Below are 144,179 nucleotides of genomic sequence, written 5' to 3'. Positions count from 1 at the left end.
CAGAGAGACAGTACCGGTATGTACGTATATGTGGCCCTCTGGAGTGAGTGTGGAAATATAGTGAAACTCTCCATCATCAAAGTTGCATCACCCCTGCTGTAGTATGACCAAGTAGGGTGTTAATTTACAACAAAAACAACACACAAAAAGTTAGAATATGGAGATAGGAGGTTTCTGTGTGTACAGAGACAGACTGGGAGGAACTATGTCTGGCCACAACATACACTGTACATTCCTGAGTGTTGCACAGCCTGGTCAAGAACATACATGCTGTGGCATCTAGCATTCTAGATCTGTCTGTCTGTCTGTCTGTCTGTCTGTCTCTCACACGCACGCACGCACGCACGCACGCACGCACGCACGCACGCACGCACGCACGCACGCACGCGCACACACACACACACACACACACACACACACACACACACACACACACACACACACACACACACACACACACACACACACACACACACACACACACAGACACTAATGTTATCTCGATCTTATCTCTTTACTCCTTCTCACCTTAATGTCTAATAACATGTACCCATACCTGCTGCTATGCTCATGCACCTTATGTCTAACCTCACTGTATCAGCTGGATTATACTATGTGTATACATTATGTAGATATCCTTGACATGTTTTTTCTCTACTTTTTGATTTTATTTTTCTCCTTGCTCTCCTTGCCCCCCCCCTCTTATTTTCTTTTCTTTTCTCTTTCTGAAATCAAAATATACTTAAAAGTACCAAAAGTAAAAGTACTCATCATGCCGAATATCCCATTTCACAAGTTTTCAAATGTGTAAAAATCCTTTGACAATAGCCGATCTGCAAACTCACTAGATTGGCTATTTTCAAATTGCTAAAGTATATAGGTCTGAAGTGGTTTTGTAATAATACAAATCTACAAAGTAACTAGTAACTAAAGTTTTCAAATATGAACAATGGAAATACTCCAGTAAAGTAAAAAATACCTCAACATTGTACTTAAGTGTGGTACTTGAGTAAATATAATATACTTAATTTCCACAACTGAAAGCATGTCTCCTTGGCTGGGCTCTCTGTGTCTTTCACACTGTCACCTCCTGACCTCAGTGAGACTCCTCTTCATGTAAACACTCTATATCTGTCTCTGCTTGCCTGCCTCCTATAGCTAAATGTGACATAATGTCTCACAGGATGTCCACATCAGAAGACACTGATGTCCTTCACAAATAGAAATGTTATACGTCTTATCACCGGGCCTATAAATGTACAGCATCACATGACAACTGTTGCCAGGCAAATATTATTTGACAGTTTATATAAGTGTATAAACTGATTTGTATGGCCCCCTATCTTCTTCAATTCATCAAGTATTCTCTTCATTTTGCATTCTTCAATCACCAGGAATGCAACACAAACACAAATTAAGTAATTGATAGGGGAGAAACGGTCATTTTGGGGGTTAAGTATTCCTTTAAAGTGATGAACACTAATTACAATCCTACAATATGATTCTGAAATGTGCCATTCTTCAAAATGAGCACTCTTACATTTGGTACGGCAAGTATAGGCCTATATTTTGATGCCAATGTGTTTGTACTTTTACTCAAGTTAAGTGTATTATGATAATGTTATGTTTAGGGTTAGATCACTGTCGAGTCTCTTATGTCTCTTAGATAAACAGCTCCAGCAAGTGTGACAAACGTTGGAATGTCTGCTTTACAACTTCTCTGTAAGTAACCTCCTACAGAGGTGTTTTTCTCTGCAATAGCCATTGCCAAAGTGGATCTGAAGAATGAATAAAACGGCCTGGAAAATGACATTCCTCAGCTCTGATAAGAAGGCTACTGAAAACATGAAACGTATGTAAGAGAAGTTGCATAACTTGAGCTGCATTCACAGACCACAGAGTAAAAAGAGATACTGGTCTGTGATGGGATGAGACATGGCATCACCACAGCCACTCCCACAGTGTTTCTGAAAATGAGGTTATGGGTACCCCTAGTGGTATGCAGGGGGTAGAGGTACTATGAGAAAGTAAGTAGAAACAAATAATAATAATAACAATAAAATATTGACAAACTGTGAACATGTTATTAAACCAAAACTTGACTAGCACAGCTTTTTGGCCTATTACTAGTTATTTGCCTTATGTTGTTTTATTTTTTACCTCAAAACTGGACTACTGAAATGTTATGGCACAGTTTAAATATGCACAAGATAAACTATTTACAAATCTTTCACTCCATTTCTTATTTGTAATGTTATATTCTTCAAAAGGAAGGGTTATCATTCATTCATAGCATCATAGCTATGTTTTTTTCTTGCAGTTCTCTAAGCAGAATGTTATAGGTGGGTAAAGGGGGTGAGATACTTGACTACTTAGATTCAGAAATCAGGGAAAGGGGAACTGCAACCCAAAATGCTTGAGGACCACTGGTCTAGACCACTTGTTCTCAATGTGGGGTCCGGGGACCCCCAGGGGTCCTTCAGTGGGTTCCAGGGGTCCCCAGCTAGATTGATAGTTAAGGTATACCAAATGGACCCTTACGGCTCTGTAACTCTTAGAGTGTACAAATGGAACCAAATGGAGCATTAGAGATCTGCTGTTGGAATTCCCCACTTCAGAGTGGACGCTCGGCGCTCGTAAAGACAGTGATGTCACTGAAATGCGACTACTGTGTCTGTCTGCAGTCTACCCTCTGCTGTGTTAACATTATGGGTAACCCATAAAAGTGGCAAATTAAATGTAAAACACATCAACTATTAAGACAACAAGAAGATATGTTGACAAAGACACTCCATACATTTGGAAACATATTTTTATTTACATCAATATCGTCTCCAGTTAATGTAGGATCATTTTAAAACTAGGCTAACTCTCATATCCTCTCATAGGGAACACATTGGCAGCTGCAGTACAGCGTTCTAACGGACCTCGACTGGAGGCACTATCTCAAAAGTGGGTGGGAAATTTGTAGTTCCCGTGTTGGTCTATACCGGCAGAAGTGGATGTCTCAGTGGTGCAAGAGTTGCCACAGTTTTCCCATTTGGGTGGTTGGAGAGCCTGAGAAATTAAATAGGATGTGTTAACAGCATAGCTTGTGTGTGTCTCACGCTTATTGCGTGAGTGTTGGCAATGACACACTGTCGCTCAAAACATCACGTGCAGTGAGTGCACACCCTGGACACTGTATACTATAGCCAGTCAGTGGCAAAATGCACAGCAGCCATATTGTGAAGACATTCACAGGTGTTACCAATGATACTAATGAAGGCTCTGTTCCATTCAGGTCAAACAGAGTCAGGGTGCTGATATTGTGCATGTTGGCTCACTGGAAACACTCTGCTACACCAGTGGGTCTAAGGGTCCAGGGACCCTCATGGTTCCTTAAGGGGTTTCCAAGAGTTATGGGAGAGTTATGGGGGTCGTGGAAATTGAAAAATCTGTGAACCACGGTGCTACACTAAATGGAACAGAGCCTTCATTAGTATCATTGTTGACACCTGTGAATGTCTTCACAATATGGCTGCTGTGCATAGAGCCTATTGTTGGTCGCTAGATCCACATGACCGGCCTCAGACAAACAACCCAGATGAACTCTCTGTAGGCCTACATAACATGTACATAACATACTGTACTGTATGTATTAATTGGGGGTGCTATATGGCTTAGGACCAGGTCACATGGGATATGGTTACTAAACCACAATGCGCAAAATACGCGCACGGGCGACGGCGGAGCAATGGAGAGCAATACTTGTGATTGGCGAGACACAACGTTTCATAAATGACCCTGTCAGGAGATTTCTGCAGTCTGCGCATTGATAAATGAAGGCCAAAGCTGTCTTCTTTTGATACGAAGTAGCCTGTGGCGGCTTCTTCATCTTGTGCTGCGTAGAACTTTTGTGAAATGAAGTAGGCTACGGCCCCTTACAAAATAATCATTCCTGAACATATTTATATATTCATGAAGTAATGTAAACATAACCTTTATTTCTACCCAAATAAAACCCCTCAATATGACCGCAAAACCAGTTTACACAGCTGTCTCGTCGCGTAGCAAGCGATACACTTCACACCAATTGTGTCAAATAAAATAAATAAATAATTGGCACCCGAACCTGACCCTGGTAGTAATTTCTCCTTTTCAATTAAAAGCACAAAAATAGAAATTGGAAAACAAGTCTGTATCCTTCTTTTCATTTAGCATTTGGAAACGAATATTGGGAAAACACAGCGAGTCACTTCAGGTAGACAAATAGAAAAATGATATTAATTTGATTCAGGGCAAAAAGGTTTTAGGAACAAGTATTGAAAAAAAAGTCATTTTTCCATTTTCCAGTTTGTATTTCATTTTGAAAATCAACCATAGCACACACTTAGGACAAATATAACACAAACAATAGGCTTACATTTTTTTGTGATATTTGGCACATAATGCGGTCTGGTACATATAACATATAACCCCAAACCCCACCCAGCCCACCCAAAAGCGAAAGGGCCATCATAGTCTTAAGGAAATGCCTTGCTGTTGTTGACAATGATCCTCAATTTCCTGCATGTTGTTATAGTTGTAGTGATTCGTGTCGAGCTGGGATCACACCTCAGTCTCCCACTCGGCAAACCGACGAACAGCCTACCGTGCCAATTGGCTCTATGCACAGCAGCCATATTGGGAATGAATTGGGCCCCTGTCTTACTTCCTTCACAGGTGTTACCAATAATAATTAATAATTAAGGCTCTGTTCCATTTAGTGTGGCATAGTGGTTGTCTTATTTTCAAGGACCCCCATAACTCTGAGAGTGTACAAATGGAACCAAATGGACCCTTACGGGTCCATTTGGTTCCATTTGTACACTCTCAGATTTACACACCCACCATAAGGGGCCATTTGGGAACCAAAATGGAGTGTTTCTAGTGAGCCAACATGCAGTCATGCACGATATCAGCTCCCTGACCAGAATGGAACAGAGCCTTCATTGGTATCATTGGTAACACCTGTGAAGGAAGTAAGAAGCAGAGCTGTTGTGGCTGAGTCTTGTCTGGTGCACAAATGCACAAATTGGTATTGCTAGGCACGCTTGGCAACAGTTTGTGTTGTGTGTGATGTAAGACCAGAACTTACAATATCTAAAGTGTGAAGATGTCTTTACACATCCACTTCATCACTGTAGCCGACAGCCAATGGACTATAGGAACATAGAGAAAAATGGAATATAGAGTCAAAGAGAAAGTGAGAGACAGTAATAGAGGTGTGGAGAGAGAGCCTCAGTTTTCTGAATCTCGGCTCTTTCTCCATAAACACACGAAGAGGAGCCATAATGACCGCTACTGCCAAATGCTGAGGAATGGACAAATTCCCTCAGTAGCCTGTCATGAAATACCCAGCTCTTTAACCGATCAGAAACAAGGAGACACAGATGAACCAAGATCTTTCAGTCAGCCATTTACAGCCTTCGTAACACCACCAGGAGAAGTAAATACACATCACCCGACAGAAAAGAAAAAACACATCTGTAAACAGTGTGACAAGAGTTTCAGTTGGTTACAGGAGCTGAGGAACCACCACCGTGTCCACACTGGAGAAAAACCTTTCCATTGTAAACAATGTGAAAAGAGTTTCAGTCTGTTAGGTAACCTGAAGAGACACCAGCGTGTCCACACTGGAGAAAAACCTTTCCATTGCAAATGGTGCGACAAGAGTTTCAGTGAGTTATGTAACCTGAAGAAGCACCTCCGTCTCCACACTGGAGAACAACCTTTCTGTTGTAAACAGTGTGACAAGGGTTTTGTTCAGTTAAGTGACCTGAAGGACCACCACCGTATCCACACTGGAGAAAAACTTTTCCATTGTAAACAGTGTGAAAAGAGTTTCAGTCAGTTAGGTAACCTGAAGATACATCAGCGTATCCACACTGGGGAAAGACCATTCCTCTGTAAACAGTGTGGCAAGAGTTTCAGTACGTCAAGTAACCTGACGACACATCAGCGCATCCACACTGGAGAAAAACCTTTCCACTGTAAACGGTGTTACAAGAGTTTCAGTAGGTTAGCTACCCTGAAGACACATCAGCGTATCCACACTGGAGAAAAACCTTTCCACTGTAAACAGTGTGACAAGACTTTCAGTGAGTTAGGTAACCTGAAGAAACACCACCGTATCCACACTGGCGAAAGACCTTTCCACTGTAAACAGTGTGACAAGACTTTCAGTGTGTCACGTAGTCTAAAGAAACACCAACTTATCCACAGTAGGAGAAACTCCTTTCAAATGCAAACAGTGTGACAAGAGTTTTGTTCAGTTATGTGACCTGAAGAACCACGTGTTGTGTGTGATGTAAGACCAGAACTCTGAACAGCCTATATAAAGTGTGAAGATTCCTTTTACGTGAGTACATATCGTTATATATCTTTCCTGAAACTGGCCAATTTATAGCCATATGCTACTGTATGTGACTGTGTACTGTGTATGCGCCACACGTTCCTCCCTCCCTCAGCCAGCTTCCAGCTCAGGTGTGGCTGGTCCCAATCAGCCCAGCTGCTCCACATCACCATCAACGGGAGCTTGCTGAGAGCCGACGCCCGATGCTTGAATATTAACTGCTGTGGTTAGTGTTGCCGGCTGTTAGAAATCAGTTTACTAGTGTTCTCTAAACGCTACTTTGTATGTTTGATGCTAACGTTGTTCTCTTTTTGTTCCAGGCTCCCTCCTCCTCAAACCCAGCTGTCTCCCAGCTCTATCCACGCTCCTCAGCCCTCTCCACCAGCGCTCCACTTCCTTACTCCCTTGATTCTAAAACCCTTTCACCTCCCCAGGACTTTCTCTCCCACCGTAACTTTATTATTTAATAAAATACCCTTTACCCCTATTCCTGTCTCGGTGTCTTTGCCTTTGTGGCTACGCAGCACCAGTCGAGCGTAACAGGATGTCCATGGCTGTAGGAGCGTTCTCGTTAAGCTCAAGAGACAGCACAGCAGTGCACACTATAGATGTAGGCTATACCCCAAACACGTTGACATGTCAATCTTCCTTAATAAAGCATATATTATGTAGACTAACTAGCAGCAGTAGCCTTGGTCAGGCTGTGTGTGAGCCTGTGCCTTCCGCAGTTGAGCTGCGGCGCTATAAGATGCAAAGGAGCCTAAATGAATCTATCCTACTATTCTGTTAAACATTAATTCTGTGCATTTCTCATTTCGGGTTGGGTTTGTGTACCATCATGACTGTATTTCAGCCTTAGGCTACATCGTATAAATAAATTAAGAAATTAAGAAAATAACCCGTTTTTATTTTTATTTTTGAGTGGTGCCAACCACTCCCATATCTGACTTTGTCCGTGTGTCCGTCCGTATGTATGTATGTCCAATAAACAAACATTGATGACAACATCAATACGGGGCTCATCAAAGGCACCACTCTCTTCACACAGGGTGTGATTTTAAAAGAGACTCGAGACTTGACTCGGACGCGTGGCTAAAGACTCGAGACTCGACTCGGACTCGAGCTCAGAGACTCGTGGGCATCTCTGCCATATTGCTCAGGAGACGTTTAGAAGCCCAGAGGCTATAGAGAACTTCACCTTCACCTTTTTTATTCTGTAAAAATATATACATATTATTGAACAACGTTTCAACATTAATTAGCCTGTTACGATGATTAGTAGTAAGTACCAGACACAATTCAAAAGTTGGACACATTAACGATCGGCAGCACAGTCAACACACAGGAGAGTCAAGATGACCCGTAATAGGACCCCAGATGTTCTCAAATAGTGTTGAATTACTTTATTGCTACGCAGCCTCTCAAGGTGTATCAATGATACAAAGTCTTCCACTCTGTTAGAATGATTCTCTTTCCTACAAGCATACCATACATAAGGGTCTGTTGAGTATGATCAAGTATGAGAAGCTTCGGAGAAACCAAACAAGGCAGTTAGTACATCAGGGTCAATCTGTAATCCGTATACTCGACTATACCAAGCAAAAATGCTCTGCCAAAGTTGGACCAATTTTCGGACAAAACCAGAAAGTGTGACCTAACGTGCCATTTGAGATCTATCGCAAATATCAGATACAGTAAAATATTTATTTTTCCATCTTAACTTTAGAGTAATATAATCTGTGCATAACTTAAGACTGCAGCCTGACATTGACTGAATCCAAGTGGATCCTCTTCAGAACATCACTCCACATCTCCTCCGTCAGCTCCACACCAATATCGGCGTCCCTGGTGGACTTGATGTGGGGTTGTTGACGGAGTAGATGAGTTGAGACAAAACAGTGAGACAAATATTGATATAAGGTGTTTAGAATTAGGATGTTGTTTCAATAAATTAATTCGGCTCCATTTCATGTAGGCTAATGTTAATGCTTAGCAGCTAACTGTAGGTAGCTAAACCTCTCATTTTGGAAGTAAACACCCAAGCAGTTTGTCATGACGATAATTTCACTTATCTTTGAACTGTCACAGGTGTGGCTTTAGCAGTTGCTACTCCCTGTCAACAGCCTGCTCACAGCTCTCCATTTGGGGTAACTTAATATGTATTTGTTAAGTTGTTTATTTCATTCTTCTGGTTACAAACATAACGGAACTTGAGTAAACACCTGGCAGTGTCTCACGCAGGTGGGGGAGACAATCTAGGGAGTGTCTACCAATGACCTGCATTCACGCCTAGAGTGTCTGTACATACATACAAACAAAGGAGACACGGAACAAGGAAATGACGTCACAAGCAAAAATAACTCTGGTGCACACTATGACATGGACGCAAAAACGTTGTTTATCTTGTCTACAAGTCAATGGAAAAAAAGCATTTCTTTTTTTCGTTATATCTTCGCTCAGGAAGGAGTTTTTTTTAAGCCAGTTCTTTAAGGGCCAAAAGCATGTTTGCATATGGAGTAAAGGCCCAGTTTTAAAATATCTGTGTACACCAGGTGGACAGGGCTTTAGAAATATCATATCAATATATTATCACCACTGACCTCTAAAGCTATGGTTATAATGGCAAACCAAAGACTGAAGTTATGAAATTGTATTTACATCTTGCAAGTCCAAAATAACACTTTGGAAATAATATATATATTTTTTTTTAAACTTTCATTGCATTGGCAACCATTGGTGATGGTGGTGGTGTATGTATCATCGAGCGCCACACCAGTCATTATTTGTATGTCACACAGAGGAGTCATTTCATTAGAGGAGGGAAAAAAAACACATTTCAACAACAAGGCGATTCAAAGTGCTTTACCTGACGACACACTGTACATCCCAGCTTATTGTATCAGGGGCCCCCACGAGCCACGTTGTACAACCCAACTTACTGCTGCCATGGGCTCTTGAGGGCCACACGTTGTCAAAGCACACCATCGTAATAGGCTCTATGCACAGCAGCCATATTGGGAATGAATTGCGCCCCTTCCGTACTTCCTTCACATGTGTTACCAATGATACTAATTAAGGCTTTGTTCCTAGTGTGGTTGTCTTCACTGTTTCTACAACAAGGAAGGTTCAAAACATAATCAAAGCCAAGATAACATCCTGGGACCACATCAGTGACTGACTACACACAGGAATGTAGTGCAGGTTAGTCAGTGTGACATTCAGTGAAAGGTCTGTTGTGTTTCTAGTCAGTGGCAAGTGACTAGTCACCCCTTTACCCAGGGCAAATAAAGCCTACATGGGTGTGGTCAAAAATTATCGCCACGTCGTTGTTGCCCAAGGTTTTCCAACCAAGGGCAAAGTTTGCCTAATGACTGACTGTCCGGGTGATTGCATATGAATTTCCATGGAATAACCATCAAAAGAAATGCTTGTATGTGCAGTTGTACAACAAGCATTGCAGTGGAAGGAGAAGCAGGGAAGGGAATGGTTAGAGGAGGCAAAGTGCAGAGTGCATCATTTGAAGGAGGTTCTGGGAAGACAGTGACTGTCTGAAGAAGAGACTTCACCAAGACACCCGACTCAGAGATCTGTGACACTTGGCTGGCATCTAAAACGTGAGATACTTTACCCATGTGTTCATTGTTCAGTAGAATAGTTGTTTTCAGAAGAACACTGAGAAGAGTTGTTTACAATGTTTAGTTGTGTCATTGTTATATTCAGTCAACTGCACTAAAATCCACCCATTATGTCTTGTTCTTCTGAACCGGCTGCAGGGCACACACAGAGCCTTACGATGAATGACACCCTGGAAAATGGCACCAACTCCTCCATCTCCCTCATAGGCCCATATATCTCCCGAGCACACATCCCCGATCTGGCTATCAACCTCATCCTGGTTCTCCCCAGCAACAGCTACGTTCTGTGGCTGATACTGAGTGGAGCTGGTGGGACGATAGCCTCCGAGTTCTTTTATCTCAACCTGACTGTATCTGTGATCATCTCTACCCTGGCCCCTGTCATTGCCTTTGCATGGCTCTTCACACACAACGATATTGTTTTAATCGTTGGACTCTTTACTTTTGTTTTGTTTTTCTGGTTCTCTGTTCCATCGTTCCAGTGTTGTATCTGTGTGGAGCGTTACATAGCGGTGGTTCACCCTGTGGTATTTCTCAGGTACAAAGCTCTTCGGTACAGGGTGGCCTGTAGCTGCGCTGTCTGGCTGATGGTGCTTGCATTCAGCTTGTTTTACATTTGGTCAGAGACAGTGATGTATTACATCTTTCTGAGCTTTTGCATTGTGTGCATCTCTGTGCTGTCTTTCTGCTGCCTCTCGGTCCTCAGAGCTCTGAAACAGCCTGGACCAGGAGAAGGACAGAGGGACAATGGCAAAGACATGAAGAGAAGGGCTTTTAGGATTATTCTGATCAGCTTGGTAGTAATGGTAGTGACTTTAATGAGCTATCTTCCCTATATTGTGTTTAATCTACTGGAACAGTTCAACATAGATGCAACTTTAATCACATTTATATTAGTCAGGATGTCAGGGTTTGCTCATCCTTTGCTCTTCATCCACAAAGTTGGGAAACTGCCATGCTTCAAGGGGCTCTGAAAGCAGAATAGATCTTTTTCCAGACCTGTGTCTGTGAAATCACAATTTCAAACACAATCTTCCACTGTGTCCGAGAAACATATGTAAATTATTCAGCTATTATTACTCAGAGAAAACTGTATTTATAACATTACTTTTGTTCATTATACGTGTGTGTTTGTTTTCTCAAGCTAAAGGTATGTGTGCCTATTAATTACTGTAAAAGTGTGCAAAAGCTGCTTGATGTGATACCCGATGACATTCGTAACCGAAATCAGAGGTATATTTTACACATACTTTCGATGATTGCTCGAAAAATTATAACAATTAACTCGAAGAAGCCAGATGCCAGAAGAGAGACTGAAGCAGGTGTACAGGATGGAACATTTAACTGCTCATCTGCAGTTGAAAATAGATTTTTTTTTTGTGCAGAAATGGACACTTATATTACTGGATCTTGGAATCTGATTGTGTGCCGGTTCCTTTGCTTCTTATATCAAGTCATCATTTCTTATTTCTGTATTTCAAGGTCCTTTTTTTGGGTTTGTTTTAGTTTTTGTGTGTCTTTGTTTACGATAGGAATGATTATTTGTGCTATAATGTGTGAATATTCTCTCATGGTACGATCTGTGTGAAACTGCAAAAAAGCTGAAATGATCGCTCCTCAGGTGGACTCTTACAGCAGGTGATTTGGAGGATGTGCTACATATGCAAAATGTGCGATCGCTTTAACCTTGTGTTCATTAGAATAGCTGTGATGTGTGTAGAATGTCATAGCAGGTGATACGTTACGTGAAATTTGTAGTGAATATGTCTTTTGCTCAGGAGTGTGATCAAATGGTTATAGCTTGCAGGTGGTTAAATTGATACAGTAACTTTATTTAAGAGTTAGTGTAGAGTTTGGTACAAGATCTGGGAAGAGTGTTCACCAAGCCATGCTCTGACACTAGTTCATAGTATTTCCTTTACCACGGCTGTCATCCACTCTGTCTAAATAATTTGACCTGTTCATGAACTACTTTAAATTAATTGTTTTTCATATTTCTACATATTGGTGATGAAACATTTGGAAAATAAAAATCTTTGACATTATGTTACTGTGTGTATTATCAGAAATGTACAGAGAACCAAAAATAGCACAAGATAACTAACATCACAAACTAGCTCACTAGTTAGAAATATACTGGATCAATGAATTTGGATTTTACTATTTCAGTTAGGAAAATGATCCGACTGAATCAAATCTCTCAATCTTAGCTGAGGATTTGTCTTGTCCTATTTTTTGGTTATCTGAACATAATTGACATAAAAACTTGACTTTTGATGTCAAAAATATAGTAGTCAGGTAAAGTAATACCTGAATTCACAAATCAGGGAAAGCGGGCACTGTGACTGAATCCAAAACATAATTGACAATCATGGTCTACAGTATATGTCCCCTAGCTGTATGTGTGTCTCCCCAATGTCTGTGTCTGTCTGTGGAAATCTCGCAAACCACTAAATCAATCATTGTCAAATGTCTTTTGCATGCTGCCAGCAGGCAAAATTATTCAGGGAAGTCATTCCCTGAATATTTTTTTCAAATCCGTCCACAACTTTTTTATTTAAATGTATAATGTCAGAAGATCCTGCATCCATCCAGGATATAGTCAGTCTGGAGCTGCTGTGAGAGATTCTGTGGTGATTTGACCTGAAGATTTACATTGGATCAAAATGTCTGTTTTCTTCAAATAAAGAGGTTTTTACCATGGTTTGGTGTGTGGGTTCTAGCTACCTCTTTAACGTTAGAGGTTCAGTTCGATCATATTGATGTCAGGGACACAGTTTTGCATTGAAAAGCCATGTTGGTGAATGATGGTGGTTTGTGCATCATAGAGGACCACGCCAGTCATTCATTTGAATGTCACACAGAGGCCTCATTTAACTGGAGGATGGCAGAAAAGCAAGGCGAAGCACGTTTATTTGTAAAACACATTGCAACAACAAGGCCATTCAAAGTGCTTTACATAAAACATTAAGCATTAGCAAATCAAGAGCATAATGAAAACATTATACGGATGCCGTTGTGAGCTTGTAGATCTGCTATTTTTTGGCTAAAGTTCTCCTCAGAATAGGGATGCTCGGGTTCAAGTGGTTAATGTCAAACATAAAAATCATATCACACAAAGATTTGGTGGCCCCCCTGTAGTAACTCTGAGGACCCCCTAGGGGTCACGGACCCCCTGTTGAAGACCCCTGCCCTAAAAGAACATTTGAAAACAACAACAAACACTTTCTATCTACTTTGTTTTTCTATTTAGTTATTAGTTATCTATTAGAGACATTCAATCAACGGTCTGTTGTATTGGTTGTATTTCTAATCACCGGCAAATGACTAACCAATGCAAGCTGGTTAGTCATCCTTCTCTGCCCATAACCACTTAAACCCTCTATACTATGGGTCTTCAATAGGGGGTCCATGATCCCTTGGGGTCCTCTGAGTTACTGAGGCCGGCAAATCTTTGTGTGATAATAGGAACTTGTACATTAATTGTCTGAAAATAGACAATAACATGAAACCAACATATCGTCACCTTGCTAAACTAATGGCCTAAGTCATTTTTTGAGGAAAATTATATTTTTGCCTAAGTCAGCTCCTCATGACACTGGCCACCTCTGGTAAAATTGCCCATCTCCTAATTGAAAAGGATCATGCTGTTCACTCCCCTTTTTGTGACTTAGGCCAAAAACTAGGCCTTTTTTTTGGCTTAAGTCACATGGTTTTGTGACTTAAGCCAAATTATTTACTGATTTAGGCCATTTTGTATTTTTTGTTGCTTTTTTTTTTTGGGCCTAAGTCAGATTTAATCCTATTTAAACCTATTTAAATCTTTTATGTTACATAACTGACAGACAGTGTTATTTCTATTTAAATAGTCATACTTTGTTATAAACATTTTGGGTGAAATGATTAAGAAATATCATATAGTTTTGTTTTGGATCAGTTTTTTATTTTTCCTGAAAAACGTTTAAAAAAATGACTTATGCCATTAGTTTAGCAAGGCGACGATATTGATACAAAAAGTGTAAAAAATTATTTGTAAACAAACCAAAAACATGTAATTTACACAACACTGATGATAGTGCTGTCAAACAAGTCTATGAAGCTATCTATGAAATCTGCATTTGAATCTGCAACACTATTTTATCCTACAATATGTAGTGGGGGGGTCCCTGCTTCGTCTCTCTGTCAGCAAAGGGGTCCTTGGCCTAAAAAACATCGAAGACCCCTGATACTTATTAAATCGAACCAGAGTTGCAACTGTACTTGGTACACTCTGTTTTCACTCTACAGCAAGTCTCTCTGTCAAAACCGGCCAATCGACAAGCTCACAACACGTCGCGTAGTGAGCTTGTAGATCTTCTAATTTTGGCGTTCCCCCCCAAAAATAGGGATGCTGGGGTTCAAGTGGTTAAGGCAGGGCAGATAAAGGCTACATGCCTTATCGCCACGTCGTTGTTGCCAGAGGTTATTCAAATATGGGCAAAGTTTGCATAACGACTGTCCGTGTGATTAAATATGAATTTCCATGGAACAACATTCAAAAGAAATACTTATATGTGCAGTTGTACAACAAGCATTACAGTGGAAGGAGAAGCAGGGAAGGGAATGGTTAGAGGAGGCAAAGTGGAGAGTGCATCATTTGAAGGAGGTTCTATCGGGAAGACAGTGACTGTCTGAAGAAGAGACTTCACCAAGACACCCGACTCAGAGATCTGTGACACTCGGCTGGCATCTAAAACGTGAGATATTTTACACTTGTGTTCATTGTTCAGTAGAATGGTTGTTGTTTTCAAAAGAAAATTGAGAAAAGTTGTTTAAAATGTTTAGTTGTGTCATTGTTATATTCAGTCGACTGCACTAAAATCCATCCATTATGTCTTGTTCTTCTGAACCGGCTGCAGGGCACACACAGAGCCTCACGATGAATGACACACTGGAAAATGGCACCAACTCCTCCATCTCCTTCATGTCCCCAGTACTCATCACCACTCTGGCTATCAACCTCATCCTGGTTCTCCCCAGCAACAGCTACGTTCTGTGGCTGATACTGAGTGGAGCTGGTGGGACGATAGCCTCCGAGTTCTTTTTATCTCAACCTGATTGCATCTATGATCATCTCTACCCTGGCCCCTGTCTTTGCCTTTGCATTGCTCTTCACACAGAACGTTGTTTTATTGACCGTTAGACACTTTATTTTTCTTTCGTTTTTCTGGTTCTCTGTCCCATTGTTCCAGTGTTGTATCTGTGTGGAGCGTTACATAGCGGTGGTTCACCCTGTGGTATTTCTCAGGTACAAAGCTCTTCGGTACAGGGTGGCCTGTAGCTGCGCTGTCTGGCTGATGGTGTTTGCATTCAGCTTGTTTTATATTTGGTTAGAGACAATAATGAGTTACATCTTTCTGGGTTTTTACATTGTGTGCATCTCTGTCATGTCTTTCTGCTGCCTCTCGGTCCTCAGAGCTCTGAAACAGCCTGGACCAGGAGAAGGACAGAGGGACAATGGGGAGGGAAACAACATGAAGAGAAGGGCTTTTAGGATTATTCTGATCAGCTTGATAGTAATGGTAGTGACTTTAATGAGCTATATTCTCTATTTTCTATTACAGAAATATTCCAGCTCAGTTGTTTTGTTCAACGTATACGTAATAGTCTTGATGTCAATCAAGTTGGCTCTTCCTTTGCTGTACATCCACAAAGCTGGGAAACTGCCATGCTTCAAGGGGCTCTGAAAGCAAGAAAGATCTCTTACCAGACCTGTGTGTAATTGTGGAAAAAGTAATCACTTTTCTTACTTAAAGTAAAAGCATCAATACTACAATGTAGAAATACTCTGTTACAAGTAAAAGTCTGGAATTCAAAATGTACTTGGGTAAAAGTACAAAGGTATTGGTATCAAATGTACTTAAAGTACCAAAAGTACTCATTATGCAGAAAGTCCAATTTCAAGTTTTCAAAATGTATCGATATCTTTTGAAGCCTAAGCCCAAGCCTATAAGTAAATGGTTAAACTTCCAATTGCCTCTTCCTTGTGTTCTGACCGACACTCCAGAGCGAGTACAAACTTTTATAATCACCAGCACCTGTCCCTTTCCTTCAAAAGTTTTCATGTAATTATAGTGGAGTAAAAGTACAATATTTGACTCTTAAGTTGTAGTGGAGTAGAAGTAAAAAATATTGAAAATTGTAAATACTGAAGAAAGTAAAATATAACTCAAAATTGTACTTAAGTACAGTACTTGAGTACATGTACTTAGTTACTTTGCACCACTGCTTGTGTGTAATATTACACCCATGACCAAGCTCCGCATCATGGGCTATTCTGCTCCACTGCTCCACGCCTGTGGAATGCTCTCCCCGAACATTTGAGAGCCCCACAGTCTATACCGATGCTTTAAAAAAAGGACTAAAAACATACCTTTTTAACAAAGCTGTTGCTTAGTCTTTTTTTTCCTTAGGTCTTTTACTTTATGCCTTAATTCTTTTTTAATCTACTTTTTACCCCAAAAAGGGTATTATGTTGTTGCCAATGTTTTTTTTGTCTTGCCTTTGCTAATTGTATGCCATTGTTTTTAAACCCTGTAGCACTTTGTGATTTGTAAAAAAAATAAATAATCAAGTGTGTTATGAATAAAATGTATTATTATAATTATTAGAATAATAACAATTATTATAATTATTATTAGAATTACTATTATGGTTTAAATCAAAACATCTAATCTAAATCTTACACTGTGTCAGAGAAACTTATCTAAGTTATTCAGCTATTTGTTATGTTATAATGAATTACTCATGGTAGAGGCATTAACATTATAGTTTGTTTTCATTTATGAAAAAGTGTGTTTCTCAAGTTAAATGCGTGTGTGCATATTAATTACTGTAAAAGTATGCAAACGCTGAAATGATTACTCCTCAAGCCGACTCTTATAGCAGGTGATTTGACACCACTTTATCTGAAATAATATAGGGAATATTTAACACATCATGTCTTGATGTCTTTTAATCAGGAGTGGGATCAAATAGTTTGCAGAAGGTTATGTTTAGACATGGGTTTGATGTGTGGTTTAATTCTACGTAACTGTATTTAAGCACTTAATTACCATTTCCTTTACCAATGCTGTGTGACGGATTCATATATCTATCCACTGTCAAATAATTTGACCTGTTCATGAACTACATTAATGCATAATTTGTATATGACTGATGGAACATGTAGCACCAGTGGGAAATAAAACTATAGTAAGGATATTGGTAAGGGTATTGTCTGAAACCTTCAGAGTACTAAAAGTAGGACAAGACAGTACATGTCATCAGCTGTGGTGGTCGTAGCTGAGTGGGTAGCAGAAGGTCTAAGGTTTGATTCCTGGCCCCGGCAATGGGCCGAGGTTGTTATCTCTGACACCCAAACCCTAACTACTACAAGTTAAACGCAATAAGGCACAACACCCCCACTGTATGCAAAGATGTATCGTTTAAGTTATCCCACCTTAAAGCGTGTCATCACTGGACCCTTAGTAAAATGCAAGGACCCCTAGTTAAATGTATTACCTATGTCTGCTTGAGTCAGGCCATTATGTTTGATTTATTAGAATGTATTAACCATACAATCACATATCCGAACACAAAGAAAAAAACCTTACTAAAAGTTTAAAAACTCCCTACATCAGACTGGAACCTTTTCCATCAGACCATGATTTTATTGACTGTTTAAAAGTGCTCAAGTTTTAAGTCAGTTGCAGGTTGCAGTGTCCAGTATGTTCCACTGGGTGGCACCAATGTATGTGAAAGTTCCATTACTTATCAGAGTCCTGAATTTATACAGGAGATAACCCGTACTACTATCAATGGCTCAAACATATTGGACAACGGTAATAAAAAAAAAGCATAGAAGTTATCAGACTCATCATTATTGCCCCAGATCCTGCAGTATGAATCTTAGGTCTGCCTTGAATCAAATTCAAGGTATTAATTAACGTGTACTGCTTTAATTACAGATAACAACATATCTATACATGGGCTCGGGAAGAAACAACGCCCCTTATGATCATGATTGGCTTAAAACAAAATGACACTTTGGTAGTCGTTTGTAGTTACCTTCCCAGTATGTAACTCCAAATATTGGTGAGATATCTTCAATAGCTGCTCCAGTGAGATTCAAAAGTGATCCAAATTCCTCTTTGACTTACATTCAGTGATGGAAGAAGTACTAAAATGTTTTACTTTGGTAAAAGTATCAATACCACAATGTTGAAATATTCTGTTATAAGTAAAAGTCTGGTATAAATAAATACCTTTTACTTGAGTAAAAGTACAAAAGTATTGGCATCAAAATATACTTGGAAGTACCAAAAGTAAAAGTAATCATTATGCAGAATGTCCCATTTCACAAGTTTTCAAAATGTATACAAACCTTTTGAAAATAGCAGATCTACAAGGTCACAACACGCTGCGATGTGACGCGTTGTGAGCTTGTAAATCGGAAATAGTGTTGAAATAGCTGAAGTATAGGGCTGAACTGGTATGTATGTTTTGTATAAAAAAAATTGCAAAGTAACTAAAGTTTTTAAATAATTGTAGTGGAGTAGAAGTAAAAGTAAACTTTTGTTTAAATACTCCAGTAAAGAAAACATTACTCTAAATTGTACTTAAATGTAGTACTTGAGTACATGTATTTAGTTACTTTCCACCACTTACAGTACATTGCACAGTCAGACAGGTCTCGAAGTCACTCTTTTAGCACACAAAGCTTTGTCATGTATAACATTGCATGGGTCCCTTCTCTGTGATACATAGGAAGCTACACAGTTGTTTTATATGATGTATAACATTAACTATGTGTTTTAAACAGATGTCAACTTTGTGGTGATTTTACTATGTCAGTTAGGAAGATGATCCCGACTGAATCTGCATATCTGAATCTTAGCTGAGGATATTTCTTGTCTTGTCCTATTTGTGGTTTTCTTAACGTTTCAGAAAGCAGGTAGAAAGGTTTTCTTTTGAACATAAACTCGACTTTTGATGTAAAAAATATAGTAGTTGGGTTAAGGAGTACCTGGATTCATAAATAAGGGAAAGATACAGAAGCTTAAAAAGATTGACAATCATGGTCTACAGTACATGTCCCCTAGCTGTATGTGTGTCTCCCCAATGTTTGTGTTTGTCTGTGGAAATCAAACCACTAAATCAATCATTGTCAAATGTCTTTTGCATGCTGCCTACTGGCAAATCCGTCAACAACGTTTTCTATTTGAATGTATAATGTCACAGGATCCAGTGTCCATCCAGGATATGACCAGTCTATAGCTGTTGTGAGAGATGTTGTGGTGATTTGACCTGAAGATTTACATTGGATCAAAATGTCTGTTTTCTTAAAATAAAGAGGTTTTTACCTTGTCTTGGTTTGTGGGTTCTACCTCTTTAACGTTAGAGGTTATGGTGACAACAATAACAATATGAAGTCTTGCTTCAGTGCGATCATGTTTATATCAGGGACACAGTTTTGCATTGAAAAGCCATGCTGGTGAATGATGGTGGTTTGTGCATCATCGAGCACCACGCCAGTCATTCATTTGAATGTCACACAGAGGCCTCATTTAACTGGAGGATGGCAGAAAAGCAAGGCGAGGCACGTTTATTTGTATAACACATTGCAACAACAAGGCGATTGAAAGTGCTTTACATAAAACATTAAGCATTAACACATCAAGACAATACAAAATAAAAAATATAAAACATTATAAAAGAACAAAAAACACTTTCTATCTAGTTTTTAGATAGAAAAGATGTTTTAGGCTGTGAGACATTCAATCAACGCTTTTTGTATTGGTTGTATTAGTCAGTGGCAAATGACTAACCAGTGCAAGCTGGTTAGTCTCCCTTCTCTGTTCTTTCATTCATCGGCCCATAACCACTTAAACCCTCTATGTACTGTTCCATGTGTCCGGAACCTCTAGAGCAGTCAAACTTTTTCATGCCAAGGACCCCCGCATTGATATTTATTTGGCCACAGAACCCCCATTCCAGGGACCCCCAGAAGCAGGGATGTGGGTTAAAAATGTTTGCTTAAAAATATATACACATTCAAAGATTTGCCCATATTTTCAAGATTTTTCAAAAATAGCAGATCTACAAGCTCATAGCGCAGCACTTGATGCCGCGCTATGAGCTTGTGTATCTGCTATTTTTCAATAGCCAAAGTATAACGTAATATGGATTAAGTGGTTAAAATGATTGTGACGCTATATTAACACATTTTGATGGGGACCCCCTGGTAGCCCCCACGGACCCCCAGGGTCCCCAGACCCCACTTTGAGAACCAATGCTCTAGAGCAGTGTTTTCCAACCTTTTTGGTGCCAAGACACACCTGGCATAGCCAAACGATCCCACGGCACACCTAGATATACGGTGTGTGTGTGTGTGTGTGTGTGTGTGTGTGTGTGTGTGCGTGTGTGCGTGTGTGTGCGTGTGTGTGTGTATATATAAATACACATACACACATACATTTGAGTGCTGTCACATTTATGACAGCACTCACCAAAGAACTTTAAAAAGAAACGCATTTCTCACCTTCTTTCCTCTAAACTGCGGCACTGATGGTGGTTTATTTGGTAGCATTTTGTAGTGTGTGACTGACTGGTTTTACTTGAATTAACTGTTCAACAAAAAGGGAGAGCAGAGGTGAGCTGCTAGTGTCGTCAGTTTAATAGCCGCCCCTCCCCCGTCCCCCCCACTGCAGCTCTACCTGTTCCAAGCAGCAGACAGACACACAGACAGACAGACAGACAGACAGACAGACAGACAGACAGACAGACAGACAGACAGACAGACAGACAGACAGACAGTATCACAAGGTTAATTCACTCAAGTGTCATCATTCATTTCATTTCAGATTTTTACATGGCACACCCTCTCAGGCGGCACAGCAAAGGGCCACAGAACGGCGATTGGGAAACGCTGCTCTAGAGGGTCCTCTGAGCCGCCAAATCTTTGTGTGATAGGAACTTTTGCATTAATTGTCTAAAATACACAATAACATGATAGTGCTGTCAAACACGTCTATGAAGCTGTCTATGGAATCATGTTTAATCCGCAATACAATTTTAAACAATATGTATTGGGGGTCCCTGCTTCATCTCTCTCTTAGCAAAGGGGTCCTTGGCCTGAAAAACATTGAAGACCCCTGATACTTAGTAGGCTAAATCGAACCAGAGTTGCAACTGTACTTGGTACACTCTCTTTTCACTCTCTACACTAAGTCTCTCTGTCAAAACAAGCGCACAACACGTCACGTTGTGACCTTGTAGGGCAAATAAAGGCTACATGGGTATGTCATACACAAATTATCGCCACGTTGTTGTTACCAAAGGTTGTCCAACCAAGGGCAAAGTTTGCGTAATGACTGTCCGGGTGATTAAATATGAATTTCCATGGAACAACCATCAAAGGAATACTTATACTGTATGTGCAGTTGTACAACAAGCATTACAGTGGAAGGAGAAGCAGGGAAGGGAATGGTTAGAGGAGGCAAAGTGCAGAGTGCATCATTTGAAGGAGGAGAAGATAGTGACTGTCTGAAGAAGAGACTTCACCAAAACACCCGACTCAGAGATCTGTGACACTCGGCTGGCATCCAAAACGTGAGATACTTTACACTTGTGTTCATTGTTCATTAGAATAGTTGTTGTTTTCAGAAGAACATTGAGAATTGTTGTTTAAAATGTTTAGTTGTGTCATTGTTATATTCTGTCAACTGCACTAAAATCCATCCATTATGTCTTGTTCTTCTGAACTGGCTGCAGGGCACACACAGAGCCTCACGATGAATGACACCCTGGAAAATGGCACCAACTCCTCCATCTCCTTCATTTCCTTGGTCATCGCCGATCTGGCTATCAACCTCATCCTGGTTCTCCCCAGCAACTCTACGTTCTGTGGCAGATACTGAGTGGAGCTGGTGGGACGATAGCCTCCGAGTTCTTTTATCTCAACCTGACTGTGTCTGTGATCATCTCTACCCTGGCCCCTGTCTTTAAGGTTGCATGGCTCTTCACACACAATTTTTCTTTTTTTAAGGTTGCACACTTTACTTTTCTTTAGTTTTTCTGGTTCTCTGTTCCATCGTTCCAGTGTTGTGTCTGTGTGGAGCGTTACATAGCGGTGGTTCACCCTGTGGTATTTCTCAGGTACAAAGCTCTTAGGTACAGGGTGGCCTGTAGCTGCGCTGTCTGGCTGATGGTCCTTACAGCCAACTCGTTTTACTTTTGGTCAGAGACGGTTACGTATTACATCTTTCTGGGCTTTTGCATTGTGTGCATCTCTGTGCTGTCTTTCTGCTGCCTCTCGGTCCTCAGAGCTCTGAAACAGCCTGGACCAGGAGAAGGACAGAGGGACAATGGGGAGGGAAACAACATGAAGAGAAGGGCTTTTAGGATTATTCTGATCAGCTTGATAGTAATGGTAATGACTATAATCAGCTATCTTCCCTATATTGTGTCTAAACTACTGAAACAGTCCAACTCAGATGCAACTTTAATCACATTTATATTAGTCAGGATGTCAGGGTTTGCTCATCCTTTGCTCTTCATCCACAAAGCTGGGAAACTGCCATGCTTCAAGGGGCTCTGAAAGCAGAATAGATCTTTTTACAGACCTGTGTGTAATCAAAATCTTCCACTGTGTCAGAGAAACGTTTTTGAATTATTCAGCTATTATTTAGTTATGCTGTTGTTTATTGAATTACTCATGGAAGAGAAAACTGTAATTATAACATTATTATTGTTCATCATACATAGTTTGTTTTCCATTCATGAAATGAAATGCATGTGTGCCTATTAATTACTGTAAAAGTGTACAAAAGCTGAAATGATCGCTCCTAAACTTGACTCTTACAGAGAGCAGGTGATTTGGAGGATGTTCTATCAGGAAGAAAGTGACTGGCATCCAAAATGTGAGATGGCTTTAACCTTGTGTTCATTAGAATAGATTGATGTGTGTAGGATGTTATAGCAGGTGATATGTTACCTGAAATGATTGGTAGTGAATATTTAGCCATCAGATCATCTGTGTTCTATGTATTTTGTTCAGGAGGGTGATCCAGGAGCTTGCAGGTGGTTAAGCTCTTAACTTTATTTAACAGTTAGTGTAGAGTTTGGTACAGGACCTGGGAAGAGTGTTCACCAAGCCATGCTCTGACACTATTCATAGTATTTCCTAATAATTTGACCTGTTCATGAACTACTTTAAATTCATTATGTTTTTCATATTATGATGAAAATAAAAATCTTTGAACGTTATGTTACTGTGTATTTTCTGAAATGTGCAGAGAACCAAAAATAGCACAAGATGACTAATATTCACAAACTAACTCACTACTGGAATACTGGAATTATCAACATGGCATATATATATATATATATATATATATATATATATATATATATATATATATATATATATATATATATATATATATATATATATATATATATATATATATATATATACATATATATATATATATATATATACATATATATATACATATATATACACACACACACACACACACACACACACACACACACACACACACACACACACACACACACACACACACACACACACACACACACACATATATACAGTATATGGACGAGACAAGGAGACCCCTGTTACTGAACTAGTAGTGGGACCCCCACTACTTCAACGTTTTTCCCTTAGCTGAGAGAGAGTTGAAGCAGGGACCCCCACTACATTAAACTTTTTCATAGATGTCATACAGTTGATACATGCACATAGTTACTTTCCACCACTTACACAGTGAGACAGGTCTCAAAGTCACTCTTCTAGCACACAAAGCTACACAGTTGTTTTATATGATGTATAACATTAACTATGTGTTTTAAACATAGATGTCAACTTTGTGGTGATTTTACTATTTCAGTTAGGAAGATGATCCCGACTGAATCTGCATCTCTGAATCTTAGCTGAGGATATTTCTTGTCTTGTCATATTTGTGGTTCTCTGAACGTTTCAGAAAGCAGGTAGAAAGGTTTTCTTTTGAACCGGCGGCCATAGCTGAGTGGTTAGTGAGCCTGCCTAGGGAGCCAGAGGCCCTGGTTACCCCAGGTTCGATTCCAGGCCAGGCATATGTGTCGATGAAATGAAATTTGTCCCTGAGCAAGACTCTTAACCCCTAATTGCTCACAGGTTCTCATTGGAAACAAGACCGCAAGGACTTTCATGAACGACCTGTTAAAAAAAGGAATTATAACATATAAACTCGACTTTTGATGTAAAAAATCACACCTGTGTGAAGGTAGCGGCGCCTTTGATACATTTTGTCATCAATAAGTGTTTATAATGTGTTTATAGCCACGTGTCACGTGAAGCTTGACCAATCACTTTGTTGACGTGTCTGACCAATCAGAACGTTGACGCAAAAGCCAGGTATAGAGGGCTAATATCCGCTCTATACCTAAAGGTATAGAGCGGCTAGCGCCGCTAAAAATATAATAGTCAGGTAAAGGAACACCTGGATTCATAAATGAGGGAAAGATACTGAAGCCTAAAAAGATTGACAACTATGGTCTACTGCATTGGTTCTCAAAGTGGGGTCCGGGGACCCCCAGGGGTACTTGAGGGAGTTCCAGGGGATCCCCAGCTAGATTATTTTATGAACCAAATGGACCCTTATTGGTATGTAACTCTGAAAGTTAAATTAAAATTGACTTTACGATATGAATTGGGGTCCCAGAGATATAAATGCCATTAAAGGGGGGTCCGTAGCCTAATGCATGTCAAACTGGGGGTTCTTTGATATTAAAATGGTAGAGAATCACTGCTAAAGAGCCGTAAAAATCTTCTCTTATGGGGGTCCCTGCAGGCTTATCTTTTCAAATGGGGGTCCGCGGGCTAATAAGTGTCAATTTGGGGGTCCTTGGCACGAAAAAGTTTGAGAACCACTGGTCTACTGTATATGTCCCCTAGCTGTATGTGTGTCTCCCCAATCGTTGTGTCTGTCTGTGGAAATCAAACCACTAAATCAATCATTGTCAAATGTCTTTTGCATGCTGCCTACTGGCATTATTTGCGTAATGACTGTCCGGGTGATTGAATATGAATTTCCATGGAACAACCATCAAAGAAATACTTATATTTGCAGTTGTACAACAAACATTACAGTGGAAGGAGAAGCAGGGAAGGGAAAGGTTAGAGGAGGCAAAGTGCAGAGTGCACCACTTCAAGGAGGTTTTATCGGGAAGACAGTGACTGTCTGAAGAAAAGACTTCACCAAAACACCGACTCAGAGATCTGTGACACTCGGCTGGCATCCAAAACGTGAGATACTTAACACTTGTGTTCATTATTCATTAGAATAGTGTTTTCCAAAGAAAATTGAGAAAAGTTGTTTAAAATGTTTAGTCGTGTCATTGTTATATTCAGTCAACTGCACTAAAATCCATCCATTATGTCTTGTTCTTCTGAACCGGCTGCAGGGCACACACAGAGCCTCACGATGAATGACACCCTGGAAAATGGCACCAACTCCTCCAGCCCCTTCACGGCAGGACTCATCGCCGATCTGGCTATCAACCTCATCCTGGTTCTCCCCAGCAACAGCTACGTTCTGTGGCTGGCTTTTAGGATTATTCTGATCAGCTTGGTAGTAATGGTAGTGACTATAATCAGCTATCTTCCCTATATTGTGTCTAATCTACTGGAGCAGTTCAACCAAGATGCTATGATAATCACATTTATATTAGTCAGGATGTCAGGGTTTGCTCATCCTTTGCTTTTCATCCACAAAGCTGGGAAACTGCCATGCTTCAAGGGGCTCTGAAAGCAGAATAGATCTTTTTACAGGCCTGTGTGTAATATTATGGTTGAAATAACAATTTCAAACACAATCTTCCACTGTGTCCAAGAAACTTATGTAAATTATTCAGCTATTATTACTCATGGTAGAGAACACTGCAATTATAACATTATTTGTGTTCATCATACATAGTTTGTTTTCCATTTATGAGAAAAAAAAAATCTCAAGCTATTAATTACTGTAAAAGTGTGCAAAAGCTGAAATGATCACTCCTCAGGTGGACTCTTACAGCAGGTGAATTGGAGGATGTGCTACTGTACGTATGCAAAATGTGAGATCGCTTTAACCTTGTGTTCATTAGAATAGCTGTGATGTGTGTAGAATGTCATAGCAGGTGATAAGTTACATGAAATGATCGTATAGCTGCCAACTTTCAGGAACATCTAGGAGTGAGACTCATCAGGGACGCACACATGAACGCAATTCTTAAAATGTAAAATTCTCTATTTAGTTGTCTTAGGGTCTTCTTTCATTTGTATCAGTCATTGCCATCAAATAATATCTGTGAAGAGGGTAAATTGCGTGACTCTCACTCTCAAAGGGTGAGACTTGGCAGCTCATATTAATAACTTTGGTACAGGATCTGGGAAGAGTGTTCACCAAGCCATGCTCTGACACCAGTTAATAGCATTTCCTTTACCAATGCTGTCATCCACTCTGTCTAAATAATTGTACCTGTTCATGAACTACATTAAATTCATTGTGTTTTTCATATTCATACATATTCTTGATGACACATTCGAAAAAAAATAATCTTTGAACATTATGTTACTGTGCATTATCAAAAATGTACAGAGAACCAAAAATAGCACAAGATTACTAACATCACAAACTAGCTCATTAATTAGAAAGATACTGGATCAATGAATATGTCTGGAATTATCTTTGAATAGAAAATTTGCTTGGAGTTTCCCCATTGTATAATGAACTAGAACGTGTGTGTGTGTGTGTGTGTGTGTGTGTGTGTGTGTGTGTGTGTGTGTGTGTGTGTGTGTGTGTGTGTGTATATATATATATATATATATATATATATATATATATATATATATATTATATACATACATACATACATACTGGCTAGTCAACTGAGGGACTTTAAGGTTTTGAAATAAACATTTTTGTTCATTAGGTTCGGGACTTACCTCTGTGATGTGTAAATAAACATTAAAGGGTCTACACCATGAATTTTAACTTTTTCTTCATTTTTGTGTGTTTTTGGTCTCCCCCACCTCTCTTCTGTTCCAACAAATACCCGACTTCGAGCATGCAGGCTTTCATAGGCTATCTGTGGTTTTTATGTAAATTGGTCTGAAAACAGTCCGTCAGATTTGTTCCCCCTGCCTACGTCACGTCTGGGAACAATTCCTCCCGTTTTTCAGTTCTAACCAAAAAATAATAATAATAATAATTTAAAAAAAAGTTTATTTTTTTTTATTATTAAAAAAAAAAATCTTTTTTTTTTTTTTTTACTTTTTCCACACAGAACCAGGACATAACATGCATACAAACTGGCTCAATAGTGCCCCGTGCCAAACAGGACAATGTGGTATTGCAGGTGAAAGTGCTTTATAAGCCAGAGAGAAGTTAGTTGGAATGAGTATATCTGAGGCTTGATTTAGGCTCAAACCTTTTGAAAAACGTTTGAGGGACATAAACAATATGATATTAAATATTATTATTATTTTTTAAATTCATGGTGTAGCTCCTTTAATAAAAGTCTGCAAGGATTGCTTGACAGTAGGCTACCATTTTTTCAAGCAGACAAGCCTGCTTTTCTGTTACAGTTTTCTTTTAAAACTCTTTTAAAAGAAAACTTTTAGCTAGTGTTGAGGAGAACTGATCGTGTTTTCTAATTTTTCAGTGTCAATCTTCTAATTAATGCTGATCTCTCATGTTTAGTTGTTTGTGCTGATGTATAATCAATAATGTCCTCTCAGCACAGCCTACCAGGTGTTCTATATATTGTGAAAGTCTTCATAATATGGCTGCTGTGAATAGTCACAGCAGCCATATTATGAAGACATTCACAGGTGTTACCAATGATAGGCCTACTAATGAAGGCTCTGTTCCATTTAGTCTAGCACAGTGGTTTCCACGACCCCCATAACTCTGAGAGTGTACAAATGGAACCAAATGGACCCTTACTGGTCCATTTGGTTCCATTTGTACACTCTCAGAGTTACACACCTGTAAGGGGCCATTTGGAAGCCTGGACCCCAACTTTAGACCCACTGGTGTTTCCAGTGGGCCAACATGCACAATATCAGCACCCTGACTCTGTTTGACCAGAATGGAACAGAGCCATCATTAGTATCATTGGTAACACCTGTGAATGTCTTCATAATATGGCTGTGTATATTCAACTATACGTACTTCTTTTTGAATAAACCTTCTAAACTCCGTTTCATCTAGTAGTGAAACATTCATCCACCACAAGGGGGCGATAGAGTACTTTCCATGTTGCTAACAAGGCTCAGTCATTAATGCTCAAAATGTTGCATACATGCAGTACATACAGTAACTCTGTGGACTCAGTTTTTATATAAAAAAGCACTTTGAGTATCTAGAAAAGTGCTAAATAAATTGTATGTATTATTATTATTATTATTATTATTATTATTATTATTATTAGAGCGTAATGGAGAGTCAAACCGGATGTGACGTCGTTACGTTACGTCTTTTCTCTACCTAGAACGCAGATTACGCACAGACGTCACGACGTCACGCCAGTTCAAACGTTTGGTGGCAGCGGTTTGTTTGGTTAACGTTTACGGAGAAGTTTGAACGTCACGAAAACATTGAATAAAACAACATTTCAGCTCCAAACGGTAAGGGAAATAACACAATAACGTTGTTATTTATCGTATCCGTGTGTTTGTTTAACAGTGTTCAACCTGGCGTTTGTGTTTTTGGCCATGAACATTTTTTTGGGTGTGTTTTGTTTAATAATAGCATCTACAAGCTCGACAACGCCTCGCATCGCAACGCGTTGCGAGCTTGTAGATCTGCTATTCTCGTAAGTCATTGATATGCCATGCAGTAAAATTAATTTCTTTGTTGAAGCAGTGGTGGAAAAAGTACTCAAATGCTTTAGTTAAGTAAAAGTACCAATACTGCAATATAAAAAATGCGACGCGTTGTGAGCTTGTAGATCTGCTATTTTCAGATAGCCTAGGTATAAAATAGGGCTAAAGTGGTTAATGTATGTTTAATTATATCATATTTTATATCTGAAAAGTAACTAGTAACTAAAGTTTTCAAGTAAATGTAGTGGAGTAAAAGTACGATATTTGCCTCTGAGATGTAGTGGAGTAGAAGTAAAAGTATTGGAAATTGGAAATACTCAAGTAAAGTACAAATACCTCAAAATTGTACTTAAGTACAGTACTTAAGTAAATGTACTTAGTTAGTTGTGTGTTAGTGCCTGGTCTTCTAGACATAGCATTGGATCAAATTCAAGTCAATCATAGATTCATTTTATCGTGTCTGACTTTTACTTTCGTATCTATGATAGTCTTGGTCTCAACCCCCCTAATAGTCACTGGACATCCGCGCGGAAAGCCCGTACTTCTCCTCACATGTTCAAAACAATCATATTAAGTATCTAACCTGTAGCCACAGATGTTTACTAGACATTCGGAACACGTGTTCACTGTATTAGTCTGCATTTTGTTGCAATAGATGTGTTTTAATCCCGTCTGTGTCAGATTCTGTCTGAAGTTCCCTGTATTCCTCAATGGTGGTGGTGGCGGGGCGTATCAGGTGAAAGCCGGTATTACACTCAATGTAAACAGGAAGCAAGCAAGGGGAAAAATGTCGTTCATGCACAGACGGGATTAAAACGCATATCTATTGAAAACTATGGACTAATACATTGCACACAGACTCCGAATTCCGAGTTAACATCCATGGCTACCGTTTAAGCACCTTATATTTTGCGTATGTACATGTTTGGAGAAATGCAGACTTTACGGGTTAAAGAGCAGGGCGTTCTGGGGGGTAAAGCCCAAGACTATCATAGATATGCAAATGTAAAACATGGATAAAATACATATATATGATGGTCTTGATCCAAGGCTAGTCTAGACACTGAAGCTGATACTGAAATGTACCTTGTCACGGCGGTGTCGCTTGCCGAACTTATAATAATAATAATGATAATTGGAAAACTATCTTAAGTAATGTGAAGTATACATGATTAGAACATGGTTGAACATTTGACAGATAAAGGAGTTGTTCACCAAAAGAATTAGAAATATTTTCTATCAATTACACACTCAATGAAGCCTTGAATTAACAGAGATATTTTTGTTTTTGTCGCATTTCTGAGACAATAATTTCATGACCGGCTTAAATGCAGTTTAATTGAGTTTCCTGCTAGAGACTCTTCCAGTCATCAAATTATTGGCTCACGAAAGAGAACATCTCCATGAATTCAAGGCTTATAATTGATAGAAAATACGTATTTGTTTCTGTGAACTATTCCTAAGGTCTATTTCTAGAATTGCTACAAAACCTGTATAGCCAGTCATTTTGCGCATACACAAGACGCTGAAGGGCATGTTTCAAATATTGTATTTTTTCTTTTTGACAAAATAACACATTTTACATCGAGGTGCCCACTCTTCCTTGGTATTCACCTGTTTCCTAGGCTGTGTGTTTTCCACCTCCTGTCGATTTGATCCAATGAAATCCAATGAAACTGGTCAGATGGCCAATGATATCGACAGGAAGTGGAAAACACACAGCCTAGGAAACAGGTGAATAAGTACTGTAGTACAATTTCAATGTGCTTTCCGACTTTACTTTGCTTATTTCCATTTCTTGAGACTTTATATTTCTACACCAGTGCATCTGAGAGGCAAATGTTGTAGTTTTTACTCCACAGTGCATTTTGACAGCTTTAGTTACTTTGCAGATTTTGACTATTAATAATTTAAATTATGAAACTTTTTCTTTTTTAGAAAATTGCCGATCAACAAGCTCACACAACACCACGATACGTTAATGTGAACTTGTAGATCAGCAATTTATTTATACTTAAGTAAAAAAAAAACATAGAACGTAGTATTTACTACGCCACTGTGAGCGATGAGCTTCCTTTATTGCACCAAGTTCCTGATCACATCACTGAAGTCACTGTAATAGTGAATTGTTGTACACGGACATTGGTGACCTCTCAAATTCTGTGACCTCAGGGGTGACCTTTTTAATCTGACGACTCACCTCTTTAGACTCCACCTCAGCCCGTAGCACTGGCCCTAGCCTCGACGACCTCATAGGCTTATGCAGAGGCTAAAATGTGCTATGAGCTTGTAGATCTGCTATTTTTGAAAAATCGTGAAAATTTGTGCAAATCTTTGAATATGTATTTTTTAAAGCTAATATTTGTAACTCAAATCTTTGCTTCTGGGGGTCCCTTGAACAAAATATTTTGAGATGGGGGTCCGTGGCCAAATACATATGATTTTGGGTGTCCTTGACATGAAAAGGTTTGAGAACCACTGATTTAGATAGCATGTTATTTTTTAGACCAATGCCAGGTTCATTTTTTGACCCGGCATCCTAGTGTGTATAGTTTCAATGTACAGATTATTTATTTTGTGATATTATACTATTTAGACTATACATGGGCGACATAAGTATAACTAAATGCATTTGAAATTAAATACAAATGTAACTTTTCGGGATTCCAATTGAAAAATGGCCAAAAACAAAAAACAGGATTCCAATGCAAAAATAGCAGAAAAACGGGTGCAGTACGTTAGTCCGACAGCGCATTCCTCCGACAGCGCAGCGCTCCGACGTTTCCAATACTAAACCCGAACCAAACCCCCACCCTAACCGCACGCGGATGCCACATAGTCGGAGAAAAGGTCTGTCGGATTAACGCATGCCTCCCAGAAAAACAAGCTCAAAACGCGCCACACTGCGACGTGTTTTGAGCTTGTAGATCGGCTATTTTTGCTACTTTTGTGTGACATAGAATGGCCCGACAGTATATGCAATGTGTGGCCTTCTGGAGTGAGTGTGGAAATATAGTGGCCCTCCATCATCAAAGTTGCCCACCCCTGATTGTAGACCGATGATAGGTTCTTTCTTGGTTTACCTATGATCCTAGATTACTATCTCTATGCATTTGATGTATTACCTCGTGTTTACCTTGCTTACTGTAAATGGCTTTGAATTAAGAGTGTCTGCTTAGATAATGCCTGAATAGGTTCTATTCACAGCAGCCATATTATGAAGACATTCACAGGTGTTACCAATGATACTAATGATGGCTCTGTTCCATTCTGGTCAAACAGAGTCAGGGTGCTAATATTGTGCATGTTGGCTCACTGGAAACACCAGTGGGTCTACAGTTGGGGTCCAGGGACCCTCATGGGCTTCCAAATGGCCCCTTACAGGTGTATAACTCCTGTAAAAATGTAATTTGTACACTCTCAGAGTTATGGGGGTCGTGGAAACCACTGTGCTACACTAAAAATGCAACAGAGAGCCTTCATTAGTATCATTGGTAACACCTGTGAATGTCTTCATAATATGGCTGCTGTGAATAGAGCCTATTGTAAATTGTACATTTTGCTCTTCTACTAGCCATGGCTGAAGGAGAGCAGAGGTATAATCCATCTGGATTGGACCTCCCAGGTGGATCAACATCAGCTGACATCCAGCAGCAAAGAGAGTATGTATATATCTGTGATTCTCTACTTTTTTTTTGTATTTCAGGGACCCCCAGTTTGAGATGCATTTAGACTACGGACCCCCATTAAGATTTCCATTTTTATCACTGGGAGTCTCTGGGACCTTAATCTACACTGTAGAAGTATCAGTGTTAACTTAACTCTGAGAGCGTACAAATGGAACCAAATAGACCCGTAAGGCTCCATTTGGTCCCATTTGAGTTATATGTTATAGACCCGTAAGGGTCCATTTGGTCCCATTTGAGTTATATATTATAGACCCGTAAGGGTCCATTTGGTCCCATTTGAGTTATAGACCCCTGGTGGTCCCCGGACCTAAAGTTGCGAACCAGTTGTTTACACTTTCCTAAAGATTAGTTTTATGTACCAATAACTAAAATAGACATATATCATATCTGAATTTTTTTCTACATAGAAACGAGATTGTGACGATTAGTTGCGACTATCTCAAATAATTGCAATAGGCTCTATGCACAGCAGCCATATTAACACTTCCTTCACAGGTGTTACCAATGATGCTAATGAAGGCTCTGTTCCTAGTGTAGCACAGTGGTTTCCACGACCTCCATAACTCTGAGAGTGTACAAATGGAACCAAATGGACCCGCAAGGGTCCATTTGGTTCAATCCATTCCACCCCTTATGGTTACACATCCATAAGGGGCCATTTGGAAGCCCATGAGGGTCCCTGGACCCCAACTGTAGACCCACTGGTGTAACAGAGTGTTTCCAGTGAGCCAACATGCACACAATATCAGCACCCTGACTCAATAGAGGATATGCGCATGCTTAAAGTGAATGGCACATCGAGTGGCAAAGCGAGTGGCAAAACAACATGCAAAGTGAGTTTAACATTGTTTAATGTTGTTTAATGCAAACAGATATGACTTTTCTGTTTGGATGCATGGGCTGTCAAGGCCAGAAAGTTTTTTTTTTTTTTTGGGCTTTGTATACCTTTTATTTAGAGAGGGACAGGGAAAGTAGGCTGACAGGAAATGGGGATAGAGATGGGGCGTGACATGCAGCAAAGGTCGTCGGGAACGGGAGTCGAACCCGCGACACGCTGTCAGGCTGGCATTGCAGCCTAGGGTGCCTGGACCGTCACGCTACGGCCCAGGCCAGAAAGTGTTTTTTTTGACACTCAGTAGGCATTCCAGCATAACTTCCGGGTTTGATGATGATGTCACACGCATATCCTCTATGGAACAGAGCCTTCATTAGTATCATTGGCAACACCTGTGCATTTCTTCACACTATGGCTGCTGTGAATCAGTGGCGTACCCACCATAGAGGCAGGGCAGGCGGCCGCCTGCCCAACTAAAATCTAGCCTCCCCTAGAAAATAAAGTATCTTTATCTTCATGGGGTGCCAGGAGTGCCAGGTGTGGGGGTCTCTGGGCCATCACCTGTACTCACCAGGCATAAAAGGGGCACTGAGTATGAGAGCAGCTTGAACCATTAAACTACACCATGAAGAGACCACTGCTGAATAATTGATTGATTGATTATACTTGCATATTGTTTTTATTAACGTTTTTCAGTTTTGTAGTCAGTGTTGCGTTGTTAACTTGTTTCCCCCGAGATTTTTTCCCCGAGTACCCCCCCCGCCCCCCCGCCCCTTCGGAGGGTGGGGGGGGGGGGTAGGTAGAGAAAAAAATCTCGCCTGCCCTAAATGTAATTTCTGGGAACGCCACTGCTGTGAATAGAGCCTATTAGGCGACTATGTAATAATTGTGACAGGCCTAGTACACATACTGTACGAGGTTTCCACCCTGACAGTGATATCATAGATTTTGTCCTAGACAACTGACTGGCATAGATCAGTGGTCCTCAGACGTTTTCGTGCCAAGGACCCCGAATTGATATGTAGGTGGCATGCGGACCCCCACCTGAAAATATGTTGTGCCAGGGACCCCCAGAAGCAAAGATTTGTGTTAGAAATGTTTGCCATAAAAAAAAAAAAAAAGATTCAAAGATTTGCACACGTTTTCAAGATTTTTCAAAAATAGCAGATCTACAAGCTCGTCGCGCAGCACTCGGTGCCGCGTTACGAGCTTGTAGATCTGCTTTTTTTTTAATAACCAACGTATAAAATGTGACGCTTTATTAATACATTTTGCTGGCGACCCCCTGGTATCCCCCCCCCCTCCCAAGGACCCCTGGGGGTCCCCGGACCCCACTTTGAGAACCATCGTCATAGATGGCCGATGCCACAGGCAGATACACAGTAGAATTAATAGGATTGCTGTTCAACAAAATTGTTTGAATGTCATTCTTTATTTCCTTCAGATTGTTTGAAGCACAACTCCGTACGCAGACTGGAGACACGCTGCTGGATGTCTGGGACAGGTGAGACTAATATCCATCAGGGATTAGGGCTGGTAACTTTCCTCAGAAATGATATTCGAATATTGGTCTTAAAAATTGGCACATATTCGAATATATTCGAGTATTATTATTATTATTAAAAAAAATATTTTTACGTTACGTTTTTTTTTTTTTTATGTTTATTTGACAGGGACTATAGTCCATATTCACACGGCGGCCATTTTGGAATTTAACATTGCGTTGCTGTGGCAACTGGGGTGGCATTTCATTGACTTAATGGCAATATGGCCGCCGTGTGAATATGGTCAATACAAAAAACAATGTATCAAGTGCTCGGATCCAATAATACATTGTTTTTTGTATCGTTCCTGTCAAATAAACTTTGAATGAATTTTGTATTTATTTTGAATATACATTTTCATATTCGAATATACATATTTCCCCCATATTTGAAATTCGAATATTAATTTACCAGCCCTACTAGGGATGCGAGCGAGCGAAATTTGGACCGATATCCGATTACAGATTATTTCCATCCAAACACTAGGGGTCAGCGCTCTGCTGTCAATTGATTAAGAGAAGGACAGACGGGTGCAGACTCCTAAGTGAACCGTCTATAGCAGGGGTCTTCAACGTTTGTCAGGCCAAGGACCCCTTAGCTGTGAGAGAGAGAGATGAAGCAGGGACCCTCATCACATATTGTATAAAATTGTGTTGCAGATAGAACTTTTTCATAGATAGCTTCTTTTTTGAGAGCACTGTCATCAGTGTTGGATTCACGTTAATGTGTATTTTAATACATTTAGCCACTTCAATACTTAGTTAACCTTTCACTCTGTACTTGGTCTGCTCTTCTTTTCCCTTTACACCAAACCTCTTTGCCAAAAATAACAGATCTACAAGGTCACAACGCCTCGCGCAGCGAGTCTAGAATTCCCCTCAGAATGGGGATGCTAGGGTTCAAGTGGTAAATGTAAAAAAAAATCCTATCACACAAAGATTTGGCGGCCCCCCTGTAGTAACTCTGAGGACCCCCCGTTGAAGATCCCTGGTCTATAGAAACAGCCCGCACTCACAAGGTTAATTTTTCTTTGAAGTTTTTTGACCACAGCAGCAGCAGTCATGACAAACGGACACATTTTCTCTACTCAGGCCTTCATCAGCCTTTGATTAATTACACGGTCAAATTGACCAAATATACCAATAAATACTGATATTGCAATAGACGTTTCCAGTAGGCTTTACCGTACACCCGTTATACAGTAACTGTGATTCAGTGTGCAGATTAGAATGATGCAGAATTCTAATAAACAGTGCATTCTTAGTTCAAACAATGTGAATCAGCTGGCTTCAATCATGATCACAAAAGGCTTTTTCGGCATCACATTCAACCATAAATATGATCAAATAAAATATCTTCTAAAACCAATACGTTATTTTGATATCGGTTCGATAATGACATTGCATTTTTAAGGCCGATTCTGCCGATGCTGATATGATGACTGATTCATTTTGCATTCCTAGTAATACTTTTTTTTTTATTATTCATCATAAGGTTTCTGCCTAACAGCAACAACATGGTGATGAATATGTTTTTTTTAAGTGTATCAATGTGCATATTGTTATATCTCCATATTTCAACTTTTTTGTTTTCTTTGGTGTGGAAATGAAGGCCTAATATATTACAGTGAAACACAAAAGTTAGCAAAAATAGACGATCTACAAGCTCACAATGCGAACAATATGAAACATTTTCAACATGAAAACGATTCGGGACGATTATACAAAATAATTGCGATTTATTTCAAATAATTGCCGTTAGGTGATTATTATGTAATAATAGTGACAGGCCTAACTGTGTGTGTGTTCCTCCATTCAGGTACATCAAATGGGCTTGGCAGGTGTTCCCACAGGGAGGAAAGGGCAGTAAAGTCAATGAGCTGCTAGAGAGAGCCGTCATCGAGTTCGTCAACCAACACAAGTACAACAACGACGCTCGCTACGTCAACCTCTGGATTCAGCTGGTAAATGATGACCACACTGTTCACCCGGCCTCGTTTAGACTTTGGTAACGCTTTTCAGACGCTTTTTTTTTTTTTTTTAGTCAACCCCTATGACCTTGTTGCAGTGAGCGACACGTTTTTGTTGGTCGTGCTGCTGCCGTGAGCAGCTATTATGAGCAGAGCTAATCTGTGCTGCCACTGGATCGATCAGCGTGAAACTCTGCCCAAATTGTCAAAAAGCTTGTAGATCTGCTATTTTTGATAAATCGTACATTTTTGCAAATCTTTGAAAATATAAGCGAACATTAAGCGAACATTTTTAACTCAAATCTTTGCTTCTGGGGATTCTACAAATGTCTTCTAAATCAGTTTTATTGAAAAAAACGTATGTTGCTGTAATATCAGTGGTTCTCAAACTTTTTTCATGTCAAGGACCCCCCAAAATTATTTGGGGTGTCCAAAATTGTTTCAGAGACCCCCACCCCCCAGAAGCAAAGCTTTGAGTTGCAAAAGTTTGCTTTAAAAAAATATATATACATTCAAAGATTTGCACAAATGTTCAAGATTTTTCAAAAAAATAGCAGATCCACAAGCTCCTAGCATAGTCCAAGAAATCTTGATATGACACAGATGCTTTCCCGGATTGAATGGGTTACGTTTTTATTTTAGGTTTGGTCGGTGAAAGAAATTCGTCGACGAACATTTTTTTTCGTCTTAGTTTTTAGTCCAGGAAATGAACTCTGGTGGTTGTTTTTTTTTCTGTCCCCCCCAGGCCCAGCAGAATGAGTCCCCGGGGGACATGTACAGCTACATGCAGATGGAGGGCATCGGCGTGGCCAACGCAGACCTCTACCTGTGCTGGGCCAAGTGCCTGCAGTCCCAGGGGGACCACCAGAAGGCGCTGCGTCTCGTCCAGCAGGGACTGGCCTCCAACGCTCAGCCTGCAGACCAACTCCTCCACTACCAAAGGTACCAGAAAAACCTTGTATCTCCAGTATTTTAGCTTTATTAGCCTGGTTCCAGACCATAGACCCCGCCCACTCTCTGAGTGGACTGCTCCTCTTGGTCTGGTGTCATAATGTGAGCCTATAGCTAAATTCCATTCCCCAAAGCTCGGTCACTCGCTCACTCTCCTCGCTTCCTCCACTCGCGCCTAAGCCCCGCCCCTGCGAGGAGCCGAGGATTATTTGCGAGGACAGAGTGGTCGACTGGTTGCCCTCAAAGGATCGGAATGCACTCAGCGTCATTTCGAAAAGACGGCAAATTACGCGATCAACTTATGGCGTCTCACACAGCTGGACCAGAGCCATGGATGAAAATATACATGCATAGAATAATATGCAGGTATAGAATAATACAGAATATAAGAATAGACAATTCATCAATGTGGATGGATGGCCACATTGTTATATAAAGTTATATATAGCCGGTGTTTTCGGCATGGTTTCGGGTTTCAAGCATTGTTTGTGTGGCAACATGTGGAGGAGGACCATGTATATATGTATATATAAAAAGAAAAAGTGTACACGTGATGCAGAAGTCTGCCGCGAGGAGCTGTGGAGACAGCTCGGGCGTACACTTCATGGACACTCGCCTCCAAGAAGCAAATGAACAATTGGAACCTGACTACTTCCGGTTCGAAGTCGGAGTGAGCGAGTGGGAGTGAGCGAGTGGCCGAGATTTTCGGTATTGGAATTTGGCTCATGGCTTTTCACGGTCGAAGAAAAACCGGTCAAGTCAGAGTCGGGGGTGGGAGTGGTCTAACGACAAGCCAATCAGCAAATATCTGCTAAAACAAGCTGTGCGATGACGTCAGATGTATAGGCGGATCCGTGGATCTCTTGTGATTGGTTTAGGGAAATTTGAATCCCCTCCCCCTGGTAATCGCGGACACTGCAGCCAATGTCAGACTGAAGCTTCAGGCTGATAATCAGGCTATAGCTTTATATGTTTTATAAGGTGTATGTAGATTAATACGGTACCATGTCATACTACGTTGTTACACAGAGGTAGCAAAAATAACCGATCTACAAGCTCACAACGTGTCGCATCATGATGTGTTGTGAGCGTGTAGGTCGGCTGGTTTTGCTAGTTTCTTTTTTAACAACATTAAAGTGAATGTGTTTTAAGTGTCTGTACATTTTGAACCAATGAAAAGTATTAACAAGAGCTTGTGACTTTAATGATCATTACATTGGATCCATAGGAACACAGCTTCTTTGTTCCACTTGACTTGAGTTAAAAATGTTAACTCTTTAAGACCGAGAACGCATCTGTGTGTCATTTTTAGATTTCTTTGGCCATTCAAAAATAGCAGATCTACAAGCTCATAGCGCGGCACTCGTGCCGCGCTATGAGCTTGTAGATCTGCTATTTTTGAAAAATCATGAAAAGTTGTGCAAATATTTTGATTTTTTTCCTTTTTTGTTGGCGGACATTTGTGACTCAAATATTTGCTTCTGGGGGTTCCTGGAACTAAATATTTGACAAATGTTCGCTTTAAAAAATATATAATGCAAGATTTTGCCACGAATTTTCACGATAAAAAAAAATAGCAGATCTACAAGCTCATAGCGCGGCACTCGGTGCCGCGCTATGAGCTTGTAAGTCTGCTATTTTTGAATAGCCAAAGAAATCTAAAAATGACACACAGATGCGTTCCCGGTCTTAATGGGCTAGCCTAATATATATATATATATATTATATCAAAATATGTATATATTCAAAGATATTGTTCACACATTTTCACTATGTTTCTAAAATAGCAGATCTACCAGCTCATAGCGCAGCACAAAGTGATGAGCTTGTATATCTGCTATTTTTTATAACAGCCAAAGTATAAAATATGGCTAAAATCTAACACAACACGGATGCGTTCCCGGATTTCAATGGGTTAAAAAGAAAATTTACTTCATAATTTGTACTTTGGAATACGTGAGTATTCTTCACAAATGAATAGATGATTAATAGAATGTCCTATTGATTCTACAGGGTTCTGCAGCAGGGGCATCAGTCTGGCTCGGGTCCAGCCCCGGAGGAGGCGCCAGAAGCTCCCCTCAGCACCAGTGTGAATCGTCGCAGGAGGAGGAGAGATCTGAGCACGTCGGCTTCACACACAGGTTCCCACGCTCATGAAATTACTGGAAGTATTTTGAAATTAGAAAGAACGTCGTCCAGCTGTGTTCATTTTGACAGCAACATTTTATTTAGTTAACTCATAGTCTTTTGAATACAATTTAGTTTAGTTTTAGTCATTTGCAATGTTTTAGTCTAGTTTTAGTAAATAGCATAAGCTTTTAGTCCAGGGGTCTTCAACGTTTTCAGGCCAAGGACCCCCTAGCTGAGAAAGAGATGAAGCAGGGACCCCCTACTCTATATTGTATAACATTTTAATGTTTTTTTCTACTTAATCTGCTCTTTTTTCCCTCTACACCTATAGCCTCTTTGCTAAAAAATAGCCGATCTACAAGCTCTCAACGCCTCGCGCTGCGAGGCGTTGAGAGCTTGTAGATCTGCTATTTTCGGCTAATGTTCCCCATAGAAAAGGAATTCTAGGGTTCCAGTGGTTAATGTAAAAAAAACAAATCCTATCACACAAAGGTTTGGCGGACCCCCTATAGTAGCTCTGGGGACCCCCAAGGGGTCCCAGACCCCTGTTTTAGTCGACTAAATTGACAGTTGATTTTGTCGGGGGAAAAAAAATATTTTGGCTGGCCTTGATGGCGCCGTAATGCCTGATTCCACACTTGGTTGCATACTGAAAATAGCAGATCTACAAGCTCACAGCGCTGTTGCTGAAGTAACAGTCTTCCCTCGCCAAATTGAACTCGCAGAATTGACGTTGAGTCAACAAATCTCATCATGTCCATATACACTTTCAATGTGACAATTGTCACAAAGAAGGGGGGACGATGACAAATACATCATTGATCACAATTATTTGTATGACAATTAATCGCTAAAATGTCACGATGGTCACAGCCCTAGATGACGTCACACATATCGGAAGGAGAAGATTCTCTTATCGTCTGGCTATGAGAGACTAGCATTATTAGCATACAGCTCACAATATTATAATTTTTTTTACTGGTTTTATTACCCTGACACAGTGGTTCTCAAACCTCAAGGACCCCCAAAATTATATGTATTTGGCTGCAGACCCCATCAAAATATGTTGTTCCAGGGACCCCCCAGAAGCAAAGATTTGAGTCACAAATGTTTCGCTTTAAAAAAAGATATATATATTCATAGATTTGCACACATTTTCACATTTTTTCCAAAATGGCAGATCTACAAGCTCATAGCGCGGCACTCGGTGCCGCGCTATGAGCTTGTATATCTGCTGTTTTTGAATAGCCAAAGTATAAAATATGGATAAAGGGGTTAAAATTATTTTAACCAATTTTAATTTGTAAGGGGTTAAAATTATTTTAACAATTTTAATTTGTGACCCCTGGGTGTCCCCGGACCCCACTTTGAGAACCAATGCCCTGACAGGATGTTGTTTTGTCTGCGTTCCCGTCAGGCGTCTCGTCTAGAAGCGTGAGCCCCGGCAGAACCTTCCAGACATATGACGTGGACTCAGCCCGGCGGGCTACGGCACCAGAGCCCCACAGCCTACCACAGCCAGGGAAAGTAGCCAAGGTCAAGACATCTTTATTGTTACATCTTAAAAGCCTCACTATGTAACTCTCTTTTTTTTTATGCATAAAATGTAATTTGGTCCAATCTGTATGGTAGAGTATGTTAAAAAAATTTGCTTTTTTTCCTATCAATTAGTCACCCCATGGAGACTTGAATTCATGGATATTTTTGGGTTTTTGTCTCATTCCTTAGCCAATCATTTGATGACCAGCTGTTCCGGTAGGAGACACAAAGGAGACTCTTTGTGTCTCCTTTGTGTCAGCTGCCGGTCATCAAATTGATTGAAATAATAAAATTAAATATTATAATAATATACATTTTTGAATATTAAATAAACAACTAGCAGTTGCACTCATTCTGTTCTGACTGTCGCAACTCTGCAGTTATCAATTGGACTTAACATCAATTTGTTCTCCAAGCATAACCTTATTTTATAATGGACGATTAACTTTTTTCTCACTTTTTTTCTCACAACGCGTTGCAAGCTTGTAGAACGGCTATTTTCAAATAGCCTAGGTATAAAATAGGGCTAAAGTGGTTAATGTATGTTTTGTAATGTAATCATTTATATTTGCCTAGTAACTAAAGTTTTCAAATAATTGTAGTGGAGTAAAAGTACAATATTTGCCTCCGAGATGTAGTGGAGTATAAGTATAAGTATAGACAATTGGAAATACTCCAGTAAAGTAAAAGTACCCCAAAATTGTACAGTACTTGAGTAAATGTACTTAGTTACTTTACACCACTGCCTTTGGGCAAGTAGAACATGACCTGTACTTGGCCGACTGACTGGTGGTTGTGTTTTGTCATCCCAGACATTTGGCGTCAAAAGGTCATGTCTCACCTAGACACGGGATCTGACGTGAATTTTGACCTGATGGTCAAGAGTAAATGTATCCCCTGAGCAAGCAGGCAGGCTCTATTAGCTCAATGGAAAAAATGTCAGCACTTGTTTAGTGAACCGGGTTCAAATCCGGGGTAGAAGAGGAACGTTACATAGTGCTGCTATAAGGCCGATGCAAAGAGCCGCTGATGCGAGTGTCAAGTTAGGACACTTGTCCACATTGAAAGTGTCAAATATTCTATTACATACGGCTGCACCGCAATTGTTCATTCACAATTTGAATCATACCACATCTTACCAACGGCGGACCCGAATTAAACAAGGGACGTAACACACACACACACACACACACGCACACGCACACGCACACGCACACACACTGGGACTGAGGGAAGACATCTGAAGTGGTCTGATGGACCATCAGTCAGTCGACCTGCCTGTTAACCATTAGCACAAATATGTCATCATGTTTAGTTTAAACTTACTCTCCCGTTGTGTTTTGTCGTTATGAGCAGACTGGTAATACGCTGGCCATTCCAACCAGTGTTCCCAGGCACCTCCCACAGGTACGTAGACCGAGGTTATTATAGTTTTGAGCTTTTGATTCGTCTTTTATTTTCATTTTGTTTCAACTTTTTGTTTTGTTTTTGATTAGTCTTTATGTAGGACAGAGAGGATTTAAACCTCTCTGTCCTACATAAATACATTTATTTAAAATGTATTTATGTAGGACAGAGAGGTTTAAATAAATGTCTTTATGTAGGACAGTGAGGTTTAAATAAATGTCTTTACGTAGGACAGAGAGGTTTAAATAAATGTCTTTATGTAGGACAGTGAGGTTTAAATAAATGTCTTTATGTAGGACAGAGAGGTTTAAATAAATGTCTTTATGTAGGACAGAGAGGTTTAAATAAATGTCTTAACACATTGAGTGCCAAAACGGTCCGGACCGTTTTTCATAATCCTAACATGGTGTGCCAAAAACGGTTATGGCCGTTTTTGGGGAAAAATATTAAAAAAAAAATATATATATATATATTTTTTCCAATTTTTTTTTTAATTTTTCCTTCACAGCACCAGGAGATATCATTATACGAAGATTTAGACTCCAATCCACCTCCTGGTTGAGTTATGACTTCAAAAGCCTGTATCTCGGCTCCTGTGTACTTTTTGTTTTTGCGATGTATTTTCGACTATTTTCAACTGGCTGCAACTATGGAACGGATTACCGAATGTTTTTAATCTTTTTCCCCGGATTGTACGAGACCTCTATATGTGTAATGAGGGGATCACCGTGAGGACGGTGATCACTGAAAATGTTTTGTGACTACTTGAAAAAGGTCCAAAAATGGTTAAAATTCCAGGCACTGGAGGTACCCTGTTTTGAAAAACCCCTGGCACTCAATGTGTTAACGTAGGACAGTGAGGTTTAAATAAATGTCTTTACGTAGGACAGAGAGGTTTAAATAAATGTCTTAACGTAGGACAGAGAGGTTTAAATAAATGTCTTAACGTAGGACAGAGAGGTTTAAATAAATGTCTTTACGTAGGACAGTGAGGTTTAAATAAATGTCTTTACGTAGGACAGTGAGGTTTAAATAAATGTCTTTATGTAGGACAGAGAGGTTTAAATAAATGTCTTTACGTAGGACAGTGAGGTTTAAATAAATGTGGTGTTGATGTTTCCAGGCGTCCAGATCAGGGAGTAGTGACATGGAGGAACAGCTGTCTGTCTTCTTTACCGTCTATGAAGACATGCAAGACGAGTCTACACACACACAACCTGCTGGGTAACACACACACACACACACACACACACACACACACACACACACACACACACACACACACACACACACACACACACACACTCGCAGTGTGAACACATTTTGTCAGTGTAACACGCCCAACATAGCTGATATTGCCTCTGTCGGGCAGAAACCTTGTATTTCCATATTTTGTAAATGAATGCGCTACTTCGTCATGCAAGAGTTTCTCTGTGAAAACAGCAGATCATCTACAAGCTCACAACGCGTCGCAAATGCGACGCGTTGTGAGCTTGTAGATCTGCCGTTTTCACCGTTTCTTTAAAAAAAAAGTTAACAGTTTTGGAGACAGAGGTTTTCCGCTCGACCGCAACGATGCACTTTGTCCACCGCAGTTCCTTGGAGGAGGCGGGGCTTGAGGAAAGGGGCGGAGACAACGAGCGGCCTATGTACTGCAAGGAGCAGTTGAAGGGAGAGGCGGCGGTGGAGTTCAGCTTCGAGGAGCTGAGAGCCCAAATCTACTTTGACGGAAAGAAACGCCAAGTCGAAGGTACTGACAATCATGACATTTAACCTGACCTGAGGCCGATTCTACAAATGCCTTCTAAATCCGTAGTTCTGAACCTTTTTCGTGCCAAGTGACCCCTAAATTGATATATATTTGGCCGCGGACCCCCCATCTGAAAATGTTTGGTGCCATGAACCCCCAGAAGACAAGATTTGTGTTAAAAAAAAAATCAAAATTATTCCACATTTTGCAAACACTCAGGATTTTTAAAAAATACTCAAAAATGCTCAAAAATACCCATCTGATCTGACCACTTAAAGTGCCGCTTTGCATTTTCAGAGCATGTTTCATTTTAATGATCGATCAATCAATTGTGTTGCGGCTTGGATCAGTGGAACTAGCGTTCTGTCACAAAGAAAACTAATTTTTCCAGGTTTTAAAGAAAAAAAAATACCATGTTTTTTTTATTACATGGAGTAAATAGGAGGCCATCTTAGAACTATATATAAAAATTAAATTAATGTATGAACTCCAAAACAACGCTTACGTAATCCAAGGAAGACTTCACTGAGGAGGCTATAAGTCATGTTTTAAATATAGCATTGGAGGAGTAGTTTACCTCCAAAAAAATACTTATTTTCTATCAATTACACACCCCATGAAGCCTTGAATTCATGGATATTTTTCAGCTTTTGTCGCATTCATGAGCCAATAATTTGATGACCGGGGCATCGGTATTATTGGATGAAGTCATTTACGGTTCTATCTTTCTCTAGCAGTGAAGAAATTCATAGGTTGGCGAAGAGCACCCTCTAGCGTAATCACTAAAGACATGATTCTTTTTTAATGGGAGCATATATGCGTCTTTGGCAGGCAATGTTTTAATAGGTGTGTGTGTGTGTGTGTGTGTGTGTGTGTGTGTGCTCCCTCAGAGAGACTCGCTCAGGTTGAGCAGGAAAAACTTCGTCTTAAAGAGATACTGATCAGGAGGTCACAGCAGGAAGTCACAGCTGGCCCCCGACACCTTTCACAGGTACTTAGACTGCACCCACCAGTGAAAAGGTGCTCCGATGTACCACTGCCCCCTTGTGGGTGTTGGAAGGGTCAACCCCGCCCCCCCATCGCTGTGATTGGCCGTTTCACTAGGAAATACGTCACAATACGGACATTTTAATCCTCAAAAAATGATTGCATGTAGGACAGAGGGGTTTAAATTAACGTCTATATGTAGGACAATGAGATTTAAATAAATGTTTATAAGTAGGACAGTGTGTTTTAAATGTTGTTTTACGTAGAACAATGAGGTTTAAAGGAGACACACCATGAATTTCACTTTTTTTTTGGGGGGGTATTTTTTGGGCTCCCCAGTGTCTCTTGTACCCCGAAAAATATTTTTTTTTAACATTCAGTCATTCATTCTCATTTCAGAGATTTTCAGAATGGGCGTGTCTAAACAGGCCATCTCAGAATGCCAAGTTTGCTTACATCACGAAACTTTCTGCCCATGTATTTTGACAGACAGAATTGCTCAGTACCGCAGTACAGCACCCCTCTGCCCAACAGGACGTTTTGGTATTGCAGCTGAAAGTGCTTTATAAGCCTGAGAGAATTGACTTGGGATGAGTATATCTGAGTGTTGATTTAGGCTCAAACCTTTTGAAGATGGTTTGAGGGACATACACCATATGATATTAAATATCAAATATTTTTTTTAAATTCATGGTGTCTCCTTTAAATTAATTCCTTTACGTAGGACAGAGGTTTAAATAAATGTCTTTACATAGGACAGAGATGTTTAAATGTCTTTACATAGGACAGAGAGGTTTAGATAAATGTCTTTACGCAGGACAGAGGTTTAAATAAATGTCTTTACGTAGGACAGTGAGGTTTAAATAAATGTCTTTACGTAGGACAGTGAGGTTTAAATAAATGTCTTTACGTAGGACAGTGAGGTTTAAATAAATGTCTTTATGTAGGACAGTGAGGTTTAAATAAATGTCTTTACGTAGGACAGTGAGGTTTAAATAAATGTCTTTACGTAGGACAGTGAGGTTTAAATAAATGTCTTTACGTAGGACAGTGAGGTTTAAATAAATGTCTTTATGTAGGACAGAGAGGTTTAAATAAATGTCTTTACGTAGGACAGAGAGGTTTAAATAAATGTCTTTACGTAGGACAGAGAGGTTTAAATAAATGTGGTGTTGATGTTTCCAGGCGTCCAGATCAGGGAGCGGTGACATGGAGGAACAGCTGCCTGTCCCCTTTACCGTCTATGAAGACATGCAAGACGAGTCTACACACACACAACCTGCTGGGTAACACACACACACACACACACACACACACACACACACACACACACACACACACACACACACACACACACACACACACACACTAGAAGGTTTATTTGTCGATCGACATGGATTGAAGTTGTTGGTAAGACTGATTTCAGTCTTCTTTTTTTTCCCTATCCCACGACTTTCAGGGTCCCCACGGTCTTGAAATTCCTGGAAATATTTTGAAATTAGAAAAATATTTTTCCAGTCCTGGAAAAGATTTGGAATTTATCAAGGGCCCTGGAAAAATATTTGGCTATGTATTGTTTTTGGCTATTGATTTTGTTAACACAATTTTCTTCCAAAACATCTACAACATTACCAGGGGTGCACATAACTGGTGCGCAGGTGCGCATGCGCACCCAAAATAAATATTGCGCACCACATCAGACGACGCGAGGCGCTTTCGCGTACCAACAGCTGGGACAGGAATTTCCAAGCTTTTATTTTTTAGCAAAACTAAAAAATAAAAGCCTGGAGATCGAGGCTAGGAATTTATTTCCTGAAGCCACACTCACACACTCTCGCTAAAGCACGCGTTGGCCCCATGTACAGCCATTAGGGCGCAGGGGAAGGGGACGCATGCTGCACGTGCTTGTGTGATTGTTGCTTCGCATTGCCTCGCTGCATGCACGCAGCCAACAGCGGCTGTTAGAGGCACTCTTCACCGATGATGAACGCACCATAACGGTGCAAAATATGCCGTGAACGTCCAAATCTGGCGGATTAAAGGCAGTGCAGCACAGGGCACCAACCTTGGGGGCTTCTCCTAACGGCGTGTGAGAAAAAAAAACGGCGAAAATCGCGGAATTTGGAAGCAGAGCGTCTGTCCGGGGCTTCAGTGCGGCTGCAGAGTTGATGTGCAGGGCTGGGCTGAAGCAGTGCTGCGCTGCCCCCCCCCCCCCCCCCGTTGACAAAACTTCTACATATTGTACTAATTGTTTAGAAAAGGGGTCCTCAACGTTTTCCAGGCCAAGGACCCCTTAGCTGAGAGAGAGAGACGAAGCAGTCCCCCCCCCCCCCACTACATTGTTTACAATTGTATTGCAGATTGAACTTTTTTCAATAAAAACGATTCAACAATAATACATTATACAGGATGTCACATGACCTGGCAAAGAATACAAGCCAACACATTGCTCCATGATACGTTGCCAACTTGTAGATCTGTCCTTTTCGCCACACAACATATGTTGTGTAATGATATAAAAATAGTTCATGTGCAGGGCTGGGCTGAAGCAGTGCTGCGCTGCACGCCCCCCGTTGACAAAACTGTCCGGTGGGCGCCGTGCTGCGCCCCCCCCCGTTGACAAAATGGGACCATTTATTTGGTGCGCACCAACTCACATCTCCAGGTGCTCTTCTGAGTACTAGACCTAAAAAGTTATGTGCACCCCTGAACATTACACAACATATGTTGTGTAATGATATAAAAACATCCGAACGGGCTGCGTAATTGCAGCCTAATGTATACCGGAGTGACAAAAATAACAGATCTACAAGCTCACAATGTGCTGCAGCGTGATGCATAGTTTTGGCACGAAAATGGAATTGTACCATTCTATGGTTTATTTTTGCTACACTGCCTGTCTTTGGGCATTGCACATAGGAGTAAGAGACTCATTATTGCGCTTAATGATTGTTCTACAGGCCTGGAAATTGGGTTAAATATCCTACTATAATTCTAGTAACCTCTGTGCGTGCGTTTGTAGTGGTGGTGGTGAAGCTACCCGGTTCTCCCCACTGGCTGGACCAATTGCTCTGATTTTGCACACAGCCATTGACCATTACCATCTGAACTTAACTGTGAAGCCCGTTTTTCAATTTAATCAAATCTCAGCTTCTTATTAGCGTTTTTGTGTCAAAGAATGTCGTCCCATAGCTGCGGCTGCCCAGCTATGGGACGAACTGCCTCCCGGGTTGCCAGATCATGTGCGCATATCCCCCCACGGCTGCGTCGACCGGGTATGGTCTAGTTCTGGAAAAGTCTTGGAAAAGTTTTGGAAATTCTGTGGTAAAAATGTGTGGGAACACTGGACTTTGCAACCCTTTTTCACCCAGTGCCAATTGTCTAAGTGATCCTGGGCGCTACACTCCCCCCGTGATACCACCTAAACATAATTCTACATATTGTACTAATTGTTTAGAAAAGGGGTCCTCAACGTTTTCCAGGCCAAGGACCCCTTAGCTGAGAGAGAGAGACGAAGCAGTCCCCCCCCCCCCACTACATTGTTTACAATTGTATTGCAGATTGAACTTTTTTCAATAAAAACGATTCAACAATAATACATTATACAGGATGTCACATGACCTGGCAAAGAATACAAGCCAACACATTGCTCCATGATACGTTGCCAACTTGTAGATCTGTCCTTTTCGCCACGCGACACCGCCTTCGATCTGTCTTTGGGGCATTGTGGGGTCAGTGTTGCCAGATTCTGTGAGAGGAACAAGCAACCAGGTCTAGTGAAACAAGCCCAAAAGAAGCGACTATGGGCCAACATGAGCACTTTAACACATCAGCTATAGCAAAATAGCCGATCTACAAGCTCACAACGTGTCGCGATGCGACGCGTTGTGAGCTTGTAGATCGGCTATTTCCAAATAACATCTTGCAGGGAAATTATATTAAGTAGACCTGGCAACCCTGTGTGGGGTATCGGTATTAGAGGTGTAACAATACAGTAACTGCGGCGAAAAATCTCAACGATCTATATCGATATGCAAACAGCAAAATATCGTATCGTTTGACTTTGTATCGAATCGTTTGCAATGCAAATAATCGATTGTATCGATACTAAGTTATTGTGCATTGTATTAGGCAATTTTAAGAAGGAAAAGGAGAGAAAGGGGTTTAATAACTTTTCCATTCCATATCGCTACACTTGGTTTATCGATAAATGTGTGTAATCTCTGTGTTCATGTCAAGGTGCGGCTTTGTCCATATGTGTTCAAATACAATGTCCATATATTTGCCAGAGAATCACTGTGTTTACTCATTTATATCCATATTAATCTTTTTTTTTCCCTTAAAGGTTTCATGACGTTCAGTTTTACCACACATTAAAAGTCTTTGTCATGGTCCTTCAAACGTGTATAAAAAGTTTTAACAAAAAATTCCACTCCATTGATCCATGGCAGGTGTTTTTCTCTCACATTTCTAAAGCCTTTTCAACTGCAATGCCTTTTCATCGCCTCTGCTCCACCCCCCCCCCCCCCCCCAAAGGAAAGGATAGGGGAGGGGAGGGGCGAGGAGGAGAGTGGGCGGGATTAATGGCCTGTGACTTCACTGCCCAAGGGCCAAGTCAGATTACTTTTCAGCCTAATTATTCAGAAAAGGTGTAATTAAGGTCATAAAACCCCCCAAAATAACATAAAAAAAGTGAAAATTAATGTCATAGAACTTTTAAAATGTATTGTTACACCCCTGATCGGTATGGGATCAACTCTTACTTTAATCCCTGCATACAGGTACAAGCAGCCAGGTGCAGGCGGGGCCTCACAGGACGGCAGCTTGCGTGAGGCGCGGCGTGTTCACCCTCCTCAACCAGGTAATGCCTTTTAACCCTTTAAGACCGGGAACGCACAACTGTGTCATTTTAGATTTGAGCTACGGTAGAATCATTATTTTATACTTTGGGCCATTCAAAAATAGCAGATCTACAAGCTCATAGCGCGGCACTCGGTGCCGCGCTATGAGCTTGTAGATCTGCTATTTTTTTCTGCTATTTTTTCTTTAAAAAAATAATTTCAAAAAACATATGTTGCTATGATATCAGTGGTTCTCTTAACTTTTTTTCATGTCAAGGACCCCCAAAATGAAATGTATTTGTCTGTGGACCCCCCCCCCCCCCCCCCCCCATCTCAAAATATTTTGTTCCAGGGACCCCCAGAAGCAAAGATTTGAGTTAAAAATATATATTTCTAAAAGATTTGCACATATTTTCACGATTTTTCAAAAAGAAAATAGATAAGGTAATTGTAAAAACAAAAAAGTCATTTATTTCCCCTTTTGTGCCAGGGGAAATAAATACATTCTCTTCAGCCTGGTATGCAGATAACCAACACACCAACATAGCAGCGCAAAATGTATGCTTCACAACAACAAATATCGCCTTCTGCCATCGGCGAATGTCATCTTATTTGCAGATATGCCGATGGCAGTGAACATCGGCCGATACTGATATACGGCCGATACATCAGTGCATCACTACTGTAAAATGGAACCAAATAGACCCGTAAGGGCCATTTTTACACTCTCAGAGTTACAGCCCTGTAAGGGTCCATCTGGTTCCATTTGTACACTCAGAGTTACAGACCTGTAAGGGTGCATTTGGACCTTTTGGTGGTCCCCAGGCCCAACGTTGAGAACCACTGCTATACAGACCTCTAGTTTGAAAATGGTCAAGTTCTATTATTCTAACCGTTTGCTAAAATATAAGCATTTGCTATATCATGTCGTCACAGCATTGTGTAGGCTTGTTCAATGTAACGATTGAATCTGCACGGGACGAGTGCGAGTTTTCTCCTGATAGGCTCTATGCACAGCAGCCATATTATCACTTCCTTCACAGGTGTTACCAATGATACTAATTAAGGCTCTGTTCCATTTAGTCTAGCACAGGGGTTTCCACGACCCCCACCAAATGGACCCTTACGGTTCCATTTGTACACTCTCAGAGTTACACACCCGTAAAGGGCCATTTGGGAGTGTTTCCAGTGGGCCAACATGCACAATATCAGCACCCTGACTCCGTCTGACCAGAATGGAACAGAGCCTTCATTAGTATCATTGATAACACCTGTGAATGTCTTACAATATGGCTACTGTGCATAGAGCCTATTAGATGAACCGCAGTCCCTCCGTTGTCTCTCCAGCTCTTATTAAAGAGCTGGAGAGACAGGGTGACCCCTGTTACTGAACAAACACTCTAAAGCAGGGGTCTTCAACGCTAAGGACCCTTTAGCTGAGAGAGAAAAAAGAAGCAGGGACCCCCACTACATATTGCATAACATTGTGTTGCAGATTAGACTTGGTTGACAGCAATGTCATCAGTGTTGTCTACTCTAAATGTGTTTGTTTACCTTTTCTATTAATATGTTGGATTCATGTTAAAGGGATAGTTCACCCAAAAAGTTTTTTTTTTCTATCGATTTAGTCACCCCATGGAGACTAGAATTCATGGATATTTTTTAGTTTTTGTCACATTTCTGAGGCAAAAAAAATGTGACCAGCGGACCGGTAGGCAGCAAATTATTGGCTTAGGAATGCGACAAAAAAAAAATATATATATCATGAATTCAAGTCTCCATGGGGTGACTAATTGTCATTTTGGGGGTGAACTATCCCTTTTAATGTGTATTTTCAGGCATGTAACCACTTAAACCCTCAATACTGAGTAAACTTGACCTCTGTACTTGGTATGCTCTGTTTTACCTCTGCACCAAAGAATAGCGATGCTAGGGTTCAAGTGGTTAATGTAAAACTAAACAAACGACGGCAAAAAGTTACTATCACACAAATAATTGGTGCCCCACCTTATCCCCTATTAAAGATCACTGATATAGGGTTTAAGTGGTTAACAACATGAAGACCTGGAACGCAGCTGTCATTTTTAGATTTGAGCTAAAAAGCATTATTTTACACTTTGGCTATTCAAAAATAGCAGATCTACAAGCTCGTTGCGTGGCACCGAGTGCCGCGCTACGAGCTTGTAGATCTGCTATTTTTGAAAAATCGTGACAATGTGTGCAAATCTTATATATATATATATATTTTTTTTTTAAAGCAAACATTTTTAACTCGCATCTTTGCTTCTGGGGGTCCCTGGAACAAAATATTTTGAGATGGGGGGCCCGCAGCCAAATACATATCATTTTGGGGGTCCTTGACATGAAAAAGGTTGAGCACCACTGATATAGAAACATAGGTTTTTCAGAATACTGTTGGGATTTAGGAGACATTTGTAGAATCGGCTTCAGGTCTTAATGGGTTAATGCCACAAGTCTAAGCTGTGCGTGTTCAGATATAGAAAAATGAATGAATGATATCTAAACATTATGATGTGTGTGTGTGTGTGTGTGTGTGTGTGTGTGTGTGTGTGTGTGTGTGTGTGTGTTTTAAGGTGCAGTGAACTCTGAACTCTCCATGAATAATAAGGTTGGTTTCTTTAAATACAACCTCTCTTCATCTCTCTTTATTGTTCACTTATCAACAGTGGTGGAAAAAGTACTCACAGTTTTTACTTAGTAAAAGTATCAATACCGCAATGTAGAAATACTCTGTAAAAGTCCGAAATTCAAAATGTACTTGAGTAAAAGTATTGGCATCAAAATGGCACCAAAAGTAAAAGTAGTCATTGTGCCGAATGTCCCATTTCAAATTTTGAAGTGTATACAAATCGTTTGAAAATAGCCGATCTACAAGCTCACAATGCGTCGCATCGCGACGCATTGTGAGCTTGTAGATCTGCTATTTTCAAATGGACGAAACGTATATAGTGCTGAAGTGGTTAATGTATGTTTTGTAATAATACTCAAAATCTACAAATTAACTAAAGTTTTCAAATAATTGTAGTCGAGTAAAAGTCCAATATTTGTCTCTGAGATGTAGTGGAGTAGAAGTAAAAGTATTGAAAATTGGAAATACTCAAGTAAAGTACAAATGCCTACTTAAGTAAATGTACTTAGTTACTTTACGCCACTGCTTATCATTATACAATTATCAACTCGCAGTAATCAATACACTGTGTGTACTCTCGCTCTCTCCAGAGTTTTCCAGAGAGGACGGAGTCTATGAGTGAGGAGATGACGGTGTACGGCTACCAGAACAAGACCCTGTTCTCCGTTCCTGACAACACCTGCGACTTTGCCGCGGCCGCCAAGATGGCGTCGACTCCCTGCAACAGAGCCGCAAGCCAGAGGCCGCCCCGTACACCTAACACAACAGGTTAATGATAATAATAAATAATGACAGTGCATTACATCGCATTTACACAATTTTTTCGTTATTCACTCAGAACCAGGAGAACGCGATCCACAGACTTGCTGCTCCATTCACTTCCCTGTTAACCCATTAAGATCCGAAGCCGATTCTACAGATGTCTTAGTTTTCTGAAAAACCTATGTTTCTATAGCAGTGGTTCTCAAACTTTTTCAAGTCAAGGACCCCCAAAATGATATGTATTTGGCCACCGACCCCCATCTCAAAATGTTTTGTTCCAGGGACCCCCAGAAGCAAAGAATAGAGTTAAAAATTTTCGCTTTAAACAATATATATTCAAAGATTTGCACACATTTTTATGATGGTTCAAAAATAGCAGATGCCGCGCTATGAGCTTGTAGATCTGCTATTTTTGAATAGCCAAAGTGTAAAATAATGCTTTTTAGCTCAAATCAAAAAGTGACACAGATGCGTTCCAGGTCTTCCACGTCTAAGACATATATATATATTTTTTTAAATGTTCAGAACCCAAGATTGAAAATATTCTGCTCCATTCACTCTTTGTTTAACTTCTTACTTAAAAAGGCTGTATCTCGGCTCCTAAGCACTTTTTTCTGCAATGAATTTTGGCTGTGGCACTCGGAGCCAAACTGCCATAAATAAGCTGGGCACTGAATGAGTTAATGGGTTAAAATATTAGGGAAATATTCTGTATCTCGGCTCCTGTGTTGTAGCCTGGTAAACCCTCCCTCCGGAAATCTCATTTCCATTTGATTTCAGGAGTGAGTCTGGCATGATCGGCCATTCTGCAATATTGGCTGTGTGCTCCAACAGACGAGCCTATCAGCGTCGTCGCACATCGTTCTGTGATTGACAGCGACAGTTGGCCAATCAGGTGGCGAGTTCGAGTGAGCCCGAATGGCACCGAGTGCAGCCTGAATGCAGCCGACAAAACACGAACGGCAGCCATCTTTTCTGTCCTCTATTTTCTCCGCTGTTTTTTTTACTTCAAAAAGCTCTCAAACTTCTATTTTGAGGCACGGAATTTACTTATAAGATATCGTTTGGATAGAATTTAGTTGTTTAACTTCATATACAGTATGTGGTCAATTAATCATGACAGAGCCTATTTAAAAATAAAAATTCAGAGAACCGGCCGGGGCAGGCGGGAGGCATGCGTTAATCCGACAGACCTTTTCTCCGACTATGTGGCATCCGCGTGCGGTTAGGGTGCGGGTTTGGTTCGGGTTTACTGTTTAATGTCGGAGCACTGCGCTGTCGGAGGAATGCGCTGTCGGACTAACGTATTGCACCCAGACCGGGCAGTGACACACATGTATCCGAATAAGGCAACCTATTTTGGGCATGGCCGTCTCAAAAGTCCCGTTGCGTCACATAGTCTGGAGGTGGTAAAAATTAACTGCTGATTGGCTGAAGGGGAACAACGATCATTGGCTGAAGGGGTTGTCAGTCAACGGTATTACTCCCGCCCAACTCCAGCCCACAGCCAATATTGCAGAATGGGCGATCATGCCAGACTCACTCCTGAAATCATATGGACATGAGATTTCCGGAGGGAGGGTTTACCAGGCTACCTGTGTTGTACTATGTATTTTTGGCAAAACATCCAAATTCTACGACACCCCTGTGCGTGTAATGGGGGGCTCACTGTGTGGACAGCGTTCACAGAAAATATTTCATGATTTTTCAAAGGTAGGTAAAAACACTAGTTTTCGCTGGCACTGGGGTGACATTACTACAATTTCAATCTGTCAGTTAAAGAGTTAATAAAAGAGCTGAAGAGACTGGGAGACTCCTGTTACTGAACAGAAATGTCATTTTCAAGTCGGGATACCAATGTTATCCAATCAGGAGAGGGAACTCATACAGGATAAACAAGTGAAATTGTGCCGCGCTATGAGCTTGTAGATCTGCTATTTTTAGAAAAATCGTGAAAATGTGTGCAAATCTTTTATATACATTTTTAACTCAAATCTTTGCTTCTGGGGGTCCCTGGAACAAAATATTTTTAGATGGGAGGGGGTCCGCGGACAAATACATATTATTTTGGGGGTGAAACAAGTTTGAAAACCATTGATAATATAGCAACATAAGTAAAACATTTTTCTTTTTTTTACTTTAGGAAAAAAAAAGATGATTTAGAAGAATGATTTGTAAAATCCTCAGAAGCAAAGATTTGAGTTCAAAACTTTTGCTTTAAAAAAGTATATATATAAAAAAGTATATATATATTCAAACTAAAGATTTGCACACATTTTCACGATCTGGATTTTTATATCTGCTATTTTTATATAGCCAAAGAAATCTTAAAATGACACAGATGCGTTCCCGGTCTTAAAGGGCTACCTTTTAACCGTTGCGGCCCAAATGGCATTGATTTAGGTATATTATAATGCATTTAGTTTTGTGCGTAGCTTCCCGGGGAGGCCTGACTGAGGACCTGACGGAGCACCGCCGCACACAGGCGGCGGCGAGCCAACCTCCCTGCGACGAGACCCCGCCTCCTCAGCCTGACTCCGCCCCCGGCGCCACGCAGCAGCGGCTCCAGCTGAGCCCCATCCACGAGATGTCGCAGGAGGGCTGGAGCAGCTCCGCCTCCGCCGCCTCTGGCCCCGCCTCCTCGCTGTCGTCGTCGACCGCGCCTACCGCCACCCGACTGGAGGAGAGCATAGACCACGCCCACTCTACTGGTACACACACTAAAGGCCACGCCCACTCTACTGGTACACACACTAAAAGCCACGCCCACTCTACTGGTACACACTAAAGGCCATGCCTACTGGTACACACACTAAAGGCCACGCCCACTCTACTGGTACGCACACTAAAGGCCATGCCTACTGGTACACACACTAAAGGCCATGCCCACTCTACTGGTACACACACTAAAAGCCACGCCCACTCTACTGGTACACACACTAAAAGCCACGCCCACTCTACTGGTACACACACTAAAGGCCACGCCCACTCTATTCGTACACACACTAAAGGCCACGCCCACTCTACTGGTACACACTAAAGGCCAACACATGAATACCAGTGTTAAAGAAAGAGCGTACCGGTTTCGCAAAATGTACTGTAACCGCTCTGATGTCACTGTGATGTCACTGTGACGTCACTCTACGCGGCTCTATATCTAGAGAAACCAGAACAGGACCACAGCACAGCTACAAGAGGCAATACTGACCCAACCCCAATCTACCGAGAGTGATCTTAACAACCAAGGATCCAAAGTGAACGTAAACGTTCTAGAGGAGGGAGTTTTACCACAACTTGACTAACGTGATTTCCTGTCTTGAGCAGCAAGGGTGTTTGTAGCTTCACTCAAGAGAACCAAAATGGCTTCCCAGGTGTCTTTTTCAGAAGAGGATTTCTCCTGTTCCGTGTGCCACGACATATTTAAAGATCCCGTCCTCCTGTCGTGCAGCCACAGCTTCTGCAAGGCCTGTCTGCAGGAGTGGTGGAGACGTCGGGAAATAAAGCAATGTCCACTTTGCAAGAAGACGAACAAAATCAACCATCCACCCTGCAACCTGGCTTTGAAGAACCTGTGTGAGACGTTCCTGACGAAGAAACGTCGGGAAACGGATGCGGCCGACGCGGTTCCGAAACCTCCGAACAAAACGCCTAAAAGGGAACGTCGGAAAATGGACGCGGCCGTGGAATCGGAGGAATCCGAGACGGACGTTTGGTTCCGACGTTATCTTCAAAACGCTTTGAACAAAAACGGGCAACGTCGGAGAATGGATGTAGCCGAAGCCGTGGAGTGTAACGCCTCCTCCTCTTCCTCATCCCCCCCCTCTTCCTTGTCCTCCTACTCCTCTTATCTTCAAAACGCTTTGAACAAAAACGGGCAACGTCGGAGAATGGATGCAGCCGAGGAGTGTGACTCCTCTTCCTCTTCCTTGTCCTCCTACTCCTCTTCCTCTGAGGAGTTTTGATTGATTGATTGAATATCCTATTTGACAGAAATGTAAAACAGCCAGTGTTGCCAGATTCTGTGAGAGAAGCAAGCAACCAGGTCTAGGAAAACCAGCCCCAAAGAAGCGACAATGGGCCACATGAGCACTTTAACATATACATCGGCTATTTTCAAATAAAATCATGCGGGGGGGAATTATAATATGCAGATCTGGCAACCCTGAAAACACCAAAAGAGTCCTTGGAACCGCCGATCCAACCGATACACCCAAATATAGGCATACGATATATGGAGATCTGGTTGTCTAGAACCGCCTGATCCGACAGATATTCCCTTATGTTTGATGACTGATGACATCAGGCAACTCCATACATGAGCATAAAACGGACACAGGCAGACCGACAGATACAGAGATCTTCAAATATGGGTATAAAAGGGACACAGACAGACAGACGTGTGTAAAAAGTAAGGCTAAAACTGCAAATCCCAATATATGGAGTACCCTGATGTCATTGACTTGATGTCATAGTACTGACGTCATAGACTGGCCCAGAGTACATGTTTGGCCATGCCTGAGACATAGCTTCATATATGGGCATGCAAGGGACACAGACAGACGCAGAAAATCTCCATATATGGGAATTAAATTACACAGGCAACGGGTATTGCAAAACTGGTTGGGGCACACATTTCCAACGTGCATTGTGCTCGAGTAAGTAAGTAATAAAATATTTTAAAAATAATAATACTATATCACTATTTAACACTTTTTAAACAGAAGTTACAAAGTGCCTCACATGGAATGACATCAGGGGATACAGAATTGCTAATAAATGGGTAAAGGATGAAAATGACTAATGCAAAATTGTAAATTATAAGGAGACTTTCAACAAGATAGTAAAATAGTATTTAATAGGTCTTAGGTTTCAATCAGCCTTATCGAGTGAGTCGTTATATATATTAAATAATATATAATTATTATTATTATATATAATAATTTCTTTCTTTTCGCGATCGTTTATTAAACCACAAAAAATACAAAACCTCGGCATGCAACGCCATTGCAGAGAAAAACGATAAATCTCGTCGACGGCAGGCAAAGCGTTAAATATGGTATATCATATCATATGATAAAATATTCAAATATCTTTTTACACAGAAACAAATGTTTTATGGTCTTGATTCACCAGGAGCCTAATCTCTCAAGAACAGATTCTGCTCTCCGCTTGAATCTGTCGGGGGGGGGGGGGGGCGTCGTCATATCGCGTACGCACTGGCCTACAAGTGGGCGTGCCTTCAAATCAGGAAGCAGGCCGCGCTTTACCCAATCAAATGTAGTGGGCGGGATTTTTACGTGTGTGCCGATCCAGCCCCACTAGAAACAAACCGAAACTCATTTAACAATAGCGTCCTCGGAGCAGACAAAACCACGGAAAGATATTCACATTTTAACCTGCTCTTTCATCATAGAAACAAGTGGGCTTATAACCAAAACGATCCATGTTCTCTGGGAGAAGTGGTGTTAGTGTTCCGTGTAGAAATATTGTTAGTGGGAATGAAAACATAGTCGCACCACCGGAAGTGAAAGGCTGAAGGCAGACCAAAACCCCGGTTTCCTTGCGCACGTGTGCTCCATTTTGCTCCCCCCCAGAGCTAAGTGAAAGAGTAAAAAACAGCAGAGGGTGCTGTTTTTCCTTTTTTATTTGGCGATGGGTTCCCAGATTGCCAGGAGCCTGGATGGCTTTGTTCCAGGCGTAACATAATGTCTATAGATATTTTCGGAAATCTCTATGGGGAAAAATGAGTGGGCTTTCGGATTTGTGGCACCACAAAATGGCCGCCACTGCTATACCCTATAGGGTTGGGGTTAAACGCGAACGGCCTTCTTACCCCCCGTTTTTCAGTAGCAGGGGGCGGGGTGCGGGGCGCGTCCCTAGTCCTACGTCACGTCCTAGACGGATAGCTCCGCCCACACTGGGCGAGCGCTGTCAAAGCGCAGACGGCTTTGTTGTTGAAGCCCGACTGACGCTCATGAGAAACAGCAGAAATGAAATCTGGCGAAAACAGTTGCGTGCATTAAACTTTAAAGGAAACATGCAGTCTAAATATATAATACATATCCATTTGTCTAATTCACCACTACTTTTGCGACTGTGTCTCAACGTGTTTTACTGGTTAAATAAAGGTTAAATAAAAAATAAAATGTGCGTTTGAAACTTAGAATTTCTCTAAATATCACACTTTCACGACAGCCTAAGTACTGTATAAACTGTTATATTAGATGAGTGAAACAGCTGTCGATACAGTCAATATAAGTAAATCATTATATATGATGATAGCCTTAGGACTAACTTTTTTATATTTTTGGGACATGAATTGGTCCATCATCATCAAGATGATCAAAAAGCCACGCAAAGAATATGGTTCTATTAAGTGGGCCATATCATCACGATGATCAAAAAGCCATGCAAAGAATGTGGTTCTATGAATTGGTCCATCATCATCAAGATCACTGTTTTCGCCAGATTTCATTTCTGCTGTTCCTCATGAGCGTGCGTCAGTAAAAACACGTTGAGACACAGTCGCAAAAGTAGTGGTGAATTAGACAAATGGATATGTATTATATATTTAGACTGCATGTTTCCTTTAAAGTTTAATGCACGCAACTGTTTTCGCCAGATTTCATTTCTGCTGTTTCTCATGAGCGTCAGTCGGGCTTCAACAACAAAGCCGTCTGCGCTTTGACAGCGCTCGCCCAGTGTGGGCGGAGCTATCCGTCTAGGACGTGACGTAGGACTAGGGGCGCCCCCCGCTCCCCGCCCCCTGCTACTGAAAAACGGGGGGTAAGAAGGCCGTTCGCGGGTTAAACATGGCTTTAAAAAGAAAAAGAAAAATGGCATTCATAAAAGTTGTTCTAAAAGATGTTCTCACAAGTATAGTAATACGTGTGTGTGTGTGTGTGTGTGTGTGTGTGTGTGTGTGTGTGTGTGTGTGTGTGTGTGTGTGTGTGTGTGTGTGTGTGTGTGTGTGTGTGTGTGTGTGTGTGTGTGTGTGTGTGTGTGTGTGTGTGTGTCTCCAGCTGTTAATCCCTGCAGTGTGGACGTGAGGAAACGCATAGTGGATCAAAGTGACATCACTTCCTCTCCGAACTTCCACTCTGAGCACACTGCCATGCCCACAATACAGGATGGTGAACTAACCCTAGGTAATATGTTATGTTGTTATTATTAGTAATAATTAACTAATAATAATAATAATTTAACTAATCATCCCTCACAAATATAGGATGGTGCATTGATTCTATGTACAGATCATTATTATTATTATTATTATTAATTCACTCAAATATATGATGGTGCATTGATACTAAGGACAGATTATTATTTTTTACTATTATTACAAAAACAATATATCATTATTAATAATAAATGAACTAATGATACCCCACATACAGGGTGACATACAGTACATCTAGTACAAGGGTAACCGGAACAGTTACACCTGAGAACTCCTGTCATTTCATGTATTTATATTTGTATTTACATATAACACATTTCTCTAATGACATTTAAGGCCTGCTATTTCTACAGTTGCTACACATTGATGTGTATGGCCAGTCGTTGTGGACATAAACAAGTTGAAGGGTAAATTCAGGTCTGGTGATGATGTTCAAATCATGTGTCCTTTCAATTATTTCCGACCATTTTCCAAAACATACATTTATTTATTTTTTACATTTGACATTGAGGTGCCCACAATGTTTAGGTGCCCACTGTTCCTGTATCTAGTACACATGGATAAAATTTGGATTTGGATTCCATAATAACATGTAGATTTTTAGCTATTATTTTAAGATTAAAGCATTTTAAGTGGTCAAACTAGCAATATGCTCAGAAGTATCTTCCATAAAACCCTAATGGTCTCGGATATCTCATAAAAGTATAGGTTAACCCATTAAAGCCGGGAACGCATCTCTGTCATTTTAAGATTTCTTTCAAAAAATTATTTAAAAAAAATAGCAGATCTACAAGCTCATAGCGAGGCACTCTGTGCCGCGCTATGAGCTTGTAGATCTGCTAATTTTTTTTATCTTAAAATGACGCAGATTATTTCCCGGTCTAAATGGGTTTAAAAGCCTCAATCTGTGATTTCTTCACCTGGTAGGCAGTATGTTAGAACAGCGGGAACAATATTACTAAAACATCATTATTTTACATCAATTATTGTGTTATTAATTGTTGAGGAAACGGCGCTAGTGTGATGGGGCTTCCTTGCACAGTGGTTCACAAATCGCACAAAGTAGTATTGATACTTGAATACTTTGCTATTACCAGAGCACAGCTGTAGCTACTATTTGTAAGTAGCTACTGCCGTGCACTAGTAATAGCAGAGTATCAATACTAGTGCTGGTAGTATCTAACTATATAAATGGCGAGCAACTTCCGTGCCCTCGGTGGCGACACCCCACAGCTCTGTTATCGACTAAACACAACACCGTCAGACCACATGTCGCCAACACTGTCGCCACGGCGGGCGGCCTGAATTTACGTTTCGCGTAGGCCACCTGGCATGCCTCACTACACCGTTCCCACCTCGCAACATAATTAATTCTACTCACCAAATGTCGGACACAACGGAAGTGGAAGCAGCTTCCTACCGCTTACCGTGCGTACCACCGAGGCCAACACAACACGACGGCCCGCCATTGAAAATCCCCAAAACAACAACAGCACGTTGCTCTGCTCTGCTCCACACACCAGGCTAGGTTCATGACACCAAAGGATTAGCCAGTGATGTCATCATTACTGGTCAACACACCAGGCTAGGTTCATGACAGCAAAGGATTCGACAGTGATGTCATCATTATGCAACCCGCAAGTACACATCGCCGGCATTGGGATGCCAGGTTGGGATGCCACGCCAGAAACAAGCAAGAACCTGCATGATTTTTTTTTTTTTTTTTTTTTTTAACCGTTTGGAGATTTTCATCCGACCACTTTGGCGCGGACCACCAGGGGGTCCGCGGACCCCCTGAAACATAAAAAATATTATTTCTTCCCAATTTTTTTCTCAATTTTTTTACTTTTACATTACAACTTCTTTTTTTTTTTTTTTTTTTTCCCAAATGTTCATCCCATATATACACGCGCCCCGTGCGCGGCTAGGGGTTTCGGGCGGCCGTAGGCCGCCCGGACCTCTAGTTAATTATAATGTGTGATGTTTTCTTTCTCTCAAGGTTCACATAGCTTCTATGTCCTGTCCCTGTGTGATTCTGCCACTACCGCTGTCTACGCAGCACACACAACCAACCATGACAGTTGTGACATGAATGTGCTTTTAAAGGTAAAAATGACCATGACACCTTGTGCCTTTTTTAAAGGTAAAATCTACCATGAGACCATGTGTCTTTTTAAAGGTATTCACCTGTTTCCTAGGCTGTGTGTTTTCCACTTCCTGTCGGATTTCATTGGATATCATTAGTCATCTGACCGGTTTCATTGGATTTCATTGGATCAAATCGACAGGAAGTGGAACACACACAGCCTAGGAAACCGGTGAATAGAAGAGAGACATTGTGTTTTTAAAGGTATGAAACTACCTTGAGACCATGTGCTTTTAAAAGGTATAAAACTACCTTGAGACCAGGGATGGGGATGGGAGAACTGGTTCTGTCACGGAGCCGATTCCGAAGTTATTGAGAACCGGAAATCAATAAGGTTTTGGCTTATCGATTCTTGCGGGACCTGACGTCATGTCTCGAGAACACACATAAATATGTCGTTCTAATAAAGCTTTTGACGTCTATTGGATTTCCCGCCAACTATAAAAACAAAGGAAGATGAATTTAATAAGGCGTGCATATAATGTGCATATTGCTATAATGTTGCGCATCAGTTGATGGAACAAACTCCCCATTGCATGTTATTTAGACAAATGCAAGGTTCATTTGTTGACCAGAAAAAGAAAGAAGGAAGCACTCATGTGCACGGTTCAGGCAGAAACAGTGTCTTTGAAAAGAATACCAGTGCTCTCTTTCATCCTCAGCGTGTGGGCCTGTGTTTAACGAGCTGCTGCGGGGGGCAATAAGACCTTAACTAAAACAAGATCCTAAACGGATGAAAGTGAGTGCGCTGGTATTCTTTTAATTTGTTGACCAGGCATCCTATAGCTTGTATAGTTTCAATGTGCAGATTAGCGACACCTGCTAGGCCATAAATGAGAACTGCAGGGAATTTGGCACTTCCTTATTGGATTCATTAAAAAGAAACGGATGCTTGCCGCCTGGTTGAAAAACTCAGCCTTGTCAACTCCGCAAAAACAACCACCGTCTTCTTCCAGTTCAGGGTATGGTTGGGGGATTAGGCTTTGAGATTAGCGGCCCTATTCTGGGCGCCGTTTTACCCATTATCCCTAAACGTCTTTGCCATTTTTTACTATTTTGAAAAACATTTTCAAGTAGTTCAAATAGCCAATCTACATCGACACATTGTGAGCTTGTAGATTTGCTATTTCAACTATTTGAAAATGTTTTTCAAAATAGTAAAAAATGGCAAAGACGTTTAGGCCTAACAAAAAAATATGTTGGTTTCCGGTTGGCGACCGACCCTATTAAATACGTGCGACCCAGATGATTTTATTGGCATTTGGAGTGAAAATAAAAAAAATAATAAAATTAAGTCAAAATCCGACCGAGTCGATCAAAAACGTCTTACAAAAAATATATTTGGTGCGACCACATTCGCGAAGTTTAATCAAAGTTTTCTTTCGTCTAAAATATCATGTGCGCAAATGTTTTGTTTTACTATTCATGCGTCATTGCGTCATCGCGAGGAGACGGCGGCACATGCACGTCCTCCTCCAGCCATGGACCTGTGTACAATGTCTGTCGTCTGCCCGTGCAAACCACCTCCTAAAATAATTCGATTGACTACTAAAACGTTTGCAGACATAATTAAGGAGGTGAAACAGTGCCGATGTCAGTTTTCATCTGCAGCAGGGAGACATGACCGAGCGGATACATGGACCCACATCTCAGTTGCAAAGAAAAATCACCCCTTGACTCGTTGCATATGCTGTTGAAAAGACAACTTTGGCATGGACGGGTGGTGAGAGAGAGTGTGTGTGTGTGTGCGCGCGATGCGATACGTGCACTTCTCACACAGACAGTAGCTGCTCATTCCGGGTTATTGGGCTCAGGGTTGCGTCTTATTCCAAATAAATTACTAGGCGCCATCTGAAAAGTCCTTAATGCTGTACACAGCTTCCGACAACAACTCTAAAAGACGTTGTGATCCGCTGGTCCACTGGTTTAATTCATGTGCCGATACAGACGTCTTCGCATCTATCCAGCTGTAGCCTATTAAAGCTCGTTAAGACTCGTCCGAAAGTTTAACAAAGAGTAGTGTAACATTTTTAGTCAGAGGTTAAAACAAGCCAAAACAGTGACATAAGGTGAGCTGAGAGATGAAACAGGGACCCCCTTCTATATTGTATGACATTTTTACTTGGTCTGCTATTTTTTCCCCTCTACACCTATATACCTCTTTGCCAAAAATAGCAGATCTACAAGCTTGTGAGCTTGTAGATCTGCTATTTTTGGCTTTAGTCCACCTCAGAAATGGGATGCTAGTGGTTAATGTAAAAAATATATCACACAAAGATTTGGTGGCCCCCCCTGTAGTAACTCTGAGGACCCCCTAGGGGTCCCGGACCCCCTGTTGAAGACCCCTGGACTAAAGTGACATAAGGTAAATTTCTCACCTTGAAAACAATTAAATGCAGACATGTCCTTCTATGTGTCTGAATGCGAAAACCTTATTTATTTGTTTTTGCTTTTAGTTCAAATAAGAAAATCATTTTGCATTAAGATAAGATTTTGTTAGTTAAAAAAGATTACCATTTTTAATAAATAATAATTTCAATAACTGATCTCAATATGGACCCATAATAAGTTTTGCCAAAATCATGCAGCTCTAACGGCTAACAGCAACAGCCATAACAGCAATGGTATTATGGTACAAATAAATAAATATAAATATAAATAAATGATATAGGCTACAGTAGTAGTATTCTTTTTAAAATTCTTCTTGTTTTTGTAATGACTTTAGGCCTTTCGTTGCATAGTTAGGGCATCAATATTATAGCCATATCATGATATTAGACTGGATATAGTCGTGATTGTGATTTTGGATATTGTACTATTATGATATGGCATAAGTGCTCTTTTCCTGGTTTAATCTTATTGGTACTCTGTATTGGCAAATACACAAAATTAAGTACTTGTACTTAGCCTGAAAAAAATCTAGTTCGAAAATAGAAAATCGGTAAAACCGGTATCGGCAGGTCAGACTTTTAAAAAAACGGAAATCGGTATCGCCAAGGATTTTCCAATCGGTGCATCTCTAACTCTACCTCTAAATGTGATATATGGCACTTTATTTTGTATCTTTTACTCAGCTGTTTGTTTCAGTTGTCTGAGTCAGAATGCAGGGATGCTTTGGCAGTGTTTCTGGCTAGATGGTTTTGAACCTCCCTGAAGCCGAATATACTGCATGCCTAAATGCAATGGATGTGCAATGATAGCGTTTTAAGCAGTAAAGCTGTATACTGTATATCAGTAATAGAATGGGCTTCAATGTTAAAGCTCTTAGTTCTGAATTGAGCTCATCTCATACCCTGGGGTAAAATGTTTTGTTTCCTGGTTTAATTCATTCACCAGTCAGTATTCTTGGTTTTCCAGCTCCTCAGGCCATTGGTTAGCCAGTTTGATCCAGGGATAGCCAGTAGCTAAAATATCTGCTTCAAAACACTTTATTACTTGAAGATGTTTGTTTTGTATTAATATTTTTGGTATGTGAGTGATACAGCACTTTACTTTGGTACTTTACTTAGAGTTGAATTAAAACTCAAAAGTATTCAACCAGTGTGTGGACATTCTATTCAAAGTTTTCAATTGTTTATTGTTTGTTGTTTTCAGACACTATTTTGTAAGTGCAGTGTACATGAACCATTTAATGATTTAGAAATTGGTAACTCAGGAAAACATAGAATATATTAAAAAAGAAGCATTATCGATCATTGCCATAGAAAAAAAAAAAAAAAAAAAAACTACCTACCCATCCTTCCCACGAGGAAATAAAATAAAATAAAATTCCTTGCTACCCATCATTCCCACAAAAAAATAAAATAAAAAATAAAATAAAATAAATTCCCTACCTACTCAGCCCTAAAATGACAGCCAACCGGAAACCAAAGTTTTTTTTTTTTTAGGCCTTAGGGATAATGGGTAAGACGGCGCCCAGAATAGGGCCGCTGGGATTAGGGTTAACAGTAGTAGGTTCTGGAAATGCTGTTCCAGCAGTGCCGGAATTAGTCCGGAATTAAACATGTACTTGAGTAAAAGTACAAAAGTATTGGTGTCAAAATATACTTAAAAGTACCAAAAGTAAAGGTACTAAAATGTTTGAAAATAGCAGATCTAGAAGCTCACAACGTGTTGTGATGCGACGCGTTGTGAGCTTGTAGATCTGCTATTTTCAAACAGCGTAGGTATAAAATAGGGCTAAAGTGATTAATGTGTGTTTTATGATGTAATAATTTATATCTGCAAAGTAACTAGAAACTAAAGCTGTCAAATAATTGTTGTCGAGTAAAAGTAGAATATTTGCTTCTGAGATGTAGTGGAGTAGAAGTAAAAGTACTGAAAATTGGAAATAATCCAGTAAATAAAAGTACCTAAAAATTACACTTAAGTACAGTACTTGAGTAAATGTACTTAGTTACTTTCCACCACTGCCTATAACTGTCTGTCTCTCTCTCTGTCCATCCATCCGTCTTGCAGGTAGACAGTTGTCCCGTGCCGTGGGACTTCTACATGGCCAGCCGCCTCAGAGACAGACAGGCCGATGAAGACCCCCGGGCCCCGCCTCTCCCCGACGTCAGCTGTTTCCTCTTCCTGGACGGCTGTGTCACCGTGTACAAGCTCCCCCCGGAACACACACTGGACCCCGTGAGTTCCACTTAACTCTTTGACTGCCGTCGACGCGCTTTCAAGTCAATAGGCTCTATGCACAGCAGCCATATTATCACTTCCTTCACAGGTGTTACCAATGATACTAATGAAGGCTCTGTTCCATTTAGTGTAGCACAGTGGTTTCCACGACCCCCATAACTCTGAGAGTGTACAAATGGAACCAAATGGACCCTTACGGGTCCATTTTGTTCCATTTGTACACTCTGGACCCTTACGGGTCCATTTTGTTCCATTTGTACACTCTCAGAGTTACACACCTGTAAGGGGCCATTTGGAAGCCCATGAGGGTCCCTGGACCCCAACTGTAGACCCACTGGTGGAGCAGAGTGTTTCCAGTGAGTCAACATGCACAATATCACCTTCATTAGTATCATTGGTAACACCTGTGAATGTCTTCATAATATGGCTGCTGTGAATAGAGCCTATAGGGTTTAAGTGGTTAAATGTCTGAAATTACACGATTAAACATGAACATTTTTATTTTTCAAATACTTCTGAAAAATGTTGGAATTGTTTTGAATTGATGAAAAGCTGATGTAGGAAACGGAAAACATATATTTCCTCGCGACCTATACAAATCGGTCCGCGACCCAAAGACGGGTCCCAACTGTTTTGGAAACGGGGGTCTAGAGCAGGGGTCTTCAACGTTTTCAGGCCAAGGACCCCCCTAGCCGAGAGAGCGAGATGAAGCAGGGACCCCCCTCTACATTGTATAAAATTGTGTTTTAGATTAAACTTTTTTTGTTTACTTGCTCTGCCCTTTTTTCCCTCTACACCTATACCTCTTAGGCAAAAAATAGCCGATCTTCAAGCTCACAACGCCTCGCAGCGCGAGGCGTTGTGAGCTTGTAGATCTGCTATTTTTGGCTAAAGTTCTCCTCAGAAAAAGGGATGCTAGGGTTCAAGTGGTTAATGTTAAAAAAAGAATAATAATCATATCACACAAAGATTTGGCGGACCCCCTGTAGTAACTCTGAGGACCCCCTAGGGTGTCCCGGACCCCCTGTTGAAGACCCCTGGTCTACAGGCCTTAACTGGTTTTGAGGAGTTTGCATGGTCCGCCTCTAAACTCTGACCTTTTCCCCCCTGTATAGGAGCTGTCTCAGGATGATGATGAGACGGTGGTTCCTCAGCTGGTGGCCTGTGTGTTGAAACTGACCAGAAGTCTGCATGCCTCCCATCTGCTCCAAGGACGACCACAACCACACATGCTCTTCGCTGTCAACTGGTAATATGTGTGTGTGTGTGTGTGTGTGTGTGATATACAAGCGCATAGCTCGCCACGCTATGAGCTTGTAGATCTGCTTTTTATGAAAAATCGTTTTCTTTGAATATATATATATATTTTTTTAAAGCGAACATTTGTAACTCAAATCTTTGCTTTTGGGGGTCCCTGGAACAAAGGATTTTCAGATCGGGGTCCACAGAGAAAGAGAGAGAGAGAGATCTGCTATTTTTGAATAGCCCAAAGAAATCTGAAAATGACACCGATTCTTTCCCGGTCTAAATGGGTTAAACCTTTGTATTCTGATGGTAATCATTGCTAGTTGCTGTTAGTTGGCTTGTTTTGTGATCACAAATGTACATCATGTTATTTAGATAGCACGTTGTTTAGACAGATGCTATAGCTTCATTGTTTACCTGGTGTCCCACAGTTTCAAACGTACAGGATGTTGTTTAGAAAATGGCTGAGCGGCGGTGGGGGACAAATCTTAACCCTTAACCCATTTTACACTTTGGCTATTCAAAAATAGCAGATCTACAAGCTCATAGCGTGGCACCGAGTGCTTGTAGATCTGCTATTTTTGAAAAATCGTGAAAATATGTGCGATTCTTTGAATATATATATTTTTAAAATCGTTTTTTTTTTTACTCAAATCTGGGTCAAATTCCGGGTCCCTGGAACAAAATATATTGAGATGGGGGTCCGCGGCCAAATACATCATTTTGGGGGTCCTTGACATTAAAAGGTTTGAGAACCACTGATGTAGCAACATACGTTTTTTTCAAAAACCAGTTAGGATTCAAAGACATTAGGCCTCAGGTCTTAATGGGTTAAATCGAAACCAAACTCACACACACACACATTTCCAGGCGAGTGGTCTCGCTGAGATAAGGTATGTGTGGACAAAACCAAAACACAGTATTACAAACTGTTCATTTCAATCTTATTAGTCAAGACTCTCTCACACTCTCACTCTCTCAATCTCTCAATCTTTTGATCGATCACAGGGAGTTTTTTTTTGGGGGGGGGGTTGTGGGCTCTTGAAAAGATAGTCATTTATTTTGTTGTCGATGTGCCTCTGTGTCATGATGATCAAGGCCAGGTTGTGTCCCACTCTTGTAGAGTGACATGCTGAAATGTACAGTTATTCTTTCGTAACATCTATCCTTATAAAATGAGATATTCCTCTACATCTGGGCCGGTCGCCGGCCAAATTAGAGCCCTTTTTAGAATCGCAGCCTCTCTACCAGTCTCTGCACCAGTGTTAGTTGATTTAGTCCAGTGGTTCTCAAACTTTTTCATGTCAAGGAGCCCCAAATTGACACTTACTAGCCCGTGGACCCCCTTTTGAAAATATATGCCAGGGACCCCCGTAAGAGATTATTTTTTACGGCTCTAGCAGTGATTCTCAACCATTTTAATTTCAAGGACCTCCAGTTTGACATGCATTAGGTCTACGGACCCCCATTTAATGGCATTTGTATCTCTGGGACCCCAATTCATATTGTAAAATCAAATGTTAATTTAGGTCCATTTGGTTCCATTTGTACACTCTCAGAGTTACACACCCATAAGGCTCCATTTGGTCCCTATCCATCATTTAGCTGGGGACCCCCTGGAACCCCCTCAAGTACCCCTGGGGGTCCCCGGACACCACTTTGAGAACCACTGATTTAGTCGACTGAAATATATTGTGGCGGGCCGTGATGGCTACAAGCTATTAGCATGTCGCAGTTAGCTTGTAGATCAGCTATTGTCGGAGCGCAACCAAGCATAAAATGACTGAGTTTTTATTTATTGACGAAATTGCCAATATATTTAGTCATAGTTTTAGTCATCATATCTTTGTTTTTATTTAGTAGTCGACGGACATTTTTTCCCTTTTATAGTATCGAATCTAATGTAAATGATGTTGATGTGCACTGCAGCGTGACACAGGATGTGGACTGCCTACTTCCTGTTGATCTGGCCTCCTCATTGGACCTCCTGAGCCAGCAGGAAGTGACATCGGCGCGGCAACTGCCACACGCACTGCCCTACATCACCCAGGGTCTGATTCGACCGTCTGACTCGCCTTACCAGGTACACACACACACACACACACACACAATGTTTTCTGCAACCAGCAGGAGGAGAAATAGCGCCACATCTAGGCCATTAATGAGATATGTCGTACGATTTGGGTCCGTGAACTGTTCCTTTTTAAAGGAGTAGTTCACTCAAAAAAAAAATACTTATTTTCTATCAATTACCCATGAAGCGTCATGTTTTGGGTGAACTACTCCTTTAAGCCGTCATAAGGCAATGTAAAACATTCTATTATATCTTATTCACAGCTCACAGCAGGGGTTCTCAAAGTGGGGTCCGGGGACCCCAGCAAAATTTGATATAGCATCAAAATCAGTTGAAGCACTTTAACCTTAACTTTATATACTGTACATCACAAGCTCACAACGCGCCACAATGCACTGTGTTGTGAGCCGTGGTGGCTACAATTATTTGAGAACTTAAGTTACTTTTCAGATATAAATTATGATCTTGTGAAACATACATTTACCACTTTAGCCCAATTTTATACATGCACAAAATCAGATCTACAAGCTCGCCTTGCGTTGCATCATGACTCGTTGTGAGCTTGTAGGTCGGCTATTTTCACTACTAAATAGGGCATATAAGTGATTAATTCCAAATGTATTTGTAAGTTTGGGTCCTGGGAAGAGAGGAAAGGTTGGGAAACACTGATGTAAATGTGTGTGTGTTGTGTTTAGGTGGATCTGGCCATAGTGGCTGAGACCATCTACACCATGCTGACCAAAAAGCACAAGATGGATCTGATCCAGGACCAGCGTGGATGGACTGTGGATGGATTGGATCCCTACAACATCTGGTACCGTCCACTGTTCCCAGAACAGCCTAAACTAAACACCATTAGGGATGCAGATCTATTAATTGAATAATCAAGATTTTTTTTTTGTTGGATGAAATTAACTCAATTCCTGCCAATCACGCATAAATGCGATCTATTAAATAGCGCACTTGGCCGCCAAGATCGCATAAATGCATTCTATTGAAAAACATTTTTTTTTTCAATTTGACCCAAAGACCAAGGAGATATGATTTTTCGAAGATTTAGACTCCCATCCACTTCCTTGTTAACTCAAAACTTAAAAATTCTGTATCTCGGCTCCTGAGTACTTTTTTAATTTCAATGAAAAATCTCTGGCAGAAAACAGCAAAAAATCTGAAATAATTAGGGCAGGCTAAGTGTTAAGTAAACAGGAGGCCAAGTTAAAACTATATAAAAAATAAACTTCCAAACAACTGTCACAGTGTAATGCAGAGAGAACAGCTACTGTCCAAGTAATAAGCAAGGTTTTAAATCTAGTTTTGCTTTTGTTAAGTTTGGCCTTCTATTTACTTAATTCAATTAATCAAATATCGATTGAAATATAGTTTTTGTCTCATCAAGAATTGCGACAAAACAAGCAAAAACATTAAATCAAGGCTTCATGGGGTGAGCAAATTATAGGGAAAACATTTTAGGGGAGAACTAGCCCTTTAATCCCTATATTATACAACATTAACACTGTTTTTTTGTGTCCATCGTTTTGTTTTTTAGGTGTGAGATGTGGGCCAAGATGTTCCGAATGCTTCTGAACCCAGCAGGACAGAAGACATCAGTCACCGTCCTGTCTGAGCTACTGGACTTGATGGCTTCTGCTGGAATAGAAATCTAACCACTTAGTTTTAAACCTTTTATAGTTTTTAAACATTTTAAACATTTGAATAGTTCAAATAGCCGATCTACAAGCTCACATCTTGTCAATGTAGATCGGCTCGTTGAGCTATTTTAAAATGTTTTTTAAAATAGTTTACGTAGGCATAAGGGCTAAGGCCCGTTAGAGATTGATTTGTTACTGTCTGCTCTAAGACAGTGGTTCTCAAAATGGGGTCCTTGAGGGAGTTCTAGGGGGTCCCCAGATAAATCATTGATGGTTGGTTAGGAGGAACCAAATGGTAGCGTGGTTAGTTTCAACCACCCTACCTTTAACACCGCTTTATAGTAAAAATGTCTTGTAGCCCGTTGCTTTGTGTTGCTGCTAGCACTGTAAAACTATGGCGTAGTTCCCACAGAAAAGCGTTCTTTTGCAGAGGAGTGCAAAAGAGCGCCATAGAAATGCATGACAGACGGGCGCTGCCCACTCAACAAACGTGTAAGAAAGTTGTCATTACTATTATTTTGTATCTCTTGATGGGTAAGAATTGTGTTTTGAGCAGTTCCTGCACAGTTTATTCTGCACTACATGTTGCCTGTATTTAATTTTGTGCAACTAAAATAAAATGTTGTTAATAATAATAATTGTATGATCCTCTGTTTATCGTATAGACCAATCTGGGAACCCATGCCCTTTTTGTTTCCCTTTGTTTTTGTCTCTCGGGGCACCACCGCCTTCTTTGTGTAGAAACAGGAACTTGTTTGGCTCCTCCCCTTTCTTAGTCCACTTCCTCCGGCGTGTTTCTGTGCTTGTTCCTACTAACAGCAACACTACATGTTTAGGGCAGTGGTGCTGATCTTGAGAGATTAATTGTAGACTAGAGAGAGCAGATTAGAACGGACATTCTACTGGGCTTGAGTGGACAGCTCGCTCGTCTCTTAAGCTGGAAGAAGAAAAAAAAGAAAAAGAACATTTTCACTATTTTTCAAAAATAGCAGATCTACAAGCTCGTAGCACGGCACTCGCTACAAGCTTGTAAATAGCCAAAGAAATCTAAAGTGACACAGATGCGTTCCCGGTCTTAAAGGGTTAATTTGGGTTTCAATTTGTTCTTGTCGTGTGGTTTGCCAGAGCTCTTCATTTGTGATGGTATTTGGCCAGTAGATTCCCAGGATGTGTCATAAACTTAAGCATCTGTTTTATGGATGTTTGCAGTCTGTTTGATGTTGCTTTTGTGGTTCTCCATGTTTCCGCCCCATACAGTAAGACTGATTTGACGTTGGAGTTGAAGATGCAGAGTTACAGTAGTTTTTGTGGAGATTTGTTTTGAGTTCCATACTTGCTGTAGTATTAAACACAGTGGCGTGCACAGACATTTTGAGGGGCAGGGGCTCAAGTGGAGAAAAAAAAGGGCATCTTGTGCGTGTGTGTGTGTGTGGAACCGCCCGTCTGCATTGTAGTGTGAGATTTATTACAGGCTCATCTTGTACGTTGTAATTGCATGTATTTATTTCAATAACCATATGCTGTCTGATGCAGATGTTCAATAATATTCAACAGGTTGGTTTCTGCTAAAGGACTGTAACAATAGGCTCTATGCACAGCAGCCATATTGGAAAGAAATTGGGCCTCTTCTTACTTCCTTCACAGGTGTTACCAATGATACTAATGAAGGCTCTGTTCCATTCTGGTCAGGGTGCTGATAACGTGCATGTTGGCTCACTAGAAACACTCCATTTTGGTTCCCAAATGGCCCCTTATGGTGGGTGTGTAACTCGAGAGTTATGGGGGTCCTTGAAAATATGACAACCACTATGCCACACTAAATGGAACAGAGCCTTAATTACTATCATTGGTAACACCTGCGAAGGAAGTAAGGAAGGGGCCCAATTCATTCCCAATATGGCTGCTGTGCATAGAGCCTATTCAATACAACACAAATACGTAGGCTACTGCTATTCTTATGTACCTGTACACAAGATTGAATACCACCTTGAACTGAGCATTATTCAGCAGTGGTGTCAGACAGTCAGTGGACTCATCCACTGTGCATGTTTTTATCAGCAGCAGCAGCAGAAGAAGCAGCAGCCAGTATTTAAGTTCTACTGGCTGCTGGAATCAGAGAGTGGGGTGCATGATTTACCTGTCAATTTGTCTTTTTGTTTGGCTTCAGGTTAAATGTGGTTTAAATGTGGTCACTGCCTCTTCACCAGAGCTATGCCTCTTGGCATAATACGATACATAATGTTTGAATAACTATTTGAAGTTTTTCAGAAAACTTATGTCAGGATTTAGAAGGTGTTTTTAGAATCGGCCTCAGGTCTAAATGGGTTGATAACAGTGTTGACAGTTGGTCCTTAACATCAGATTTAATAACCCTGTTGACAGTCGGTCCTAAAGATCAGATTTAATAACACTCTAGACAGTCAGTCCTAAAGATCAGATTTAATAACACAGTCTATGGCCAGTCGGTCCTAAAGATCAGATTTAATAACAGTGTGGACAGTCGGTTCTAAAGATCAGATTTAATAACAGTGTGGACAGTCGGTTCTAAAGATCAGATTTAATAACAGTGTGGACAGTAGGTTCTAAGGATCAGATTTAATAACAGTGTGGACAGTCGGTTCTAAGGATCAGATTTAATAACAGTGTGGACAGTCGGTTCTAAGGATCAGATTTAATAACAGTGTGGACAGTCTGTTCTAAAGGTCAGATTTAAAGGACGACTTCACCCATTTTCAACCTATCTTCATATAATTGGTCCTCACTAATGCTCATGATAAAACTGTACAATTCTTTTCTACTCAGTCTGTGTCTCATAGGAGAGCTGTGGACAGTTCAGAAACCCGTCTACCAGTGACATCATCGATGGGGAATCCAAGCTAACAGAAACTGCAGGCTTTGTATTCCTGGAAAGTTGCAATGCAATAATAGAAGCCATTGTTCTCGCGTTAATAAAAATTAAGTTAATCTAAATGAAATGTTTTAAATCTTGTTGAAAAAACAAATCCTGCCTAATGATGATGTCACTGGTAGACGGGTTTCTGGACTGTCCACGGTCCTCCTATGAGACAGACCAAGCAGAAAAAAATTGTACCATTTTATCATGAGCATTAGTGAGGACCAATTATATGAAGAAGATAGGTTGAAAATGGGTGAAGTCGTCCTATAATAACAGTGTGGACAGTCAGTTCTAAAGATCAGATTTAATAACAGTGTGGTCAGTCTGTTCTAAAGATCACATTTAATAACACACTAGACAGTCAGTCCTAAAGATCAGATTTAATAACACAGTCTATGGCCAGTCGGTCCTAAAGATCACATTTAATAACGGTGTGGACAGTCAGTTCTAAAGATCAGATGTAATAACGGTGTGGACAGTCGGTTCTAAAGATCAGATTTAATAACGGTGTTGACAATCGGTCCTAAAGATCAGATTTAATAGTGTGGACAGTCTGTTCTAAAGGTCAGATTTAAAGGACGACTTCACCCATTTTCAACCTATCTAAATATAATTGGTCCTCACTAATGCTCATGATAAAACTGTACAATTCTTTTCTACTCAGTCTGTGTCTCATAGGCGAGCTGTGGACAGTTCAGAAACCTGTCTACCAGTGACATCATCGATGGGGAATCCAAGCTAACAGAAACTGCAGGCTTTGTATTCCTGGAAAGTTGCAATGCAATAATAGAAGCCATTGTTCTCGCGTTAATAAAAATTAAGTTAATCTAAATGAAATGTTTTAAATCTTGTTGAAAAAACAAATCCTGCCTAATGATGATGTCACTGGTAGACGGGTTTCTGGACTGTCCACGGTCCTCCTATGAGACAGACCAAGCAGAAAAAAATTGTACCATTTTATCATGAGCATTAGTGAGGACCAATTATATGAAGAAGATAGGTTGAAAATGGGTGAAGTCGTCCTATAATAACAGTGTGGACAGTCAGTTCTAAAGATCAGATTTAATAACAGTGTGGTCAGTCTGTTCTAAAGATCACATTTAATAACACACTAGACAGTCAGTCCTAAAGATCAGATTTAATAACACAGTCTATGGCCAGTCGGTCCTAAAGATCACATTTAATAACGGTGTGGACAGTCAGTTCTAAAGATCAGATGTAATAACGGTGTGGACAGTCGGTTCTAAAGATCAGATTTAATAACGGTGTTGACAATCGGTCCTAAAGATCAGATTTAATAGTGTGGACAGTCTGTTCTAAAGGTCAGATTTAAAGGACGACTTCACCCATTTTCAACCTATCTAAATATAATTGGTCCTCACTAATGCTCATGATAAAACTGTACAATTCTTTTCTACTCAGTCTGTGTCTCATAGGCGAGCTGTGGACAGTTCAGAAACCTGTCTACCAGTGACATCATCGATGGGGAATCCAAGCTAACAGAAACTGCAGGCTTTGTATTCCTGGAAAGTTGCAATGCAATTATAGAAGCCATTGTTCTCGCGTTAATAAAAATTAAGTTAATCTAAATGAAATGTTTTAAATCTTGTTGAAAAAACAAATCCTGCCTAATGATGATGTCACTGGTAGACGGGTTTCTGGACTGTCCACGGTCCTCCTATGAGACACAGACCAAGTAGAAAAAAATTGTACCATTTTATCATGAGCATTAGTGAGGACCAATTATATGAAGATAGGTTGAAAATGGGTGAAGTCGTCCTATAATAACAGTGTGGACAGTCAGTTCTAAAGATCAGATTTAATAACAGTGTGGTCAGTCTGTTCTAAAGATCACATTTAATAACACTCTAGACAGTCAGTCCTAAAGATCAGATTTAATAACACAGTCTATGGCCAGTCGGTCCTAAAGATCACATTTAATAACGGTGTGGACAGTCGGTTCTAAAGATCAGATTTAATAACGGTGTGGACAGTCAGTTCTAAAGATCAGATGTAATAACGGTGTGGACAGTCGGTTCTAAAGATCAGATTTAATAACAGTGTTCACAATCGGTCCTAAAGATCAGATTTAATAACAGTGTGGACAGTCGGTCCTAAAGATCACATTTATTAACAGTGTTGACAATCGGTCCTAAAGATCAGATTTAATAGTGTGGACAGTCAGTCCTTTTGTAAACGGTGATTTTTTTTAAATCCATGAATTAGAATAAATACATTTCATTAATTGCAAAGGACTGGTCTGATGCATGTCAAACTGGGGGGTCCTTGAGATTGAACGGGATTTATAATCGGTGCGTTATCTAGTCTAGCTTTGTCCTGAAGATGAGTCAGTGTGAAGCTACGCCCCGAAGACACAGCCAACGAGACATGCATGAGCCTGTCTGCACACAGAGAGAGAGAGAGAGATTGTCAGAGGGAGAGAGAGAGGGCAATAGAGAGAGAGAGAGAGAGGGGGGGGGGTGTCAAACTGAAAGAGCGATTGAGAGGAGAGGCTTGCCTCAGTGGGACAAGGTGAGACATGCGCTGAGCGGGGGAGGAGAGAGAGAGAGAGAGAGACACTTCCAACTGCTCAAGAACAGAAAGAGAAGCCCAGAGAAATAAAGTAAGAAAGAAACAGAAAGGAGAGGAAAGAGAGAGAGAGATGTGGTGTGTGTGGAACGACAGAGCGAGGAGGGAGAGAGAGCCGAACCAGTGCTAAACCTACCCGGTAACACCGGTTGGTGTCTTCCCAGTTCACCTGGACACTCGTATAACACCAGGTGAGTTGGAATGCTAACTGCTCTGTTTATTGACGTAATGTATTGACACTGTCTGTCTGAAATGGTTGACAATGTTTCTCCTGGACTTTTTTCCTTTTTTTTTGTATTCGGTGGATTGTTTCAGTGACTAGAACTTAAATTTAACCTCTGTAATGTTCCTGTTCAACCCTGCATTTGAACCCTTGGTCTCCTGCTTAAGCGCTGATTTTTTTTGTTTTACTATACTGATCTAATGGAGCCTGCCTGCTTGCTCAGGGGAGAAATTGAATATTGGCAGCGTACCACAGGATTTCGATGTCTCAATAGAAGAGCAGGGAGACCAAATTCGACCACCCCGGTTGTGTAAGTTTGTATTATATCAACATGCGCTACCATAAAATATTGGACAAAATAACAGTGTAATCACTACAAAAAAAGTTACATACATGCTTTAAGGTCTGAGACATGGCTCTGGCTGTCCGTATGTCTGTCTGTCTGGATGTCTAGCCATGACCTTTGCCCTTTAACCACTTGACCCCCTAGCGTCCCTATTCTCAGGCGAACCTTCAGGCGAAGACAGCCGATGTGCAAGCTCACAACGCGTCGCATTCCGAGCTTGCACATCGGCTGTTGTTTTGGCAAAGATATGTATTGTTGAGCAAAAAAAAAGGCCTAACGCAGAGCTCTGGAGGACTCCGGTCGACCTAGTATATCTGGGTTTAAGTGTTTGAAATTCATGAAAAGTATTATATAATGTAGTTAATATTTGAGAAGTTTCGACAAGCTGAATGGGGTTGAAACGAAATAGTGCTGGCAAGAGTGTGTGTGTGTGTGTGTGTGTGTGTGTGTGTAAAGTGATATGTGGGATTTCTATGGAGGATTCACACAGGCGCTTTTTTACACAAAACATACAGCTGATAAGTGGGACACCACAGCAACCTGTTTATACACACCCGTGCACACACACGCTCACACGCACGCACACACACACACACGCACACACACACACACACACACACACACACACACACATACATGCACATACTTACTATTGGTTGATTTCAGCCCTGAATTGCCTTGTTGTAGAAATGTGCTATACAAATAAACCTGTCCTGGCTTGTAACCTACGATTAGATGATACATGGATGGTTGGCTCGATGTATGAATGGATGTATATGGATGGATGGGGAGAGAGATTGTGTCTTTGCAGTTGCATATGTAAATCCTTCTGTAAATCAAATTAGTGGAAGCATTTCTAGTGTGCTGCATAACGGCAATGAAAAGGAAAATAATATTCTTCAAAGATACCCAGAAATGACAACCAGATGACAATGTCCGTTCGCAACTTTCGGGAGGCGTAGTTCCAGACTCGGCTGTATGTAGCAATCAAAGATTGTAGAATAGTTAGTCAGGTAGTAATACACAGGGATTAAATCAACACAACTCTTAAAAGTCTCTCCCAGTGGGCGACACAGTACTCAAACCCAGTAATTGAGTCAAAGTATAGATATTCCTGGTCAAATATTACTCAACTACAAGTGAAAGTTGCTCTGTCAGACTTGTACTTGAGTAAAAGTACTGGAGTCCTTGCTTTTAAAAATTGTTAGGTATTCAAGAGTGCATGCTTTTTTTTTTTTTTACCAGAAGTACCAATTACAAAGTACATTTTCTTTTAAATATCAATGTATCGCTTTGTAAAACCTTTCTAAAAAAAAAAAAAAATCCAATAATGGTGAAAATAGCAGATCTTCAAGCTCACAACGCCCTTAGCTCGGCTATTTTCACTATATTAGAAATAGGGCTAATTCACAATGTACCTTTTCCCCTTCCTAGAAATGTAGTGAAATTAAATGTAGCCTACAATATTTGTCTTTCAAGTGTGGTGGAGGTGAATAGTATTCAAAAATCCTATAATCCTCAAGTAAAGTACAGTACTCAAGTAAAGTTCATAGTTGTTAATAGTTAACCCATTATTCACTTTTCCCTCATTTAAGCTGTTTATTGCCATTTTCCCCCACAGGCTATGGGATCTGTAGTAGCGCTGGCGGTCCCCACAGGCTATGGGATCTGTAGTAGCGCTGGTGGTCCCCACAGGCTATCAATATGTGTAGCACAATTTAGACCACAAGTGCTGTTCAATGTGCTTCACCCGATATACATACAAATACATTAATATTTTAATTTAAAGGAACAATTAAAAGCAGGGAGAGAAATGCAGAAATCTAAGTAAAAGCAATATGTGATTTCTTTTAAAAATGTCCACAGATTCAGAGACCAGCAGATCCCCGACAGGCTGTTCCAAAAGCTTGGGACCATAAAGCTAAAAGCTGCTTCTCCATACTTTTTAGTTCTAGTCTAGTAACGGTTTGGAGACCAGCGCCAGAGGATCTTAGGGCCCTGCCGGGTGCATATACCTAGGGAGCATTGTGTACAAATAGGCAGGTACATTTAATGATAAAAAAAAAGAAACAGTAAAAGAATCTTAAAACCGATTCTAAAACTGACAGGCAACCAACGCGGGGACTTTAAAATAGACACCCTATTCGGATGCTATCAATTCACTGAATGGGACATTATCACCTTTTATTGAGTGAGTGAAGTAGGCGACATACTGACCTACCCGCGATTTATCGGACCATTCATTGGGTGTTATCAAGACATACTGACCTACCGACGGAGTTGACTTAAAAAGTTCAGTTTCGGTTTTGGTTTAGGACCATGACGGAGGCGCGCAGTCTCAAGCGAACTGGAACCACGTGAGGGACCGCCGAGCGGCCTAAAGCGAGCGAGTTGCAGTACTATCCGTCTGCGTTCTCTACACTGGCTCCCCGTAGCGGCTCGCATCCAGTTTAAAACCCTGGCGCTAGCCTATAGGGCAGTGAAAGGAACAGCTCCTTCTTACCTCCGGGCTATGGTCGATGCTTACACCCCTGCCCGACCACTTCGGTCTGCCGCCACAATTAAAATGTCTCCGTAATCCACACAAGTATGTTTATAAATAAATAAATACCATGTCAGTTAAGTTATATCTCCATCGCGGCAACTGTTGGTAACTGGTGTGGTTGTCTGTCTGTGAGAATGATCTCCCCGGCGTCTGTCTCCGCACGGTAACGTCGCAATCTAAATTTAACTCCGCAAGGGTACAGATGGAACCAAATGGATCTGTGGACCCTGTCTGGTCAGACCGGCAGACCAGACAAAACAAATATGGATTAAGGGAACGGTGACGTCACCCATTGGTTTCTAAAGAACCGTTTTGAAGCCGCTATTTCGGCAAATTCAAATCCACCACCTTGGAACTTCCTGTCCCGAAAAGCAACAGGAATCGAACGCTAATAATAGCCAACGCTATTGGCTGGAAGGGCAGCAAGGGCGGGTCTTCACACAGTAGAGCCAGTAGAAGCCCTAGAAGCATTACCCTACTTTATTATCAATTAAAAAAATCATGGGACCATAATTTACCAAAACGCATATATAATGGTAATTGAAAGAAGACTTTAAACTAGCGACTGAAAGCATAAAGCATTTATGACGATGATTACTAAGGTAATAAAATCAAGTGTAAGGTCTGGTCAAATCCCCATTGTAATCATTGGCGTGGTAATCCTTCTGCAGCCAGCAGTGAGGAAATATCTAAAGTGTTGATATTCCCCCTTGCTGGCCGCAGAACATTAAAGGGGCTACACCATGAATTAAAAAAATATATATTATATATAAATATTGCCCCCTAATACGTTTTAAACAGGTTGTAAGCCTAAAAAACATCCAGATATTTTTTCTCACAATCTGACTGTCTGTCATTCCCAGCTTTTTCAGCTGCAATACCAAAACGTCCTATTGGGCAGGGGGGAGCTACTGAGCAATTCTGTCTGGCCATCGTCAATGCAAAATCTGTGCAAGTGACATCACTTGCACAGCCATTCTGAAATGGCCTGTTCAGACACGCCCATTCAGGAAATCCATGAAATGAGCATGAATGACTGAATGTTAAAAAAAAATATTTTTTTGGGTACAAGAGACACTGGGGAGCCCAAAAAATACTAAAAACCTAAAAAAAAATGAAATTCATGGTGTAGCCCCTTTAAGCAGAACCTAGCAGGTGTCGACGACACCAGCTGAGCATTTTTTTGCTTGCTATTTTTATTTAATATATTTTTTCCATTTCTGTCGCTGTTGGCTAGTCATGGCTGCCAGTTCCCACCTGATGTTGTGTGGGAGTTCTGACTGCTCCAGATTGTACTGAATAACTGCTAGCTTGCACAACATCTTCAGACTAGGACTCAAGTCTAAGATGATCAGGTCATCATTGTCTGAGTATCTTTGGTTTAAGTATCCCAAGAGGGCATTACGATGCACCAGCACCTAGCATTCATTGGACCTGGTCCTCCTTTCCCCTTGGGTCCAACCTTCTTCCATGAGAAGGTCTCTGGACTGAATGTCCACATATCATTGAAGGTCTGGCTAGATAGACCACCAACTATGTACAGCTCTCTATTGTAGGCAAAGGCTGAATGACCCAGGCGCCCTCCGTCTGAAAGAAGCTGTGCAGAAGGCATGCTCAGCCAGCAGTTGGTGTCTGTGTCAAACACTCTGATGCTGTTGAAGTAGTTCCTCTGGTCCCCCCGGCCTCCAAATACAAACATCTTTGTCCCGACGATGGTCGTAGAGTGACCTGATGAAGCAGGCGGTGGAGTGCCTCTGGTGTTAATTAAAGACCAGACCATTGTGGCGGTGTCCAACTTGTAGATGTCATTATGGTATCCTGTCAGCTGGTTCCATCCTCCAACGATATACATGACCTTCCCCAAGACACAGGCTGAGTGGTTCATCCTCCCCTCTGGAACATCTCCAGAAACCCTGGGTTTGATCCATCCGTGGGTGTCGACATCAAAAGCATGAAGCACGCTGCAGTAGTAGTACTCCTTTAGGAACTTACACCCTCCCCAGATGTAGACAAGACCTTCTATCAGCACAGCTGTGTGGCCGTTGAGCCAGTAGGGAACGTTCTCAAGATCACGTTCTCTTCCTGTTGTCACCGGGGTCAACTTACTCCAGCGTAAAGACACTGTGTTGAAAACAAGGACATACATCTGAGCCCTCGTACTCAAAAGCAGTACAACTTGTGCTCTACTGCAACAGCAGCATAACCATATGTTTCTGGGATTCCAAGCAGATGCGCCGTCCAGCAGAACATTTCTCACACTGTGCAATCGAACCAGATCTGTAAAGCCTTGCTCTAAGACACGACAGAGTCCTACTGTGCGCGTCATCACTTATATTGGTTCAGTGGCACACATGTCACGCAAAGTTTGGCCAATCAAAGAAGCCGAGGACTGTTGATTTCCCTAATACATTGGTTCTCAAAGTGGGGTCCGGGGACCCCCAGGGGTCCTTGGGGGTACCAGGGGGTCCCCAGCAAAAGTGTTAATAAAGCGTCACAATCGTTTCAACCCCTTTATCCATATTTTATACATTGGCTATTAAAAAATCACACCCTGTGTGAAGTAAGTGGTGCCTTAGATGAGCCCCGTATTGACCCCCGTATTGAAGTTGTCATCAATGTTTGTGGACAGACATAGAAAACATACTAGAAAATGTGCTCCTCGGAGCACAAGTCTCCAGCACTTACCCTATCTTTAACCATAGTTTTCTAGAAATGTTCTGATTCTTATATTAGAACATCTAAGGATTAGAACATGTTAGCTTGGCTAACATGTTCAATCAGCCAAGCTAACATGTCCAATGTTAGCTTGGCTGATGGCACTGATGTCACTTCGAAACATGTAAACAATGTTTCGAAGTGACACACCTATCTATAGGGCTCTATTTCGTCATGCGTCTCGCTAGCCAATCAAAGCACACCCTTTCAACATATTGTCACGTGATGCTTGACCAATGTTAGCTTGGTGGACACACGGACATACATACATACATACGGACACACAGACAAAGCCACGTATAGGAGTGGTTGCCTTCGGCACCACTCAAAAATAGTAGATATACAAGTTCATAGCACGGCACCGAGTGCCGCGATATGAACTTGTAGATCTGCTATTTTTGAAAATCTGTGCAAATCTTTGAATATATATTTTTTAATAAATATTTTGAGATGGGGGTCCGCGGCCAAATGCATATCATTTTGTGGGTCCTTGACATGAAAAAGTTTGAGAACCCAGTGCCCTAATGTCTCATGGCGAGTCCATCCTGTCCCTATATGGAGATCCTCAATATCTACGCCTAAATATGGTGTATATATGACGCCTGACCTGTCTGAGTCCGTCTCCAATGAGTCGGTCCATGACCATATAAGGATCTCTAAGCCAAGCACATTCATTCCATGTCCAGTCCAGCTAGTTAGACCTTCTCGAGTCCATTTTATTATTATTATTTTTGAAACCCCTTTTTTCTCCCCAATTCCACACACATTTCTGTGTCGTCACTGCTGTTGTTTCCACGACCACGGTTTCCACGGCCCCCATAACTCTGAGAGTGTACACACCTGTAAGGGGCCATTTGGAAGCCCATGAGGGTCCCTGGACCCCAACTGTAGACCCACTGGTGTTTCCAGTGGACCAACATGCACAACATCAGCACCCTGACTCTGTTTGACCAGAATGGAACAGAGCCATCATTGGTAACACCTGTGAATGTCTTCATAATATGGCTGCTGTGAATAGAGCCTATTAAACAGATTAAAATGTGTATTCTGTTCCCATGTTCAATGCCAAAAACACAATTAAATCAATTAAAACTTAAATGTGTAATGGTGACAGGCCTGAGTGTGTAGTAGTAATATTAGTAGCAGTAGTAATAGGGTGCAGTGTGCCAGTGGTAGCTGTCTGGTCATGTATAACTGCTACTGATTCCAGGTATGTTAGTCACCTGACACACACACACACACACACACACACACACACACACACACACACACACACACACACACAGGTTTGTATTACTATACTTGTGAAGCCATCGACATTTAATTAGGACGGCAATTTGTTTAATGCCTTATTTTTTTTTGGTGCAATTTCCCCCCGAAAAATAGCTGATCTACAATCCCACAGCGCGCTGTGCTTTGACGCGTTGTGTGCTTGTGCATCGGCTATTTGTCGGTGCATGACACCAGCGCGCAACTAAGTGTAAATCAGGCATGACTCTGTATCTCTAATCCCTAAACCAAACATCAAAATGTCTAATCCTAACACTAACCCCAACCTGAATCTTTTTCTAATAGGCTCACAGCAGCCATATTATGAAGACATTCACAGGTGTTACCACTGATACTAATGAAGGCTCTGTTCCATTCTGGTCAAACAGAGTCAAGGTGATGATATTGTGTGCATGTTGGCTCACTGGAAACACTCTGCTACACCAGTGGGTCTAAAGTTACGGTCCAGGGACCCTCATGGGCTTCCAAATGGCCCCTTATGGGTGTATAACTCTGTGTATGGGTGTGTACAAATGTGTACACTCTCAGAGTTATGAGGGTCGTGGAAACCACTGTGCTACACTAAATGGAACATAGCCTTCATTAGTATCATTGGTAACACCTGTGAAGGAAGTGATAATATGGCTGCTGTGCATAGAGCCTATTGTAAGCCTATCTCTAAAGATTTTTTTTTCAGCCCTAAAACAACCATTCTTCTTGTGAGGACCAGGACAACGGTCGCATCCTCACAACGTGTATTTCTCATATTCTACTACTATACTTTAATATACTTTGTACTAAAACAAACCAAAAACTAGGAAATGTATGCACAAATAACTATTGTAGCCCTAAACTAGAATAAGTGATATTTGTAAACAGCTGTTTACCGCGACACGTTGTGAGCTTGTAGTTCGGCTAAAACTAACTTAAATAATGCAAATAAAATACAACCCAGCTTATTTATTTCTATTTGTTTGCTTTTGCTGTTGGGAAATACGGTATATACATATAAACAAAAAATAACTTTAAAATGTAAAAAATAGAAGAGATTGAGATCAGGACGGTGCAGGAATACACATCATGATTGACAGCCTGTATGGCGGCTGTGTTCTATTGGATGTCAACCTGTCAAAACAACTCACACATGCTGCTTCTGCTGTGTCTGTCTCTCTCTCTCTCTCTCTCTCTCTCTCTCTCTCTCTCTCTCTCTCTCTCTCTCTCTCTCTCTCTCTCTCTCTCTCTCTCTGTTCTTTATTGACATGAGAAAACATACATTTACACAGTGGTGTAAAAAGTCCAGAATTCAAAATGCACTGGGTGTAAAAGTACAAAAGTATTGGCATCAAAATGTACTCAAAGTACCAAAAGCACTCATTATGCAGAATATCCCATTTCAAGTTTTCAAATATATAAATATATTTTGAAAATAGCAGATCTACAAGCTCACAATGCGTAGCTCCAGCGACAAACATACAAAGCCACAAATTCAAGTTGAGCAGGGTTCAACTTCCAGATACAAAGCTACAACTGGAGCTCCGACGTCCGCGCGTTTGATGACGTCAGCGACCACGTTGAGAAACACGGATACAAAGCAACACCGACAAAGATATAGTGTATTTTTGTATCTTTTAATCTGCCCGTGTGAACGCACCATTAGAATAGTGCATTTGCTGTCAGAAATAGTTACATAATACACGCAGGAAAGGTTAGCTTGGGAGAAACTTTTGAAACAAACGGCAGCATCTCAATGTTTTGCATTCACTTGGTATAATCTCTCAAGACAGATTCTGCTTTTTCTTATCTTTTCTGTTTTACTAAATGGGTTCCAAGATTGTGTGGTATAAAACCTTTGGGAACAAATGGCCGCAAATTTCTCTGTCTCTCTGTCTCGCTCTCTCTCGATGACAGGGCTGTAATAGTTCCACTCTGTGACATCACATCATTTCTAGCAGCTAATTGGACTCAATTAGTCTTAATTGATGCTGATCGTCTATTCTCCTCTAATCAGGTCTTTGAGTCTGATGCTGGACTCTGCTCTCCTTTCCTCTGAAGAGTGGTGGACAGTAACCAAGTGCAGCTACTTGAGTACTGTATTTAAAGGACCACTTCACCCATTTTCAACCTATCTTCATATAACTGGTCCTCCCTAGTGCTCATTATAATATGGTACAATGTTTGAAATATATATATATGAAATACTCTGTTACAAGTAAAAGTCCAGAATTCAAAATTTACTTGAGTAAAAGTACAAAAGTATTGGCATCAAATTGTACTTAAAGTACAAAAAGTAAAAGTACTAAACTGTTTGAAAATAGCAGATCTACAAGCTCACAACGCGTCGCGATGCGACACGTTGTGAGCTTGTAGATCTGCTATTTTCAAATAGCCTATGTATAAAATAGGGCTAAAGTGGTTAATGTATGTTTTATATCATAATCTTATCTGCAAAGTAACTAGCAACTAAAGATTTGAAATAATTGTAGTGGAGTAAAAGTACAATATTTGCCTCTGAGGTGTAGTGGAGTAGAAGTAAAAATATTGGAAATTTAAAATTACAAATACCTAAACATTTTACTTAAGTACAGTACTTAAGTAAATGTACTTAGTTACTTTCCACCACTGATAAGGGCTGTGGACAGTTCCGAAACTCGCCTACCAGTGACATCATCGGTATGGCTGGTATGGTAATTTTAAAGACGTTTTTTTTTTCTTCTTTTTTTTTTTATGTCTTCCATTATAGCATGCTACATATCCAGGAATAGAAAGCCTGCAGTTTCGATTAGTTTTGACTCCCCATCGATGATGTCACCACTTTAACCCTATTTCAAATAGTGAAAATAGCAGATCTACAAGCACACAGCGCGTTCTGATGCAATATGTTATGAGCTTGTAGATCGCTATTCTCGCTGTTTGACACCATAAAAATGATGAACTATAAAATATGGCTTGATTGCTTAAACGGAACACATTAAACAAACATCACCTCTCCTTAAAGACAAACAGGAGAGGATTGAGAGGACAGGAGGGGTGGAAAAATAACTCAAATGTTTTACTCAAGAAAAAGTATCAATACTGCAAAGTAGAAGTACTCTGTTACAAAAATTGACTTGAGTAAAAGTACATAAGTATTGGTACTTAAAGTACCAATACTTATGGTACTTAAAGTACCCAAAGTAAAAGTATTGAAATGCTTGAAAATAGTAGATCTACAAGCTCACAACGCGTCGCGATGCGACGCGTTGTGAGCTTGTAGATCTGCTATTTTCAAATAGCCCAGGTTTAAAATAGGGCTAAAGTGGTTAATGTATGTTTTATAATGTAATCATTTAGGCCTATCTCTGCAAAGTAACTAGTAACTAAAGGTTTCAAAGAATTGTAGTGGAGTAAAAGTACAATATTTGCCTCTGAGATGTAGTGGAGTGGAAGTGAAAGTATAGACAATTGGAAATACTCCAGTAAAGTGAAAGTACCTCAAAATTGTACTTAAGTACAGTACTTGAGTAAAAGTACTTAGTTACTTTACACAGAGGATTGAGAGGAGGGGAGGGGAGGGGAGGAGAGAGATCCTGTTCGAGTCTAGTAAGTCAAACAGGGCGGAATGAGAGGATGTAGAGTATGAGAAGGAGTTAGACATGTATGGAGGTCTGGATGTCTGTCTGTCTGTCCACACCGAGAGGAAGAGAGACACTCACAGACGGACACTATGACGCCTGCATGGGAAACAAGATCACACTGAAGAATACATGATAATGTGGGATTAGAGAGGCCGACAGACAGAGAGAGAGGGAGAGAGACAGTGGAGAGCCATAACACACCTGACAGGTGAGAGAGAACCATACATTCTGTCAGATGCAGTGGTGTAAAGTCAGGGCCAGGACTGGGACCAAAATTCAGACCTGGCAATTTGGTCCTTTTTTTTTTTTTTTGGGTGGCCCAGCGGCCCACTAGCCAGCGGCCCACCGGGCATATGGCCGGTATGCCAAATGACCAATCTGCCCCTGTGTAAAGTAACTAGGTACATGTACTCAAGCGCTGTACTTAAGTAAAATTTGGAGGCATTTGTACTTTACTTGAGTATTTCCAATTTCAAATGCTTTTACTTCTACTCCACTACATCTCAGAGGCAAATATTGTACTTTTACTCCAATACAATTATTTGAAAACTTTAGTTACTAGTTACTTTGTAGATTTTGATCATTACAAAACATACATTAACCACTTCAGCCCTATACACATTTCTGCCATTTGAAAATAGCCGATCTACAAGCTCACAATGCGTCGCGATGCGACGCATGTAGAGCTTGTGAGCTTTTAGATCTGCTATTTTTCAAAAGATTTGTAAACATTTGAAAACTTGAAATGGGACATTCTGCACAATGAGTACTTTTACTTTTGGCACTTTAAGTACATTTTGATACCAATACTTTTACTCAAGTACATTTTGAATTCCAGACTTTTACTTGTAACAGAGTATTTCTATATTGCAGTATTGATACTTTTACTCAAAGGACAACTTTGTTTTTTTACAACCAAGGTTTATGTTTTAGATTGTAATTAAAGTAAATAAAAGATGAGTGTTAAAAAATAAATACTGCTTTCTATAGTTTTAACAATTTTCGCGATCTTTTTTACAGTGGGCGGGGTCATTCCGTCCGGTGGCTAAATATGTATTTTGTTACGCAATAACCCCACGTTTTCTTTATTATTATTTACAGTAGTTCTTCTAGACCCCAATAACTCACATCTGGCCATCAAAGACCACAGGACCTTTTTTATTGTGTAAAAAAGGCATATTTAGCCACCGGACAGAATGCCCCCGCCCACTGTAAAAAATATTGCGAAAATTGCTAAAACTATAGAAAGCAGTAAATGAAAACAACAATAACACTCATCTTTTATTTACTTTAATTACAAGCTAAACTATAAACCTTGGTTGTAAAAAAGTACAAATTGTGAGTACCTTTTCCACCACTGGTCAGATGAAATATTCAATAGATTTGTACTTGACAGAGCTTGAGGAACCGAATATACCATGGCGACACTTTCTCCATTGAACTCAATGGACGCGACCGCCCCGTTCTATTCTGTCGGCCCATATCACTTTGAATGGTGTGCTCTTTACATGTAAGAAATCAAATTGACGTGAAAGATATTTCCGTAAGTCGTTCAATGAAGGTGACATTGTCGCCGATCATCTTAATCACCGCGATCATATTAATCAGTTGTCACGAGATAATAAAACACCAAGGTGTACTGACAGGCTCTATGCACAGCAGCCATAGTATCACTTCCTTCACAGGTGTTACCAATGATACTAATGAAGGCTCTGTTCCATTTAGTCTAGCACAGTGGTTTCCACGACCCCCATAACTCTGAGAGTGTACAAATGGAACCAAATGGACCCTTACGGGTCCATTTGGTTCCATTTGGGGTCCATTTGGTTCCATTTGTACACTCTCAGAGTTACACACCAGTAAGGGGCCATTTGGAAGCCCATGAGGGTCCCTGGACCCCAACTGTAGACCCGCTGGTGTAACAGCTGGTGTAGTTTCCAGTGAGCCAACATGCACAATATCAGCAACCCTGACTCTCTGTTTGACCAGAATGGAACAGAGCCTTCATTAGTATCATTGGTAACACCTGTGAATGTCTTCATAACATGGCTGCTGTGAATAGAGCCTATTATGATTACATGAGCATGTTAAACTTCCCAGACTGAGTGATTAAATCTGACTTTATTGACACTTATAAATTGTAATTAGAGCATGTAGATTGGCTGTTTTCGCTATCCATTGTACAGGAGGAAGTATATAGTGTGCTTGTGTGTGCCTGTGTGTGTGTGTGCGTGTGCGCGCTCTAGTGTTGTGTGTGTGTGTGCGCATGTGGAGGGTCATGTGGAGTTTTTGTCAGATGTAAGGGGGAGGGGCTCCACCGGCAAAAGGTTGGGAACCGCTCCGTGCTTCAATCTCTGTCAAAACGTCACTCTTTATGTCTTTGCTTCAGTCATTATGTAATCGTGCATAATTATGCAAAGTTAGAAAAGTGTGCTCCTCGGAGCGCCGATCTCTGCCAGGCCGGGTTGCCTAACCAGGGGATGTGTCAGTCATGGGGTGCGGCCATTTGGACACGAGAAAGCTGTGGGGGGGATAGTTTATACGACAGATGGTGCAACTTTTAGCGCTTGTGACGCCCCCTTTGGGCAGAAGTGAAAGAGCCTTTGGAGGTGTGCTTTTAAGAGGCCCCCCAACATGTGAGTCCGGCTTAGGTTTGACTGGATATTGCGTTCAGGATATACGATTTATGTATTTTTTGGTAAGAAACAGGACCATTGCCACAAGACTCGTGAGACCATTTATACTTCACCTTTGTTGAAGAACAAAAACTATTTCTGAAATTTGTAGCATTATGTATCCAAGTGAAATCACCTTTTGGTTCTGTGTTGTTTGGAAGCCCCGCCCTCAACGTATGATTCAAATTCAGGACCAATTGCACGCAGCGTTTATTCGGCCCTAAATTTGAATCACACATTGAGAGGGTTCATGAACGGTGTCTTTTTTTTGTAACATGGGCCACTCCTGTTGCCTGGTAAACCATCCCGGTCGCGTTAATTCACACTATCGTGCGTGTTCACCAGACCGGTCTGACCCCGAGCGGTGGGTGGGCGTTTTGCAGAAGTCAAAAAGTGGAAGAGCCAATCGGCGTCTGCGCTCAGGGCCCTGTGATTTACAGACGCCGATTGGCTCTTCCACTTTTTGTTTTTTGCGAGAACGCCCACCCAGCACTTGGAGCCAGACTGGTATGTATATCACACACACACACGCACACGCACACACGCACACTAAGACAAACTAATGTACATGACATAATAATTACATCATCTACAGTTATGTAATGATAATAAATGATTGTGTCATGATACTAAAAGGTCCATAAGAGAGAGAGACACACACACACACACACACACACACACACACACACACACACACACACACACACACACACACACACACACACACACACACACACACACACACACACACACACACACACACATATGATAGTAAAAGGTCCATAAGACACACACACACACACACACACACACACACACACACACACACACACACACACACACACACACACACACACACAGACATGATACTAAAAGGTCCATAAGACAGACAGACACACACACACACACACACACACACACACACACACACACACACACACACACACACACACACACACACACACACACACACACACACACACACACACACACACACACGGACAGACGGACGGACGGACGGACGGACGGACATGATACTAAAAGGTCCATAAGACACATACACACTGTTAAAGTCCAGATACAGTTTGTACAACAGAACAAACACACTGAGATACGACACATACATCCTGGAAGGGACTCTGTGTGTGTGTGTGTGTGTGTGTGTGTGTGTGTGTGTGTGTGTGTGTGTGTGTGTGTGTGTATTGCGCTGATCAGAGCAATGGTCACAGAGTTATGGCCATTTGAAATGTTAAACACTGCTGTGACACCGCTGTAACGCCTCATGTGTGCAATTTAGGTTATTAGGTCTCTGACGCAGGGCCACAGGTGTGACTATCTTCATGGCCCCTGAACAGTGTTAGGCTCTATTCACAGCAGCCATATTATGAAGACATTCACAGGTGTTACCAATGATACTAATAAATGAAGGCTCTGTTCCATTCTGGTCAAACAGAGTCAGGGTGCTGATATTGCGCATGTTGGCCCACTGGAAACACCAGTGGGTCTACAGTTGGGGTCCAGGGGCCCTCATGGGCTTCCAAATGGCCCCTTACAGGTGTGTAACTCTCAGAGTTATGGGGGTCGCGGAAACCACTGTGCTAGACTAAATGGAACAGAGCCTTCATTAGTATCATTGCTCATTGGTAACACCTGTGAATGTCTTCATAATATGGCTGCAGTGAATAGAGCCCATTGGAGCAACAGCGTGTCTGTGGCCTCCAGGGTGCCCCCTGGTGGTGTGACTATTGTCATGGCAGACCCCTGAACAGTCATGTGCAAAGTTTGGTGCAGATTGGAGCAACAGTGTGCCTGTGGGCCCGCCCCCCCGGGGTCCCCTGGGGGCCACATGTGGACCTTGGTGTGGCTATTCTCTGATGGAGGACCCCTGACCAATGTTTGTGCCATAAAGTTTAATGTGGATCGGAGCAACGGTGCGCCTCGCAGGTCTGCATGTTTACGTTTGTGACGTCCACCATCCACCCGTTTGGCTTTTTTTTTAATTATTATTTACATTTTTATCCCACGGTTTTGTAACCCATTTTTTCCACCCAGTGCCAATTGTCTAAGTAATCCTGGGCGCTACACTTCCTCTGCCAGCCTAGGGAGAGCCTAGAGCCGAGCTCATGCCTCCTTCAATGCGTGAGGAGCTATAGCAAGCCGCTTCTTATCACCTGACAGGGGGGAGTTTCCCCAGTAGGACGTAGCGCGTGGAAGGAACACGTTATTCCAGTTCCTTTCCCCTCCATCAGGCGCCCCGGCTGACCAGGGGGAGACAGTATAGAGACCAGACCAGGATTACTGCATATGTTTTTGTGAGGGTACCTACCCTATAGGGGACACGGGGAGAACATGCAAACTCCACACAGAGACCATTAGGCAATTGTAATAATAGGATGGGATAGGATATGTATTGGGGGTCCCTGCTTCGTCTCTCTCTTAACTAAGGGGTCCCTTGGCCTGGGGAAAACGTTGAAGACCCCTTTATATGCCTTTATTGATGGGACAGTAGGCTGACGGGAAATGAGGGGAGAGAGCGATGGGGAGCGACGTGCAACGAAGGCACGTCGCTCCACACTGTCAAGCTGCACATCTGCTAAAAATGACACAGATGCGTTCCAGGACTTAATGGGCTAAACTAGCAGATGTGTAGCCTCGGAAACCCATGGCTTTTTTTTTCTTTGGCAACAAAAAAAAAGCCATGGGTTTCCGAGGCTACACATCTGCTAGTTTAGCCCATTAAGTCCTGGAACGCATCTGTGTCATTTTTAGGTTTCAGCTAAAAAAGCATTCTTTTACACTTTGGTGTCAAAAAATAGCAGATCTACAAGCTCATAGCGCGGCACCGAGTGCCGCGCTATGAGCTTGTAGATCTGCTATTTTTTTTTAAATCGTTGGGTTAAAACTGTGTTATCAATATCCGCTATTTGTGTACAGTAGTCTTTTCTTCCTGGTAGACGTGCTGTGGTGTCGAGTGGATAAGCCTTCTTCACCTACTTCAGGGCAAAGAGTCCTTCGGATTGGGCTATTAAGATTGTTAAGAGTTCAGATGGGTGGGCCACTGGGCCACTGGGCCTCCATTTTCAGATCTATATGCTGCCACATTCAGGTTGATTGTGGCGGAGATGGGACAGCATGCAGAACTCCTTTAGTTGAGCAGTAGCATGACTACATACCATCAGGCCAGCCTCAGGCCAGCTTAAATAGTTTTCTTCCTTATGTACATACAGTCACCTGACTGCCACGTGTGCACACACACACACACACACACACACACACACACACACACACCAGTTTAAACGCCCATACAACCATAGTAGACAAACTCGTATCGCCTCAGGGTCGTAAAAGCTAGCTACATTGAAATTGGTGACCAACTTAAGCCGGTGACTCCAGCGGTCGCCGTTTTGCATCTCCAGCCGCCATCAGGAGCAGAAATCCCATCGGGACATCTGGTTGCTGGATCAGATTTGTCACAGATGCTGCTACTACAGGACGTCAGTGCTATGATGGCAGTCACTGTAAGGAACATTTGTGGGATTGCGGCCTTGAACAATTTGATTAATCTCTGCCAGTGCCAAACAGCGTATTCTGTTGTTGCTATTGACTCTTGTTTTGAGCTTCCTACCTCAGGTGTCCCCAGTTATCATGGTATTTGGGGCGTACCTGGGGGGCTCCGTGTCTCCCCATAGAATCCCACTCTTAACAAACCTCCAGACCACTAAGGGGCCGTTCTTATCCGGGGGACTTTACTTACTTTATTTGTTTATTTAGACAGGACAGAGCATATTAATGAACGTCACATGAACGTAAATACACCGGATTTAGCAAAGATGCTAATTTTCATCCGCAGTCCTCACACAAAACATAAAATCAGAAAAACAGTCAAATGGTGGAATACATTTACAAAACATTACATAGCCTAAAAATTAAAATAAACAGGCCTCCGTTTCCCCATACACCTGCTGACCCCGAGTCCCTCTGTGTTTATGGAGGTGTTTTTTTTTACTATAGGATCCCCCTGTAACAGACCTCTGTTAGAGTGGTATAAACAGAGCCCCCTATGACACCATGGGCCCCATGTACCCCCAGGTACTTGGGGGTACAATGGGGGGGGGGGGGGGGGCAATAGGGCGGTACAATGTGAAATAATGGGGAGGAGAGGTGAGGAGAGTGAGGAAAGGAAAGGCAGGCGAGACTGAGAGGGGAAGGAGGTATAAGGAGAGAAGTGAGTAGGAGAGGAGTGTCATTCATGTAGAGAGCTGGTTAGGTTTGTTTTTATTTGATCAGAGGAGGCGGGACCTGAGAGACTTTACTGAGGAGTCAAGAGACGCACATAATACAGTACTGTGCACTTACTGTGCAGAGCTCTCTGAACTCACACCTGAACTATAGACTTTAACTAGACTTCTACATAGACCTTAACCAGACATTACTAGACTTTAACTAGACTTTAACTACATAGACCCTAACCAGACATTACTAGAACTTTAACTAGACTTTAACTATATAGACCCTAACTAGACATTACTAGACTTTAACTAGCCTTTAACCAGACCGTAGCTGGACATGAATGACATGAACGACACGTGGTTCACCATATGTTTAGTGGTGGCGGGAGTGACTGTGGCCGGTGTGTTTCTGTGCGCGTGCTATCGTGTGCGTAAGTGTATGAGCAAAACGTGAGCTACCTGTACGTGTGTGTGTGTGTGTGCGGGCGTAAGTGTTCGCATGTACGTGTTTGTGTGTGTGTGTGTGTGTGTGTGTGAGTCCACCATGGCGTGCTGGAGGCCCGGGCTAGGTTGTGCTGACGGTGCGTGTTGTCTCCGTCAGAGCAGAGTCTTCTTCTCCTCCGGGCTCAGGATGTTCCGCCGAAAGAAGAAGCAGCAGCAGCAGCAGCAGCAGCGGCGGCGGCCGGACATCTCCACGCCGCGGGACTTTGAGCACCGCGTGCACACGTCCTTCGACCCGCTGCGGGGCTGCTACGTGGGCCTGCCCTCTCAGTGGCAGAGCATCATCGACACCCTGAGGAGACCCAAGCCCATGGTGGACCCGTCCAGGATCACCGACATCGAACTGGGACCCAAGAAGGTAAGGGGACACACAGTGGGGGTGTACGGCGCTGTGTCCCAAACGGTGGGGCCCATCGGGACCCATTTGTGGGTTGCGGATCCATGTTTGTGAACATCTCCTTGTTTCCTAGATTTTGTCATTTCACTCATTTTCATGAGTTCAAAACATATTTCTTTTTTCAATAAGACTTTCATGAATAGACATTTAAATAATCAAAGAAATTCCCTACATTAGAGAACAAATGTTTAAGAACTAGTGAAAATAGCAGATCTGCGAGCTCGCAACGCGGCGCGAGCTTGTAGATCTGCTATTTTCACTACTTTGGGTCCCGAGCAAACATTCTATCTTGGGTCTCGAGCTAAAACGTTTGGGAACCACTGGTGCACAGCAACCAAAGTACTTTGCATATACTCTGTTACGAGGGGATAGGTTTCACCCCACACACCTGATTCGAAGTCTGCCCATCCATCAGTCAGTTTCAGAGGGCACGGAGGGTTTGCAGCACTGACACGTGTTAGAACACACAGGCAACCGATCTGACCAATAGATTTGTAGAAAGAGGGTATAAGCAGGAATGGGTTGACGTCGCTACTGATCGCTTTAAAGCCATGACGCAAGAGGAATGCCTCGTACCTAAAATTAGACCTCAAAAGGCAAACTCTCCCTTCTGTGTCATCAGGTACCCATGGGGTTGAATTAAAAAATGTTTTTTTCAAAACGCTGGCATATATAGAATTCAATCAGACCCAATAGTCCATGAGCCAGACAAGATTTCATTATCGAAGGAGTGGGCAAAACCATACCTATATTAAATTGTTTATAGGGTCAATACGAGTAAATAAATATATGATAACCTCTCCACAGGAGCAGCTTTTTCATGGTGATCACACATTTTGTTATTTTCCCCATACGTACATGACAGGTGAAAAGATGACAACATTTAAAAAAGAGTTATCATAATGAAACTTCCTGAGTTGATTACTTACATGAAGACAATGATTTATCGTATTACAAGTTTTCTGAAATTGTATATTTAAATATGCAAATATAGGCATTTAGTCCATGAGCCAGAGCCCCAAAATTGAGCCAGATATTGAATATTCCCTCGTTAAAAACCTTTGACTCCAACATCTTAACAAAATGTAATAAGTATGTTGACTCTGGCTTTGTCCAATGTTCCAATGTTGATTCTGGAAAGTTATGCAAATTTGGGCATATTTTCCTAATGCATAATTTGCATATTTAAATATACAATTTCAGAAAACTTATAATACGATAAATCATTGTCTTCATGTAAGTAATCAACTCAGGAAGTTTCATTATGATAACTCTTTTTTAAATTGTCATTTCACCTGTCATGTACGTATGGGGAAAATAACAAAATGTGTGATAACCATGAAAAATAAACTCCTGTGGAGAGGTTATCATACATTTATTTACTCGTATTGACCCTATGAACAATTTAATATAGGTTTTTGCCCACTCTTTCGATAATCATTGCTCAATTTTGGGGCTCTGGCTCATGGACTAAAGACTCAACACTGTTTTTAAAGAAGTCCCAGCTGTGGTCTTTAACCCATTAAGACCTGGAACTCATCTGTCATTTTTTTTAATTTGAGCTAAAAAGCATTATTTTACACTTTGGCTATTCAAAAATAGCAGATCTACAAGCTCGTAGCGCGGCACTGCTATTTTTGATAAATAGTGAAAATGTGGGCACATCTTTGAATATGGGGGGGGGGGGGCCTGCCGAGGGGGGCTGCCGAGATAGCGCTAAATCGATGCCGAAACGCGTCCCACCCCTCACCACTCTGAAGAAGCGGAAAGTTTCAGCAGCGACCCCATATAGGAAGGTCAAAGGGTCGTCCTCTGACGTCCCATAATGACATGACATAACGTGACGGGACAGGCAGCAGGCTGGTTATCAGCAGGGTCACTGGGTCTGAGGGCATTCCATGCCAGCGTCACCCATAACATGATGGTCACCATGGCGACAGACAGACAGACAGACAGACATTGAGTGTTATAGAGCAGGGGTCTTCAACGTTTTTCAGGCCAAGGACCCCCTATAGCTGACAGAGAGATGAAGCAGGGACCCCCCTCTATATTGTATAATATTGTGTTTCAGATTAACCTTTTTTATTTTACTTGGTCTGCTCTTTTTTTCCCTCTATCAGGTTTTCCTCTTTGCCAAAAATATGCTATTTTTTATAATATGCAATTCTTGGCTAAAGTTCTCCTCAGAATAGTGATGCTAGGGTTCAAGTGGTTCATGTAAAAAAAAACAAAAATCCTATCGCACAAAGATTTGGCAAACATGTATCTTAGATATCTTACGGCCGATCTACACCAGACTTTTCAAAGCGAGCGTATGCGTGGTGCGTACATCGCGTTTGTTTAGATCCAAGTGATTATCAATGATAGCGGCTACACCAGGCGCGCGGATACGCGAGTCCCCCATACGCAGACTTTTAAAGGACTGGATCTAAAAGTGCGCGTGTGCGTATATGTGCGTGTGTGCGGCGTGTGTGCGAAAAAAGTCTGGTGTGTGCCGGCAGTAAGACATAGATCGTGTAGATAGATAGTGTGTGTGTGTGTGTGTGTGTGTGTGTGTGTGTGTGTGTGTGTGTGTGTGTGTGTGTGTGTGTGTGTGTGTGTGTGTGTGTGTGTGTGTGTGTGTGTGTGTGTGTGTGACACATGTCTTTATCAGTGTGAATGTAGCTGACTGTATGGTTTCAATGTTGTCAGTAAATGTGGGAAAATACACACCTGCCCCACATTGCACACCAAATGAACTGTGTGAACCGTGTGTGTACAATGACATTCATATGATTGTTGTCCTAAAATGTAGACGTCCTCGCAAGTATAGTAATACGAACGTGTGTGTGTGTGTGTGTGAGATAGGTCTAACAAAGCGTGTGAAATTGTCCTTTAAAAGAACATCCTGCCCCCTGGGCTATGCGATATGTGTCTAAAAGTAACTTGTCAAGCCGGATACATATAACGCACGCACGCGCGCATGCGCGCGCGCGCGTGTGTGCCCACGCTTTGATCCTTAGTTCACGTCTCACTAGTCTACCGTAGCTGTTATAGAGATACTTGTTCCGCAACATAAATGTCTTTGTAATGGAAAAAAAAAAAAAAACACTTTATTACAGCAGTGAATAGGCTCTATGCACAGCAGCCATATTGGGAATGAATTGGGCCCCTTCCTTACTTCCTTCACAGGTGTTACCAATGATACTAATTAAGGCTCCGTTCCATTTAGTGTGGCATAGTGGTTGTCTTATTTTCAAGGACCCCCATAACTCTGAGAGTGTACAAATGGAACCAAATGGACCCGTACGGTTCCATTTGGTTCCATTTGTACACTCTCAGAGTTACACACCCACCATAAGGGGCCATTTGGGAACCAAAATGCAGTGTTTCTCGTGAGCCAACATGCACGATATCAGCACCCTGACCAGAATGGCACAGAGCCTTCATTAGTATGAAGGCTCTGGGACTCCGGGACACCTAAACTCCAGCCCTGGAATGAAACCTGCTTTTGTAGTTCTAAAGTCCTGAGTTCAAACCCACAACAATGCATGTGTAATGTAATATGACATATGGTCTCTGTCGGGGGGGAACCTTGTATGTCCAAAACTGTTGCCTTTCATGAAACGTTACATTTCAGGAAATGGGAAAAGAGAACCTGTGCTCTCAATGGATCCAATGTAGTTATTATTTAGTCACAAGCCGAAAATAGAGGATCTACAGGCTCAAAGCGGATGCGTTGTGAGCTTGTAGATTGGCCATTTTCATAACTTTAGTTCGACCCTGTCATAACTTAAAGGAAGGCATCAATTTAATGAAAAAAAAAACATTAAAAAAGTGCCATGGAGTGATGGAGATACAAGGTTTCTGCCAGACAGTAATGTAATATGACATACATACTGTAATGTAAGCTGCCAGGTGTGTTGTTGCAGGAAGTGATTAAATGTCATGTGTATGTAGGTCTGACTCCATTCAACTAGAAGAGCCTGTTTTTGTTTTTTTGTGTCACACACACACACACACACACACACACACACACACACACACACACACACACACACACACACACACACACACACACACACACACACACACACACACACAGAAGCAAGCTGCAGGCTGTTTCACTGTATCAACAGAAATATATTATAATACCGTATTTGATGTACTGTGTTCAAAAGAAGTTAGGCCTATATCATTTAGCATTTTTTGTTAGTTATTATTATTTACTTCTTTTTGACTTTTTGTTTACTATTTCAGTTTAGCTTTCAGGTAAAGGGTAGAGGATAGAGTAAAGCAACTTGCAATGGGCCTGGTCTTCAAGATACACACAAAAACAGGGATACGATACCCATGTACCTGTCAGACTACTTCAATAGCGTAAAAGATACACACATGGCACAACACCAGAAGGAGCCTCACTGATCTCACTGAACCCAGTTTCGGCACAAAAATTGGGCCAAATTCATTCTAATGCTATGCCACCAGAATGTGGAATGTGGCCCTACCAGCAGTCATAAAAAAAGTGTGACTCCTTACCTTACCTCCTTCAAAACCGCTCTAAAAGAGCACCTACAGGTGGCTGCAAATTGTAACTGGCCCCTGTAAAAAAGTAAAAGGTCTAAGCTCATCACCGGAAATGACCCCCTCCCCAACTGTTCACTGTACATATCTATCTTTTTTTTAATTACTACTCGTATATATGATGTTTTCTTTGCATATTATCGTATATTATTATTTGTCTTTAAATGCCTTGATGAATTGAATACACAGGACCTTAATGGAAACAAACCCTGAGGGCTTATCTGGATAAATCCTTTTAGCATTCTTTTGTATAAATCTGTGCCACCGTGCCTTGCTTTTGCAAACTGATAATAAAGTATTCAATCAATCAATCAATCAATCAATAATGACTTGTCTGAAATAGGGGCGTCGGAGGTTAATGTGTTTAAAGTCTGAAAATGGCTTTTTTTGCCAGCAGGTCAGCTAATTTGCTAAATGAAAACTGCGCATCAACAAATCACAGATGCAACCAGTAGCAACCGACAGCCCCGTCTACTCGGACTATGGGATCAATAGACACGCTGAGCTGACCAGCGCAGGCTATTGTTATAAAACTGTTTTTTGACAAGTCCCGGAAAGGTCACGCTGTGATTGGCTAGTGGTCACTTTGATTGGCAGGTGTGCCTTCTGAGACTTGGAACTATGCCAAAAGTGATGAAAGTTTGCCTGAAGTGGCATTATGCCTAATGTGGCGAAATTATGCCTAATGTGATGAAATTATGCCTAACCCCCTGACCTCACAAAAACTATGCCTAAGCCTAACCTTAACCCTAACCCAAGGACGCAGAGAGCATTTGAGAACCAAGGGGGACACGTGCATGCGCGCGTGCATGCGTGTCCAGAGCGTGTGTGAAATATTTTCCATCGTTTTTTTTTTTGCATTTGCGTTTCCTTTTATTTCTGATTTTTCTTTCGGTTAATTCGGTACAAAAAAGTTTACTCTAAGTGTAGATGTGTGGCAAAAAGGAAACATCTCTCCATCGCGCACCTCTCCATTCAGAAATGGATAACAAGAACCGTTGTCCTAAAACACCCTCGCCCCGGGTCTAATCCGGCGGCCTCGGTCCGCGGAAAACATGGGGCAGTGTGTTTTAGGACGAGCGTTCCGCTTTTCACCCGGAGTTTTTTCTTTTTCTTTTTTTATATATCCAAAATTATACCCAGTTCCCAATGGAACTGGATACGTCTAAACTCCCCCGTATTCATGAAATACTTTTGAAAATGTTGGAATAGGTTTTAATAGATGAAAAGTTGTGATTTGTGTTTTCTAACTTTTTCTTTAATCTGAAGGAAAATTTGATATTTAGTCGTGACCCATAAAAATTGGTCCGCGGCCCAAAGATGGGTCCCGACCCACTGTTTGGGAAACAGTGGTCTATGGGGTTAACCTCTGACCCCATGTCCTTCCAGAGCATCGTGCGGGGCAGCGTCATCGGACACGGGGACTACATCTCACACGTCATCGCAGAGATGACGCGCGTGTCCGTCAGCGGTTCCAACTCCCTGCGGAAGAGCAGCCCGTCGGCGCGCAAGAGAGCCCAGTCCATGGGGCGCCTGGGCGAGCTGACGGAGGGGGGCGGGGCCTCGTACCAGTACCTGGAGCTCAGCGACCACCAGAGCCGCCGCAAGAGGAGCGACGGCGGCACCTACTGGCAGGACCGGATACGACAGGTACTTTTCTTAGCGACTGTTCTATTGTTAGTTTTTCCGATTAATTGAATATTGATAAAAAGGAACTTTTTTGTTTTAGCGAAAACAGCCGATCTACAAGCTCACAGATCGTCTATTAACTGCTATTTTGGAAATAAACTTTGAAGGTATAAAATTATTAAGTGCGCGGCCTGTTATTGCCTATTCATGTTTCAAATAAATACAAAAAGATTACAGTTAAATCTTAATCACAGTCATTTGTATCACAATTAAGGTAGGGTAAGTCCTAAGACCCTAGGTGGGGTTGGCGAAAGGGCCTACTCTGTGTGGAGTTTGCATGTTCTCCCAATAATCTCTATACTGCCTCCCCCTGGTCAGCCGGGGCGCCTGATGGAGGGGAAAGGAACTGGTTGGAATAACGTGTTCCTTCCACGCGCTACGTCCTACCAGGGAAACTCTCCCCTGTCAGGTGACAAGAAGGTCAGTTGGCTCTCATGCATTGAAGGAGGCATGAGCTCGGCCCTGGGCTCCCTAGGCTGGTGGGGGGAGTGTAGTGCCCAGGATCACTTAGAAAATTGGCACCGGGTGAAAAAAAGGATTCGAAAATTGTGGGATGATAAAAAAATAAATAATATTAATCAACTAAATTGATTAGTCTGAATTAAGCCCTATTTTATAGTTCCTCATACAACGGTGTTGCATAATGGTGCCCCCCCCCCCCCTCCCCCCTGTCAATTAAATTGATTTGTTCAATTAAACCAGGGGTCTTTAACGTTTAAGCCAAGGACCTCTTATTTGAGATAGAGAGATGAAGCACGGACCCCCACTACATATTGCATACAATTGTGTTGTTATACTGCGAGGCGTTGTGAGCTTGTAGATCTGCTATTTTTGGCTAAAGTTCTCCTCAGAAATGGGATGCTAGGGTTCAAGTGATTAATGTGAGAAAAAAAAATCCTATCACACAAAGATTTGGTGCCGCCCCCTGTAGTAACTCTGAGGAGGGGTCACAGACCCCCTGTTGAAGACCCCCTGAATTTAACGTTTTTTTTCTTCACCCCTAACAGGTACGCAGCGAAAGTGGGAGCCCTAAACTCGTACAGAGGACCACCGCGGTCCCGGATAGCAGAGCTCTTCCGAGGGCCACCTCCACCTATGAGATGGGGACGTCGGGGGCCCCTAGGGGCCTTTCTGGACACCACACCCACAGTAGGCCTGTCAAAATTATTTCATAATCGCCTTATCACATTTATTTGATAATCGGCAATTGTTTTTGCATAATCACCTCCATTCATATATAGGAATGAATCTACAAGCTCACAATGTGTTGCACCGCGAAATGTTGTGAGCTTGTGGATCGGCTATTTACGCTATTTCGGGGAAAACTGTTGAAGGTATTACATTATTAAATGCATTGGCCTGTTCTGGCCTATTTTGATTATGGGCACCTGTCATTGTCAGTTATTTCTTTGTATATAATAAGTTATTTGTCATATTACAGTAATATGACAAATAACTTATTTTTTTCACCCGAAATAATTGCGACGCATTTTAGTGTCGTTTATTCGCGTCACTCCCGGTGTGTAATGACCTTAATTTGCGCTTACCGCTTTTATGCGCTTTTATTTTGGCATTGAACATAAAAGCGGTAAGCGCAAATTAAGGTCATTACACACCGGGAGTGACGCGAATAAACGACACTAAAATGCGTCGCAATTATTTCACATCAAACTTTTATTTTGGTGTTGCGTCCGTTCAAACAGGTTGATGGTTTTATTTGCGCTGAAAAATCAACCTTGTTTCTAAAGGAAAAAAAATGACGTGGCTTACGTGTGCACGCACTCCTCAGCAGTTTAAATAGGCTCTATGCACAGCAGCCACACAATCACTTCCTTCACAGGTGTTACCAATGATACTAATGAAGGCTCTGTTCCATTTAGTCTAGCACAGTGGTTTCCACGAACCCCATAACTCTGAGAGTGTACGGGTCCATTTGGTTCCATTTGTACACTCTCACAATATCAGCACCCTGACTCTGTTTGACCAGAACAGAGTCTTCATTAGTATCATTGGTAACACCTGTGAATGTCTTCATAATATGGCTGCTGTGAATAGAGCCTATTACAGATGTGACATCTGAGAATTTCAAAGGGCCTGCTGCCATTGGCACTCACAGTGTGAAGTCCAGGCCTTGTCATGGTGAAATGGTCCCCCGATTCTGAAAATACACAACATAATTATGTCGTGTCTGTTGGATCTGTGATATATCGGATACATCGGATCTGGGGATGGGAATGAACCGGGGTCCATCTTTTTTTTTTAAATCTCAGAACCAGTCGGTCTCGGAATAAAATTCACGGGTCCATTGGGGTCCGGGTCCGTCATTTTAATAGCTTAAATGCCTTGCATGAACCCAAGGACGTTTTAAAAAACTCAAAAACAATGAACGACCAGCAAACAAAACACCAAACAACGATTTGCCCTAAGCCTGAGACCCGCATTTTGGACCCGTGAAGAGCTCTAATCAGATGTCATGTCTGTAATGCGAATTAACTGTTAACCCATTTAAGACCTGGAACGCATCTGTGTCACTTTAGATTTCTTTGGCTATTCAAAAATAGCAGATATACAAGCTCATAGCGCGGCACCGAGTGCCGCGCTATGAGCTTGTAGATATGCTATTTTTGAAAAATCTTGAAAAATATATTTTTTAGATTTAAAAAAAAAAAAAAATGTTAGGATTTAGAAAACCTTTTTAAGAATCGCCTCAGGCCTCAATGGGTTAATCGTTAAGTAAAATGTCACCGTGACAGGCCACGCCCACGGCGGGATGAGCGGTAGCGTCAGCGTGACGGACAGGATGTCCAGGCAACAGCGGCCCGCTTCCTGTCACTACAACCTGCAGACGCTGGAGACCAACGCCCGGGTCAACGCCAGGGCCAGGCCGCCGGTCAATCAGCTGCCTGACCTCCTGACCTCGTCCCGGAACGGCGGCAGGAGGCCGCACTCCACCTACGACCTGAAGGTGAGACGTACGGCAAAAAAGAAATAGCAGAGCTACAAGCTCATAGCACGCGTGAAGATCTGCTGTTTTTGCCTTTTTTTTAATGCGGTGTTGGATCGGTGGTTGTCCAGAACCACCGATCCAAACGATATGCCCATATATAGGCATATAGGGATATTTAGTTTTAGTCATAGTTTAGTCACCTGAAAGGTTTTAGTCTAATTTTAGTCGACTAAATCTACAGTTGATTTTGTCGACAAAAATGTATTTTGGCGGGCCTTGATATGGCGTCGTAATGGCTGATTTTACATTTGGTTGCATGCTGAAAATAGCCGATCTACTGCACAAGCTTGTAGATCTGCTATTTTCCGAGAGCAACACCCGATATATTTGATATAATAATAGAGTCTTAGTCATCATAGCTTAGTTTTTAATTCGTTTTCGTCAGTTAAAAAAGGTAGCCGACGAACATTTTTCGTCATAGTTTTAGTGGACGAAATTAACACTGCATCAGATGTCTTCCATAACATCTCTGTCTCTGTCCCACATATGTCTTCAATAACGTCTCTGTCTCTCAGATTTCTTCCATAACATCTCTGTCTCTGTCCCTCAGATTTCTTCTATAACATCTCTGTCTCTGTCCCTCAGATGTCTTCCATAACATCTCTGTCTCTGTCCCTCAGATGTCTTCCATAACATCTCTGTCTCTCAGATTTCTTCCATAACATCTCTGTCTCTGTCCCTCAGATTTCTTCTATAACATCTCTGTCTCTGTCCCTCAGATGTCTTCCATAACATCTCTGTCTCTGTCCCTCAGATGTCTTCCATAACATCTCTGTCTCTGTCCCTCAGATGTCTTCCATAACATCTCTGTCTCTGTCCCTCAGATGTCTTCCATAACATCTCTGTCTCTCAGATTTCTTCCATAACATCTCTGTCTCTGTCCCTCAGATTTCTTCTATAACATCTCTGTCTCTGTCCCTCAGATGTCTTCCATAACATCTCTGTCTCTGTCCCTCAGATGTCTTCCATAACATCTCTGTCTCTGTCCCTCAGATGTCTTCCATAACATCTCTGTCTCTGTCCCTCAGATGTCTTCCATGGCGTCCTGTGCTCTTCCGCTCCCTAACGGCACCAGCAGTCCCATCGCGGGGCGACCGCCGCGCTCCTCTTCCTCCACCTTCGCCACCGGGATCTCCCCCATCCTGGCACGCCCCGCCCAGTCTCACAGCTCCGCCCACCACAAACCCCCCAGCCCCCCCCAGCCACGGCCCTCCCCCACCGGCTCCTCCACCTGCTCCGCGACGACGGCCAAATCCACCCAGACCCCCAGACCCACAGACCAGATCTCCAGACCCACAGACCAGACCCCCAGACCCACAGACCAGACCCCCAGACCCACAGACCAGATATCCAGACTTCCAGACCAAGGTTATCATCAGTTTTGCATTTTTTTCCATTTTGTTTTGACTTTTTGTTTTCAATTTCAAGTTTAGTTTTGATTACTTTTTAACCCATTGAGACCTGAAGCCGATTCTACATGTCTCCTAAATCTCAACAGTATTCTGAAAAACGTATGTTTCTATATCAGTGGTGCTCAATCTTTTTCATGTCAAGGACCCCCAAAATTATATGTATTTGGCCAAGGACCCCCATCAAAATATGTTGTTCCAGGGACCCCCAGAAGCAAAGATTTGAGTTAAAAATGTTCACTTTAAAAATATATATATTCAAAGATTTGCACACATTTTCACGATTTTTCAAAAATAGCAGATCTACAAGCTCGTAGCGCGACACTCGGTGCCACGCCATGAGCTTGTATATCTGCTATTTTTGAATAGCCCAAAGTGTAAAATAATGCTTTTTAGCTCAAATCTAAAAATGACACAGTTCCAGGTCTTAATGGGTAAAAGTGGGTTTTCTAGATTAGTTCAGTTTTTATTTTGTGAACATATTCTTTTCAATTAGTTTTAGTTTGAGGGGATAATCAGGGCCGAGATCCAAACATCGCAGGAAAATAGTGAAAACAGCAGAAATGCACGCTCACAACATGTTGTGAGCTTGTAGATCTGCTATTGTTTCTATTTTGGTAGAAACATATTGGATATTTACAAAGTGGCACTATGTAATACAATTGGGATGGTTGTACATTCTCTCCCTGCTCTTCTATGGAGACATTTAGATCATGTCAAGGTCATGTCTCACATAAGACACAGGATCTGACACACAAATTTTGACCTGATGATCAAGATTCAATTGATCCCCTGAGCAAGCAGGCCGGCTCAAATCGGGGGTAGAAGAGGAAAGCTTTAACTATGATAAGCCTGTTCCAGACCAGATCTCCAGACTCCCAGACCAGATCTCCAGACCTCCAGACCAGATCTCCAGACCTCCAGACCAGATCCCCAGATCTCCAGACGCCACCTCCAGACCTTCAGATCAGACCACCAGACGTCCAGAGCAGAACTCCAGACCGCCAGACCAAGGTGGTTATAGTTTTGAATTTGACATGCCTCTTTTAGTTTAGTTTTACTTCAAAAAAAAAAAGTCACAAAATGTCCTTAATGCGACACGTTGTGACCTTGTAGATCTGCTATCTTCTATCATTTTGAAGATGTATGAGAACAGGGCATAACACTGGGACAGCTAAATGTATTGGATTTCATATTTATTTATTTTTTAACCACTGAACATATTGCTCAGGGGAGAAATTGAATTTGAATCAAAATTTGTGTCAAACCAGAAACGGGATCTAAATGTCTCGATAGAAGAGCAGGGAGACCAAATACAACCACTCAAATGTTATAAGTTATATTATTAACAACACATTCACTGCCTGAATTATTTCAGATTGTTTGCAGTTTTATGCCAGAGATTTTTCATTGAAAAAAAAAAAAGTACTCAGGAGCAGAATTTTAAGTTAACAAGGAAGTGGATAGGAGTCTAGATCTTCGAAAAATCATATCTCCTTGGTCTTTGGGTCAAAAAAAAAAAAAAAAAAAACGTTACATTTCATCCATTCATTAATTCATTAATTCATTCATTGAAGATTGATTTATTCTCTAAATTTCACTGAGTAGTTAAACTCATTTGCAGTGTTGTCGAGTAGGCTAATACATTGCATTCAACGACATCACTGTAGAAAATAAATTACAATTTCACTCAACAAAGTTACATTATGGCGGAGTCGGTAGCGCTATGTCGCCTCAAAGCTACAAGGTCCTGGGTTTGATTCCCGCCGGGGACGCTGGGGGAGTGTCCTCTCCTCTGTGTCATCAGTGCCCATGCCCTCGGTGGGGTTTGACGAAAGGGCCTTTCTGTGTGGAGTCTGCATGTTCTCCCCGTGTCCCCTAGGGTAGGTACCCTACTACCCTCACAAAAAAACTTGCAGTAATCCTGGTCTCTATACTGCCTCCCCCTGGTCAGCCGGGGCGCGCCTGACGGAGGGGAAAGGAACTGGTTGGTAATAACGTGTTCCTTCCACGCGCTACGTCCTACCGGGGAAACTCCCCCCTGTCAGGTGATGCATTGAAGGAGGCATGAGCTCAGTTCTGGGCTCTCCCCAAGTTGGCAGAGGGAGAGTAGCGCCCAGGATTACATAGGCAATTGGCACTGGGTGAAAATATGGGTTACGAAATCGTGGGATAAAAAATTATAAAAATAAAAATAAAATAAAAACTTACATTACTTCAGCTTCAACTCTACTTAACCCCGCTTCCAGAACAGACCTCCAGACCCCCAGAGCAGACCCCCGCGGCGGACCCTCTCGTGAAGGTGACCCACGAGCAGTTCAAGGCGGCCCTGCAGATGGTGGTGGACAAGGGCGACCCCCGGACGAGCCTGGAGAACTTCGTGAAGATCGGGGAGGGGTCCACGGGGGTGGTCTGCATCGCCAGGGAGAACCAGAGCGGCCGGCAGGTGGCGGTGAAGATGATGGACCTGAAGAAACAGCAACGGCGGGAGCTGCTCTTCAACGAGGTCAGACTGGGGGGGGGTTGCGCGAAATCTGGAAAATTAACATGAATCCAAGATATTATATAATCAGTGGTGGAAAAAGTACCTGCATGTTTTACTTAAGTAAAAGTAGTAAGTATCGCGACGCATTGTGAGCTTGTAGATCGGCTATTTTCAGATGGCCGAAATGTATATACTAGAGGGCTGAAGTGGGAAATGTATGTTTTGTAATAATAATCAAAATCTACAAAGTAACGAGTAACTAAAGTTTTCAAATATTTGTAGTGGAGTAAAAGTACAATATTTGCCTCTGAGATGTAGTGGAGTAGAAGTAAAAGTACTGACAATTGGAAATAGCAGATCTACAAGCAAGCTTGTAGATCTGCTATTTTTGGCAAAGAGGTTTGACGTAGCTGGGGAAAAAGTGCATACCAAGTACAGAGTGAAAGCCAAGGTCAAGTTTACAAATTATTGACAGTGTAAGTTGTCAGATGTCTGAAAAATACACATTAACATGGATCCAACATACTAATGTACTACATTCTAAACTGTATGCTATTTTCAGCCTACTGTACAGGTATAAACATATACTGTAGGCTTTCGCTTTGGACATACTACGGAGGTTAGGAAATCACCCCATCTGGTGGCAAAGCAGAGTCACTACACACCCTTGCCGGGGGTCCTTGAGATCAGAATTTTAACAGTTTCACCACTTTAACCGCTACTGTAGGCTATACATCAGCTATTTGAAAATAGCAGATCTGCAAACAAACAAAAATGTAAACATTTTGGATATTTTTTGCCACAAGTAGCTGAAATAACAGTAAACATGGAGTGGGTTGTCACACACAGCCAGGACGATCAGACGTGACATTTTATTTTATTTTAGTTGTAGTCAATTATTTGTACTCAAGTAAAGTACAAATACCTAAACATCTTACACTGCCAGGGTTTTTCTAAAACAGTTTGCAGTCTCTGCCAGCAGTTTACATGGTAAAACGTAGTAAAAATGTTATTTATTTCTCTGTTTATTTTTTAACATTGAAGTGAATGAAGCAGCAACTTTTTGGAAAATGTTATCTCCTGGTTCTTTGTGAAGAACGGAAAAGCGGAAAAAACAAAAAAATAAAGAATAATTTTAGAATTTTAAAACTTTCCACCACTGGTGATCATGCAAGGGATAACCAATGGGGAGCGGGTGAGAGGTCATTATTGAGAAATAAACCCCAAAAGGGTGATTAGACCCACGACGCGAAGCACAGGGGTCTTCATCACCCGGAATAGCAGATCTAAATAGCAAGATCTACAAGCTCACAGTGTGTCGCACTGACACGTTGTGAGCTTGTAGATCAGCTATTTTACGGTTAAAACATGTTGATGTCCTCACAAGCAGGGACGCAGAAGGGCATTTTTGGAAGGGGATGCGCTCTGTGCGTGTGCAGCCATATTATGAAGACATTCACAGGTGTTACCAATGATGCTAATGAAGGCTACAGTATGTTCCATTCTGGTCAAACAGAGTCAGGGTGCTGATGTTGTGCATGTTGGCCCACTGGAAACACCAGTGGATCTACAGTTGGGGTCCAGGGACCCTCATGGGCTTCCAAATGGCCCCTTACAGGTGTGTAACTCTGAGAGTTATGGGGGTCGTGGAAACCATTTGCTACACTAAATGGAACAGAGCCTTCATTAGTATCATTGGTAACACCTGAATGTCTTCATAATATGGCTGCTGTGAATAGAGCCTATTTTGCCGGGTTTGTTAATCTTTTGCGTGTTTTTGTTACTTTAATTCGGTTAATTCGGAAAAAAAAAATGTAGTCCATGTCGTGTAGATGTTTCTTTTTCTTTTTTCTTCATCCCAAAAGTGGGGGGGGGGATATCCATGAGTCCCTGATAACTGAGTATGTTCAACCCGTTACCCCCCAACTCCCCCCCTCTCCTGGGTGTTTTTGTTACTTTAATTCGGTTAATTCGGTACAAAAAAATGTACTCCATGTCGTGTAGATGTTTCTTTTTCTTTTTTCTTCATCCCAAAAGTGGGGGGGGGGGGATATCCATGAGTCCCTGATAACTGAGTATGTTCAACCCGTTACCCCCCAACTCCCCCCCTCTCCTGCGTCCCTGCTCACAAGTATGGTAATACAAACCTGTGTGTGTGTGTGTGTGTGTGTGTGTGTGTGTGTGTGTGTGTGCGTGCGCGTGTGTGTGCGTGTGCGTGTGTGTGTGTCTTCCAGGTGGTAATCATGAGGGACTACAGACATGCCAACGTGGTGCAGATGTACCGCAGTGCTCTGGTCGGAGAGGAACTCTGGGTAATCATGGAGTATCTACAGGGCGGGGCGCTCACCAATATCGTCAACGAAACCAGGTTAGAAATATGAAAAATCTGAAAGACCTGTTTAGTTTAATGACTATAGAGATACTGTGTACCGATTTGCGTGATTGCGGACAAAATCTGTACTGTCAAAAAAAGTGTTTTGCAAAAGATGGCCTCCTGGTGGCGCTATGACAGACCCATGTGAAAAATTTGGGGCAGGGGCTCTGCTCTGGCACCCAGGGAGTGTGTGTGCACAGTTTCGCTTCTGTCAAGCCAACGGTTACAGAAGCGATGTGAATCTGCCATGAGGCTGATTTGAAAAATGTAGGGTCGCATTTCTTCCTTGGCCTAGTGGGGATGTGCGTACAAAGTTTCACGGAAATCGGAGGCTGCGTTCATGACTATTTACCAATGGATCGAATGCCCCCGCTCCCCCAGTTAAAAATCACTAAATCATTAAAAAACGATGGATTTTTAACACTCATATTTTCAGCGTTTTTTCTAAAACTCATAAAGAAGGAGTGGACAGGAGTGTCATTTTGTGGGATGACATCACATCCGTCCATTCCTTCTTTCAGGGTCCTAGGATCATTCCTAAGTGGCATTAGAGTGCCCTCTTGTGGAATCTAAATTGACGGAGATCTCCTCGTCCACCTCGGCCTACAGGTGCAAGAGGTCAGCCTCGTGCTTCTTCTTCTGGTTGATGAGGCTGGTGTTCTGGGAGTGCAGCAGCTGCATGCGCTCGGCGGCGGCGGCGGTCAGCTCCTGGTCCGCCAGCTTCCTGCCACGCTCCGTCTGCTCCAGCACCGCCCTCAGCTTCTCTAGCTCCGCCTGAATCGAGTCGAAGCGACGTTCCAGCAGAGCCATGTTCTCCTTCAGGTCCTCATCGCCGTGCGAGGTGTCATCCGACTGTAGATCTTTCAGGAACGCCTGGAGGGTCTTCAGCTGCTTCTGGGCATCGACTGCCTGGCGATTGGCTTGGCTCAGCTGGATCTCCATCTCGTTGAGGGACTGCAGGGAATCCGTCGTTCTTTGGTAGCTCTTCAGTGACAACTGAATGGAGTCAACGATTTTCTGGTAACTCCTCCGAGAGGAATGTAGGGAAACAACCATTTTTTCGTAACTCCACAGAGAGAACTTAAGGGAATGAACCATCCTTCGGTGGTAGCTCATCTTGGACAGTTGTTCTAGTCTCGGCTTCATTTCTTCCAGCTTCTTCTGAAGGTGAGAGAAAAACATCTTTGAGTCCTCCAGAGCTTCGTTCAGCTTGAGCTTATATTTCATGTTGGCCATTTCTTCGTCTGACTCCAATGAGCAATTGTTGAGTTTGGGTTTTGAGTCAAGTGTGACGTCACATAAATGTAGTGGTTCTGTGTCTGCACTCACTCCTTTTATACTGTGCCTATGTCCCGCTGATGTCACTGTGACTCAGCCATCACCATATATAGAGTTCCCACTGACGTCTAAGCTAACTGTGTCAGCATGACATCACACTCAAGCAAATCAGCCAGTTCCATATATGGAGCTCTAAAACGATCACTACCATTTATGGAGTTAGGGTCGATGGCTTTTTTACTCTGGACGTGATACATGTGTGTTTACTGAATTATGTTCATGTTGGTCAAACCGTTGTGTGGGGCTTCAACTTTGAAGGTTGGTGGGGGGTGTCAAGGAAATCTGAAATAAGTTGCTTTATCATTTAAGACAACAATCTATTCGTTTACCAGTTTTGTAGTTAAACCTCTAACTTAGGCAGCTGAAGTTTGTTACCATGTGTTGTTGTCAATACAGAAGAGTGCTAAAATAAAGATTCTGAATTGACAGGGACGCTATCGAGACATTTTGTAAGCACTAGAGGTTCGGGCGGCCCTCACACCTACGTTGCATCGCCGATCCGACTTATATGCCCATATAAGGAGATCTCTGTATCTGTCAGTCCTTGTCCCTTTTATGCCGATATATGGAGATCCCTGATGTCATCAGTACTGTATATGCCCATATATGGGCATGCTTATATGCCCAAATATGGAGATATCTGTATCTCTCAGTCCTTGTCCCTTTTATGGCCTTATATGGAGATCCCTGATGTCATCAGTATATGCCCATATATGGGCATGTTGATATGCCCATATATGGAGATCTCTCTCTGTCAGTTCTTGTCCCTTTAATGCCCATAAATGGAGATTTCTGTATCTGTCGGTCCTTGTAACTTTTATGTCCATATATGGAGATCAGTATAAGCCCATATATGGGCATGCCCTCTTTTGTGCCAATATATGGAGCAGACTGATTTGTTTGTGCCTGACGCCATGACGACACATGGAGGTTAGACAACACACTCCATATTTGGGCGTAGCTGCATTGGGAACTCCTGATATGGTTATGGCTGAGTCATGGTGACATGAACGTGACGGCGTGGTCCACCCGCCCACCCGCTGGTCCTAGTGGTGCTAATAGTAAACCCTATTAGGGAGGACCGGCCGGTGGAAGGTCGGACCACTTTCATTTATTTGAAATGTGAAGGATATAATGGTACATTCAAGGTACCTTTCCGGTGCCTACTTCATTTTGTGTCGGAGGTTGACACTACAATTAAAAATAGTGTTTAATAGTGTTTAGAGAAACTGTCAAAAAAACACATTTGCACTATGTGGAATGGTTATGGTGAAAAATATACCTGTTAAAGATAATAACAAAAATTGTTTAATTGAAAAAGTGACATAGTATGAATTTAATGTAAACCCTTATGGATCCGGACCCTAATCATGGAATCCTAAAGGATCCGGACCCTAATCATGGAATCCTAAAGGATCCGGACCCTAATCATGGAATCCTAAAGCATCCGGACCCTAATCATGGCACTGTTAGCGATCGCCTTCTTGGCCTTCTCCTGGGCCTTGCAGTTTTCCCGTATGGCCTCGTCCACCTCTACCTGCAGGTGCATGAGGTCAGCCTCGTGCTTCTTCTTCTGGTTGATGAGGCTGGTGTTCTGGGAGTGCAGCAGCTGCATGCGCTCGGCGGCGGCGGCGGTCAGCTCCTGCTCCGCCAGCTTCCTGCCACGCTCCGTCTGCTCCAGCACCGCCCTCAGCTCCTTCAGCTCCGCCTGGATCGAGTGGAAGCGACGTTCCAGCAGAGCCACGTTCTCCTTCAGGTCCTCATCGCCGTGCGAGGTGTCATCCGACTGTAGATCTTTCAGGAACGCCTGGAGGGTCTTCAGCTGCTTCTGGGCATCAACTGCCTGGCGGTTAGCTTGGCTCAGCTGGATCTCCATCTCGTTGAGGTCGCCCTCCATCACCTTCTTCACCCTCAGGGCCTCCTTGCGGCTCCTGGTATCTTCCTCCAGAGAAGACTGCAGGGAATCCGTCATTCTTTGGTAGCTCCTTAGTGAGGACTGAATGGAGTCAACGATTGTCCGGTAATTCCTCAGAGAGGAATGTAGGGAAACAACCATTTTCTCGTAACTCCACAGAGAGGACTGAAGGGAATGGACCATCTTTCGGTGGTAGTTCCTCTTAGACAGTTGTTCCAGTCTCGGATTGATTTCTTCAAGCTTCTTCTGAAGGTGAGAGAGAAACAGCTTTGAGTCCTCCAGAGCTTCGTTCAGCGTGAGCTTATATTTCATGTTCGCCATTTCTTCGTCTGACTCCAATGAACAATTGTTGAGTTTGGGTTTTGAGTCAAGTGTGACGTCACAGAAATGTAGTGGTTCTGTGTCTGCACTCACTCCTTTTATACTGTGCCTATGTCCCGCTGATGTCACTGTGACTCAGCCATCACCATATATAGAGTTCCCACTGACGTCTAAGCTAACTGTGTCAGCATGACATCACACTCAAGCAAATCAGCCAGTTCCATATATGGAGCTCTAAAACGATCACTACCATTTATGGAGTTTGGGTCGATATTTACGCTGACGCAGTTAGATTAGACAACGCCTGAGTTCATCCTTGCATATCGGCCATGATATGCCCATATACGGGCATATATGGGGATCCAGTTGTCCAGAACCGCTTATCCGACTGATATGCCCATATGGGTATATATGGAGATCTCTGTACCTGTCTTTGTGTCCATGTGTCCCCTGCATATCTTAAGAACCGTCCAACTGATGGACTTCAAACTCGCTGTGCGTATGTATGTATCACTGAGGGCCAGAGGGAGCGATGTGTCGAGTAGGACTGTGCTCCGATTGGCCGTTGTCCAGAACAGCCTTGCGGAAATGGATCTTCATATATGGAGATCCCTGAAGAATGCACACAATCTCGGTTTGAACCGTTGGACTGATGTCAGTATTCCCTTTTTACACCCACTAGAGGTTCACACCTACGTCGCACCGCCGATCGAGTATATGTGAATCTCCATATATGTGTATTTGGCGGGGCCTCTGGGGCCTGTTCTGTTGTGTCTCTGTTCCTGTTATGCCCATATATGGAGATAGCTGCACTAGTGTGTCTACCTGCGTCCCTTTTATGCACATATATGGAGATCTCTGTATCTGTCAGTCGTTGTCCATATTGTTATGCCCATACATGGAGTGTGTGTGTGTGTGTGTGTGTGTGTGTGCGTGTGTGCGTGTGTGTGTGCGTGTGCGTGTGCGTGTGTGTGTGTGTGTGTGTGTGTGTTAGGTTGAACGAGGAGCAGATAGCTACAGTGTGTGAGGCTGTTCTTCAAGCGCTGGCTTATCTTCACACTCAGGGAGTGATCCACCGAGACATCAAGAGTGACTCCATACTGCTCACGCTGGACGGCAGGGTAATGCACGCATGCACAAACACAAACACAAACACAGTCATTTGTAAGTAAGGTGGGAGCGGCTTGCTGTCAGTATCAGCTGGGCAACAAGCAGTGGTGGAAAGTAACTAAGTACATTTACTCAAGTACAAGTTCTTAAGTACAAGTTTGAGGTACTTTTACTCCACTACATCTTAGAGGCAACTATTGTACTTTTTACTCCACTACAATTATTTGAAAGCTTAAGTTACTAATTACTTGTAGATTTGAATTATTATTACAGAACATACATTAACCACTTCAGCCCTATTCAAACTCCCATTTTCTCCTCTTTCCCTCCTCTTCTCTCTCCCCTTTTTTTCCTCTTTCTCGTCAGATCAGTAAAGCAGGGGTCTTCAACGTGTTTTAGGCCAAGGGCCCCTTAGCTAAGAGAGTGATGAAGCAGGGACCCCCACTGCATAGTTTTTCATAGATTTCATTGATACTGTAGCTTCATAAACTTGTTTGACAGCCCTGTCAATGTGTAGCGTTGTGTTGGATTAATTTAATGTGTATTTTCAGACAGTTAACCAATTAAAACCCTCATGGTCGAAAATAGCCAATCTACAAGCTCACAACGCTTGTAGATTGGCTATTTTTGGCTAATGTTTCCCTCAGAATAGGGATGCTACGGTTCAAGTAGTTAATGTACAGGAGAAACAAGTTTTAATCTCACAGAGATTTGGTGGCCCCCCCCTGTAGTAACTCTGAGGACCCCCTGTTGAAGACCCCTGCAGTAAAGAGTTTTAATTTATTTGTACTTTCTCCTCAGATCAAGCTGTCAGACTTTGGGTTCTGTGCTCAGATCAGTGCCGAGGTTTCAAAGAGGAAGTCCCTGGTAGGAACGCCGTACTGGATGGCTCCCGAGGTCATCGCCAAGACGCCGTACGGAACCGAGGTATAACCACGCTCCAGGGGGTCCCCGACAAAATGAGTGATAAGTTAGGAACCAAATGGACCCGTAAGGAACCAAATAGACTTGCAATTGTCCATTTTAAACCAGGTTCAGTGCTGGTCATAATGCATTATGAGTTCAGCGGAATAGCACATTATAGTTATAAAGTGTCTTTGTTATAAGTTGTTATGCATAATTATAAACATTTATAACAATGTTATGAAGCCTTATAAGTGCATTATAATGCATTATAAATGTGATTATAATGCATTATAGACACAACTTTTACAGGTAGAGTGAGTGATTTTCTTTGGTTAAAATAAGTGTTAAATAGCTCTATATTCTGATAGTACTCATTGCTATAGAGTGTTTGTTCAGTAACAGGAGTCTCCATGTCTCTCCAGCTCTTTATTAAACAGCAAATGCATGTTCAGGTCAGGGCACCATTTTCCCCCCAATCAGGATAGAGAACTCAGACAGGATACAGATTAAACAAGTGCAACTGGAAGTGATGACACAAAGAAATAAGCAGAGAAAATTGGAACTGGAACACTATAACAATGAAGCTGATTAATGGGTACTCTCTCCTGATTGGCTGAAATGTTGTCACCTAACCTGAACATGTATTTTCTGTTTATTCAAAGGCTGGAGAGATGGGAAGACTCCTGTTGAAACACTGAACAAACACTCTATAGCAATGGTTACTATCACAATATAGTGCATTTTGTTTTAACCAAAAAATATCACTTACCTTACCTTTAAAGGTAGGGTAAGTGATATTTTTGGGTTAAAATAAGTGTTAAATATAGTTCTATATTCTGAGAGTCCTCATTGCTACAGAGTGTTTGTTCAGTAAATGCATTTATGTATTAATGTTGTTAGAGGTGGATATGTGGTCATTAATGCATTTATTATATTAATGTTGTTGTAGGTGGATGTGTGGTCATGTATACATGTTGAAGGTGGATGTGTGGTAATGTAATAATGTTGTTATAGGTGGACGTGTGGTCTCTGGGTATCATGGTAGTAGAGATGGTGGACGGCGAACCTCCGTACTTCAGTGAGACTCCTGTAGCAGCCATGAAGAGACTGAGAGATGAGCCCGCCCCTACTGTCAGGAACCCCCATAAGGTACTCAACACGCACGCACGCACACATGCACCGCAAACAAAAGTCAAAACTAGAAAAAGTGCTCCTCAGAGGTCTGCTCACATGACTATAGAGATAATGTGTACAGATTTGATGATGTTTGGACACAATCTGTAGGAGTAATATCAAAAAATGTGTTTAGCAAAAATTGGCCTCCTGGTGGCGCCATATAAGGCAGATGTGAAAAATGCAAGGCAGAGGGTTTTCCTTGGCTTCTAGGGAGTGTGCGTGCAAAGTCTCACGCCGATCGGTCCAGATTTTAGGCGAATCGGCCTGTTATAATGCCACCATAAGGCCGATTTGAAAGATGTAGGGTGGCATTCTTTCCTGGGATAGAGGCAATTATGCGTGCAAAGTTTCACGGCATGTTGAAACTTTGTGTGTGCGACTGATTTGAGGCATTTTGTTCGAAACCGACCACTGCAAACTTTGGAAGCCAATCTTAACCAATCAGGATGGAATATGAAAAATCTGAAAGATCCATTTGGTTTAATGACTATAGAGATGTTGATGTGTGTGATGTTTGGACTCAATCTGTAGGAGTCATTTAAAAAAATGTTTTATTCATTTGCAAAAATCGGCAATAACAGGCCAATCTAACTCCTGTCTGTCTGTCTGTCTGTCTGTCTGTCTGTCTGTCTGTCTGTCTGTCTGTCTGTCTGCCTGCCTGCCTGCCTGCCTGCCTGCCTGCCTGTCCAGATATCTCCGGTATTAAAGGACTTCCTGTCGTGTATGTTAATGAGGGACACCAGGGGGCGCTCCAGCGCCGCATCTCTGCTGCAGCATCCCTTCCTCCTGCAGGCCGCGTCACCCGACTGCCTGGTGCCTCTGGTCCAACAGTACCGCAAACGCATGTCCACCTGCTAACACCCACACACACACGCACACGCCCACACGCCCACGCACACACACACACACACACACGCGCTGGCACGCACAACTAAACAACACATAACTGCTAGCTACTGTACACAACACATCTTAATGGTCCCCTTCGTCGTATTTTAATACAGTCTATGGTCTGCACTTTTCTTCGTAAAGAGAGGTGATTTAACTACAAATTGCTGTCATTCTGAACTGCCTGAACCTTTTTCTCGAGAATTTGGGCACCTCCAGATGTCTTGACTCTCCAAACTATAGTTCAAAAAGCCATGTGTGAACTGGATTCAAAAAAGGAAAAGAAATCGCCGTGGGAAGGATTATTAAGCAACTCAACCTGCATGGTGTGTGCAACACTCTACTGATGAACTTAAAAGAGTAGTTCACCCCAAAAAATACTTATTTTCTATCAATTACACACCCCATGAATCCTTGAAATGTTTTTGTCGCATTCCGTAGCCAATAATTGACCGGCGGAAATATGCCAACGTCTCTGGAAGGAGACTCTGCAAGTCTACTACCGGAGACTCATCAAATTATTGGCTTAGGAATGGGACAAAACATTTTTAATATGCCCTGCGAAGGTCTCCAGGGGGATTATGTCTTCCTGGAGCCCCGTAGGAACTTACCTTAAAGGTAGGGTAAGTGATTTACTTTGGTCACAATAAGTGTTAAATACAGTAGCTCTATATTCTGATAGTACTCATTGCTATAGAGTGTTTGTTCAGTAAAAGGAGTCTCCCATGTCTCTCCAGCTCTTTATTAAACAGAAAATGCATTTTCAGTGCTCTCTCCTGATTGGCTTAAAATGTGTCCCCTACCTGAAAATGTATATACGAATATTCTGTTTACTAAAGAGCTGTAGAGACCCCTGAGACAAACGCTCTGTAGCGATGATTACTATCAGAATATAGTACTTTAACCTTTTTAACAAAAAAAAGAGAGAAAAAAAAATAAAAAAAAAAAAAAAAAGAAAAAAAAAAAAAAAAATATATATATATATATATATATATATATATATACTGTATATATCACTTACCCTACCTTTAACATCCTCATTTACAACCATTCGATTATCTTGTTATGTTAACTGTGAAGTTCTGTACAAGTTCTGATTGTCTACTCGTCTGTACGTATGCAAAAGAAAAAAGAAGCAAATGTAGGCTACCGTATACTTTGCCCTGTCTAAGTACACCCTTCCCTATGCTGAATAAAAAACGTAATATGGAAAAAAGGAATGCGACAGAAACAAAAAAAATCTCCATGAAAGGCTTCATGGGGTGGATTGAAAATAAGAATTGTTTTGGGGGTGAACTACTCCTTTAATGTTACTGACTCATTGAAAACCGTATCAACTTAACGCGCTGGTTTCCAAACATGGGGTGCGGGACCACCTTGGGGCCATGGAATGGAGTAACAGATCCTTCCCGAAACTTTCCAGAACCCGCAAAGCTCTGCCTATGATGTTTTTTTTATAACCACAACTCCTGAAGGGGGAGGTAGAACTACTTCATTAAAAAAAGAAATAGCTGATCTACAAGCTCACAAACTTGTGAACTTGGGTCTTGCGCAACAAATGTTTGGGAACCACTGCACCGTGAAATGTTCTTGGGACATGTTCCACAAGAGACTGTGCTAAACAACGACACACGTTTATTATGTTATTGTTATGTAATGATACAATAGCCTACTCATCATGTCTGGACCATTTGTTACCTATATAAGATGACATTTTTTTCTTTATAACGTTTCTATACTTCATTCACTATGACAATGTGTACATTGCTGTGTTGGTTGTGAATATGAGAATAAAACAAATGTCTCTCCTGGAATTTAATGATTATTTGGAGAATAATAAATCTGGGGTTTCAAAATGATGCTGCTGAATTACATTCTTTTCCTGTAATTTATATGTGACTGTGTCTGGAATTAATGCCCTCAAGTCGGTTGTGAAACAGCAGAAACAAGCAAAAATATAGCTGCAAGTAGCAATAAACAGGTCCGAGGCATGACCCCCATAAGGTTCTAAGTATGTAGGACTAGTAGCCTGCCAAAGGTTTTACTTTTCCCCCAGTTTAAATGTCCATTGCCATTGACAATGCATTGGGCGCTTAAAGTTAAATACTTCAAAAACTAAAAATCATTTCAAAGTAAAACATCTCAAGGATGCATGTCCACAGTAAGGTGGAATTTTTGAACTGTGAATGGAGTTTCTAGGTGAAAGTGTTTTTTTTTTAGGTCCCTACTCCTTTAAGTCATTTTTAAAACCATGTACTTGTGAATACTTACATATGTTTTAAAAGCACGTTCTCCAGTACTCTAATTACAGAGGTTGAATAGGCCCGCTTGTGCCCACCCCTGCGGGCTGAGCTACATGACATGTGTTAAGATATAAGGAGCTTATCAGCTGGTATTTTAAGAGGCTACAGCTTGTGCTCTGTGTTTCTATAAGTAGACATGAGACAAGCTACATAGTTTGTCAAGGGCCAAAAATATCACGACTGACTCTATACCCACCCACATCATGGACTGTTCACCCTGTTCCCCTCTGGCCAAAAGGTACCGCAGCATCGGGAGCAGAACGGACAGATTCTGCAAGAGTTTTTTTCCCCTAAGCCACCAGACTTGTGAACCAGTACTGATCTTGACAGCACATTTTGATTTAGTTTTAGTCGTAGACTTTTGGGGAAAAAAATTAAATTTGTTTTAGTCATTTTAGTCATCTGAAATGTTTTAGTTTTTGTTGACTAAATATCATAAGATTGTAATCGAAAATTAACTGTTTTTTAGTTCTACTGGATCTCTTCTCCACTCGTCCCTCACTAACATTTTGGTCTAGTTTTTATTTGTTGACAAAATTGTCAATATATGTAGCCTAGTTTTAGTCATCGTAGCTTAGTTTTTATTTTGTTTTTATTTCGTTTTCGTCAGTGAAAAAAAGTAGTCGACGATCATTTTTCGTCATAGTTTTAGTCGACAAAACACTGTTGTGAACTCTACTCAAAAAAAGTTAAATAGTCCCGTACAAATGCAATATCCCCCAACCTTCTTCCTTGTATGCTGCTGAAGACTCCTGTGTGCAATATTTCTGTCTCATCATGAACTGATTGTGATTTTATTATTAGTGGTGTCTCTTTTTAGTATTTTAGTTTTTAATCTTTAGTATTGTACTTTTAGCTTTCTTTTAACTAAGAGTAGTTTTTAGATACAGCCAGTGGAACACAATTTCGTTCATTTATGCATATATCATGTATATGTTGAATGACAATAAAAAACTATCTATCTATCTATCTAATAGTTCCTCATGTTGAATACACAATGTACAGTATATGGTTTAAAGCAGTCAAACTGATTTTTATGCTATTTTCACTACTTTTGCTGGACCCCCTTGAACCTTTTGCCGGGGACCCCCTGGAACCTTTTGCCTATTGTAAGGCAGACAATAATATGTCTGTCTGGATGGGAAAACCTTATTTTTTGTTTTAAATAACAATAATAAGGAGATGTTTTTATTAGATACACACTGCATACAATTATATGCATAATACATACATATGTGTTACACACACTGCATGTACTAATACGAAAGAAATGTAATAATCTCTCTCTCTCTTTTAAATGTATAGTGTTCCAACGCCAATTTTGTCTGCTCATTTATTTGTGTCATTGCTTCCAATTTCACTTATTTATCCTGTGTCCTGTATGAATTCTCTCTCCTAATTGTATAAAGGTGGTATCCTGACCTCAAGATGCTTTTTCTGTGTTCTGAAACAGCAAGACCTCTGTTACTGGACAAACACTGTAAAGCAATGATAAATATATATAAGGCCATTTTAGTTCTGTGTTATCACACACGGCTGCCAGTTCCCACCTGATGTTGTGTGGGAGTTCTGACTGCTCCAGATCGTACTGAATAACTGCTAGCTTGCATAATGTCTTGAGACTGGGACTCAAGTCTAAGATGTACAAGTCATGACCAATGAGGATGATACGATCTCCCACCATGCAACAGCACATCCAAGACATCCCTGAACACGGGCCTGTTCCCTTGGGCTCTACCTTCTTCCAGCATAAGGTCTCTGGATTGAACTTCCACAGATCATTCAAGTCCTGGCCAGAGTAGCTGCCACCAAATATGTACAGCTCTCCATTGTAGGCAAAGGCTGAATGACCACAGCGTCGTTCTGCACGAAGCTCTGCAGAAGGCGTGCTCAGCCAGCAGTTGGTCTCTGTGTCAAATACTGTTGTTGTGGGGTTAGTCCATAGGCCCCCAAATACAATCATCTTCGTCCCGATGATGGTGGCAGAATGCTGTTGTGAAAAAAGTGGTGAAGTGTTAATTAAAGACCAGACCATTGTGGTGGTGTCCAACTTGTAGATGTCATCATATACTGTAGTACAATTGTATCCTCCAACGATATACATGACCTTCCCCAAGACACAGGCTGAGTGGAACCCCCTCCTCTCTGGAACAGACCCAGAAACCTTTGGTTTGAACCATCTGTGGGTGTCGACATCGAATGCATGAAGCATGTTGCAGGAAGTATACCCTCCCCAGATGTAGACAATATCTTCTATCACGACAGCTGTGTGGCCCCTGCCCCTAGCCCCAGTTGTCACTGGGATCAACTGCATCCATTGTAACGACACTGTGTTGAAGACGTAAACATCGATCTGATCCCCGTCGTCGTCTACTCCAAAGAGGTACAACTTGTTGTCCACGGCAACAGCAGCTCGACGATAGAAATATAATCCAATTGGTGTTTTGAGATGAACGGTCCAGTGAAACATTTCACACTCCTGCAGCACTCTGGATGACAGTGGATGAATACAGTCTTGTTTTGTAACCGAATGCAGTTTCAATGTCCGTGCGAACACTTATATGCGAACAGCGACACAAACATCATGGAAAGTTTAGCCAATCAATGAAGCCGATGCCCATTGTTCTCCCATGTATGGTAAACTAAGAGTTACCTGATGTCAGTACTATGATGTCATATTGATGATATCAGTGATCTCCATATATGGAGATTTGTCCATTTATAGATACAATCACATTCCCTCAGATTTTTTTTTTATGATACACACCGAGGTAAAATTTGATCATTCGGGTGATTCTCGAGATACGCAAATGACACACACACACACACACACACACACACACACACACACACACACACACACACACACACACACACACACACACACACACACACACACACACACACACATAATATATACTGTAGCTGTGGTTCTCAAACAATTTCATGTCAAGGATCGCCAGACGAACATGTATTTGGCCGCAGCCCCCCATCTGAAAAGATTTTATGCCATGGATTCCCTTACAATATTGAGGTGTTAAGATGTTTAAAAAACATTCATCATTTTCAACTTCTTTCTTTCTTTTTCTAAATAGCAGATCTGCAAGCTCAAAAGATCGGATCAGCAATTTTAAATAGTTGAATAGTTGACCCCTGGAGGTTCCCAGACCCCACTTTGAGAAGCACTGTTAGATATATATATATATATATAGTTTATTAATCCCGAAGGAAATGTGTTCTGTTCAACAGCTTCTGTTGCCATTCATTCATACATAGTGCGTGCGTTTCCGTGTGTGTGTGTGCTTGCGTGCCTGCGTGCGCTCGCAGGCTCGCATCACACTCGTTATAAATGGTTGATAATTATGCATAACAACTTATAACACTTTATAACAATTATGATTCATGGTCACACACTATTTCAGTAATATAATTAAATTGATTGTATCTTATTGTATTTATTTCATTTTATTTGAATGCAAGGTCATTAAATTGAGTCCATATTCAAACACATGTGTTGAATTAACTGTGGAAAAATTTGAAGAACAAGGCACTGGATTAAGTAAGCTTGGCTGTTAGCCTGCTCCTGACCAGGCTAACTTCACAGCTAAATTGCCATGGTAACTAAGGTAGGCTTGCTTCAATTCTCTTTCGTGTCATCGGATAAGGCTAAACTTAGCCAGGGTGAACTGGCTAAACTAATCTTCAAGATAATTCAGCTTTTGTGGAACCGATTCAGCCCTAATCCTGGCTAAATGAAATCAGGATAGGTGGTAAAGCCAAGCTTTAGCTCTATTCACCTTTTGAGGAACAGGCCCCTGGTTGAATTTGAACCGGGAACCTTCTGGTTGCAAGCCCTGTATCTAAACCACTGCACCACAGAGGTTCTTAATATTCTGTTAACTTGCGTGGTATTCACTAAAAGATTAGATAAAGGTAAAAGCCCCAGGTAAAAGTTGGAAAGATGTCCTTGCTGGTTTTGAACTCAGGACCATCTGTGTGCAAGGCCTGTATCTTAACCACTGCTCCACCATGGTTGTCTCCGCCAGGAGTTTTCGTTCTCGTCCTTCCGTGTGTCCACCAAGCTAACATTGGTCAAGCTTCACGTGACATGTGCCAATAGGTTGAAAGGGTGTGCATTGATTGGCTAGCGAGACGCATGATGAAATAGAGCCCTATAAATAGGTGTGTCACTTCAAAAGATCATTTATATCTTTTGAAGTGAGGTAAGACAGGGTTAATCAGGAACAGTACTGGCGGAGACCTGTGCTCCGTGGAGCACATTTTCTAGTTAATACTTTTTTAGGTCTCTTGCACATTCTTCAGTGAAAGAATAGATAAAGGTGCAAGAGTCAGGTAAAAGTTGGAAAAATGTCCTAGGTGGTTTTGAACTGTGAACCTTCTGGTTACAAGCCCTGTATCTGTTAGGAGCTCTGGACTTAGTACATTTATTTTTTCACCATTGTGTCAGTACCGAAACGAAAGTTTGTCACTACCGAAACGAAAGTTAAATCCGAAAAAATCACTAAGCGTGGAGGCCAAAATCGTCCCCCCCAAAAACCTGTTAGGAGTACGTTTCAGGCAATTTAGAGTTGATTGGTAGTACCCTTTGTAGTGACTTTTTTTGGTCCCTAACATTCATCGAGTACAAATGTACACTACCGAAACGAAAGTTAAAAGAGCTCCTAACATTCATCGAGCTCTGGACTTGCTGGTTCTTACTCAATCTGTTCACTTGCGTGGTCTTCAATGAAAGATTAGATAAAGGTAAAAGCCAAAGTTTGTACTTTTTCCCCTTTAAATGTCCATTGCCAATAACAATGCATTGGGCGCTTAAAGTTAAATATTTAAAAAACTACAAATCATTTCAAAGTAAAAAAAAAAAAAAAAATTGAACTGTGAATGGAGTTTCTAGGTGAAAGTATTTTTTTGAGGTCCCAAAATCTTCCATCGACCTCCATTATAAATCTCTGAAATTTTAAAGGAGTACTATTCTAAAACAATGAAACATTTCAAAGATCCCTTTTCAGGCAAACATGTCCATATTAGGATGAACATTTTAAAGTTTGAATGGGGTTTCTATTCTATATATGACATTTTAAATTATTACAGTCAGTTCACCTTCTTTTGGGTCTTGAGTCGAACCAATTACTCCCGCGGAGACATCAAATTTCTCTTTTGGGCCTTGAGTCTTGGGACTTAAGGCCCAAAAGAGAAATTTGATGTCTGCGCGGGAGTAATTCGTTCGACTCAAGACTCTTTTGGGTCTTGAGTCTTGGGACTCAAGACTCAAATCCTGGAAATCAAATCCTGGAAATGGCAAATTAGCATGTGTGGGATTTGAAGATGCAAGAGTCAGGTAAAAGTTGGAAAAATGTCCAAGATGGATTTGAACTGGGAACCCTCCGGTTGTAAGCCCTGTATCTTAAACACTGCACCACAGTGATTCTTACCGATTTTGTTCACTTGCGTGTTGTTTACTAAAAGATTAGATAAAGGTGCAGGAGTCAGGTAAAAGTTCAAAAAATGTCCTTGTTGGATTTGAACCAGCAACTTTCTGGTTATAAGCCCTGCATCTCAATCACTGCACCACTGTAATTCATCCTAATTCTGTTCACTTGCATGTTGTTCATTGAAAGGTTAGATAAAGGTGAAACAGCCACGTAAAAGTTGGAAAATATTCCTTGTTGGTTTTGAACTCAGAACCTTCTGTGTGCAAGGCCTGTATCCTATCCACTGCTCCACCATGGTTCAGAGTTTCTCTGGTCTCTTGCAGAACTTTCACTGAAAGATTAGATACAGACCACAAGAGTCAGATAAAAGTTGGGAAAATGTCCTAGGTGGTTTTGAACTGTGAACCTTCTGGTTACAAGCCCTGTATCTAAACCACTGCACCACAGTGGTTCTTACTCAATCTGTTCACATGCGTGGTCTTCAATGAAAGATTAGATAAAGGTAAAAGCCAAAGTTTGTACTTTTTCCCCTTTAAATGTCCATTGCCAATGACAATGCATTGGGCGCTTAAAGTTAAATATTTCAAAAACTACAAATCATTTCAAAGTAAAACATCTCAAGGATGCATGCCTATTGCCCACACTAAGGTGGAATTTTTGAACTGTGTATGGAGTTTCTAGGTGAAAGTATTTTTTTGAGGTCCCAAAATCTTCCATCGACCTCCATTATCAATCTCTGAACTTTTAAACGAGTACTATTCTAAAACAATGAACCATTTCAAAGATCCCTTTTCAGGCAAACATGTCCATATTAGGATGAACATTTTAAATTTTGAATGGGGTTTCTATTCTATATATGACATTTTGAATCATTACAGTCAGTTCACCTTCTTTTGGGTCTTGAGTCGAACCAATTACTCCCGCGGAGACATCAAATTTATCTTTTGGGCCTTGAGTCTTGGGACTTAAGGCCCAAAAGAGAAATTTGATGTCTACGTGGGAGTAATTCGTTCAACTCAAGACTCTTTTGGGTCTTGTGTCTTGGGACTCAAGACTCAAATCCTGGAAATCAAATCCTGGAAATGGCAAATCAGCATGTGTGGGATTTGAAGATGCAAGAGTCAGGTAAAAGTTGGAAAAATGTCCAAGTTGGATTTGAACTGGGAAGCTTCCGGTTGTAAGCCCTGTATCTTAACCACTGCACCACAGTGATTCTTACTGATTTTGTTCACTTGCGTGTTATTTACTAAAAGATTAGATAAAGGTGCAGGAGTCAGGTAAAAGTTCAAAAAATGTCCTTGTTGGATTTGAACCAGCAACCTTCTGGTTATACTGTAAGCCCTGCATCTCAATCACTGCACCACTGTAATTCATCCTAATTCCGTTCACTTGCATGTTGTTCATTGAAAGGTTAGATAAAGGTGAAACAGCCACGTAAAAGTTGGAAAATATTCCTTGTTGGTTTTGAACTCAGAACTTTCTGTGTGCAAGGCCTGTATCCTATCCACTGCTCCACCATGGTTCAGAGTTTCTCTGGTCTCTTGCAGGCTTTTCACTGAAAGATTAGATACAGACCACAAGAGTCAGATAAAAGTTGGGAAAATGTCCTAGGTGGTCTTGGGACTCAAGACTCAAATCCTGGAAATCAAATCCTGGAAATGGCAAATCAGCATGTGTGGGATTTGAAGGTGCAAGAGTCAGGTAAAAGTTGGAAAAATGTCCAAGTTGGATTTGAACTGGGAACCTTCCGGTTGTAAGCCCTGTATCTTAACCACTGCACCACAGTGATTCTTACCGATTTTTTCACTTGCGTGTTGTTTACTAAAAGATTAGATAAAGGTGCAGGAGTCAGGTAAAAGTTCAAAAAATGTCCTTGTTGGAACCAGCAACCAGCAACCTTCTGGTTATAAGCCCTGTATCTCAATCACTGCACCACTGTAATTCATCCTAATTCTGTTCACTTGCATGTTGTTTATTGAAAGGTTAGATAAAGGTGAAACAGCCACATAAAAGTTGGAAAATATTCCATGTTGGTTTTGAACTCAGAACCTTCTGTGTGCAAGGCCTGTATCCTATCCACTGCTCCACCATGGTTCATAGTTTCTCTGGTCTCTTGCAGGCTTTTCACTGAAAGATTAGATACGAACCACAAGAGTCAGATAAAAGTTGGGAAAATGTCCTGGTTGAATTTGAACCGGGAACCTTCTGGTTGCAAGCCCTGTATCTAAACCACTGCACCACAGAGGTTCTTATTAGTCTGTTAACTTGCGTGGTATTCACTAAAAGATTAGATAAAGGTAAAAGCCCAAGGTAAAAGTTTGAAAGATGTCCCTGCGGGATTGAAACTCAGGACCTTCTGTATGTAAGGCCTGTGTCTTAACCACTGCTCCACCATGGTTCATACTTTCTCTGGTCTCTTGCACGCTCTTTAGTGAAAGATCAGATAACGGTGCAAGAGTCAGGTAAAAGTTTGAAAACTGTGCTGGTTGGATTTGAACCGGGAACCTCTTGGTTGCAAGTCCTGTATCTACAGTAAACCCCTGCACCACAGAGGTCCTCACCTGTTCTGTTGACTTGTGTGGAATTTTCTTAAAGACGGGGGCCGTGACGGGACGTGCGACGGGAAGCACGGAGAGGGGGGGGGGGGGGGGGGTGTTGACGCGCAATAACCCCACATTTGCAAGACCACTTTGGTAGAGGTTTGGGTTGTGTAGTTACCTTGCCATCATGGTAACTCCAAAGGTGGACAAGAAATAAAAAAAATATTTCTCCATTGACTAGAAATTGATAATTTAAAATATGCTACTCACTTACATTCAGTGAAGAGGCTCTTTTAAACCTGTAACTAATAATTACTAATACTAATACTAATAATATATATATATATATATATATATATATATATATATATATATATAATGTCTATATATGTATATATAATATATATAATGTCAGACATTTTTTATAATATAAAAAAAAATCTGTAAGATATTATCAAACATCTAATAACAATATGAACTATTAACAAACTATTAACTGTTAACAGAGTGACAATGACATATCACATGAGTCATTGTGAAACAATTATGATTCATGGTCACACACTATTTCAGTAATATAATTAATTTGATTATATCTTATTGTATTTATTTCATTTTATTTGAATGCAAGGTCATTAAAATGAGTCCATATTCAAACACATGTGTTGAATTAACTGTGGAAAAACTTGAAGAACACTGGATTAAGTAAGTTTGGCTGTTAGCCTGCTCCTGACCAGGCTAACTTCACAGCTAAATTGCCATGGTAACTAAGCTAGGCTTGCTTCAATTCTCTTTTGTGGAATCGGATAAGGCTAAACTTAGCCAGGGTGAACTGGCTAAACTAATCTTCAAGATAATTCAGCTTTTGTGGAACCGATTCAGCTCTAATCCTGGCTAAATTAAGCCAGGATACTGTAGGTGGTAAAGCCAGGCTTTAGCTCTAATTCACCTTTTGAGGAACAGGCCCCTGGTTCACCAAATCTCCACAGCACGACACATCGTGAGCTTGTAGATCATGGTAGGTGTGCAACTTTAAAAACATCAAGTTGAAGTGTGTTCTATTTAGAGAACTGTGTGTCTGATAGAAGATGAGAGAGCATGTGCACACGCACGCACGCACGCACGCACGCACACTGTCTGTCCACAGCCGGCCAGACAGACAGACAGACAGACAGACCGACAGACAGACAGACAGACAGACAGACAGACAGACAGACAGACAGACAGACATACAGAATATGAATTGTCAAATAGTCTGATTTTCTGAAATCTTTTCTGGTTCAACTGAATATAAAAAATGCTCCATCTATCTAATGACGAGTATAAATAGAGACATACATATATTAATACATATTTACTAAACTAATATACAACAGCTCCTTGAGTGCAAAAAGTCAAACTGTCATGTATGCTTCAAAATCTCATAACTCAATGTTAGTGCAGAAATTAAACCAATTAAAATCTATGCTATGATGACTAAAACTATGACTAAATATACTGAGGATTTCGTCAGCAAATAAAAACTAGACTAAAATGCTAGAAAGGGACTAGTGGAGAAGAGATCCAGTCGAACTAAGACAAGTCATTTTATGCTTGGCTGCAAGTGGGTTTTGTTCATTTTCTTTGCATTGGTTTAATATTTATAAAACCCAGACACATAGACAACAAAAACAAAAAAAAGCCAATCTTACAAGTGTTTTTGTGAGCTTCTTTTTTCACATGTTTCACTTAAAACAGCTTTGGGCAGCTTTGATGATGGAGAGGGCCACCATATTTTCACACTCAAATTTCAAATGCATTTAGCTATACTTATGTTTATGAACTTAAATACAAATACATTGGACATAAAAAAGACTAAACTATAACATAGACTGAAGGAATTAAACCGGGTGATGTTTGCATGTTTGGAATTGTAACAGCTGAAATCAATAATATATCAGAATATGTTAATATTCTGATATATTATTGACTACTTGATTACTTCATTAAGTGAAGGTGGGGGCCGCCAGTTGTCCATGTATGACTTGAAAAAAAGAAAATAAATGGACATGGTTTCCACCTGACAGTGACAATATGGGTTGCAGCAGTCTAAATGTAGAGGTGTTTGGAATGTAATCAAGGAGGGTAAGAGTACTGAGATAAGATAATGTACGCACGGCAGCTGCCCAAAATGGACACCAACAGCCAAAGGTCCTGAATCTGCCCTTTGACGCAATCAGCACTGTTGGGAAGTAACTTGAAGTAAGTACTTGCCTTTTACTCAAGTACTGTAAAGTTAGTAAGCCTTGCCGAGCCATGAGGCCCATAGGGCAGGATCCTATCTCCTGTTTCTGTAGCAGTGGTGGAAGAAGTACTCAAAGTATTGGCATCAAAAGTAAAAGTACAAAAATCTACAAGCACACAACTTGTATATCAGCTTGTTTATCGGCTTTATTGGATTTTCAAATAGCCTACGTATAAAATAGGGCTAAAGTGGTTAATGTATGTTTTATAATATAATAATTTATATATGCAAAGTAAATAGTAACTAAAGTTTAGCCACTTAAGAACTACTTTATTCTTTGGATATTCAGAAATAGCTGATCTACAAGCTCACTATTTGATCTGCTATATAAAAAAAAAAGATATATATATATATATATATATATATATATATATATATATATATATATATATATATATGTATATATATATATAGGTTTGGTAAGTATATATTGATCCCAATACTTTAGTACTTTTACTCGAGTATGTGTGTGTGTGTGTGTGTGTGTGTGTGTGTGTGTGTGTGTGTGTGTGTGTGTGTGTGTGTGTGTGTTTGTGTGTGTATTGCTACTTTAACTTACAGTAGGTAAAACATCTGAGTATACTTATTCCACGACTGCATATGAGAACACATTTAGTTTCCACTTCCTATCTGCTATCTCTAAAGCTGGTCCTCACAAAGTCTTTATCAGGGGTGGACAAAGTAGCCTATAAACTCAAGTAAACACTCAACTATTCAAAAGCACAAATTACGAAGTTATTATTATTATTTTTTTGTGCATTGCTTTGCTGCTGTATATTGAAATGTAGAACATTCCAAAGGAAAAACAAAAAACTGACATTTTCAAATATAGTGAAAATAGTCGATCTACAACGCGTGGTCAATTCATGATCTATGTCTGCAAGTTTAAGCCCCAATTGTCACTTCCTAGAAATGTAGTGGAGTGAAAAAACTAAAAACAAACAAACACTCCAAAAATGTACTTAAGTAACAGTACTCAAGTAAAAGTACAAAAGTAAAAAATACTTAGTCACTGTCCACCTCTGGTCTATATAAAGAGCCAGATGCAGGGAGGAGCTGCACTCTCAGCCCTCACGTTCACAGCCACAGACATCTTCACCAAGGTTATTATTGCTTTGCATGTTTCCATTACTTTTTACGTTGATTTTGACTTCTTCTTTTCGATCTCAGTTTATTTTCTATTCATTCTTTATCATGTTTTTTTCTTTCTTTAAAGGCTTATTCTTAATTTTCATTAGTTAGTTTTAGTTAGTTTTTTTGTTGTTGTTGTTTTAATGTGGGGTAGTCAGGGGTGAGAAAAATTGCTCCGAAAAATAGTGAAAGTAGCCGATCTACAAGCTCACAACATGTGAGTGTTGTGAGCTTGTAGATCTGCTACTTTCACTATTTTTGAAGATCGCTGACCATTTTTTACAGCAGCGCTTAAAACATGGCACAGCTAAAAAATATTGGGGAAAAATATTTTGTATGAAATATCGACAAAGACAAACATAAGGACAAATTCTCCATATGATTTTAGCTCTTTTTATGTAAACACACAATACAGTTTCGGTTAGTCATGATTTTTCAAGCCTCACTTTTATTTTTGTTTCAGTTTAACGAAAACTTTTGTTGTTTCGTTAGTTTTAGCTAACTAACTTTTCTCCGATTATGCCATCTGCATGGATTAGGCTATAAGTGTGCATAATGTAGATACTGTATCTTACATTTTTTGCTTCTCCTCTGCATGTTCTGTTTTTTCTCTAGTGTCTGATTTATTTCATTCTTTTTCTCCTTGCTTTCCCCTATTCTCATTCCTCTCCAGCTGATTGCCGTTTTATTTTTGTCATTGTTATTACTTTTTTTTAAGGCTTATTCTTAAAGCTGCACTATGGAACTTTCCTCTTCTACCCTGGATTTGAACCCGGATTAATCAGTTTTACCATTGCCCTAATAGAGCCTGCCTGTATCATTTTGGGGGTCCTTCGCACAAAAAAGGTTGAGAATTACTGATTTACAAGGCATTTTGTAGAATTGGTCTTCGTGGGTTAAACAAAAAAAAAAGTTACATTGTGTAGATAGATATGCGGTAGTCAGGGGCGAGATTAAAGAAGCTCAGAAAAATTGTGAAAATAGCAGATCTTGCAAGCTTACGACACATCGCATTGTGATGAGTTGTGAGCTTGTAGATCTGTCATTTTCAAAATGTTTGGACAACTGGGTTTAACACCGGCACAGCTAAGAATACAGAAGGAAAAAGATTTCATATCCACCCAACATATTACGCTCATGTATGAAATATTGATAGATTTTTCCAATTCTATTTTTCGTTATTAGTTTCCGTTAAAGCGGCACTATGTCACTTGTTTTTCATGAATAAAATGTAATTTTGACCAATCTGTATGGTAGAGTGTGTTAATACAATATAACTTAAACAATCTGTATGGTAGAGTATGTTAAAGGACGACTTCATCAATTTTCAACCTATCTTCATATAATTGGTCCTCACTAATACTCATGATAAAATGGTACCATTATTCTCTACGCGGTCTGTGTCTCATAAGGATAATTCCTTTTAACAGGTCGTTCATGAAAGTCCTTGCGGTCTTGTTTCCAATGAGAACCTGTGAGCAATTAGGGGTTAAGAGTCTTGCTCAGGGACAAATTTAATTTCATCGACACATATGCTGACCTGGCCTGGAATCGAACCTGGGGCAACCAGGGCCTCTGGCTCCCTAGGCGGGCTCACTAACCATTCAGCTATGGCCGCCCCACAGTCCTCATAGGAGGACTGTGGACAGTCCAGAAACCTGTCTACCATCATTCAAACAAGATTTCACATTTTTTACTTAGATTTTTATTAACGTGAGAACAATGGCTTCTATTTTTGCATTGCAACTTTCCAGGAATACAAAGCCTGCAGTTTCTCTTAGCTTGGATGTCACTGGTAGACGGGATTCGGAAGTGTCCACAGCCATCTTATGAGACACGGACTGAGTAGAAAAAAAACGTACAGTTTTATCATGAGCATTAGTGAGGACCAATTATATGAAGACAGGTTGAAAATGGGTGAAGTCGTCCTTTAATACTAATGGGGTGGTTGCATTTTGTCTCCCTGCTCTTCTATTGAGACATTTAGACCGTGCCAAAGGTGCTCTCCTGAGCAAGCAGGCAGGCTCTATTAGCTCAGTGGTAAACGTTTCAGCACTTGCGCAGGAAACCGCGTTCAAATCTGGGATAGAAGAGGGAAGTTACATAGTGCGGCTTTAGCTATAATAACGCTGATCGTCTAAATTCATGAATTTAACCAGTATATTTTGATTTTCTCTATAAGTGTAGTTATTTTGTCCAATTGTTTGAGCGTTGCATGTTTAATGGATCACAATGGATTTTGTGTCATTCATTTGCTGTGTTTTCTTTACTGGTTACACTACCTGCACCTTTAAAAAAACATAGATACAGTATTCAATCAATCAATCAATCAATCAATCAATCAATCAATCAATCAATCATTACTCCGACTCTCCAGTGGTGTAAAGTAACTAAGTACATTTACTCAAGTACAATTTTGAGGTACTTTTACTTTACTGGAGTCTTTCCAATTGTCTATACTTTTACTTCTACTCCACCACATCTCAGAGGCAAATATTGTACTTTTACTCAACGCGTCGCATCGCGGCGCGTTGTGATCTTGTAGATCTGCTATTTTCAAACATTTTAGTACTTTTAGTTTTGTTACTATAAGTACATTTTGATACCAATACTTTTGTACTTTTACTCAAGTCAATTTAGAATTCCGGACTTTCACTTGTAACGGAGTACTTCTACATTGCAGTATTGATACTTTTACTTAAGTAAAAACATTTGAGTACCTTTTCCACCACTGCTCCTCTCCAGCTGATAGTTCTTGAGTCCGTGCACCTCCACCTCCAGCACCCATGGGTGACATGCTGATGGCCGAGTTCGGCAAGGCGGCTCCCTTCCTGAGGAAGTCGGACAAGGAGCGCCTGGAGGCCCAGACCAGGGCCTTCGACATCAAGGTGGAATGCTTCGTCGTCGACGCCACCGTCGAATACAGGAAGGGGAAAGTCGTGAGCAAAGAAGGCGGCAAGGCGACGGTGGACAAGGACGACGGCACGACGGTGACCGTCAAAGACACCGACGTCCACCCCCAGAACCCGCCAAAGTACGACAAGATCGAGGACATGGCGATGTTCACGTTCCTCCACGAGCCGGCCGTGCTGTTCAACCTCAAAGAGCGCTACGCGGCGTGGATGATCTACACCTACTCGGGTCTGTTCTGCGTGACGGTCAACCCCTACAAGTGGCTGCCCGTCTACGATTCTGAGGTATTGTGTTTGTGTTGTATTCTATCGTATTATGTCGTTGTTGTCGGGCAGAGGCCTCTTAGTGTTTTTTCCCCCCGTAAATTAACCCATTATTAAGACCGGACATAGAGAAAGCATCTGTGTGTAATTTTTAGGTTTCTTTGGCTATTCAAAAATAGCAGATCTACAAGCTCATGTGTGAGCTTGTAGATCTGCTATTTTTGAAAAAACATGAAAATGTGTGCAAATCTTTGAATATATATATATTTTTTAAAGCGAACATTAACTCAAATCTTTGCTTCTGGGGATTCTACAAGTCTTCTAAATCCTAACAGATTTTTTTTTAAAACGTATGTTGCTATAACAGTGGTTCTCAAACGTTTTCATATCAAGGACCCACATTAGACATGTACATGTACATGTCTAATCGTATTGAATCCTAAATGTATCTTCATGATATGAAGATACCGTAGATTTTTGCCTATCCCTGACATATTTGTCTTTCAAGGTCAAGTTTACTTTGTCCCAAACTGGGCAATTTGTCTAACAGCAGATTAAGAAAAAAGAAAAAAAAAAGACGCATTAAACATAGTACATCAAACCAAAACCAAAATATAGACATAGATCCAGATCACCAGTGTCCACGGCAGCAAGGCAACAACCTTCTCTTTACCGTTTGGTCTCCCTTGATTATTATTACAAAACATACATTAACCACTTCAGCCCTATACATTTCGGCCATTTGAAAATAGCCGATCTACAAGCTCACAATGCGTCGCGATGCGACGCATTGTGAGCTTGTAGATCTGCTATTTTCAAAATATTTGTATACATTTGAAAACTTGTGATTTCTGACTTTTACTTGTAACGGAGTATTTTTACATGGCAGTGTTGATACTTTTACTTAAGTAAAAGATGTGTGTAGGCTACTTTTTCCACCCACTGTGTTACACCTGTAAACCTGTGATGTGACCATCCTGTACATTTCATTCTGATTCTGAGGTGGTGAATGCGTACCGGGGGAAGAAGAGGACCGAGGCTCCCCCTCATATCTTCTCCATCTCCGATAACGCCTACCAGTACATGCTGACCGACAGGTGGGCCTGTCACAATTACTACTTTAATCGCCTAAGTATTTGAGATAATCGCAATTATTTGAGATAATCGCAATTATTTGAGATAATCGCAATTATTTGAGATAGTCATCAGAATTGTATCCGTGTTTATTTGTTTTTTAATCGTTTCAAACAATAGCTTGTATAGCTGCTATGATCACTATTTTTAAACACATTTTGAGTATAACATCATTAATATGGTCTATTTTGGTCATAGTACTTTATTTATATTTATTTGGACTATTGGTACCAGTCGGACATTTTCATCTTTGCATGTTAAGTAATAAGTTATTTGTCATACCTGCCCCGTGCAATTTTTGTTTACAAAGCCTAAAACCCCAAAAGAAATGTCATTATTTTTTAAAGTTCCAATGTTCAATGGAAAAACACAGTTAAAGGAGGAGTTCACCCAAAAAATTACTTATTTTCTATCAATTACACACCCCATGGAGCCTTGATTTCATGTTTGTTTTTTGTGGCATTCCTAAGACAATAATTTGATGACCGTGTGTATTTCCGGTAGGAGACACAATAATCTACTTTGTGTCTCCTCTCAGGGCAAATATTGTACTTTTTACTCCACTGCAATAATTTGACAGCTACAGTTAATTTGCGGATTTATAAAACATACAAGTATGTCCTATTTTATACGAAAATAACAGATCACAGAACAGTTCACAACACGCCTGTTATTTTCGAAAAAGTTTGACACATTTTGAAACATTTTGGGTTGTACTTAAAGTATGTACTTTTAGTCAAGTAACATTTTCAATACAGGCCTTTTTGTGGTATTGCTACTTTTACTTAAGTAAAACAAAGAATCTGATTCATTCTTCCACCACTGCCGACAGGGAGTGCCAGTCTGTTCTCATCACCGGAGAATCCGGCGCTGGGAAGACAGTCAACACCAAGCGAGTCATCCAGTATTTGGCCTCCATCGCCCAAGGAGGACCCAAGAAGGACGCCAGTAAGGGAACCCTGGAGGATCAAATCATCCAGGCCAACCCCGCGCTGGAGGCTTTCGGGAACGCCAAGACCATCAGGAACGACAACTCGTCCCGCTTTGGAAAGTTCATCCGGATCCACTTCGGGACGAGCGGCAAGCTGGCGTCCGCCGACATCGAGACCTACCTGCTGGAGAAGTCGCGCATCACCTTCCAGCTCAAGGCAGAGAGGAACTACCACATCTTCTTCCAGATCTTGTCCAATCAGAAGCCGGAGCTGCTGGACCTGCTACTGATCACCAACAACCCGTACGACTACAGCTACATCTCCCAGGGAGAGGTGACGGTGGCGTCCATCAACGACTCCGAGGAGCTGATGGCCACAGACAGCGCCTTCGACGTGCTCGGCTTCACTCCGGAGGAGAAGATGTCCATTTATAAGCTGACCGGCGCCATCATGCACTACGGCAACATGAAGTTTAAGCAGAAGCAACGCGAGGAGCAGGCCGAGCCTGATGGCACCGAGGCCGCCGATAAGTCAGCTTACCTAATGGGGCTGAACTCTGCTGACCTCATCAAAGGACTCTGCCATCCCCGGGTCAAGGTAGGAAATGAATATGTCACCAAAGGCCAGGGTGTAGATCAAGTCTACTACTCCCTTGGAGCTCTGGCTAAGTCCGTGTACGAGAAGATGTTCAACTGGATGGTGGTTAGAATCAACCAGTCCCTGGACACCAAACAGCACCGTCAGTACTTCATAGGAGTGCTGGACATCGCCGGTTTTGAGATCTTTGACTACAATACCTTTGAGCAGCTCTGCATCAACTTCACCAACGAGAAACTGCAACAGTTCTTCAACCACCACATGTTTGTCCTTGAGCAAGAGGAGTACAAGAAAGAAGGAATTGACTGGGAGTTCATCGACTTCGGCATGGACCTGCAGGCTTGCATCGAACTCATAGAGAAGCCGATGGGGATCATGTCTATCCTGGAGGAGGAGTGCATGTTCCCCAAAGCCAGCGACCAGACCTTCAAAGCCAAGCTGTACGATAATCATTTGGGCAAGAATAAAATGTTTCAGAAGCCTCCGCCAAAATCGGAGGGTCATTTTGCCCTGGTCCACTATGCTGGCACGGTTGACTACAACATCACTAACTGGCTAGTGAAAAACAAAGACCCACTGAACGAAACGGTCGTCGGCCTTTATCAGAAATCCTCCATGAAGATGCTCAGCAATCTCTTCTCATCCTTCGCGGGGAGCGAGGGCTCAGAAAAAGGCGGAAAAGCAGCCAAGAAGAAAGGATCCTCCTTCCAGACGGTGTCCGCTCTTCACAGGGAGAACCTGAACAAGCTGATGACCAACCTGAAGACCACGCACCCCCACTTTGTCCGCTGTCTCATCCCGAACGAGACCAAGACTCCGGGGATTATGGACAACTGTCTGGTCATGCACCAGCTGCGCTGCAACGGCGTGCTGGAGGGCATTAGAATCTGCAGGAAGGGATTCCCCAACAGGGTCATCTATGGCGACTTCAAACAGAGATACAGGATCCTCAATGCCTCTGCAGTTCCCGAGGGTCAGTTCATGGACTGCAAGAAGGCTTCTGAGAAGCTGCTTGGGTCCCTAGACATTGATCACACACAGTACAGGTTTGGCAACACCAAGGTCTTCTTCAAAGCAGGCCTGCTGGGTACGCTGGAGGAGATGCGAGATGAGCAACTCTCTCGCATAATCACCAGGATTCAAGCCAATGCCAGGGCTATCCTAATGAGGGCAGTGTTTATAAAGATGGCGGAGCGCAGAGATGCCCTAATGGTTATCCAGTGGAACCTTCGCTCCTTCCTGGGTGTGAAGAACTGGCCCTGGATGATGTTGTTCTTCAAGATCAAACCCCTTTTGAAGAGCGCAGAGTCAGAGAAAGAAATGGCTAACATGAAGGATGAGTACGTCAAGCTGAAAGAAGCCCTGGAGAAATCAGAAGCCAGACGGAAGGAGCTTGAAGAGAAAATGGTGACCATTCTCCAAGAGAAGAATGACCTGGCTCTCCAAATTCAGTCTGAGCAGGACACGCTTACAGATGCAGAGGAGCGCTGCGAGCATCTCATAAAGAGCAAGATACAACAGGAAGCCAAGTTGAAGGAGTTGACAGAAAGAGTGGAGGATGAGGAGGAGATGACTGCAGACCTCACAGCAAAGAAACGAAAGCTGGAAGACGAGTGCTCAGAGCTGAAGAAAGACATAGATGACCTTGAGTTGACACTGGCCAAGGTCGAAAAAGAGAAACACGCCACAGAGAACAAGGTGAAGAATCTGACGGAGGAGATGGCCTCGCAGGATGAGAACATAATGAAGCTCACCAAGGAGAAGAAAGCTCTGCAGGAGGCTCATCAGCAGACACTTGATGACCTTCAGAGCGAGGAAGACAAAGCCAACACATTGACCAAAGCTAAAGCCAAGCTGGAGCAACAGGTGGATGATCTGGAAGGCTCTCTGGAACAGGAGAAGAAAGTCAGGATGGAGCTGGAGCGCTCAAAGCGCAAGCTTGAGGGAGACCTGAAACTTAACCAGGAGAGTCTAGTGGACCTGGAGAACGACAAACAGCAACTGGAGGAAAAGCTTAAGAAGAAAGAATTTGAGGGCTCCCACATGAACGGAAGGCTCGAAGATGAGCAGCTGGTTGGAGTTCAGCTTCAGAAGAAGCTGAAAGAAAACCAGGCAAGAATAGAGGAACTGGAAGAGGAGTTGGAAGCCGAGAGGGCTGCCCGGGCAAAAGTGGAGAAGCAGCGATCTGACATCTCCCGAGAGTTGGAGGACATTAGCGAGCGTCTGGAGGAAGCGGGTGGAGCCACGTCAACCCAGGTGGAGCTCAACAAGAAGAGAGACTCCGAGTTCCATAAACTGCGCAGGGAACTGGAAGAATCCACGCTGCAGCATGAATCCATCACTGCCTCGCTGAGGAAGAAACATGCAGACAGTGTGGCCGAGCTGGGAGAGCAGATCGACAACCTCCAGCGCGTCAAGCAAAAACTGGAGAAAGAGAAGAGCGAACTGAAGCTGGAGTTGGATGACCTGTGTTCAAACATGGAAAGCGTGGTGAAGGCCAAGTCCAACCTGGAGAAGATATGTCGTACAATGGAGGACAACATGAACGAGTACAAGACCAAATACGAGGAAGCACAGCGGAGCATCCATGACTTCACTACCCAGAGGGCCAAGCTCCTCACTGAGAACGGGGAGCTAGGGCGCCAGCTGGAGGAGAAGGAGTGCCTGGTGTCACAGCTCACTAGGGGGAAGATGTCCTACACTCAACAGCTGGAGGATCTACGCAGGCAGCTGGAGGAAGAGGTGAAGGCCAAGAATGCACTGGCTCATGCTGTGCAGTCTGCCCGCCATGACTGTGATCTCCTCAGAGAGCAGTTTGAAGAGGAGCAAGAAGCCAAAGCTGAGCTCCAGAGGGCGCTGTCCAAGGCTAACACTGACGTGTCAACATGGAGGACCAAATATGAAACCGATGGAATCCAGAGGAATGAGGAGCTTGAAGAGGCAAAGAAGAAGCTGGTGCAGAGGCTGCAGGAGGCCGAGGAGGCTGTTGAGGCCGTGAACGCAAAGTGTTCATCCATGGAGAAGACCAAACATCGCCTCCAGAGCGAGATCGAGGACCTGATGCTGGACCTGGAAAGATCTAATGCGGCATCCGCGGCGCTGGACAAGAAGCAGCGAGCGTTTGACAAGGTCATGGCGGAGTGGAAACAGAAGTTCGAAGAGTCCCAGTGTGAACTGGAAGCCTCGCAGAAAGAGGCGCGCTCTCTGAGCACTGAGCTCTTCAAACTGAAGAACGCCTACGAGGAGTCCCTCGACCAACTGGAGACCATCAAGAGGGAGAACAAGAACCTCCAAGAGGAGATCTCTGACCTCACAGACCAACTGGGGGAGGGCGGAAAGAGCACGCACGAACTGGAAAAGCTCCGGAAACAGCTGGAGCAAGAGAAAGCTGAACTCCAGTCGGCCCTGGAGGAGGCAGAGGGCTCCCTGGAGCACGAGGAGAGCAAGATCCTTCGAGCCCAGCTGGAGTTCAACCAGGTGAAAGCCGACATGGAGAGAAAGCTGTCCGAGAGAGACGAGGAGATGGATCAGGCCAAGAGGAACTACCAGAGGATGGTGGATTCCCTGCAGTCCTCTCTGGAGGCGGAGACCAGGAGCCGCAACGAGGCCCTGAGGGTTAAGAAGAAGATGGAGGGCGACCTCAACGAGATGGAGATCCAGCTGAGCCAAGCCAACCGCCAGGCAGCCGACGCCCAGAAGCAGCTGAAGAGCCTCCAGGTAGGGATGCATGATATCGAAAGTTTGGCCAATATCTGATTACTGATTCAATACATGGACAAATCCATGGATACCGGTATTGCAATACAAGTCTCCAGTAGGGTTTACCTTACACCTGTTATAGAGTAACTGCGATTCTAGGTGCAGATGCAGACTTTACAAAAAAAATATCTTAAATGTAGTATTTTTACTTCACATTTTTCCAGCTTGTTGACCCCTTTGAAAGCTTCCCCAGAGAACATTGATTATATCTGCTGCCTTCATCATCACAAAAGCCTTTTTTTTTGCTTCACATAGCTAAAACATATATTATTTTGATATCGATGTGATATCTATATTGCATTTTTGAGGCAGATATTGCAGATATCTGCCAAATAAACTCAATACCGATACGGTGGCCGATGAATTGTGCATCTCTGCCTCAAGGCCTTCCTGAAAGACACCCAGCTACAGTTGGACGACACCTCGCACGGCAATGAGGACCTGAGGGAGAACATCGCTCTGCTGGAACGCCGCAACAACTTGATTCAGGTAAGGGTTATCGTTAACTAAAACTAACAAAATAACCAAAACCAGAATAGAAAAAAATAAAAAAAAAGAAGATAAAAAAATAAAATAAAAATGCTAAAATGAAAACAATAACTAACTGAAACTGTATTGTGTGTTTACAAAACCAATTAAAACAAACTAAAATCATTAAAAATGTCCTTAGTTTTAGTCTTTGTCAGTATTCTTTTTTCGTAGAAAATAGCTTAAAATACCCTACATTACAATATAAAAACAAAAACTAATCAAAAAATAAACTAAAACTAGCCTAGACCTTTTCCACAAAATAATAACCAAACTGAA

At 41.6% G+C, this 144,179-nt stretch overlaps 4 protein-coding genes across 10 annotated transcripts in view; all 4 read left to right on the top strand.

Annotated features, from left to right (window-relative positions):
• The first annotated feature begins 28,616 nt into the window (after positions 1 to 28,616).
• On the top strand, positions 28,617 to 73,496 carry LOC311062491 (mitotic checkpoint serine/threonine-protein kinase BUB1 beta-like). 3 transcript variants are annotated; one of them, XM_084081554.1, is made up of 23 exons: positions 28,617 to 28,711; positions 32,484 to 32,571; positions 34,878 to 34,937; positions 36,796 to 36,940; positions 37,692 to 37,888; positions 39,911 to 40,038; positions 41,445 to 41,563; positions 42,923 to 42,973; positions 44,097 to 44,197; positions 44,569 to 44,723; positions 45,614 to 45,714; positions 46,896 to 46,996; positions 50,492 to 50,571; positions 53,152 to 53,180; positions 53,792 to 53,969; positions 56,399 to 56,674; positions 60,986 to 61,111; positions 63,143 to 63,249; positions 67,748 to 67,915; positions 69,034 to 69,167; positions 71,093 to 71,246; positions 71,933 to 72,051; positions 72,784 to 73,496. In XM_084081554.1, exons 2-23 carry the CDS (start codon positions 32,486 to 32,488, stop codon positions 72,899 to 72,901), a joined length of 2,733 nt encoding a protein of 910 aa, XP_083937680.1. In that variant the 5' UTR covers positions 28,617 to 28,711; positions 32,484 to 32,485; the 3' UTR covers positions 72,902 to 73,496. The 3 variants fall into 3 exon arrangements, with proteins under 3 accessions (XP_083937680.1, XP_083937679.1, XP_083937681.1); XM_084081553.1 differs by having other exon boundaries at positions 53,146 to 53,180; XM_084081555.1 differs by lacking the exon at positions 56,399 to 56,674 and having other exon boundaries at positions 53,146 to 53,180.
• Positions 73,497 to 78,299: 4,803 nt separating this feature from the next.
• LOC311062493 (serine/threonine-protein kinase PAK 6-like) lies at positions 78,300 to 121,926 on the top strand. Of its 5 annotated transcripts, none has more exons than XM_084081560.1 (13): positions 78,300 to 78,562; positions 96,594 to 96,846; positions 102,838 to 103,098; positions 104,145 to 104,286; positions 105,891 to 106,102; positions 107,173 to 107,512; positions 108,415 to 108,567; positions 109,803 to 110,059; positions 112,273 to 112,406; positions 116,981 to 117,107; positions 117,898 to 118,023; positions 119,017 to 119,151; positions 119,869 to 121,926. In XM_084081560.1, exons 2-13 carry the CDS (start codon positions 96,619 to 96,621, stop codon positions 120,034 to 120,036), a joined length of 2,283 nt encoding a protein of 760 aa, XP_083937686.1. In that variant the 5' UTR covers positions 78,300 to 78,562; positions 96,594 to 96,618; the 3' UTR covers positions 120,037 to 121,926. The 5 variants fall into 5 exon arrangements, with proteins under 5 accessions (XP_083937686.1, XP_083937689.1, XP_083937685.1 ...); XM_084081563.1 differs by having other exon boundaries at positions 96,589 to 96,846; positions 108,457 to 108,567; XM_084081559.1 differs by having other exon boundaries at positions 96,589 to 96,846.
• Positions 121,927 to 136,438: 14,512 nt separating this feature from the next.
• Positions 136,439 to 144,179, top strand: part of LOC311063779 (deoxyribonuclease-1-like) — a gene marked incomplete at its 3' end in the record, with an annotated part of 48,491 nt that continues 40,750 nt past the window's right edge. The window contains exon 1 of the mRNA XM_084083380.1: positions 136,439 to 136,490. The remainder of the gene's footprint in view (positions 136,491 to 144,179) is intronic.
• The window catches only part of LOC311062486 (myosin-6-like), a 13,074-nt gene continuing 5,429 nt past the window's right edge, over positions 136,535 to 144,179 (top strand). The window contains exons 1-4 of the mRNA XM_084081542.1: positions 136,535 to 136,971; positions 137,953 to 138,047; positions 138,917 to 143,330; positions 143,757 to 143,861. Coding sequence (XP_083937668.1) covers positions 136,561 to 136,971; positions 137,953 to 138,047; positions 138,917 to 143,330; positions 143,757 to 143,861 — 5,025 coding nt within the window. The 5' untranslated portion in view covers positions 136,535 to 136,560. The remainder of the gene's footprint in view (positions 136,972 to 137,952; positions 138,048 to 138,916; positions 143,331 to 143,756; positions 143,862 to 144,179) is intronic.

The sequence above is a fragment of the Gymnoscopelus microlampas genome (assembly GCF_963454915.1).
Source record: "Gymnoscopelus microlampas genome assembly, chromosome: 16".
Lineage (NCBI taxonomy): Eukaryota > Metazoa > Chordata > Actinopteri > Myctophiformes > Myctophidae > Gymnoscopelus > Gymnoscopelus microlampas.
This window is presented reverse-complemented; position numbering and strand designations above follow the sequence as displayed.

What these genes read in the sequence shown, in the direction of transcription:
- LOC311062493 (XM_084081560.1), top strand. Translation starts at nt 96,619, where the DNA reads ATGTTCCGCCGAAAGAAGAAGCAGCAGCAGCAGCAGCAGCAGCGGCGG. An exon ending in GGGAGCTGCTCTTCAACGAG is followed by an intron (nt 110,060 to 112,272) that starts GTCAGACTGGGG and finishes TGTGTCTTCCAG; the next exon opens with GTGGTAATCATGAGGGACTA. An exon ending in AGACGCCGTACGGAACCGAG is followed by an intron (nt 118,024 to 119,016) that starts GTATAACCACGC and finishes ATGTTGTTATAG; the next exon opens with GTGGACGTGTGGTCTCTGGG.
- LOC311062491 (XM_084081553.1), top strand. Translation starts at nt 32,486, where the DNA reads ATGGCTGAAGGAGAGCAGAGGTATAATCCATCTGGATTGGACCTCCCA. An exon ending in AACTCTCCATGAATAATAAG is followed by an intron (nt 53,181 to 53,791) that starts GTTGGTTTCTTT and finishes CGCTCTCTCCAG; the next exon opens with AGTTTTCCAGAGAGGACGGA. An exon ending in CGGAACACACACTGGACCCC is followed by an intron (nt 67,916 to 69,033) that starts GTGAGTTCCACT and finishes CCCCCTGTATAG; the next exon opens with GAGCTGTCTCAGGATGATGA.